This window comes from Lethenteron reissneri, chromosome 58 (assembly GCF_015708825.2).
Source record: "Lethenteron reissneri isolate LAM-NWPU_2019-01 chromosome 58, ASM1570882v1, whole genome shotgun sequence".
Classification (NCBI taxonomy): Eukaryota; Metazoa; Chordata; class Hyperoartia; order Petromyzontiformes; family Petromyzontidae; genus Lethenteron; species Lethenteron reissneri.
Window position 1 is genome coordinate 601747 of NC_083836.1, and position 141654 is coordinate 743400.

A 141654-nucleotide genomic window follows, 5' to 3' on the forward strand; every position below is an offset into this window, starting at 1 on the left:
AAAACCGTGGGTCTCATGTAGGGTTTGACAACTCTGACCGAAGCTATTTCGGGATATTTTTGTAAATTATTATTCATTATGATTAATAATTTATTGTCTTAAAATATCCGCTCATTAAAACCTCCCGGCCTTGCTTCCAATCGTGAGCGGGAGATCGACGCCAGGAGACTCGCGGCCACGACCCGGGAGGGTCGCCCAACCCGTGCCGGCATCACCGCCGATGCACTCCGCGCGTCCCATCAACCCCGTCGCCGCCTCGTCGCGTCGTGAAGGAGGCCGGGTGATGCTGCTACTGATGATGCTGATGATGATGCTGCTGCTGATGCTACTGCTGCTGATGATGATGCTGATGCTGCTGCTGATGATACTGCTGCTGATGCTGCTGATGCTGATGCTGATGATACTGCTGCTGATGATACTGCTGCTGCTGATGATGATGATGCTGATGCTGCTGCTGATGATACTGCTGCTGATGCTGCTGATGATGATGCTGATGATGATGCTGCTGCTGCTGATGATACTGCTGCTGATGCTGCTGCTGATGCTGCTGCTGATGCTGCTGCTGATGATGCTGATGATGCTGATGCTGCTGCTGCTGATGATACTGCTGCTGCTGATGATACTGCTGCTGATGCTGATGATGATGCTGATGCTGCTGCTGATGATTACTGCTGCTGATGCTGATGATGATGCTGATGCTGCTGCTGATGCTACTGCTGCTGATGCTGCTGCTGATGATGCTGCTGCTGATGATGCTGCTGCTGCTGATGCTACTGCTGCTGATGATGCTGATGATGATGATGATGCTGATGCTGCTGCTGATGATACTGCAGCTGATGCTGCTGATGCTGATGATACTGCTGCTGATGATACTGCTGCTGCTGATGATACTGCGGCTGATACTGCAGCTGATGATACTGCTGCTGATGTTGCTGATGATGATGCTGATGATGATGCTGCTGCTGATGATGATACTGCTGCTGATGCTGCTGCTGATGCTGCTGCTGATGATGCTGATGATGATGCTGATGCTGCTGCTGCTGATGATACTGCGGCTGCTGATGATACTGCGGCTGATGCTGATGATGATGCTGATGCTGCTGCTGATGATGCTGCTGCTGATGATTACTGCTGCTGATGCTGATGATGATGCTGATGCTGCTGCTGATGATACTGCTGCTGATGCTGCTGCTGATGCTGATGCTGCTGCTGATGATGCTGCTGCTGCTGATGATACTGCTGCTGATGATGCTGATGATGATGCTGATGCTGCTGCTGATGATACTGCTGCTGATGCTGCTGCTGATGACGATGATGATGCTGCTGATGATGTGGTGGAGTGGGCGGCCAGATCCTAGAGAGTAACTGGTCGTCGTGGTAGCTGGGAGATGTTAACCACCTCGCCTGGTGTACAGGAAGTCGTGGGTCGATCCCGACCCTGACACCTGCTGCTGCTGTATATTTGGCGTTTGCACCTCTCTCTCTCTCTACTCCTGGTCACGTGGATGTTTCTCCGGGTCCACCGGTGTTTCCGTCCACATTTAGAATCAACATCACGCGTTTAGAGTATTTGACTGCTGCAATAAATGTCTACGTGATAAGCCACTAAGCTGAGCTATCATTTGTGGCCAGGTCGCTTCTGAAAAATAACTATACAGCTCAGTTGGCCTTACCTGCTAATATACAAATAGTTTAACTGTTTAACCACTCGCAAATATCCTCACCACTCACCAACATCACCATTGTCCTCACCAACCTCATCACTCACAGACCTCACCACTCCCACACCTCACCACTCGCAGACCTCACTTCTCACAGACCTCACCACTCACAGACGACCTCTTTAATGCTGCTGCGTCGGTTCAATGTGAAGCTCTCCCACGCGTTTTCGGGTTGTGGCGCGTGTTAGTTTGACACGATGTCCGACGTTTCGCTCCACCACTCGGCACATGCAGCGAAATGTCGGACGTCTGGCCAAACAACGCGCGGCGCAGGCTGAACACAGCTGGGAGAGCTATCCCAGTAGACATGGGACCTTGACTCAAACGTTGAACCAACGTTTGTTCAACGGTTTCACCCACTTTGTGTCAACGTTGCATCAACGCTGCCTCAACGTTGGCGTGTTTACCGGGGGGTGGTATTGCTGCATGCGAGTGACGAGACCCCCCCCCCACCCAGTGTCTGTAATCAGAGGCAGGGGTGGCAGAGAGCGCAGTGGTTGGGGGGGGGGGGCATTCGACGATTCGGAGCGGATGCCCGCCACGGCGTTTAATGATTGAACCGCGGGCTGGACGCTGCGTGTGGCAATGTTGACTTGGACTGCGGTGGGAGGGTTCGGCAGCGTTGCTTGGGATTCCGGGAAGGCCCTTTGATTCGGGAAAGGATATGCAGGAGGGGCCATCAAGAGGATTATTATTATAATTTTGTTTAAACATTTGGACACATATAAAGGGCGAGTTGTGGTAGGTGTCGGCAGAGAGCTGAGCGGTGCATCTGGGACCGAAGCTTCGCTGGAGGTGGCCCCGGCACGAGAGAGGGAGACACCTGGGACCAAAGTTAGTTCCGCCGCACCTCCGATTAGCACGGTTGGCTACGTACGGTGCCGAAGAAGTTCAAGGTGCGTACATGTTGAGAGAGACGTCTGCTGTGTGCATGCTTGTTGAACTTTGTTCACACCGTACGTAGCCAACCGCGCGAATCGGAGGTGCTGTGCGTGTCTGCTTCGTGTGGACTGGAAGGATTATTGAATGTAAGATGAGAAAATAGATAAGCAGGCAATCCAGTACGAGTGGAACGTCGGACCAATGTTGACTCAACGTTGGTTCCATGGACATGCCATTAGCCAAAAGTTTCTTGCTTAGATATCCTTCACATATCATTAAACAATTCTTACACAATCCATCAGCCGCATGGCCTTCTGGGAGTGCCTATGTTGAGCAGCATTGATTCAAGACGAGCAAACTCTGGGCCGGTTTTGACACACAGCGTCTCATCAACAGTCGGGTTTTCTTGCTGGTTACCTGCCGATATTGCAGGCAAGGGCCTTGTCTTTAATTGGGGCGCCACGGTGGTGAGATGTTTACTACCTCGCCTCGTATACAGGAGGTCGTGGGTTCAATCCCGACCATGACGCCTGCTGCTGTATATTTGGAGTCTGCGTGTCTCTCTCTCCCAGTGGTCGCGTGGATTTCTCTCCGGGCCCTCCGGGTTTTTTTCTCCGCATTTAGTATCACGCGTTTCAAGTGTTTGGCTGCTACACAGTTCCACGTGAACATCAGCCACTTCGCTGAGCCGTCATTTGTGATGTAGCCATGATGTAGCCATCACAAATGGTCGGTTTTTTAAAGATATTTACAGCTCAGTGGGCCTTTACCTGGTCAAATAAAAAAAAATTGTTCAGTAAATTAGTTTCAGTATTCACTAGGCCCCTCAAATAATACCGGTAGGATGATTGATAACAGCAAGATAACGAGGAGCCTCAAGAGTAACGTTTTAAATCAACGCGTATGGCTCAGAACTCCGGTCGGTAACAAATACAACATGAAACAAAGACTTCAAGGTGCGCAGCCTGAAGAGACGCGTCTTGTGGAGTTGGCGACAAGAGGATCGTGCAGATTTGAGACCTGTACATGAATTGGCCGAGAAATAGCTTAATACATAGAGGACCGCAAAACTTGGGAAGTGGCTGTTACTGTCGCACCAGCCCTCTGCCTGGCTGCTGTTACCATCCGGGTCAGGTCTGTGGTGCCTTCAGCCATTGTGAGATGCAATCTGCATGATCGGTGACGCTGTTAGTGAAACTAAAACACTATTTTAGAGACCCATAAGAGACTCGTAGCCATCCATATACATCAACTGGAGACCCACAGAGACTCGCAAAGACCCAGAGACGCATAGAGACTTGTAGATATCAATATAAATACATTAGGGACCCATAGAGCCTCATGGAGACCCAGATATGTGCTCATAGAGATTTATACATATTTACAGAGTATCATACTAAACTAAACTAATTCGTTTTGCCAGGTGTAAGGCTCACTGAGCTATACAGCTCTTTTTCAGAAGCGACCTGGCCACAAATGATAGCTCAACGAAGTGGCTTATCACGTGGAAACTTAAAGCAGCCAAATACTCTAAATGCGTGTTTATAAATGTGGAGGGAAAAAATCCACGCGACCACAGGGAGAGTGAGAACACAGGCGAGGTAGTGAACATCTCCTAACCACCGTGGCACCCCAAACACGTATCGAACCCCAGGGACTGATAGAGAGGAGCCATGGTTTCAACATTCACTACTTGGCCGATGACACCTTCATAAACAGAGGACTGCAGAGCTTGGAGGGGGGATTTGCCGCCGGATGATCGCGTGGCTACTGCTGCTGCCTTCTGTGTAAGTGAACATTCTCTCTCTGTAGTAGCTCCTCCCTCCTGTGATTCGCTCCCCTGTTTCTCTCGCTTTATACGAGGGTGATTCCGTGCTGCGAGGTGAAGCGTTGTGTGTGTGGCAGTGTCGCGGTTAGCGCTACGCTGCGCTTCGAATCTTGCGACCCGAGTTCGATTTCCGCTCACGGCCAACACCAGTGATGATTATCTGAACCGGTCTTGAGCCTCCCCTAGATCGACTCGGCCTCAAATGAGTACCTGGTGCGGTGTGTAGTAAACATTGCCAATGGGGAGACAAAGGCGGTCGGGCGTGGTGCTGGCCACCTCCTCGTGTGGCGTCCCGACCTTCATAGGTGCACTCTAACAGCTCTTGTACACGTGTGTATGTTCAACTTCTTTTGCGCCGTACGTAGCTAACTGTGCGAATCGGAGGTGCAGGGGAAAGACAACAAACTAAACACTAAAAGCAGTTCTATAGAAATGACTCGCCCCAACAACTTGCCCCAACAGTCTGCTGAGGCTGTGTGGTGGCTGTGTGTTGACGGTGGTGTCTGTGTGTGTAGTGGTGGTTGTGTGTCTGTGTGGTGGTGTGTTGATGGTGGTGTCTGTGTGTGTGTAGTGGTGGTTGTGTGTGTGGTGGTGTCTGTGTGTTGTGGTTGTGGAGCCGTGTCGCCCTCTCAGACCTCGGTTTGCCCACCTAGACAGATAACGGATAACGGTGACTGCGATAACAGAGAGGTCAGCCCTCGCTTTACACAGCAGAATGGTCACCAGCCCGTGTCTGTGTGTGTCTGTGTGTGTGTGGTGTGGGTGTGTGGGTGTCTGTGTGTCTGTGTGTGGGTGTCTGTGTGTGTGGGTGTCTCTGTGTGTGGGTGTGTGGGTGTGTGTGGGTGTGTGGGTATCTGTGTGTCTGTGTGTGGGTGTCTGTGTGTGTGTCTGTGTTGAATCCCGTCTCTCATCCCCTCTTTCGTATTGAATGTTTTAAAATAAGCACCACTACTCAACACGTGACCGATTATAAACTTTACCCGAGGCCACACACACTGTGTGTTATTGATGAAAGTGTTGAGCTTGTGTGCTGTTTGTGGTGTGTTGTTTCTGTTGTTTGTGTTTTGTTTTTCTTGTTTGTGTTTTCTGGATGACATCTCTGTGGATTGTTAAGAGAGGGGAAGAGTGGGCACAGAATCTGAATCTTTATCCTGGAGGATGTCCAGTAAGGGACGGGTCAGCAAGTCACAACAACAACAAACAGGACAACAACAACAATACACGATAGCAGTGCAAAATAGAGAAAAAATGGGAAGCAAGTCACTAAACACAAACACCTTCCCGTTGCGAGCTGCCCCCCCCTCACCACCCGCACAGCCACTGAGCCGCCACCTGAGCCACAGTGTAACGACTAGGTGGTTCCTCGACTCGTCGGACAACGAACGTGGGCGGGGCTTGCAAGGGGGTTTCCAGCATTCACGGCGTTGGATCACATGGGGGGTGGGGGGCTATGTTGGCGGTGGCTGTGTGGTGGTTGTGGAGCCGCGTGATACCACCGCAGGCTGCGTCTGTAAAACATAGCAGCGCCTCCCTTCGTCGTCACGGTCGCTCTGCACCAATGATAACGCCGATACTAGATGTATTAACTAATAATAAATAACAACTATTTAAACTAAACAATTAATTATTTTTACCAGTTAAGGCCCACTGAGCTACATGGCGATTTATCAGAAGCGGCCTGGCCACGAATGATAGCTCAATGAAGCGGCTAATCATGTGGACATTTATAGCAGCCAAATACTCCGACACGCATGTTTCTAACAGTGCAGAGAACACCCAGAGGACCCGGAGAAAGATCCACGCGACCACGGGGCGATAGACACTGCAAGCTCCAAATACACAGCAGCAGGCGTCGGGGTCGGTATGGAACCCACGACCTCCTGTACACCAGGCGAGGTAGTTAACATCTCCTAGCCACCGTGATGCCCCCCCCCCCCCTCAATTATGTTCTGTAACGCCGTGACGTCTCTCTGTCTGCACGTGCCCCCCAGCTGCGCCGGTGAGGATGCGTCCGCTCGCCTGGCTCGCGGTCGCCTGCTGCTGCTGCACGTGGGTGCCGGCCGCCCTCGCCGTCGTCAGGACTCACTTCATCGCGATCCGCGAGGTCGACTGGGACTACGCGCCCGCGCGGCGCAACCTCATCGCCGACGTGAGCGTGGACGACGACGAGTGAGTGCCGGAGCCGGCGGCGTCCCAACCCGCGGCGTGTCGGCACACGTTCCGCCGACTCGCTCCATGGGCCGTTCTGCGCCGCACGCGCCTGATGATTAATAAACACTTCCAAACGCGACGCGCTTGGCGATTTAACAACCCCCCACCTCACTCACCCACTTACTTACCCACCCACTCAGCTCACCCACTTACCCACCCACTCAACTCACTCACCCACTCACTCAACTCACTCACCCACTCACTCAACCACCTCTCAACTCACTCAGCCATCCAGTCACCCACGTACTCGCCCACAAACTAACTCGCTCAAACACTCGCCCAACTCTCCGCTCACTCGCCCGCTCACCCACTTACTCACTTACTTACTCCTTCACTCACCCGCCCACTAACTCGCCCGCCTCTCTCCTCCTCGCGGCGCCGCGTGCGCGTCAAGGCACGCCGGCACGTTCATGCGACGGGGCCCGCGGCGCGTGGGCACCGTGTACACCAAGGCCGTGTACGAGGAGTACGCGGACGCCGCCTTCTCGCTGGCCCTGCCCAAGGAGCCGTGGCTGGGCTTCCTGGGGCCCGTGCTGCGCGCCGAGGTGGGCGACACCGTCGTCGTCCACCTCAGGAACTTGGCGTCGCGCCCCTACACCATCCACTCGCACGGCCTGCACTACGACAAGAGCAGCGAGGGTGAGCGGGGGCAGTGGGGGCGGGTGGGGGGGTTAGGGGGGCACTGCGAGAGAGAGGAGCAGACCTCGAGTCCTGCAGCATCGGGTTGGAGTTCCTGTGGGTGACCTGTGGGTGACCTGTAAAGCGGATTGGTTGCTCGCCGAATCGTCTGGACGCCTCCCTTGCTCCTCCCGCTCCCCCACACCGCCCCCCCCCCCCCCGCCAGGAGCCCCCTACCCCGACCACACGGAGCGCCATCAGCAGGCGGACGACGCGGTGGCTCCGGGTGAGAGCCGCGAGTACACGTGGAGTCTGAAGCCTGAGTACGGCCCCACGGAGGCCGACCCGGCCTGCATCACGTGGACGTACCACTCGCACGTCGACGCGCCCAGGGACATCGCCGCGGGGCTCATCGGCCCGCTGCTCGCTTGCAAGAAAGGTGCGGCCCCCCCCCCCGGCTCCCCGGGACCCCCCCCCCACAACCCACCCCTCACGCGGGACGGCGGGGGGGGTGGTCGAGGACGCCGTGACGTTGACAAAATAAAAAATCCGAGTTGGAACTCGTTGTAGCGCCGGTGGCGTCGTCCATCATGGGGCGATGTTATTTTCAACGGTCTCTAAACCACAGTGCGCTAAGCAGTGCACCACCACTCGGAGAAAGAAACCAACGAGGGTGGTGGGAGTGCGTGGAGGGGAAAGTAGAGCGAGATGGAGAGGCGAGTAGAGGTGAGATGGAGAGGTAGGAGAGTGCGTGGGAGGAGAGTGAGATGAGATGAGAGAGGAGGAGTCCATGGAGGATGTTGAAGACAGAGTGCGATCCTGAAATGGATCTGGGATTGGCCGAGGTTCTGTCTCCCTCGGGGTGTGGTGGGGGGGATGGTCTGGCCCCCCAGCGAGCGGATGGCCTCGCGTGCACCCTGCAGGCTCTCTGGACGAGCATGGGAACCCCCAAGACCCGGACCGAGCGTTCTTCCTCCTCTTCTCCGTCATGGACGAGAACCTGAGCTGGTACCTGCAGAGGAACGTGGAGCGCTTCTGCGAGCAGCCGGCCACTGTGGACGTCAACGACGAGGACTTCGTGGAGAGCAACAAGATGCACGGTGCGACGTCGCGCGGGGGACAAGGGGCGCAACCGTGGCGAGATGTTAACTACCTCGCCTGGTATACAGGAGGTCGTGGGTTCGATCCCGACTTTTACTCCGGGTCCTCCGGTTTTTCCTTCCATATTTGGAATCGACGTGCGCTCAGAGTATCTGGCTGCTGCTATAAATGTCCATGCGATGATCAGCCACTCGGTTGAGCCATCATTTGTGATAGCCACAAAAACACCTCTTAACTATCATAGGGATGTATTTTGAACTTCTTTCGCACGGTACATGGGCCACCCGTGGCTAGGGGGAAGGACTACAAGCGAAGCACGAAAAGCTTTTTTTTTGGGCTCGTCGATCGTGACCCGAGGGGGGCCTCTCCCCCCCCCCCCCCGCCCGGCAGCCATCAACGGCTACTTGTACGGCAACGCGCCGCGGCTGGAGCTGTGCGCCGGCGAGCGCGTCTGGTGGCACCTCGTGGCGATGGGCAACGAGGCGGACGTCCACGCCGCCCACTTCCTGGGCCACACGCTGGAGGAGCGCGGACGCCGCGTCGACACCGTCGCCCTCTTCCCGGCCACGTTCCGATCGGCGCGCATGGCCCCGGCGCGCGTGGGCACCTGGCTCATCAGCTGCCAGGTCAACGACCACGTGCAAGGTGACCGAGGGGTTTTCCCTACGTGGCGTCGACAAGCGCGCTACTCGGAGGTTGCTGGGAAAGGATAAAAAACAAACTAAACGCAACGGCAAGCGGTTCTAAGGAAATTTGTTTACAATTCACCTGCGGTGGCGGCTTGTTTGCGACGTCGACTAAGGCGACGCTGCCGCTGGGGGTCCCCTCGCCGGCCAGCTGCGAGCGCGAGAATTTCAAACCACGGACCCCCTCCCCCTTCCCACCCCCGCGTCCCCCCCCCCCCCCCCCCAGCCGGCATGATGATGCTGTACACGGTGCGCAACTGCGGCTTGAAGCCTCCCGGCCCCGCGCAGGCGCCCGTGAGCGGCGGCGTGACGCGCACGTTCTTCGTGGCGGCGCACGAGGAGGTGTGGGACTACGCGCCGGGCGGGCGCGACCGCATCTCGGGCACGAAGCTCGACGAGCCGGGGAGGTGAGGGGCCCGGAGCGCCGGCGATCGCCGCCGGCCTCCCCGTGCGTGTCGTCGTCCCCCCCACCGTGTGTCTCCATACGTCCCCGTGTGTGTCACCGTGTGTCTAAATAATCGCTGTGTATCTCCATTCTCCCCGTGTCTCTGCGTGTCCCCGTGCGTCCCTGTGTATGTGTCCCTGCGTGTCCATGTGTGTCTGTGCGTGTTCCCGTGTGTCTTAGCGTGACACCGTGTGTGTGTGTCCATGTGTCACCGTGTGTGTGTCTCTGTGTGTCCCCACGTGTCTCTGCGTGTCCCCTAGCCCCTCGGCCGTGTTCCTAGAGCGGGGGCCGCACCGCGTGGGGAGCCGCTACTGGAAGGCCCGCTACGTGGCCTACGAGGACGACGTGTTCAGTGCCGTGCGCCAGCGCGGCAAGAACGACGAGCACCTCGCTCTGCTCGGTAATGCCGCTCGTAGGGCCCTCACCTTGCCTCTTTATCTTCCTGGGATGCACAAACCATTTGCGTTGGTGATCTCTATCCTTTGTATAATTGTGTATGTATATATGTGCACGTGTGTAATGTTGGTGTACTGTACATGTGTGTTTTTATTCATATACTTGCGTGTGTTTTTTGTGAGTGTGTGGGGCAGTGGTAGCGCACTGCACTACGAACCCGGTGACCCGAGTTCGATTCCCGTTCACGGCCAACACCGGTGACGATTATCTGAACTGGTCCTGGGCCTTCCCTGGCCACCCACCCCCCTCACGGGTGCTCGCGATCAGCGCTTGCCCCAACGTTCTGTTAATGCTCCACGGCGGTGGTGGTGGGGATCTTTGTCTGTGCGCGTGCAGGCCCCGTGCTGCGCGTGGAGGTGGGGGACGTGCTGCAGGTCCTGTTCTGGAACAACGCGAGCCGCCCGTACAGCATCCAGCCGCACGGCGTCTCCTACCTCAAGCAGCATGAGGGCGCCGCGTACAGCGACGGCGTGGCCGGTGAGCCGGGGGTCACGGGTCACAGGGCGAGCCAGGGGTCAAGGGGCGAGCCAGGGGTCACAGGGTGAGCCAGGGGTCACAGGTGTCACAGGGCGAGCCAGGGGTCACAGGGTGAGCCAGGGGTCACAGGTGTCACAGGGCGAGCCAGGGGTCACAGGGTGAGCCGGGGGTCACGGGGTGAGCCGCTCACGAGCTGGGTTTGAGCCTCAATCTGGGGTGAGCGTTCCTAGTGTCAGAATCACCAGGAACACCGGATCCTAACCCCCAGTCGTGAACCCACATTGCGAACCCCGACACCCAATTGACAGACCCCAGATCGTCAACCTCGAACCGTGACCCAAAATCAAGAACTCCAAATCGCGACCCCTCACGCGACCCCCGCAGCGCGACCCCTCACGCGACCCCCGCAGCGCGACCCCGCAGCGCGACCCCCGCAGCGCGACCCCTCACGCGACCCCCGCAGCGCGACCCCTCACGCGACCCCCGCAGCGCGACCCCTCACGCGACCCCCGCAGCGCGACCCCTCACGCGACCCCCGCAGCGCGACCCCTGTTGTATATGTTGGTTATCAAAATTTGTTATGTTGTATGCGTGCGTGGGTGAAATTATTATGTTGTATATGTGGGTTATGAATATTCAGTGAAAATAATAATAATTAAATGAAATTTGGCCAAATGTGTAATTATCCGGAAATATGTTAATTTATGTAATTACGCACATTTTAATTATGCCAATTCGAGAGGTAATCGTATTAATTATGCGAGTGGGTGTAATTATGATAATGCAAGTCGTTATGATAACCAGACCCCGCCTCGGTGATGAGGGTGGGTTATCGATCGGAATAAGGCAATTAATCGTATGCAGTTATGCAGGTGTGGTGTAAGTATGCAAGATTAACTTAGATTAACTCGGCATCGTTGTCTAGGTTCGTCTCATTCTCGCTTTAACATTCCCAGAGTGTGTATTCGTGGTTATATTTTAGGTCCCCGGTTCACCCCGTTATCGCTTTAACATTTACTGAGTATGTGTTAGTGTGTTTATTAAGGTCACCAAGTTCAGATCTCAACGCAGAAGCAGATCTTATGCATAGATTTCAGGAAAGAATCACACAACCACTTCTGTATTGATCAATTTATTACTAATTCAACCTTAACTATGATATAGTATGCGAACTCTCAATCCCGGAACGTCAACACGGCATCAATACAGTATCATCAACGATTGTCTGATTTCACTTTGACAACGGCACATGGATCCCGCATAACGCGATGGTTGTTAGTGAGAGAGAGAGTCGTTAAAATATGCAAATACTATACTAAGAAAACCTTAACGTTAATGAATGATTATACTCAATTTTGTTCACGCAGTACCGCACTCCTTATTGATCATACGCAACCCTTATCACGTTGTTAGCACCTTGGGTCACGGGACAGTTGAATATTCTGTAGAGGATGCGAGTACGTGCGGCGATTATGACTGAAAGATACTTGAAAGATTATACGGCGATAAACAAAACACAATCAAAAACAGTTATTATTCTTAAAGGCATCAATCTAAACAGATACATCGGCAGGTTATCTGACAACAGAACGGCTCGGAGTAAGGGCCTGCGACGGTGCTCCTTTTCCGAAGATCGTTATCTTATACCAAGTTTACTAATTGGGGACCAGATCACCTGATAAGGATCCGGTGGGCCACCACTCCCCACGTGAGCGTGGCTCGGCGGAAGGAGGTGCCAAAAATCAGTTCGTATTGATGGATCTGTTGGGAATTTATGCGATTAAGAGTACAGCCCACTAAATATTAAAGATAAAAATTACGAATACTTTTATAAACGACGGATGGCCATCACTCGGTCTCGTTGTGATGCCTTCCCAGCCACGGATGGCTTATGGGTTCGAGTGTGTTTGAGTGGTAAGAGTTGTCTTGAATAGTCAGTGTTCGGAGTCGATTCTTTATGTCAAACAGACGCCTGGTGGTCGTGTGGTGAGGGGGCGGTGCGCGTCATACGTATCAGTCGCTCCCCTGTCACCGTGGGGAACTGGTTCGGATGCCCGTTGATACGCTGTCGCAGTTCGGAACCCGGTCGGTAGGTGGCGCCCACAACTCGCTCGCAGCGTGCAGTGGTGGGGTCGTCGTGTGCACGGAGCCTCGTCGCCAAACTGCGACTCTCACCACTCCGGCGGCAGCAGAGACCTCCGACTCGGCAGAGGTTGACCCACGCAGGCCGAGTTGAGCTGTCAAGCGGGTCTTGCCCGCCTGCAGAGGAGATGGGGAGCCGCTTGAGTCGAGCCCCGAGAGCCGGCTTTGGCAAGCCGATCGAACTCGGCTGAGTCCCAGACGAGCTGAAGATGAGTCGAGCCGACCCGCTGGTCGCAGCTCGCTCCTGAGTCGACCCGCTGGTCGCACCCCCCACGTGAGCCGACCCGCTGGTCGCACTCCCCCCGTGAGCCGACCCGCTGGTCGCACTGATTTCCAATGCTCAGGATCCTTTCCTTTATGCCGAAAAATCCCCCTGGATCCCGCCCACAAGGCGGGGCTTCTTTTCGATTTTTGCTGTGTCAGGATCTGTCCGTAGGCAGGTGTGTCCATGTGTGTGTCCGTACGTCCGTATGTCCTTGTGTGCATCACTCACGGTATTCCGTTGTCACACTCCCTCCATAAAACCCACGAGCAAACAATCAGATGTTACAAATTGCCTCGAGGTCGTCTCTCTGTCTGGGTGCAATATTATCTCTTGTCTGGCCTTCTTCATGAACCCAAAACACAGACGTTACAAATCGTCTCATAGGCGTCTTTGTTCGTGTTGCACCACCTGGAGGGAGGGGCAACACTCTCTCCGACCCGGCGCACAAAGAAATGGTTAAGAAGTTTTAAGTTAACATTTGTCCCTTACTATTTCACAGTTATGATTCTGTATGTAACCTAAGGTCTGTCGTTTCCCATCGTGGTGCTTGACTCAAGTGGAGGTGTTTCCCCGAGCGTATACACACTCCTATCCCGCGCTGCGGAGATACAAAGACGGCCGGGATCTCCCTTTCTCTCCGACCCTGGGTTTAACATCGTTTTTTTATTATGTATTTATATTCGACCTGGTGGTGATTCATCCCGTTATCCTGGCTTTTCATAAGTTTTACTTTTGTCTTTTCATGCATATGCTTCGGGTCGAGTTGTATAGAAAGCATTAAAGTATGGAAATAACATTTCATATTGACTTAATGATGGTGATGGTTCAGTAGGCGTACTTGTGACCTGGTTTAATTGGAGTGGGTGTGAATATCAAACTTTAGCCTACCCTGTTGTTAAATTCCGACTTTAACGTTACTTTAATAGCAATACAGAATAATTGAGCTTTTTGTCTTAACTAGGCGAACGCGAACTTCTGGTGACCCCCGCAGCCTTGTTGTTCAGCTGGGTCTGCATCCTTGAGAGATATACAACCCTCTTATTCTCGTCTCACCGTGGCCATCACCTTCTGCTCTGGGAGTGTTATTCTTAATTTCAGGTCCAGGGCCCCCTCACGTTCAGACGTGCAGGGTTGTTTAAATCAGCTCCCTCCCCTGTGCACACAGCCTTGAGCTGATTCACTTAATTTAATTTCTTGGCCTTCTTGGGTTTATCTTTGCTCCCTCAGCTGCAGGAGGACAAGGCGTACTTCTACCTCCCCCCCTGTGTGCACGTGTTCCAACTAGCTCGGAATCCCTAAACACACAATCAGTGATGATTCCTGGCTTTCTGTGGTTGTGATTTAGACAAAGGCGCCTCTGTTTTCTTCCATTGCCTTTGAGTCGACACTGCCCTATTATTTGCCCATGTGCTGAGGTCATAGAATTCGTTTTGACTTCAGTAATATTAACATTCAGTATTGGATTAGCAAATGGGCAATGGTTCATTGATGTAGCTCGCAGCCTGGTCTCCAATTTGAGCGAGCGCGAGGATCGATACTTTAGCCTACTCTGTTGTTGAATTTCGAATTTTGACGTTACTTTAAAACCATGCAGGATGGTTGGGCTTTTTGCCTTAACTATGTCTGGCTGACACTCCCACTGTCTCTGCCGCCTGCACGGGTGACATGTGCCCGTTCATCAGGCCTTATCTTTCCTTGAAGCAAGGTTGCAAATTCTGCCATCCTAGCCCTCCTCCAGTTCATCACTTAACAACACCTGGTGTTTTGCAGTTTGCTGCGCTTTGGTGTGTTTAAAAAAACAAGTAAAAAGATAATATATAAAAATCATCAAATATTATTAATCTCAATTTTGGAGGAAGGGTTAGTATACAACACCCCTCACGCGACCCCCGCAGCGCGACCCCTCACGCGACCCCCGCAGTGCGACCCCTCACGCGACCCCCGCAGCGTGACCCCTCACGCGACCCCCGCAGCGCGACCCCCGCAGCGCGACCCCGTACCGTGCCGCTCCCCCTAACCCTGCGGCCACTCGTTCAGGCGGGGAGTCGGTGGCGCCGGGCCGCCGCTTCCTGTACCGCTGGGTGGTGGGCGAGGAGTCTGGCCCGGCGGGGAATGACCCGGACTGCGTGACGTGGCTCTACTACTCGGCGACGGACAGCGTGCGGGACACCAACTCGGGACTCGTGGGGCCCCTCATCGTGTGCCGCCCCGGCAAGCTGGGCGCGGACGGCGCGCAGGTACGTGACTTTACCGAAAGAACCAAAGATTATGAATTCCTGCAGTCACGAAAGTTTTAAGTCAGAACTATGATGAGTCTGCTGCTGAGAGTTGTGGTCTAACGTGTGTTTACCTCCTGACCTGGACGTTCGATGCACGTTGATTCTGTCAGGAATTCGGCCGTGTCCCGTGGTCTGGCATCCATCCCAGAGGGCAGTGCGATAGCAAAATGCAAAGTTGTCCTGCCCCCCCCCACCCCTCCCGTGCAGCGTGGCATCGACCACGAGTTCTCGCTGCTCTTCTCCGTGTTCGACGAGAACCTGAGCTGGTACCTGGAGCGGAACATCGCCGCTTTCGCGAGCGACCCGGCCGGCGTGAACCGGGACGACGACGACTTCCAGGAGAGCAACAAGATGCACGGTGCGGCCGCTGGACACGCACGCGAACCTCCCCCTCGGTGGCGGTGCACAACCACGTTTAACCGGCCGGTGCCACGGTGGTGAGAAGTTAACTACCTCGCCGGGTATACAGGAGATCGTGGATTCGATCTCGACCCTGACGCCTGCTGTGTATGTGGAGTTTGCAGTGTCTCTCTCCCCGTGGTCACGTGGCTTTTTCCCCCGGGTCCTCCGGTTTTTCTCTCCACGTGTATAATCAACATCACGCGTTCAGAGCATTTGGCTGTGATACCTTTCCACGTGATAAGCCGCTTCGTTGAGCTCTCATTTATGGCCAAGACACTTCTAACAAACATCTGCGTAGCGGAGCGGCCCTTACCTGGTGAAAATACAATTAGTAGAACATTCGAGGAGGCAAAAAGGTCCGCACTGGGTGGGACGTGTGGCACGGGATGGAGTGAGGACCGATTGGCGAGATGGCCGTTGGAACAGTCTCCACAAGCCCGGCCACCAAAGGGGGGAGGCCTTAAGGCCAGATGGTGGGATGCTGAATCTCTGGGTCTCTGGGTGAGTCTATCTAAGAGCAAGTGGTGGGATCTTGGGGGTCGAGTGTTGACCGTGCAGCAGCTGCGGGATCTAGCGGAGCATGGAAACCATTGGTGGGGTCACGTTGTGCAGTCTGACGTTGCTCAGTGGCCCTCACAATTTGAGTGATTGTTTTTTTGCATTGCTTAATAGCTGCCTCCACCAGTCTTTCGCTCGCTCTGTCCCATCCACAGAGGCTGTGTCTCTACCTTCTCCCATCCCACTGCCCCGTACGTTCTCTCTCATCCTCTCTCGATCTTCCTCTCCCAAATGGGCCCTTTAACTCTCCCTTCCTTCTCTCCATGCACCCTTTGCTTTCTGTCTTTCTCACCCTCTCCTCTCTCTCTCTCCCTATCTCTCTATCTCTCCTCCCCCCGCCTCCACAGCCATCAATGGGCGCATGTACAACACCCTGCAGGGCCTCCGCATGTGCAAGGCCCAGCAGGTGTCGTGGCACCTGCTGGGCCTGGGCTCCGAGGTCGACGTCCACGCCGTCTACCTGGCGGGGAACACGATGCGCGCGTCGGGGCGCCGGCGCGACACCATCAACCTCTTCCCGCACAGCTCGCTCACGGCCACGATGAGCGCCGACAAGGCCGGTGAGCCCTCCCGGTGACCCACGCACCTGCGGCCGGTGCGTCAACTGCGCTCGGGCACAGTGCCAGATCCACGGTGGCTAGGAGATGTTAACTACCTCGCCTGGTATACAGGAGGTCGAGGGTTCAATCCCGACCCTGACGCCTGCTGCTGTATATTTGGAGTTTGCGTGTCTCTCTCTCTCACATCATCACGGTGGCTAGGAGATGTTAACTACCTCGCCTGGTATACAGGAGGTCGTGGGTTCAATCCCGACCCTGACGCCTGCTTGTTTATTTGGAGTTTACGGTCTCTCTCTCTCATCGTGGTCGCGTGGATTTTTCTCCAGGTCCTCTGGTTTTCCCCTTCACATTTAGAATCAACATCACGAGTATTTGGCTGCTGCTATACATTTCCACGTGGTGATGATAAGCCACTTCGTTTCTGACAGAGACGTATAGCTCGGTGCCCCTTACCTGGTGAGATAGAATAAAAATGAGTTTTATGGAGAGTACCAAAGGAAATGAAGTGAATGTTGGTTTTCTTTTTTGCTAGCAAAGCTTTGTGGTCTCGGGACCGCCCCACACCTCCCACTGGGCTAGTTTCTCGTTCCGCCTCCGCTTGGGCCACGTCAGGGCGCATTGTTGCTGGGACCCCGAGAGCCCTGGCGGCCCACCTACGGCCCACGTGACAGGCCTCCGGCATCGCCCTGACAGCCGCCCCCGTCCGCTTCGGTGCCCGCCACTGGAATGCTTCCGCGCGCCGCGCAGCGTTGCACGATCCACGCGGACGCGCGAGGCGTTTCTTGCCTTGTTGCGATAGAATGGCAACAATGACCACATACCCGTCCTTCATCTGTTCACAACAACAACCGCCGTTCGCCACTAAGTGGTGGTGACTTCACCACGGAGCTTGTGCCAGGCTAGGTGCACTTGAAGGCAACGTGTCGACCGCCCAGTGGCAGGAGGTCACGGGACAGATCCAGGTGGCATGGGTTGACTGAGATGACCGGCCGATGCACCACCTGTGCCCCCTACCATGCTCGCATCTCCCCACGACTTCCCATCGTCCCCCCCACCCCGCGTCTCTCCCCCTCTCTTCCCCCCCCCCCCCCCCAGGTGACTTTGGGGTGGTGTGCAAGACGGCGGACCACCTGTCGGCGGGCATGAAGCAGCACTACCACGTGTCGCTGTGCGATGCGCGCGTGCTGCGCCCGCCGCGCCCCACGGCGACGCGCACGCACTACGTGGCGGCCGTGGAGCTCAGCTGGGACTACTCCCCCTCGCGCCACTGGGAGCTCGCGCGGCACAACACCACGCGGCAGCACAGGTGCGGCGCCACGCGCGCGGGTCTGTCGCCGCAGGTGTGTCACGGCATCGCGCGAGTGTGTAGGCAGAGGGCTGTTTGCTGTGGCAATCTTTGCAGAGAGACGGTGAGCATTGTTATCGTTATTAAGTGGGAATTCCATTTTTTTCACGAGTGGGGCCCCTGGCACGTGATGAATGAGCTGTCACATCATCCTGTGTCCGTGTATGTTGGCGTGTGTGCGTGTGTACTTGAGTGATGTGTTCGAATGCATGCACCATCTGCTCATGTCGGTGTGTATGTACGTGCGTGTGTCCACGTGTTTTGAGTACCTGGTGCGATGTGTAAACATCGCCACTGGGGAGACAAAGGCGGCGAGGCGTGGTGCCGGTCACCCCACCCCCTCGTCGTGCCGACCTTCATAGTCCAACAGAGTCGCAGACGTTATCTTGGGAGCAACACTTTATTCCACGTTAACACGTAACACAACACGAACTACACTCGGGTCTCCAATGCCTATCTCTAACCACGCTACGGCACAGCTGGACACGGTTCACTATCCCGGCCCGGACCACGAGCTCCTTCTCGAAGGTTCCCGAGAGCTCCTTTGGACCACGTGACCGCCCCACGGCCCCCGTCCACCGGTGGCCCCCCTCCAATATCGTCTGGTCACGTGACTTGAGGTCAGCCAGCGCATCACGCCCCAGAGTAACCCTGGCTGGCTGACGTTCCCTCTCGCTCCCTCACCGGGAGCCGGCACCGCACACAGCTCGCGGTGCCTCCGCGCTAACCAGCCCTCACCCAAGCCCCACTAGGGCCGGTACTACATCCCGTAACCCGGGCTGCCCGCAATGACTACACATTACCCGCCGTGGCTTCGCAAGCCCAGGCACCAAACAGTGACGAGCACAGTCAGTATTCCAAAAGTCTCTCGAGGCTGTACGTGGGATCGTCGTCGTCATCGTCGTCGTTGTTGTTTGTTTGTCCCAGCCACGGAGAGACATTCCTGAGGGGCGGCACGGACCGCATTGGCTCTGCCTACAAGAAGGTGGTGTACCGCGAGTTCACGGACGACACGTTCACGCGCGAGAAGCCCCGCGGGGAACGGGAGAAGCACCTTGGCATTATGGGTAAGAATGCCAAGTGCCACCTTGCTGTGGCCAGAAAAGTAGCCTGAGCAGTGGGCGGGGCCACCTGAGCAGTGGGTGGGGCCACCCGAGCAGTGGGCGGAGCCACCAGAGCAGTGGGCGGGGCCACCCGAGCAGTGGGCGTGGCTAGTGACCTAGTGGGCGGGGCTAGTGACCGAGTGGGCGTGGCTGACAAATGGTGGGAGGAGGCACCAGGTCTTCGTGTGTCCCCGTTGAGCCTCCCAGAAAGGTCACCGGCAGCGTCGTGAGCGAGCGCCCGCGTGGTGCCGTGGCCCCAGCCGCGCGCGGTGACGCAGCCCGCCCTGTTCCAGGCCCCATGCTGCGCGCGGAGGTGGGCGAGGCGCTGGTGGTCGTCTTCAAGAACATGGCGAGCCGTCCGTACAACATGCACGCTCACGGCGTGGACGAGGGCCTGGACAGCTGCAACATCCCCCCTGTGGCTCCCGGCGAGTGCCTCTCCTCCTGCGCACAGCGCCTCTCCTCCGCACAGCGCCTCTCCTCCGCACAGCGCCTCTCTCTCGTCGCGATCATTTGCGCCGTGCCGCCACGCGTTGCCTTGCAGCGACCGGCTCCCGATTCTCAGTCGTCTCCGCATCGGCGCTCCGGGTTCGCTCCACCTGCCGGGCGTTGTGCACAACAAAAAACACGAAATACAGATCCACCATCGTCATCGATTTGCGTGAATCGCTGTTTGTATCTGACCATGCGTGTGTGTCTCGCAGTTGGTGAAGAGAGGTAGTGTAGCGGTTAGCGCGCTGCGCTACGAACCCGGCGATCCGAGTTCGATTCCCACCCACGGCCAACACCAGTGACGATTTTGTGAACCGGTCCTGCACCTCCTCTAGGTTAACTAAGCCCCAAATGAGTACCTGGTGTGGTGTGTAAACTTCGCCACTGGGGGAGACAAAGGCGGTCCGGCACGGTGCTGGCCACCTTACCCCCTTGTGTTCCGTGTTGGCATTCATAGGTGCTCACTAACATATCTATACAGGGATCTTTGTCTTTGTATCAGTGTGTATGTGCGTGTTTTGTCCCGTGTGTGTGTATCTGCCCATGCGTGTGTGTATGACGGCCCGTGTGTACGTGTGGGTCCGTGTGCAGGGCGTGTGGAGAAGTACAAGTGGATGGTTCCCGAGCGATCGGGCCCAGGAAAGGGAGACCCTGACTGCCTCCTCTGGGCCTACTACTCCAACGTCAACCCCAACAAGGTCGTGTTCTGTTTGCCGCCTCCTGCCTCCCATGTTCCAGCTCGTATCCACATCCTCCGTTTATCCTTTAACCACGAGATGAAAGTAAGCCGCGGAGAAACATCAAACAGCCGAAGGTCACATCAACATTATACAAATTATCTGGTGGTGTATGTACGTCGAACTTCTTTCGCACCGTACGTAGCCGACAACGCTAAACTAACACCAAAAAGCAGTTCTGAAGAAATTAGTTTTCAATCGAGATGATTTAAAAGTGCACAGCTCCGGTGGATTCCTAATATTCTAAAAGTGGCTTCCTCGGATGATGCTGCTGCTGCATTGGCAGTGGTGCTCAAGGACAATACACAACAACAGCGACATGCGGCAAGTTTGTAAGGAACACTTTGAAGAAAAAATATAGCAGGCAACATTTTTGGAAATGGCCCTGTGCTATGAATAAGGGGCATCGGCCACACCATCGCCTGCTACGTATTTTTATTCCTTTTAGGGTGACACACAGTGTGATTAAACTTTTGTTGGGTAACGTCAAAGTCATTGTAGCTCTTAAAACATTGTTAATACGGTAAACAAATAATGTGAAGGAAGGTGACGAGATTAATCCTAGCAGCGGCTTTTCGCTAGTCGTGGAACAAAGACGGTCACCGCATCGTGCGCTTTCGGACACGCTTCTGTGGCCGTCTGGAACGCTCTTCCTTCCGATATTAGGAATCTACTGGAGCTATGCACTTTTAAGTCATCTCGATTTAAAACTAATTTCTTTGAAATTGCTTTGTGTGTTTAGTTTGTTATCCCCCGCACCTCAGATTAGCACGGTTGGCTACGTACGGTGCGAAAGAAGTTCAGCAAAGATCTCTCGCTAGCCTAAACAGATTGTTGGGGCAAGTGCAGTTAGCGAGCACCAAATGAAGGCCAGAACGGCGCACGAGGGGGTGGGTGTCCAAAACCACGCGCGACCGCCTTTGTCTCCCCAGTGGCGATGTTTACACACCGCACCAGGTACCCATTTGATTTGGAGTCGACCTAGGGGAGGCCCAGGGACCGATTCATGGTGTTGGCCGTGAGCGGGAATCGAACTCGGGTCGCCGGGTTCGTAGCGCAGCGCGCTGACCGCTACACCACCGCTCCCCGCAACATACGAAAGTACGCCCGGCGCATGCCGAGCGAGCGGCCGTGTTGCCAATCGCCATTGCACCGTGTGAATCGCGTGTGTGTGCGTGCGTGTGCGCGCGTGTGCATGTGCGTGGCGCAGGACCTGTACAGCGGCCTCTTCGGAAGCCTGCTCACGTGCCGGCCCGGCGTGCTGTCGGGCGGCGGCGGCGGCGGCGCCGCGCGGCCCCGCGGGGTGGAGCGAGAGTTTGCGCTGCTCTGGATGGTGTTCGACGAGAACGAGTCGTGGTACCTGGAGGAGAACGTGCAGCGCTGCTGCGGCGGGGCGGGCGTCATCACCTCCGACGAGGACTTCAAGGAGAGCAACAAGATGCACTGTGAGACCCGTCGCTCGCCGCGGGGGTGGGGGGCACGGGGGGGGGGGTGTACGGAGGTGCCAGGTGCGCGAGACCTCCAATGAGCACGGTTGGCTACGTACGGTGCCAAAGAAGTTCCACATGCACACAGACAGGAGGCTGAGCCGGCAGAGGGTCATTGAGAAACAATATCCTTCATATGCACCTGTACATACGTGCACACACCTGTACCTGTAGACGCACCTGTACATATGTGCACACACCTGTAGCTGTAGACGCACCTGTACATACGTGCACACACCTGTAGCTGTACATACGTGCACACACCTGTAGCTGTAGACGCACCTGTACATACGTGCACACACGAGCATCGGGGTGCACTTTTGTGGTCGTGGTCAGCACCGTACCATGCTCTAGTGATGTCCGTCGGTCCGAGGGTACGGTCACAGTATAGGTAGCGGTTGGCGCGACCCTGCGCTACGAACCCGGCGACACGAGTTCAATTCCCGCTCAAGGTCACCACCAGGTGACGATTATCGGAACCGGTCCTTGGCCTACCCTTAGGTCGATTCGGCCTCAAAATGAGTACCTGGCGCGGTGTGTAAACATCGCCACTGGGAAGACAAAGGCGGCCGGGCGTGGTGCTGGCCACCCACCCCCTCGTGTGCCGTGCCGGCCTTCATAGGCGCTACTCGCTAACAGCACTTGTCTCAACAGGCTGTGAAGGCTACACGGGGGACCTTTGTCTGTTGTTTGTTGTGCGCGCGTCTGTGGCTCGCCCCCACGCAGCCATCAACGGCTACGTGTACGGCAACCTGCCGGGGCTGACGATGCGCGAGGGTGAGCACGTGGCCTGGTACCTCCTGGGCATGGGCAACGAGGTGGACATCCACACGGTGCACTTCCACGGCCACCCCTTCACCGTGCAGGTAGCGGCACCGCTCGCTCGCTCGCTCTCTCCCCCACACCACGCGCGCCGCTAACCACAGCCGCCTCCACGCAACCGCCCGCTTCTCCCGTAGAGGACCTGCCAAGGGAGTCGTGGGACGCCCGGCCCGCCCGGGGCTGGGCATCGGGGGAGGCTTCAGTGCAGGGACCCTGGGCTCGTCCCCGAGATGGCGGGAATGGCAGAAATGTGGACTCCGTCTCTCTGGGATCAGAATCGAAATCTTTATCCTGGAGAAATACGATCTCTATTGAAGCTCTTTTTCTCGGATGTCTAGAAGGGGCTCATTTCTTTAGAACTGCTTTGTATGGAGTTGTTGTTGTCCTTCCCTCGCACCTTCGATTAGTGCGGTTGGCTATGTACGGTGCAAAAGAAGTTCACCGTATATACATACGAGTGAAGATAGGGTATCCCCCCCCCACCCTTGCACGATCGGGTTTTCTCCGGATGTTTCGGTAAAGTCACGTAGGTAGAAAATAAGAGATCACGACGTTTCGATCGCAACGCAAGCGACCGTCATCAGGTGACACAATCACAGCAGAGCTGCCAGGTAAACACCGTCGGGCTCGCTGACGAACACTCACATTGACATTATCATTGGCTGCTGACATTTGGGCTACGCCCATTTAAAACCGTTTCCCTTGGAAGCTAAACCCCCCTTTTCCTGAAGACGACCGCTTACGTTGCGATCAAAACGTCGTAGTTTTTTGTTATTTTATTTGAACCTATCTCCGTGACTTTACCGAAAGACCCAAGAATATGAATTCCTGCAGTCACGAAAGCTTTAAGTCAAGGAATTTGTATTACTAATGTAGGGCCCTGTTTGGAAGGAAAAAGTATCATGCAATTTTAAGATCACCCCCTCCAGCCACCCCGTTTGAAATGTTCTAGATCTGCCTCTGGCCAGACATTCGGACGATGAGATGCAATGCGAGGGGGCCACGGGACAGAAGCGAAGGGTCGATTTGGCCCACGTGTGCTCGCCAGCGGGCTCGCGACCCGCGCGTACTGACCCGCGGCCGTGGCGCGTCTCGAGCAGGTGGGGGGCGGAACCCACCGAGCCGACGTCATGGACCTGTTCCCGGCCACGTTCGAGACGGCGCACATGAGGCCCGGCAACCCGGGCACGTGGCTCATGCACTGCCACGTGACGGACCACATCCAGGCCGGCATGGAGGCCACCTACACCGTCCTGCCGCGCGGCACCGCCCCCAAGTCCAAGGCGGGGATCAAGCAGCGCCGCTGAGGTGGCGGTGGTTTCCAGATTCCCCCCCCCCATCCACCGCTGGTAGAATTGTGATGATTTGGAGTCACGGTTTGAATCGTGGATCGCCACCACCGGTGCCGAGCAAGGGCCACTGGGAGCTGGCGGGTGCAGCAGCAGCAGCGAAGTCTCCCCGAACTCCACCACCCCCAGCAATAGAATTGTGATGCTTTACTTCAAGGGGTAGCGATTTAAACCAGGACCAGAATGGCCTTAAGTGTTGGCGAACTAATTTAACATTTTCATAAAAATAATTAAAAATTACAAGAACAAATGACAGCCATTATGGTACCCTCAACTTGTCAAACCAACGAAAGAAATCGGCCATCTTTGTTGGCTTTGGCTCGACGCACTCTTGAGCTATGAGCGACAGTGTGCCACGAGGTTGTAACGTTATCGCTCGGACACGCGATGCTGTCCGCAGCACGCCGTGCTCTGCCGTCGTACAAATGCCCATACTGCCTTGCCCACCTGTGATGTCGCGTTGCCAGACATTGCCTCTACTACCACTACGCAAACCTGGACTGATCTACCATTAATTTTACATTTTCCCTCTAACAACAACCGTGCCTTTTGTTAACGTAACGTGCACAACTCAAATACATGAGACTGAAACAAGCCCAAAGGTTATTTTGTCTAATCTCAAACTTTATTTTTCAAAAACTGTAAAACGAGAAACACTACAGTACATCATTATTTTGAAAGATTAAAACATTGCAAACTCCAGTGCGCATACACTACCGTCACAGCGTGCTGCATTACACAATCCTCTCTGGGCACGTCCAAGGACTTTGGTTGTAAAGCCATTTCTGAGGCAGCGCGCACTCTCCAAATGAACGGCTGCACAGTCGTGCCCTCGGTACTGGGTGCAGCTAACACCGTGTCCCGCTTAAGGCAGCGGCGCTTTCGTGGGGACAATCAAATTTCAAGGAGAATTTTGTTAAGTTGCACTTGCCAAGCTCAAACGCCGAACAGCACGCAAAGCGACGCTGTGTCTCTCTCTCTCTCTCGCTGTTAGTGACGCTGCCTTTGGCAACTGGTGCACAAGCACGGATAACGAAAACAAAAGCTCAACATTCGTCAATAGCAGTGTGGCCTTCATTTAGACTGCTGGAAGAATCTGATGAGCTGTGAAGCTCTTTAACAGACGTCCATTAATGGCCCTTTGCAGCGCATAGGCCAGAGAGTGGAGTTGGAGACAACGCGACATAGACGTGCGCTGTCAAAGGGACCCATTGCACAACACGTCGCCTGTTGTCTACGTTGTCTATTTAGGGCCACCACCGTCACTGACGAACGGACCGAGGTTTGCTTCGTCGCCCACGCTGCACGGGGGGCGGGGGCAGTGCAGTCCCAGTGGCGTCGGGTTCTGTGCATTCCAGAATTGTCTCGTAGCTTTCCTCCTGTGATTTCAAATGCCGTTTTTGTCTACCTCCCTTTTGTCTTGCTTCTATTGTGTTGCATGTAATGTAAGCAATAGAAATATAGAAGTCGTCTTGGTAATAACGGGGGTTTTGTTAAAAACGAATGGACAAAATGAATTAGCCCAGTATTCCGAGGACGCGCGCTGTACTCAATTACTAACGCTTTACAACGATCGGCGAGAAAACAAACACCCATGAAATGTATGGGGGTAAAGAGGTGAATTACAAGGCTTGTAGTCGCACCGATTAGTGTTGTCATGCCCTTGCAGTGTTCGCTCCATGGCAATAAAAAACAGAGGTGTGCAACAATTCACTGCGCCCAGCCATGCGTTGAATCGTGGATTTTGGGGCGACATTTCAAAATGTATAGAATATTCAACGTTATTATTTTCGTCTCGGCTTGTATCTTTTAATTTACACTTTTCGTTCTCTGATTCTGTAGAGAAGTTTCAGACCCCTTGTGTAAATAAGATTAGTAAGTAATTTTTGAACATCAAACACAATTATTTTAACGATGGCCACCCCACTTCTGCGCTGCTCGTGGGTGTTGTTTACCATGCCTGGTGAAGTGGGGGAGCATGGACGTTGGAGCATAGTACAGTACAACGGATTTGGTGGCAGGGACCCCTCTGCTGCCCACAACATAGCCCCCCCCCCCAGCAGGCTGCAGCAGCTGTTGTAAAGAGGAGTGGTTGTAAAGAGGAGTGGTTGTAAAGAGGAGTGGTTGTAAAGAGGAGTGGTTGTAAAGAGGAGTGGGTTGTATAGAGGAGTGGTTGAATAGAGAAGTGGTTGAATAGAGGAGTGGTGGTCACCCATTCAAAGGCTCTCCAGGCTCGGCCGTGCTTCGTTTCCGAGATCCGGCGAGATTGGGCGCATTCTCGGTGACTTGTGTTCGTAGGCCGAATACGCTGCTTATGTTTAGGATAAATGGGGAAACCCAATTCACACTATGTACGAGGAGTCACATTTAAAATTGTCGATATAATTAATGCATTGTTGCATACCCAACAGCACCTATAGTGTCGTGAGAGTTCAGAGACGGACTGATATTTTTAAATACTTTGGTGAAAAGGCAAGTGTAGGCAGCACCACAGTCGGCAAAATGGCAGTTGATTGACTACGAGTGTCTACTCAGAAGTGATTGAGTCAAACAAGTCTAAAGCTTAGCTTATGTACTTAAAAACTCATGACAAAGTAAACTATGCCAACGCAGCAGACATACTTAACACACAGGCTTTCGCGACCAATATTATCAATAAGAGGGTTTTTTAGGGTTGGAACAGCACACTGGTGTGCTGGAGAGTAAATCCACATTTTAAATTTGCTCTCTAACACACCAGTGTGCTGTAGTGGTAGTAAATTGGCTGTGTGGCGTAGTGGTGGGTTTAACGTGATTTATATTTACGCGATCTAACCCAAATAAAACAACAACCCTCTTATGGACAGAAATACTTGTGTTGATTGCACTCCAGCAACAAAGAATATAATCTGTTGTAGGCAACCGTGTTTGTCGTGTTGCACCAACGTTTGTAAACACACACAAACACACGCGTCACCACACTGCAATTGCATTGAGAGACATTCAAAGCATTTAGTACTCCATTCCACGGCGGAGTAAACCTTAACTCTTCTCGATTGTCCCGTAGGCAGATTAGCAGATTATCCGGGAGTGGGGATTAACCACGCACTGTGTGGCCGCGCACTGTGTGGCCGCGCACTGTGTGGCCGCGCACTGTGTGGCCGCGCACTGTGTGGCCGCGCACTGTGTGGCCACACAGTGCGTGGCCACACAGTGCGTGGCCACGCACTGTGTGGGCACGCACTGTGTGGCCGTGCACTGTGTGGGCGCGCACTGTGTGGGCGCGCACTGTGTGGGCGCGCACTGTGTGGGCGCGCACTGTGTGGCCGCGCACTGTGTGGCCGCGCACTGTGTGGCCGCGCACTGTGTGGGCACGCACTGTGTGGCCGCGCACTGTGTGGGCACGCACTGTGTGGCCGCGCACTGCGTGGCCACGCAGTGCGTGCCCCCCCCCCCCCCCATTTCCACGTCAATTACTTTTTTTTTACCACTTAAAATGTTTTGCATCCCCCGTTTTGTTTTGTTGAAGCCGTCCCTTGCCCCACCCCCATGACCCCAGAATAATCAAGAGCCGACGACAACCCCACACCCTGTGTCCATCTGATTTTCACAGCTCAACAGACCACAACTGTAAACAATTCACAAGGAAATTCAAGCTCTGAGGTGCAGTAGAATCTGGACAGAAGCACACTTCTGATACGAGCCACACCGCATGCCTCCCGTGACACTCGTGAGGGTGAAAAGTCAACGGCGATGTCTGATACAAGTTCGCTACTTCAGATATAAGCAACACCTCTCCTTGCTCCCAAGGAATTGTGCTGGTATCCAGGTTCTACTTTCACCGAAACATGGTTACGACATTGACACGGCTGCTCCGTGGTTCATGGTGAAGGTGCCACTTGAGTTCTGACTCAAGTCCCAAATGGGCAGTGCCCGTGCATTGACCGTTGCTTTGGCAGATGGCAAGACCTGGCTGCTTGTCCTGACGGCAAGGCAGCTCCTTACTTGAGCAGGCTCCGACAAGCCAGGGAAGACAACTGCAGGCTGTAGTGAGCTGGAAGCTGAACGGCACACACACGCACACACAAATACAAAGATTCACCGTATAGCCTTAACAGACTGTTGGGGTAAGTGCTGTTAGTGAGCACCTGTGAAGGCCGGCACGGCACACGAGGGGGTGGGTGTCCAGCAGCATGCCCGACCGCCTTTGTCTCCCCAATGTCAATGTTTACACATCACACCAGGTACTCATTTGAGGATGAGTCGACCTAGGTGAGGCACAGGATCAGTTTGGATAATCGCCACTGGTGTTGGCCTTAGCTGGTAAAATAAAAAAGTTACGTTTTTTTTTCAGTAATTGGCGAGAAACGTTTAATTACGGGACCATGATGCCGACAAACACGGGCTTGCTCTCCTTCAAATGGCATCACGGGATCTGTAACGTCAACTGTGATGCACCCGCAGTATTAACCGGGGCGGCTTGCCAGATTCGAATGGCGAAACTCAAGCACCTTCCCGCCAGCCCATCTCATAGCCCCAGACGGACGAACGCAGCAAAGCGCCCGAAGCCGCCGACGCTCACCTGGGCACCCAGCCTGCACAGGTAACGGTTGCGCAGCGCAAATGCCGAGCGAGGACCCAGGCGTGTCAGGTCCCTCTGGCTCTCACGCCGTCGGAGCTCTGCCCTCCTCGCCCTCCAGGATTGATGGGTGGGTGGGGGGATGGGGGGATAGAACACACGAGGCACATGAGTAGGGAAAGGGGTTTGAAGATTGAGGCAGGTGAAGTTAAATGTGCATCGGTAAAGCAACAGGCTGCAAGACTAGGCAATTTGAAAAGTAATTTCTTTAGAACTGCTTTGTGGTTAGTTGTCCTTCACCCGTACCTCCAATTAGCACGGTTGGCAACGTACGGTGCGAAAGAAGTTCAACATACACATACAGACTGTTTATAAAAAAAAAAAACTTATTTTACTTTAAATTTACCAGGTAAGGCTCACTGAGATATGTAGCTCTTTTTCAGAAGCGACGGGCCACAAATGATCGCTCAAAGAAGTGGCTTATCATGTGGAAATTGATAGCAGAAAAATACTCAATAAACGTCAGGGTCGGGAATAAACCCACGCATTCCTACATACCAGGCGAGGTAGTCAACATCACAAACGCTCGACGCCGCCGCATGCTGGCGAGGGTTTTTAAGTGCGGGAAGATGTGGTTGGGGAAGTGTGTGTAGTTGCCTTGGCATGTGGAGCCGGACTACGTTAGGACAAACACAGTCAACGCGATCATAGCATTCTTTTGCCATTTATATTTCAAGTGCACGACACCCGATACAAATTCTCCCCCATCCTGAATTTCGAACGCGTAAAACGGAGCAGCACCATCCCATTCATAATCATACGATTTAAGTGTGGTACTTTTGAAATGACTAAACCTTATAAAAGTATGACAATGAAATACTTTGTATAATCTCTGACATTAAATATGGTAATTGGGTTAGTATTAAAATGTTCAAGTGACCCAAAACCCGTTCAGCTGTTAATTTTAAAATATAACAACCATGAACTCTTGCTTTCTTTTACATAATTGCACATGCAGAAGAATGCCTTGTAAAGCTATTGTAAGAATCATATACATTAAAAGATAACAATTAAAACAGCAAAATGAAACAATCTTATGAGTTATGGAAATAGAAATATAAGTAACAAATCTTTATTTCTATATGTGCTTTGAACTTCTTTTTAACATTTAAAAATATTTGTCAACAAATGTAACTCCAAATTATGCTGTCGGCATCATGCTGCGTTCATGAATAATGTATTGATATTCAACGCAGAGCATTGAGTGCAACACCCCATGTCAGACAACGGCCTATGGAAGCAGACGTCACAGAACTACTTCCCAAGTGCCTTCTAGTGACCTCCGTTCCACACAAGGTGAAAGCATTTTTCGTCCCCCACATTCTGCTATGAAGTGATGTTCGCGTCACATGACAGCCAAATTCAATGTTTTTAATGCTCACCAAACTAGAATAAAGTAGGGGCGCAGATTTAATGCCATGATTTCTTTGTGAAGTCGCCGGTGCGCGAGCAGGCTGAGACCACCGTCGCTTCGCTACACAAGAGGGCCCCCCGGTTTAAATCGCCGGCGGGCAGCGACCCGCAATTTTGACAACCTGGATCTCAGTGGTGCCAGCTCAGTGGTCTGACCTCTAAACCACCTGGCGACCTTTCGTTAATGAACAACGCGTACAACTTTGGGTGACATGTAAAACCGAAGCATGCCAACATCGAGCATTCATCGAGCGTGCGCATAATCGCCGAGCCACTGGTGTTGGCCATTAACAAATAGATTTAAGTGCAGCATTTAAAACCTATAAAGAGACCGGGCATATCGTAAATTACAATGGTAACAATGTTAAGCATCAATTTAAATTACAACAGAGCTCCCAGGATGCCCACAATTACATGTTTAGATGCTTTATGAGTACAAATTCAATTGTAAACAGAGCGATCCAAAAATGAGACTGAATCAAGTGGTCATTCCCTTGTAATACCAATTGTGAGGTATTGCAGTTGATTCATTTGACCCAGGTTTTACAAAGTGCATCAAGGCAGCATGGAAAGTGCTTGCATTTCCCTAAGTTTTCATCAGACCTGGAATCAATTACAAACGTAACGGTGAAACGTAATGAATCGCAATGACAATATCATTGTAAAGTCTGATAACAGGTGTACACGTTCAGCCCCTTTGTCAATCCACTGCCAGATGAGGGCTTCCCCACACCATGTAGGTTGTGGGGGTTATTTGACCATACTTCACCAAGCTGGTCAGTGCGGGTTGGCCATTAAGGGAAGCAGACATTGGGAGTGTACGTAGTACAGTACAATGGATTTATACTGCACTGCCCTCTGCTGCCAACACAGCCCTGTAGCAACCTACAACACCGGTTGTATGCATGGTGGTCACTCATCGAAGCACTATCAAGGTTAAACCGCGTTTAGTTTTCACGATCTGATGAGATCGGGCGCATTCCGAGCGAATCGATAAGAGATTTCTATCAACGATAGTGATGTAAATTGCAATCATAAACGCGTCCCTACATCTGGTTTCTAAGACTTTCAAATCCCATTTTCCGCACCCAACTTCCCATCGTCTCTGTCCTGGAGAGCATTCCCAGATCTCATTCCCACTTATTATGTGACAAGGAGAGGATCCTGGTTCCTCTGATTGCTGTAACGCGGAACCCACTGTGATGTCCAGCCCAAGAGAACTGCTGGATGCAGATACTTACAGAAATTGAGTTGTTCTAACACTGTGTGCCAGCGGTGTAAATAAATTCAGCAAGAGCATTAAAAGCAAGCAAAGCGCCCGACAGAACCTGCATACCCCACTACCTTAGCCGCACGAGAGCCACACAGGTAAGAAAGCAAATAGAAAAAAAAATAAGTAATGTGAATATTATATTTTTCCACGCCGATAGATTTAGTGCCATTATAAAATAAGAGCGAGCCAAGCATTGCTTTTGCTTAAAATATAAGCGCTTAGAAAAAAAGTGTTTTTGTATCTCAGTAGGATTATCTCTACAAGTAAAATAAACAAACAAAATCACAAATTTTACATCTTAAAATTGCACAAGCGGGGACCACCCCCGATCTGTCGCTGCCGAAAGTAAAACGGCAGCCATGCTGATTCTACTGCAAGCGGGGGAGAAGCGCGCGCATCTGCCAAGCAAGATTTCTTTTTACAGAGCGTGCCAAGCCTAAAGCTGCGAAAGCCAGATTCGAGAGCGGCAGAAGTTAAAGAAGTCGTCCCAGATGCCTCTCACATATAGACGGGGGCATCGCCGGATATTCCGCTCAGCTGCAAAACAGCCAGCAAGGAAATAAATGGTGTCATTTACTGCCAGGACGCAGGCCGTACACAAATAGGGCATCGCACTGCATTAGTCAGCCTTCAAAAGTGGGGCTGCCACGATAAATTAAAGTCGGCATGCAATATGCGTTAGTAGACGCTCCAATATTGGAACTCGTGAGATTGAACACATTTTTTAATGGTACGTATAAAGATGCAAAAGCACCTACGTCAATATACTAGGTGCGTTGATGGTAACTCATGTGTACCCATTTTTCTTTATTGCTAACTTAACATGGTTTTGCAGACCAGTTCAGATATCACTGGTCACCGATGTTAGCCATGGGCTGGGCACCCAACTCGAGTTGCCATGTTCATAGCGCAGCGCAAGAACCAAACGCTTAATCACTTCCCACAAACTACTACATAGTTAAGACGAACTAACATTTGGTATTGAGCTCATAAGAGAGCAGCAATGACTATTTCATTAAAGCACAATGTATTTTTTTTCACGTCAAAAAGCACATCACAGAGTCTATACAAAGTGTTGTTCTGTGCTGGGGGATGCTGTGCGTGGCAACTGGTGGCACCGCGTGCAGAGACGTTGTACTCACTCAGCCGCATCGAGCTCCCGTTTCTTGTCTCTTTCCCTGGAGGAGAGGTTGAGGCCGCCGTCTGCACACGGCACACGGCACACGGCGGCGCAGCGCACGGCAACCCACCCGGTGAACGGAGACGCATGGAATCTCGTAGCCGGCACACGCATGGAATCTCGTAGTTGCAGGAGCCGGTGTTATTGTGAAGTATGTTCTCGCCACAGTGGCGAGATGTTAACTACATTGCCTCATATACAGGAGGCTTTGGGTTCGATCTTGACCCTTGACGCATGTAAATTTGGGGTTTGCGTGTTCTCACTCTTCCTGTGGTTGTGTGGATTTTACTCTGGGTCCACCGTTTTTTTTCCTCCATGCGTCTTAGAGTATATGGCTGCTATAAATTTCCACATAAGCCACTTCATTGAGCTATTATTTGCAGCCAAGTCGCTTCTGAAAAAGAGCTACACAACTCAGTGGGCCTTAGCTGGTAAAATAAAAATTGGAAAAACATGTTGAACGTCTTTCTCACCGTACGTAGCCAACCGTGCTAATCGGAGGTGCACAATTAAAGTAAACGGTGGACGATTGAGTGCATCAACTATGAATGGTGGCACGTAAGAACGCAACATTTAAACTCCGTATCCCCTTTTTTTTAAACCCCGTATCCTGACCCTTGTTGTGTAAGGTGTGAAAAAGGCACAAATATGCATTGATAACGTATGCACTCTTCTTGAAACTGGTGAAGGTCAATAAGTTGCAAGGACAACGCATATATTTTCAAGGAAATATTTGTTTGCATTTTTTACCCCAAGCACATGTGGTTACTGCAGACTTGATGCCTTGTTGGTGTTTGAACATCTTACCAGCTGTATTTATGTATTTTACATTAAAATTCAATATCTTGATGCTGGCAAAAGCGTCCCATCGATATGCAAGCATCTTAGTTGCCCTCATCGGTGTGCAAGAGGGGAATTTCACCTGGCAACCTGTGGTTGCTAATTTTAATACACTCAAGTCACTACTGTCACTACAAGGTTGACACACACGTTAATGTGGTGAACTTTTTTCGGACGGTACATCGCCAACCGTGCAGATCGGAGGTGCGGGGGAAGGACAACAAACTAAACACAAAGCACAGTGAAGGTGTTTTTTTAATGTGTGGCTCCTCAAAAGGAACTTTAAAGTCCTATTGGGCGCTCTGAAAAGGAGAGTTTGCCACCCCCCCGGTCATTAGGTGTGTGCACAGATGCTCACCTCTGATCAGGTCGATCAGGTAGAGTAGAACAGTGGCGATCAAGGCAACTGGAAGACAAAGGGAAAGGCATTACAACACGAGAGAGAAAGAAAACGTTGGTCCGACCGCATCCACTCGGGACTTTAAAAGCCAAGCCAAGAGCAGTTTATTAACTAGCAGACCCTCGGCCAATCCGCTGCTAGATGAAGGCCGCTCCCATGCGGTGTTAGTCACGAAGGCTGTTTGACCATACTTCACCACGCACGGTCATTGCGAGTTGGGGTTTGGATGTCACTAGCCACTGTCGCGTTTAGTCGTGGCCGGGAATTGAACTTAGATGGGCGGGTTGATGGCGCGCTCATATATAGATTCTGTGCAACACTATCCAACACGCATTGTGCCCCACACGCGTTGCAACCTGCACGCGTTGCACCCTGCACGCGTGCGACAGACGCGCTGGCCACCCACACGGCTCGACGGCGCGACTCACAGCACAAGCAGATGCAGAAGAAGAGCTCCAGGAAGAGGTATCCGCTCGAGTCCAGGATGGAGCCAGCAGCAATGGCAATCACCGCCAGCCCCAGGTTCTGTATGGACTGCATGCTGCAGCAGCAAGGCACGCGCGATTGTCAAAACAATCCCAACAGTTTACAGCGAGAAGACATTTTTCGTGATACGACACACAACCCCCGTATAAAAGTTCTGCAACATGACGAGTACTGCGATATCATTTACACGTACTGCCAATTTTGTTTCAATCCAATGCTAGATGAGGGGCTTCCCCACGCCTTGCGGGCTGTCAGACATACTTGACCGTACTTTACCACGCTGGTCAGAGAGCTTAAGGTGGTGGTGGGGAATGTCGAACAATCGATTTTCCTGCAATGACCCCTCAACTGCCCCCAACGCCTACTAGGCCTGCCCCTTGCCCACGGTGCCCACCCATCCAAGTACTATCCAGGCTCACGTTCTGCTTAGCTTTACAGTTCGGTACTGTGCATGAAATTAACCAGAGTTACCGTTTATAGTGTTCAAATCGTACAAACTAGAGTATTAAAAATCACACCGACATCCCAACACCACACTCACAATCCATAGGCTGTCCCAAGCTGGTGCTCCGGCACAATAAACGACACCATCGGCCACAGCGCACACGCCAGTAGGGAATAGGCCACTCCCATCAGGCTCTGCGTGGAAGACACACACCATGCATTAGGGCAATGGCATTTCACAGTGGACGTTAAAGATGCTCTGCTGTCGCCATGAGTAAAAGTGCTGGCGTCAGGATCAAATTTCACAAAATTTAAAATTACTCAATTGGGAATGTACGTAGCAATCATTGCACCTTACTGGCAGACTAATCCCCCAGGTCACTCTTGCAAATGAGACATCCTGTTCTTATCCTAAGCACAACAATCGCTTTAACTCCAATGCGCTGGCCACCACGTGGCTCCGTAGCATTCTGTTTATGAATGGAGGTCACCCATCCATATTTTGCTAAACGGATGAAAAGATTACGACGGAGTTTATAATCGTACAATAAATCGTAATATTGCCATATTGTGGCAGCTCTCCAGCTCAATGTGGAATGCAGTCTGTCACTGGTGTGTGTACTCTCCTGTGTGCCTGCCGCGACGAACACCACCCCTCAAGGACCGTACACAACTTCACGCCCACCCAAATATAGATCCCAAAGTCATTGGGTGGGGGGGTGTTTGCAATTCACAAACTCTCAGGACAGCAATTGCACGGCTCAATCACGTGCATCTGGATCTCTCACCGCTGCTCTTCATAGGCAATACGAAAGAATAAGAGTGCCATGCTTGCGTGTGAGAACGAGTGTGGACGCGGTCTCACCATTGGGATCCAAGGATTCCAGAAGGTGAAGGCGAGCATGACGTGAGCTCCCAGCGTGGCCAACACGGCCACGAGCACCCACAGGATGTTCTTGCCCACGCGATCCACCATGAACCCCAGCACGGGGGACGCGGGGGCCGAAATGACGTACACAATGCTGCACGTCAACGCAACACAAAGACGCAGAAGCACGCAACAAGGACTATAACTCAAAACACATACACAAGACAGATAAATAGATAGCCAACAGATACAGAATCTGAATATGTATTTTCTTGGAGGAATCCGTTGAGCTATAAAGCTCTTTTTCACAGGTGTCCAGTAGGGGCAGGTCAGAACGTTACAAAGAGACGATAGGAGTGCACAGAATAGGAAAGGTAAACAAATACCATGTGCTTATGAAGATATGCAAAAGACACACAATACAGGCCACGTATAGAAAACGATATGCACATGCAATTGTTTGGAAAAAGCTATCGTAGAAAAGTGACGAATATTCATGCATTTACTTTAACCTCTTTTTTTTACCCCACAATGCTATCCCTATTGCGCTATCAGCATCGGTGTCACGGGACGAGATTCCATTTCCATCTCTCGCACAGCACTGCGACCCTTCTCGTCAGGAATGGCCCACAAAAGCAGACATCAAAGAGCTACCTTTGAGAGCCCCTCAAGAGCTATTCTGGTCCACAGAGGATGGGGCAACACTTTCCCACCCACTCCGCCACATCAGTCATGTTCGTCGCATGACAGCCAAACTAATATTTTTAATTCCCAAAGCTGGAATTTTGCCAAAATGAAGTGCATAACCAGACTTTACGCGATGGACTGGTATATGTGTGTAGTTATTGGTGACTGGACTTAGACCATCAACTCACTGCACGCGAGAATCTGGTTTAACCCAAGGGGACTGTCTGGATTTGAAACCCAGGATCTCAGCAGTGCCTGATTCAGTGCTATGAGCGGAGCCACCTGTCCAGTTCAAACATGTAACAACATTGTTAAAGTCGTCATGATACACGAGTGAAATTACAAATAAACAAATTACCTTCACCAGGGTCTTACCTGTTTACTGCTCCTGCGCTGGGGGCACTGAAGCCAAACTTCTCTTCAAAGAAAACTCTAAAAACGTTCAGCAAAAAGGGGGGGAGGGAATCAGTAATGAGGGGAGCAATGCTAAGATTACTCTTGGAAACAAAACTATCGTGGTCTCCTAAAGGTTTCACAGGGTGACATAAAATAAATACCATCCCCCACGTCACGTACAATATTTACAGCCCTTTGTGTCAATCCACTGTTGGGTGAAGGTCGCTCCATGTCGTGTTGGCCACGGGGGTCGTTTGGCCATACTTCACCACGTTGGTCACTGCTCATTGATCAAAGGGGTTGCCCAAAACTTGTTGACAAAATCCAATGGTTTGTTTTCGCTCTCAAACATGCAAATGTATTGCCCTACACAGCTTGCCCATCGGCTTTCATATCGATAATGAAATAGTTCCAAAGACACCGTTGGAGAACATTACATCATCCAATTTGTATATTTAATCATTAGGCTTTCACAAACAATATGATATTCTTTATTTAAGCTTGTACGCCACTGCCAACGAAGTCCTTTGCTTTCTTGACGATGAAAATGTTACGAGGCAGGCGGTGGCAGTGGGGGGTAGGGGGGGTGTGCTCTTGGAGTACGTACTTCCCTAGGCCGATGAATGGGAAAACAGCCACGTAATATCCGACGCACACCATGAAGACCATCCAGAGCGATGCTGGGAAGTCCTTGACGTCGGTCAGCCTCACCACCTCTCCTGCACGACACAGCGGGCGTTCAAGCGATGCCAGCCACCACATAAGGCTGTGCTGGGGTTATGTGTGGGGTAATTGTCCCATCTGCATATTTGTGAAGAAGGGCCATTGCCCAAAACGAAATTGATATATTTTTATTTTTAAGACATTGTTATTAACGAATGTGTTAAAAGTGTTTTCTGTAAATTAATGGGTTATATAAACTATAAAAAATAATATATTTTACCGTGCAAGGCCCACACTGAGCGATGTAGCTCTTTTTTAGAAGCGACCTAGCTATCACAAATGATAGCTTAACCAAGTGGCTTATCACGTGGAAATTTACAGCAGCACAATACTCTAAATGCATGCCGATTCAAAATGTCGAGGAAAAACAAGAGGACCCAGAGAAAAATCCACGCAACCACAGGGAGAACATGCAAACTCCAAATATACAGACATCAGGGTTGGAATTGAACCCACGACCTCCAAAATACCAGGCAAGGTAGTTAACATCTCGCCACCACGGCACCATCCATCTCCTGCCATGATTTATATTTGACGCAATTACATTTAACCTCAGCTCAGTGCAGCCCACCTGTTTTGCCTTGCTCCTTGTGCAGGATTTTTTCGGCACGCTTGTCCAGGAAGCCCAGGATGAGCGCACACGCCAGCGAGAAGAGGCAGGTGACTGACGCTGGCGCAATATCACAAACACAAGGCAACACAAACGCGTTCTTTTTTGTAGGGTCTAAAATGGGACCGCATCATAACACGCCGTAAGGAAAACAGTATTTATTTTATAGAAGCAGTTGGCTAGCGGACAAGAAAGGAAGACTCGGAGCCTCGATTTGAAAAACTCCATAACCCCCTGCCCATGTTGGTTATATGAGTCTATGGGGTCTCTATGTGAGTCTATTGATCTCTGCGGGATTCTATTGCTTTCTGTGCAAAATTGTGGGTCTGTGTAAGTTCATGAGTTTGTCTGCATATATAGGCCCTCTGTGTTTTGTCTGTAGCTCTAATTCTGTGGCTCTCTGTGTCAGTCTATATAATACAATGTGCATTTATGTACCATCTCAAATGAGACCGTTGTACAGAAAACAATGGGCGTATTTATTTGATGTAATAAGGCAGTGAATCAGACTGAGGAAATAAAATGAAGGTTTTGAGCGAAGGCAGGAAGTCGATGGCATGGATCGCTGGGGGAAGGGAGATCCAAGCACAAACAACACCCCACACATCACATTCGGCAGCAGCAGTGTTGGGTGAAATGGTGCTTTACAATAGCAGCAGCACAAAGTCCAATAGAAAAATCCCAGCATTGCCCATCTCCAATTTATCAGGAAATGTTAAGACTGGTTAAACATTTGTGAAGTGCATTCTCTCTTTAATCCCCATGCTCAAACCTAGTTGATTTTTCACATTGGAAAAATTATGGCATTCAGTCATTCTGGGTCTTTGAAAACACACCTGAGTGCAACAGGAGCGTGCAATCAAACAGCAACGTCACTCGAAACGCGTGTTGTTGGTTCAATGTGGAGCCGTTATGAATGCGAAGAAAGGTTGATTTGCCATTGGATGGTGCTGCTTGGAAGAAAACCGGGGGGTGGGATGCATGGCCTACCACCTACCGATCATGAGAGAGATGCCCAGGCAGGAGTGACCCGACCCATACGTCTGTGCCACTTTGTTGTACAGAATGCCCATCACATTCATGTTCACTGTACTTCCCTGGAGGCAGAAGCAAACACATAGAAGGTGTCCATTAAAGGTGTCACCATTTCATTAAAAAAATCCCGATTTAGATTAGACATCATTTGAATTTACAGCACTCACTCAGCACTGAATATATACTTGACGTGCAGAGGTATCATCCATAGACAGTACTTCATTGGACAAAACCAAAGAGCAACATCGCCCCCTGATGACGAAAAATAAGAAGAGGTTTTATACTTTCTGGTGTGAAGATGTTGAAACACCAAACAGAAACCTTTTGCAAGGCATCCAGTCTGCATTAACCACACGTACTTGTGGTGAACATGCAAACAAACGTGCTCTGATAATATCTCAGCATTGTCTTGATTGGCCTACACCAGAGACAGCCTTCTGCATGGCCTTGTCTCACCAGTGTGAGACCAGAGAACAACACCAAAAGGCCAACAGGACAAAGACAGTGCAAGTATCAATGCATCAAAAGCTTGGGGTGAGAAGTTGGTTTTTTCACTTTGGAAAAAAGATGCCATTCACTGCCATTCTGGATCTTCGGATCCACACCAAAAACGCCCCATCGCTCCCTGTTGGCAGGCTACCCATTGGTGTAAAGAATGGCACGGATGTCCTAAGCACGAATAAATATTGTTGTTAGTTGTTAAAGATGTTATACAAAAACGATGTATATACACATTCACGCGTGGCACTACAAAGATTGTATCGTATCAGTCTTGTCCCCATAAAGGTCCACATGTCCACCACAGCATTGGCAACACATTACCACCTACGATTAGCACTGTTGGCTATGTACGGTGCGAAAGATCAACATGCACACATACATCACGATTCTAACTTGCCATTCTGGATTTATTGTGGTGGTTCCAAGGCTGGCCAAATACGTTTTGAGTCTCACTGCTAACCGGCATACAAAGAGCAGCTCGCACAAACATACCAATCGAGCCATGCTGAGCTGCAGACCAAACACCAGGTTCAGCTCCTTGCCTTTGAACCAGTTCACCGCGTACGTGTTTTGAGCCACAGCCAGAGACTCCCCGCCGATACTGTGAAATTCAGACACGTGACAGAGCGCAGAGCACGAATACATTATCAGAGAATGTTTGTTTGCATGTTCACAACTACCATGTGGTTCATGGAGACTTGATTCCTTGCGAAATGTGTCTATTTGGCGTTTGAACATCTTAACACCTCCTGGTTTATTTCCAGAAAGGGTAAAGCCTCTTCTTATTTTTCATCATTTTGATACTGGCAAAAAGGTGTCAAAAATCTAGAAAATACTTTTCCTTTTTGAGATGCTTCTTGCACCAGGACACCCTTCATGAGCACACTTACCCAAAGACAAATCTTCCCAGCTCCATGAGCCAGTACGCATCGGTAAACGCTCCGACAGCAACGATGATCTGCAGCGGTCGCAAAGACGTGACGAGATAAGATCAACACTGTTAATCTGCGGGAAATGCATTTGTTTTTATATAAAAGTTAAAGAATCTGTGTTTGAATACACAATGCGATCGCTGTCAGGGGCACTGAACTCACCTGGCCAATGAAGACAAAGAGGCCAAAGATAATTGTTCCAAGCCTGTGAGAGAACGACAATTTAATTTAGAAATTGTTTTACGTTGATGTTCGGAAAATAACTGAAATATATAAAATAAAATTCATCGTAAGAAACAAGAATTAAAATACACTCGCATCAAGATTTGAAAATAGACTGCCATGAAAAGCAGCGAACCAATGCACTGAGAGAAGTGTTCAATCAGTGGACATTGTCTGCTATGGCAGGTAGATTGGAAACAACGAAGCCGACGTGGAAACTGGAACAAAACTCAAGAGAGTATGCAAAGAAGCATGGAGACATGCATGCTTGGAATTACACTTGGTTATGTATTTATATGGGGAACCTCTTTCGCACCATACGTAGCCAACCGTGCTCATCGGAGAAAAAAACACACACGTGCCTGTTATCCAAATGTAGTATGAAAATTAATGTGCAAGTTGACCGAGCATAAATTGGCCTTTTCCCTGACAGAAGGGACTGGGGCATGCTAGAATTATAAACGCAGTCCTGCACGGTCAAAACATATTCTGTTCTTGACCCGATCGTGCAGCAAAGATGCTTGCGGCGATGGATAAGTTACGTTTGCAAGCTATTTCTAAGTGGTAGATCTGATGTGGCCACGAGTCATAGGTTGCCCAGCCCTGCTTTAGACAAATGTACAAATTACATCACATGACAATGGTGGTGAAGGAGAAGTGGCGGAGTGGATGAAAAATAAAATGCTGAACGAGGCAGTCAACTGGGATGTTGACAGACTGTGGTCGTGATAAAGAAAACAGGCCGAGTAAAGGCAACATAAACATCAAGGTAAATCATATGCGACAAAGGTTATACAAACATATTCAAAGTACAGCTCAGGCCATTCGTGACATTCTGTTGATCGTAATTGTGTATTCTGAAATAAACTACATTGGGAAAAGAAGCAAACTCTTTCGATGTGGAAGAAGTAAGGGAAAGAGACGTGACGGCAAGCTGCGGGGGGACACGGGCAGCAGGGGATGTGGGTTCCTTTCATGGCGATTCTCACCTGACCCCAAAAACGCGGTCAATGAGGAAGCCTCCGAAGAAGCAGAGAATCACGTTGGGCCACGAATACCAGGCATAGAGCTGCATGAAGGAGGCGGTGTTCACTTTCATGTCCTAGCACGCACGCAGGCCAATGTGAGCACACATACAATATGCACGCACAAAACAAAATCCCCCGTGTTGCCTTTCATATACTAACAGTGCAATGGGAATATGTAGCTCCAACATGCATTTGTATTTATTCTAGATTTGAAGTTTTCGTGACTGCAAGGATCCATACTCGTTGGTTCTTTCGGTAAAGTCACGTAGATGAAAAATAATAAAATGAAAATAACTAAATTAGTTATTTTCATTTCATTATTTTTCTTTTTCATCTACGTGACTTTACCGAAAGAACCAAAGAGCATTTGTATTTAATTATCAAATGGTCTTTTTTGCTCTAGTTTGTTTCAAAGTTTTAGTTATTGATTTTATCGATTTAACCAGTTTATATTAAAACACTATGTATTATAACTTCTTTCGCACCGTACGTGGTGTATATTTTTAGGTTAGGAGTAGAGTTGGAATGACTGCTCAAAACACATCCCTTATTTTTAGTATTCAATTAATGGGAAAAGCCATTCCAATTCCGAAATGTCATTGTAATCGCGTGTGTTTTTGAAGAACGCATCCCATCCGTAAATCAAGGGAACCCTGTAGCGTCAATGCCTAAACAATTTCAACCCCAGTTGGACATTGTAAAAACAAAATATTTACCTGCATAACCTGCGTCTGGAGGGCTGCTGGGTTGTCATAACAGAAGTAGCTTCCTAAGAGGGGGAAAAAATCGCACATTTATAACAGGTTAATAGTGTTGTTGTTCATCTTGGGTAAGAAAAGGCTTGTATATATGTCGGCGTGATTGCCACTCACCATTCAACAGCCTTATTTACAACACGACATATATTTGGGGGGAAATGTCCCATCATGATATCACATCCATTAACTTATGTATCTGTGCTAACGGTATATGATTTGCAAACTTGTGGTTACTCATTAGCTCCCTGGTTTGCCTTAAGTGCAGAGATTATGCAAGACGCCACTCAAATTGTGTACGTTAAAGAATCACATGGTTACAGGCATCATTTCGAAATATAGTGAACAAACATCAAGAACACTGATGTCCTTGGGGTATCGTGTCACGAGTTCACCTCCAGTTCCTTGATTGTATTCAAGATCTGAAGCCTCACGGAGTAAAAATCAGTGGGAGAGCACTCCTTTCTGTCCTGGCGTACTGTACACGTTTGTATGTACAGTATACTGAACTTCTTTCGTACCGTACCAATCGGAGGGGCAGGGGAAGGACAACAAACTAAACAAAAAAGGCAGTTCTTAAGAAATTCTTTTTCAAAGTACGTAGCTCCAGTGGCTTCCAAATATCGTAAGGAAGAGCGTTCCAGACGGCCGCAGAAGCGCATCTGAAAGCGCCGCGCGATGCGGTGACCACCGCCTTTGTTCGATGGGCAGCAGCCAGAAGTACTGAGCTCACAGCAGCCACGAAGGAGACGTTCCTGGCGAGCCTAAAGCCAACATTCCTCGCCCACCCAACACATCTTATACTTACGCTATTTGAACTTATAGTCTTTACCTATGTTATGTATTTATCTTTAATGATCTGCGCACCTTTCCTACACTTTGCACTCATATCCTCTTTTGCGTTGTTTGTCGCCTGTAACTTTCTTCACCCGCCCCTACTGGACATGTAAGAAAGAGTTTCACAGCTCATCGGATTTCTCCAGGATCAATATTCTGAAACTGCACAAGGACACCGGCAAAGCCATTCGCCATCCCACACGGCCCCGCCGTGTCCTCTTGGACGTGTCCCCCCTCCTTGTGCTGCCACTCCAGTTGTACCCCTCCGGCAATTGTTGAGGAATCGATTAAAAAGGTAACATAATCAACGTAGCAAACAAAAAAACACCAAACATTGTTTTAAAATCAGTGACATGCTTTACCCGCTGCGACATATCGCTCAGCAACGTGGTCATTGACAACGATGGCGGGAACGCAGTGGACCAAGGTACAAGGAGAGGCAGTCGTAGATGGGCAGACAGAGGGGCCCAGGGATTGTGAACACACGCGGGCTCACGACATCCATGGATCTTGGTGAGAAGTGAGAGAGAAGTGGGTGGCCGAGCAGGACGGGACGCGAGAGCTTCAGACTAATCACGGAGGGCCCGGCGGCGAGGAACGGACCGCATCCAAGGGGCCTCTCGCCCGTCCGCCAAAACGACGGAATGTGCTCGTGTGCGTGCGGCCGCGGGGTGGACGGCGATGATGGCGAGGTGGCCTAGAGGCCTTCACGCAGCGGTGGGGTGGCCACATGCGGCTATTAGCCTTGCTCCCAACGGGAACTCGCGACAACTAGGGAAGTGTTGAAACCAGAACTTCTGCTTTATGATTATCGCAGCGGCGCCACGTTAATTCGACTTGCGTTGATCGAACGCTTGGCTTACAGTCGACACACACGCGGCTCGGTGCAAGCGAGGTCGTTGCCTCAATTCCTTTAAGCAACAAAAAAAATCACTGCAATTATCCACGCACGGAAGGGGGGTTACATTTCATAGCACGCATAAGCACGCGTCCCCACTCCCAACCAATCAGGTTAACGCTCCGGCCCCCACGTGATTGACGCCGACCTATGAGCGGGTTTGTTTTGAATCCCGCGAGCCAATCACGAGCGGCGGGAGCGCATGCGCGCTACCAATTGTAAACGCGAGCAAACGCTCTTATACCGAAGCCCAGGAAACACATGAAGACGAGGACCACGAAGCGATGGGGCGTGCGCCGCGGGTTGCACAGCGGCGAGGCGCCGCAGCCGGACAGCGCCGCCTCGTCGTCGCCGCCGTCGGGGCCGATTTCGTTGCCGCCATCGCCGGCGCTCAGAAGCGCCTCCGTCTCCTCCGCCATTGTCGCCAAACAATAAAAAAAAACCCGGCCCACGTGACCACGAGGCGCGTGAGTGCGCGTGACGTCACCGCCCGGCAGCCCTCATTTGCATACCCACGCCCCTTCCCTGATGTTAATTTGCATAACCACGCCCCTTCCCTGTGCTAATTAGCATGACCACGCCCCTTCACTGATGTTAATTAGCATGACCACGCCCCTGGTTAATAATTAACTAAAGAGCTGCTGCGTTGGCGGTGAGCGCGGGTGACATCCCAAACCAAAGCCGCTCGCCCCCCCCGAGAGATTGGGGTCGCCACGGTGGCCGGGAGATGTTGACTACCTCGCCTGGTGTGCAGGAGGTCGTGGGTTCAATCCCGACCCTGATGCCTGCTGCTGCTGTCTATTTGGCTTTTGCGGTGTCTCTCTCCTCTCCACATGTATAATCACCATTACCACGCGTTTAGACTATTTGGCTACTGCTATAAATGTCCACGCAGTGATAAGCCGGCTTGGTTGAGCTGTCAGCTGTGGCCAGGTCACTTCTGACAAAGGGCTCCGTAGCTCCGTGAGCCTTACCTGGTAAAATAAAAATAGTTTCTAGTTTATAACTCATCATTGCCACATGTACATCAGAAGCGGCTCCTTAGTCCCGACAAACATTTCACTTCCTAAAACTTTGTTTGGTAAAAACACACAAACACACAAAACAACCGCCATTCGCCACTAAGTGGCGGTGACGTCACCACGACGCTTGTGCCAGGCCATGTGCACCTTGAGGCCACGTGAAGTGTCGAACGCCCGCTGGCAGGAGGTCACGGGGCAGATCCAGCAAGGTGCCACGGGTCGACTGACTGAGATGACCGAGATGACTGGCTGATGCACCACCTGTGCCCCCTACTGTGCCAACTCGCTGTGCTTTAGCCACCCGGTGCTCCGCTCATTGTTGTGAGCGTTGCTCCTCCGCCCTCCGTTGTTGTTGGAGGGCGACTACCTCCAACTGCCCAGTAACGTCCTTCACGAGCCTCCTCTGTGAATTGTTGTTGAAACAATATTCTTGAGGCTCCTTGAGGCTGTCCTGGGTCCTATTATTAATATTATTACAACTTGTTGGAAATTATAAACAAAAATGACAACCTCCCGTAATGGAGCATTGAATGCGCACATCAGAGAGGCAACAATTGGTTCTGTAATTAAAAACACCGCCGCTGCAAATCACAATTGATTTTGAGACATCGCGCGCGGACTTGATAATGTCGACTTGCCGCGCAGTGTTGGCTCTCTGAGAGAGAGAATGACTCGGAGGGCGTGCGGAGGAATCGCAAACAAGCGGGAAAAACAGCGGCCACGCGGTGAGACGGTGACGTCTCTCCCCGCCCTCCTTCAAGCTCTGCAATCCTCTATGCATGAAGATGTTATTGGCCAATTCATGAGAATATACACGTGGGAGGAAACCGGAGCACCCGGAGAAAACCCACGTGTGCGAAGGGGGTAACACTCGATCCCATAAGGATGAGCCAGAAATGAGTCCACACTTGCTGTACCGCCTTCCGGCAAGGCAGGGTACCACGGCACCTAGACACACGAGAAGGGAGTTTCAACATCATTTGTGCGTGACCAACCCCCACCTCCAGTGCTGGATTATAGGCCCCGTCGATAGCCACCACCGCACAGCGACAGTAACGTTGAGGACACATCATGGCGAGAAGGGACGGTGGCCGACGGACGACACTGGCGGTGGCAGCCACGAAGGCGAGGTCGAACACCGTGGAGACGGAGTGGAAGGATCAGCCCCTGTGCCAGAGTGCCACGAATCGCAAGACCGCGAGGTTTTGAGCGGTGGCGGCAGCATCGGGATCATTTCATCGGGCACGTGTGGATAGACCATCGATATTTAAGACACTTTTTAGATTGTCGGTATGGCACAACTCGCAAGAATTGCCCATGACAGAGGCCCTGCGGTGTAGGATAGTCCACCTCACAGGAAACCCTTGGGATCGAGGAGGGCTAGAAATGGATGGATAGGTCGGGAAAATGTTACAAGCAGAAACGATGGACAGCAAGAGACGCACACGGGGACACACGCACGTGGACTACAGTGACATTTATTTTACTCTTGGGAACTCCTCGACGTACAAAGCTCGCGTCGTTTGCCAGAACAAAGGCTCAACCGTAACACGAGCGCGTGCGCGTCACATCACGAGATAGTGGTCACGGAGATGAACAAATTTCACCGTTTCGTCAGGTTCTGGTTTTCCGTCCGCGCCTGCTGGGGCGGGCGTCAGCGATACCGCGGCGGCTCCGCTTCGTCCTGCGAGGAAGCCCGCTGCCGAGCCGCCTCGCCAGCCTCAAGGCACGCGGTGGCAGTGATGCATCCTCCAATAACGGAGCTGGCCAGAAAAACACCCCGATATGGGACCACAGAGTTTGGGCAATCGTGCCAGTTGTTCCGGCTGCCCTTCCTGCTTCGTCTGTGGTGTCTCACACCTCTCAATCATTTTCTCTCTCACTTCAAGAGCGATCGAAAACTAAATGATCATCACTATTATTATAACGACGCGACGCACGAGACCGTAACATGGAACGTCACGGGTAAAGGCAAATACAGTAGAAGCAGAACACCGTTTTGTTTGTGCTGATGAGACCCAGGAGGCAGACACCGGACCCAGAGTTTGCTCTCCTCGACCAGAGCTGCTTTTGGTAATATTTGTCTGGAGAGCCAAACGTTCCCCCGATGCACTAAACCACAGCATCTTATTCATAACGTGGAAACAGGACGGCGCTGCACTTCTCTTCGTCGGTGTAAATCACCGCTGATGACGTCAACGATCCAAAAACCGGCAGAGCTCACGAAAACCCACGAAGGCTTCGGATGATTGACAAACCCTGGAACTCCATCTCTCTGCTCATCTCACTATATCTCTGCATTGTCTACTTCCATCTCACTCCATCTCAAACTCTTGTTTAGATCTCTTCTGTCATCCCACTTGGATTTTATATTCATTGAAGGGGGGGGGGGAATTATATCTGCTCAGGGCCCTCAAATTAAGCAGCACCACCACCTCGTGTACACATTGTAAATAAGTGTACACACAGAAACACAGATATACAGTGAAACCTCTCTTATCTGTCATATCACTCACACTCTCAATTATCTGCCACCCAGGATCGATCCGTGGATCTTCCCGGTATCCGCGAGTTCTAAGGCTCGTGGGTTAAGGCGCTTCGTGTGACGATACTGATCATGTGACTCGAGTTGCCACCTTCATCCACTGTCGATCAAACTCGGTCGGCACGAGGTCCGCTGTTATCAAATCTGCGCTGCAGCATTTTCGCAGTGAAGTTCAACGCGGCAAACACACCGGTACCAGATCTCGGTACAGATCAATTGGTGCAGTCCCCTGACGCACAGATGTTCCCCGGACTGCGTGGGTCAAACCCCGCCCGGGTCAGGTGGCAACTCCTTAGATGTAACAGACGATGCCGACAATGATGATGATGATGTTAGATGATGACGGTGATGATGTTAGATGATGACGGTGATGATGTGAAGAGACGAGGGTCGTACGGCCACGTGTACACAAGCCGACCTCTACTGAGATTGGCGCGCCGCTGCGTACGAATGGAACGTGCACGGGGAGTTGCGTTTATTCATTTATTAATGTGCGGACCTCCACACTTGTGAAAGCAGTTTATATAAAATATAGAATTACGTACGGGTAAGATATGATTAGCTATAGAGTCGTGGTCAAAGCACACTAGCGACAGCAGGCAGCTCGCTCGCTCTCTCTCTCTGCAAAGTAATAATCATGCGTCGCCAAAGCAAATTAATTCAACACTACGTCGTAACTTTATTTATTTAAAAGCACTGCTTAGACCGTACTCTCTCTTACAAGTAAAGTACAAATCTACCAAACTCTTCATGGGTAACTCAGGGAATACAAATCATTCAAAAACTAACAAACTAAATACGCATCTTAATCATTTGTTCGTATGCTGCCGTATGAATGAATGAATATATACGTAGAGAACCACCGGCATCCGTCTATGTCGGTGTTTTACAAACTGAGCATCGATGCGAAGGCGCGTGCGTGTGCGTCTGCGCGCGTGTGCGCTAGCAAACAAGAAGGCTTTGATTAAGACAAGTTCCAGGACTGGGTTTTAATGCGGCTACCGTCTGTCAGGTGAAGTTGAACCCCGCCGCTGCTGCCGCCGCCTTCACTGGGAGCGGTAGGGGGAGCGCCCACTCATCAATGAGGAAGTCGCTCGTCCATTGACATGGAGAGCTTGCACGCTCGGGGCCCGCACTGGCCGGCGCGATGCTCTTTGCCGAGGTCAGCTGTCGGAAGGCAGCTCAGGCTAGCGCAACCCGGCTACCAGCTTTGCATTGGCATCAGAAATTTTCATTCTCATTTATTATCGTCTCCTGCAAAGTTGTCGGCAGAAGGTGGCAAGGATTTCTACGGAGATTCCAACCGAATTGATTTGCGGCGTCACTTTTCACGCAAATTTCGACCGCTACACCGGCACACCAATGGCTTACTCTTGCGATTTAAGTCACGTTAACCGTGAAGCGGACGTGGCACGTCGCATTTCTACGGTGAACGCACACCGCAGTAACAACCAGGGCGGCCGCTGGCTTCGAACTGCGAATCTCCGCAACGAGCGGCGATGCGATAAGAGGCAAAGGTTCACCTTGACAACCTGACAGATGTAGAAACACCCCCGCGCAAAGACCAGTCCTGAGAAAGCTTTCAATCACAACCCCGTGTCCTGTGTAGCGAGGACAGAGCGTGGAGGGCGCTCTCTTGAGACGCTCACGACGCGGTCCCGTGGCGAGGCAGCGGTGGCGCAGCGAGCCCCGTACCGCACCACGCCGGCAGAATAAACAATCCTCTGGCGAGCGGACGGCATGGACGGCACGGACGGCACGGGCGGCACGACGGAGTCGGCCCGTGGCTCTCGCCGAAATATAAAAAAAAATCCCCCAAACAATGATAATGCGCGGCGCGAACAACAACGGGGGTACGCGGTGAAAAGAGACGCGCGACGATTATCTCTGCGCTGGTAACATTAAGGCACCGTTTGCTTTGGGGAGTGAAGTTGTAAGAGGGCAGCCCAGCGGGGAGGTGAGGATAGTCGCTTGCTTGGCAACAAGCCTCTGCTTCTGTGGTTCGAGACTTCGGCTGTATGTGTGTGTGTCTGCGAGTGCGTGCATGTGTGTGTGTAATCGTATGAACGTAGTTATACTTGTGTGCGCGCACGTACAAACATACGCGTGTGTGCTTGTCGACGGACCAGTGTGACATGCAGAAGCCACGTCTGGCAGGAGTGTGCGGGCACGTGCGTGTGTAGCCATACGGATGTACACTTGTCTCTGCGTGCGTACACGCGTGCATGTGACGTATGTGTGTATGTTGAACTTCTTTCGCGCCGTACGTAGCCAACCGGGTGCGACACACCCATGTAAGTCGTACGCCGTGTATGTGCGAGTGTGTGTGTAGTCATACAAACAAAAGCGTTACACTCGTTTCTATGTGTGTGTCTGTGTGGAACGCACAGGTCCGTCACGCACGTACGTACGTACGCGGGTGTGTGCGTGCGTGCGTGCCGCATCACTTGCGCGCCAGATCCTCGGCCAGCTTCTTCAGACGTTTCTTCAGCTCCAGTGGGAACTTCTCGTAACATTTCTTGCAAACTGGCTTCATGTCAAACTCCACAAACTTGTTCCTGTTTGCCAGAGCCAATCAGGGAGAAACACAACCCATTCACGGTTAATGTCTTAACATATAAAAAATATAATCGCACACTCGTAGCAATGATTGCGTAAATGCCTCAGTGACTCAAAGGCGCCATCGCATCTCAAACATTGAAAGGGCACCCCCGGTGGCAGCTGTCCCTGTGCGGCGACTCGGCACCGGCCTCCAAGTGGGCGTTAGTCTACCAGAAAGGGTGGGGGGGGGGGGCGATGACCGTGAAGTGAAATCCCCGTCGAGTCATTTGCAGCGTCATTTGACAAATCTTTTTTTTTTTTACAAATCTCGACCACGACGTCGGCACACGATGGCCGACTCATCGCGAACGACGTCAGCGTGGGGGGTGGGGGGGGGGAGGTCTTTGACGTCCACCGTGAGACGGAGAGCGCGGAGTGATTTTATGGTGAATGCACCAGAACGGCGTTTAATGAACCCGGGTGGCCGCTGGATTCTAAGCCGTGAGGCCGGTGCAGCGAGTCGGGGGCAGCGCTCCCCCTGGGGCCACGTCGTCAATTTGAGATGCCATTTCTACGCTGACTCACAAACATGAAATCATTAAATAAACAACGCCCACCGGCGTTGCACAGGTTTTCAAAATCATGCGCGTAGTTGTGTTTAGAATAAACTCCGGTCAACGGAAAAATCATCGCAACCAATCACACGGCATTGTTATTGGGCATGCAATGGAAGCCCCGATCCTTTGATTCTCTCACGCACGATGCCGTCCAATTACGCGTGCAGGAATAAACATTTAGTAATTTGTGTATGTGGCAATTTATTTTTTTATTAGGAAGCCACTGGAGGTATGCACTTTTACATCTAGATTGCAAACTAATTTCTTTAGAACTGATTTTTGTGTTTAGTTTGTTGTTATTTCCCTGCACCTCCGATTTGCATGGTTGGCTACGTACGGTGTGAAAGAAATTTAACATACATACCTTAAACTAAACTATAAGCCATTTTATTTTACCAGGTAAGGCCCATTTCGCCAATGGCTCTATTTCAGGGAGAAGCGAGACCTGGCCACACGTGACAAGAGCTCATCGTGGAAGTGGCTTATCACACGTGAAAATTTGTAACAGCAGCCAAATCATGTAAACGCAGCACGTTGTTTCTAAATGTGGAGGGGGTCCAAAATCAGCGGAACCCAGAGAAAGATTCACGCGACCTCCACGGGGAGAGAGAACACGGGGACTGCAACAGGCATCGTCAGGGTCTGGGGTCGAACCCACGACCTCCTGCATAGCAGGCGAGGGAGGTAACATTTCCTTGCCACCGTGCGGCCTGCAAGCCACTAAGGCGGCGCTTACACCCACCACCCCTTTAAAGAAACGGACTCTTAAATCGAATCCCCCGATGCAAAAAAGGTGACGTCACATCGGAGCGCAAGAAGGGAGCATCTGTTAGCGGCTACATCAACAAGCACGCGTGCCGGCTTTCACGAACAATATTCACGGTCATTCGGGTCACGTTGTGCGAGCGAAACGTGCGTCGTACACCCTCCTTCACCCGACACGGCCAATTAACCATTTCGCGTCATTGGTTTTTCTTCCGATTCTGTTCCGATCATGTCGTACGTCATCAAAACGGAACCGGAAGAAAAAATAAATAAAATAACTTTGTTGGTACCGAGGCTCCCACAAGGCCATGCGGGAGGGCGTGTAGCGCAGTTTGGCGCCAGATATCATAGCGTGCGGTCGTGTCGCTACGGTTCTCTGCGGTGAGCACAACGTCTTTAAAAACAACGGCGATACACCTCTCTACGTAAAATTAACGCCAACCGCTGGCACGTTCCGAGATTCTGTGGTGAACGGGACACCCTGCAACTTGTAGATGTCTCTGAACGGGAAAGGGTTAAAAAAACAAACGTGCGTTGGCACGTTTGTGTTCACAGTGACGACTTCATTCAATTGGCCGTGTCGGGTGGAAGAGATTATACAACTTGCATTCTACTTACACGACCATCTGACCCAACAAACGTGCTGCTTAGATCCTTTAAATCACTCTTTAACCTCGCTGGGATTGCGCGAGGTCACGTAGTGACGTTACATCTCATGGGGTTACTTCATCGTTAAGGTCAGACGACTCTCATCAGTTTGTACGGAGAGAACGGTTGCAGAACGCAGCTCAATGGAGCAGCAGAAATCCCTGTAATCCGTACGCAAAGCGGCAAGGTGAGTGTAAGCCAGTGTTAGGAATTGAGAAATCACAGACATTCTAATAATATGGCAAAAACATGTAAGGCCATGATGAAATGACCAAGCTGTCAGGCAACTATTACTGTTGTTTTGCTCGTTTAACCAAAACAGTCTCGCCGAGTCTCACGACTCCTTTTCAGGAGAGTCCTGCCAAGTTTTCGCAGGCGGGGTGAGCAGTGTTGCTGTGTGTGAAATCCCAACTGAGTAAACTGCAGATAATTTTTTTGAGTATTTGCAATGTTTTTTACCAATACCGGTTGGAGTGGATCTATGTATATTTTATTAGCTATGGGAGGAAACCAGGCACCGTGGTGGCTAGATGTTAACTACCTCGCCTGGTATACAGGAGGTCATGGGTTCGGTCCCGACCCTGACGCCTGCTGTATATTTGGAGTTTGCGTGTCTCTCTCGCTGTGGTCGTGTGGATTGTTCTCCGGGTCCTCCGGGTTTTCACTCCACATTTAGAAGCACGCATTTAAGATTATTTGGCTGCTCTAAATTTCCACGTGATAAGCCACTTCTCGTTGGGCTGTCATTTGTGATAGCCGGGTCGCTTCTGAAAGAGAGCTGCATAGCTCAGTGGGCCTGACCTTGGTAAAAAAAAACAAAGTTTAAATAGTTTTAGTTTAAACCGGAGAATTCGGAGAAAATCCGTGTGGAACAGGACGGAGAACATACAAACTGCACGCGGAATGACGCCCAACGTCGGGAATATCAACAGAATTCCAAAATCCGCATTGTCCACTGTTGACAATTGCCCGAGCTCCACGATCCTGCAACTGGGATGCGTGGCCAACCCCACCGGGGAACGTTCGGCACGGAGGAGAAGCCGGCGAGCACGGCGATCGCTTTGCGCGACGGGAAAGAGAGGGCCTGACAACTTGGTCGCCCATCGAGGTTGGCGCGGAGGAGCGAGCAAAGAGGTCACAGCAAAGAGAGGTCACGCAAAGAGAGGTCACGCTAACAGATCGTGGCGGTGGCGGGGGAGGGGCCGGCAGGTCGGCGGAGGCCGAAGGTCGCAGAGCAGTCGGCCGCCGTCAGAGGCAGCCGTCGCGGCGGCCCTTCTTCTTGCGGCGCTCCTTGCGCTCGCGCCGCGCCAGGCGGCCACGCAGCTCCGACGGGAAGCGCTCGTGGCAGCGGCGGCACACGGGCTTGAGGTCGACCTCCACAAACTTGGTGCTGGGGCCGTGGAGTCGGCGAGGCCAATGGGCGGGGGATGTGCGTGCGTGCGTGTGTGTGTGCGTGTGTGTGTGCGTGCGCGTGCATGCGTTGTGACCGTGTCGTGAGCGTGCATTATGTGCGTGTGCGCGCTCGTGATAGAGCGTGCGTATGCGAGTTCATAAGTGCGTGTGTGTGCAGAGTAGTGTCCGCATGTGCGCGTTTAATAGTGTGTGTGTGTGCGTGTCAGCCAGCGAGTGAGCCGGCGATTAATTAAGTGAGCAAGGGAGCGAGCGAGCCAGCGTACGGGCGAAAAAGAGAGAGAGAGAGAGCGAGGGAGGGAGGGAGCGAGCTGATGCTCGTGAGCAGCGCGAGTAGAGCGACGCGGTGCGTGGGGGGCGTGGGGGGGGGGGGTCGGATTTGGGTGGGGAAACGAGAACGGAAGACACAGGTGAGAAACGTGGCCGCGAAAACCGAGACAAAACGGCGGAGAGGAAACCGCGCACGCGGGAAACGGGGCCGGAGGTGGCGGCAGTCGTAGAAACATGAACAGTGGGAGAGGTGCGAGGGGGGACGAGGCGCGGCGTGGCGAGCGCCAGTGGGCAAAGCTCACCTGAGGGTGAGCTTGGCGTTGCAGGTGGAGCAGGAGAAGCAGCCCACGCACCAGGCCTTGTTGAGGGCCGACACGACTGCGGGAAGACAACACGGCGGTTATGGCGCCCATCGACGAACCCGCCCTCGATCGCTCGCACGGACGAGCACGCGCGCAACCGGAGTTCGATCCCCGACCGCAGACAACATCAGCGGCGGAATATGTACAGGGACAGGACGCAGGAACTCTCCACGGGAGACCTGGGGTTACGCGAGGGTGGATGGCAGATGGGAGTGTATGTGTGTGTGTGCATGGAGCGGTGGTGCAGTGGTTAGCGTGCTGCGCTGTGAAACCGGCGAGCCGAGTTTGATTCCGGCTCGCTGCCAACATCGGTGAGGATTCGCCGAACGGGTTCTGGACCTCACTTAGGTCAACTCGGTCATAAATGAGTACCTGATGCAGGGTGTAAACATTAGCATTGGGGGAGACAAAGGCGGCCGGGCTTGGTGCTGTCTACCCGCTCCCTTAAGTGTGCCGTGTCGGCCTTCGTTAGGTGTTAATCGCTAACAGCACTTGCCCCAACAGACCGTTAGAGGCTACGCGGGGGATCTTAGTCTTTGTGGTGACCTCAACATGCAAGAGGCCGGGGACGCGCCGCACAGGCCCCGAGTCGCCGTGCGGTCTCTGGGCGCTACGCAGTCGGAACGCACCTCCACTCAACATACACACAAGGCAAAGATTCCCCGTATAACCAGACTGTTGGGGCAAGTGCTATTAGCGAGTACCTATGAAGGCTGGAACGGTACACGAGGGGGTGGATGGCCAGCATCACGCCCGACCGCCTTTGTCTCCTCAATGGCAATGTTTACACACCGCACCAGGTACTAATTTGAGGCCGAGTCGACCTAGGGGAGGCCCAGGACCGGTTCAAATAATCGTCACATGTTGGCCGTGACCGGGAATCGAACTCGGGTCCCCGGGTTCTTAGCGAAACACGCTAACCGCTACACTACCGCTCTCCACATACACACACACACATGCCCACTCACCCCCGCACCTCCGATCAGCATGGCTGTCGACGTACAAAGGTGCGAAAAAAGCTCGACGCACACACAGTGATAAACGGAGAGGACCAGACGGAGCCCGCTACTCACCATCTCCCTCGATCACCCGGTTGCACAGGTAGCAGACGTCGCCAAACAGCTGCGGAGAGACGGCGAGCATATCATCTATATGTAGAATAAACATGTAAAAGCCGCGCCCGTAAAAAGAGCGTCGGACGTTGCTGCTGCTGCGGTGCAACGAGGCCGAGCGGCAGCGCGCTCGCCACTTGCTAACGAGGCTCGTGGTTGGAGGCACACGCCCGCCCTGGTTAATACTGCGGGGTTTATCAACCGTGAACGTACGACGCGCCGTCCGCTTACCAGCGGACGGTGCAGATCCTCTGATGTTTATTCGGTAGACGGTAGAGCATTGTGTGCCGGTGTCGCAGTGGGAATTTTACCAAATAAAAAAAACCATTTCCGCAAATTACTCAACAGGGGATGAAACGGTCGGCAATGCGGCCTCTCTGCTGTCTGGAGTCTTAGAGACGCGGGGAGTCTTTTGTGTTCCCTAAATAATAATCATGTTAAATACATGATGCCATGAAATCACATGACGTTAAAATGGAAAAGTTGACGTTTTCATTTATTCACTCGCATGACATCAGGACGGCCTGCGGTTAAATCACGGCGGGAGAGCACAGCTGAGCCAACATTACAAATGAGAGGGAACAAAAAAAAAACGAGTAAACCGAGTGACTGTCGTGGACCCTCGCGAGACTTGGCGAGGCCTCCCCCCGCCCCAGTAAACGCGACAACGTTGTTGGCGCGTTGCTGGAACCGTTGGGCCAACGTCGGACGGACGTTCCATCTTTACTAGGTGGGCGAGTAAGCGCACACAAAGGGAGAGCGGGCGGGCGAGCGGCAAGCGGGTGGGCAGCCTCACCTGATTGTAGTGGGTCTCGCAGTACGCCAGCCCCTTGCGCTCGTAGTGGCGGTGTCCCAGGAACGGCTTCTCGCACTTGGCGCACACAAAGTGCTGCGGACACACCGACACGCCGACACACCAGCACATCAACACCACCCGCATCACCGACACACCAGCACATCAACACCACCCGCATCACCGACACACCGGCACTACGACACACCAGCATCACCGACACACCAGCATCACCGACACACCAGCATCACCGACACACCAGCATCACCGACACACCAGCATCACCGACACACCAGCATCACCGACACACCAGCATCACCGACACCACCACGACACCGACACCACCACGACACAGAACAAACGATGGTGATCGCGGAAATCCAACAGCCGCTCCCGGATGCGTCGCAGGCAGCAGAGGCATACGTGGGAGTCTAGAAGTGCAGTACAACAATAGATTTTTGCTATGCTGTCCCCTCTGCTGCCCCCACCAAATATTCCTGCAGCAGCCCTATGACAATGGCGTGTTCACACAACGCGTTTTCGCTGTAACACTCACACACTCACCCACTCTCTCACTCATTACACTTACCCACTCACACTCAAACAAAGAGAAAGATCCCCCGTATAGCCTTAACGGGCTGTAGGGGAAAGTGCTGTCAAGCGAGCACTTGTGAAGGCCGGAACGGCACACGGGGAGGTGGGTGGCCAGCACCACGCCCGGTCGCCCTTGTCACCTGAGTGGCGATGTTTACACACCGCACCAGGTACTCATTTGAGTCCGAGTCGACCTAGGGCAGGCTCAGGACCAGGTTCAGATAAATCGTCACCAGTGTTGGCGGTGAGCGTGAATCGAACTCGGGTCGCTGGGTCACCAAAGATGCGCTTCTGCGGCCGTCTGGAACGCTCTTCCTTCCGATATTAGGAAGCCACTGGAGCTATGCACTTTTATATAATTTCGATTGAAAACTAATTTCTTTAGAACTGCTCGTTGTGTTTAGTTTGTTGTCCTTCCCCTGCACCTCCAAATAACGCGGTTGGCTACGTAAGGTGCAGATGAAGTCCCAACACACACAAGGAGGTAGCGCAGTGGTGTGCTAACTGCTACCGTGCCCCACACACACACACCCACACAGAGAACACCATACCTCCACGTGCCACTGCTTGCCCATGGCGTTGACGACGCGGCCTTCGATGGGGCGACGGCACGCGCCGCAGATGGGGATCCCCATCTTGTCATGGCAGGGCAGGCAGTAGAGCTCCCCCTTGAGCTCGCGTGCATCGGCCGTCAGCTCCTTGCTGCACGCGCACACACACGCACACAAAGATCCCCGTGTAGCCTTTAAGTGCTGTTGGCGAGCAACTACGAAGGCCGGCACGGCACACGTGGGGGTGGGTGGCCAGCACCACTCCCGGCCTTTTTGTCTCCCCAGTGGCGATGTTTACACTCCGCACCAGGTACTCATTTGAGGCTGAGTCGACCTGGGGGAGGCACATGACCGGTTCAGATAATCGTCACCGGTGTTGGCCGTGAGTGGGAATCGAACTCGGGTCGCCGGGTTCGTAGCGTAGAGCGCATGACCGCCACACCACACTCCCCACACGCACACACGCACACACACGCACACACACGCGCACACACACGCACACACACGCGCACACACGCGCACACACACCTGTGAACACAACACAGACCCTACAGCGCGATGAAGCCACGTACCCGCAGTTGGTGCAGTTGAAGTGGTCCGGGTGGTAGGGGTCGTTCTTGAAGAGCAGTGGCTGCTCGTCGATGATTGCGTGGCACTTCTGGCAGATGTACTTGCCCAGGCCCTTGGCTTTCTCTCGGTTGTGGCACGGGCGGCACAGGTGTCTGTGGTGGGATGGGTCGTGCACGCACGCACGGATAAACACGAGTCAGACGCACTGCTTGGGCAAGTGCTGTTAGCGAGTAGCGTCTATGACGGCCGGCACGACACACGAAAGGGTGGCGGTCCAGCACCACACCCGTCCACCTTTGTCTCTCCAGTGCCGATGGTTCCACACCGCACCGGGTGCTCATTTAAACCCGAGTTCACATAAGGGAGGCTAGGCCAGGGCCGGTTCAGATATTATCTGTTAACAGGAATCAAACTCAGGTCGCCGGGTTCGTAGTGCAGCACGATAACCGCTGCACTCTGCTCCCGTATCAACAACAAAAGCCATTCGCCACTAAGTGGCGGTGATGTCACCATGGCGCTTGTGCCAGGCAATGTGCACTTTGATGCCACGTGAATTGTTGAAATATCACTGGCAGGAGGTCACAGGACCGACCCAGGTGCCATGGGTAGACTGACTGAGATGACTGGCATATACACGTGCGCACACACAGGCACGCACAGACACGCACACACGCGCGCACACACAGGCACGCACACACAGGCATGCACACACAGGCACGCACACACAGGCATGCGCACACGCACGCTGTGCGATTCGGCGAGCATTGCCCCCTCACCTGCCGGCGTTCTTGACAAAGCCGACGTCCGCCAGCATCTCGCTGCAGATGTTGCAGCGGAAGCACTCGGGGTGCCAGCTGTTGTTCATTGCCTTGATGACCCGGCCGACGATGAACTCGCCTGATTTGGGCGAACGGACGGACGGCGACACGCGCAGCGCCGCACGGTCACGGTCGACGGGAGGGGGAACGGGGGGTGGGGGAACGGGGGGCGGGAGAACGGAGGGCGGGGGAACGGGGGGTGGGGGAACGGGGGGCGGGGGAACCGGGGGCGGGGGAACGGGGGGCGGGGGAACGGAGGGCGGGGGAACGGGGAGTGGGGGAACGGGGGGCGGGGGAACCGGGGGCGGGGGAACGGGGGGCGGGGGAACGGAGGGCGGGGGAACGACGGTCGGACCCCAAAACAAACAGAAAGCATTGCGCACGTGCAACGCTCTGGGCCCCATTTGAGCCGGCGTGGCGGACACGTGACCGCCACGCGTTCCCGTGGTTTGTGAGCACACCTCGCTCGGCGTGTCGTTATTCCCACATTAATCGTAGTGAGATTCTGAGTGGCCAAACAACCTCAGAATATCACATTTTGGATTTTATTATCGTTACTTGGAAAAAGTCTCAGCTCTGAGAATGTGAAATCGCCGCACCCTAGCGTGGATAAGAGGTCACTTGAAGGAATCTCAAAACTAGATCTCTGATATCCGCTTCTGTGGGCCGTTCTCTCACGGGGGGCGGTGCGCAGTTCCCTGCCGTACTTCCGGATGGAGACATCAGCTCACGGCACGACCACGCCACCGATGGAATCGGATTGGAGAAAAAACCGACAAAACAACTTCTCGAAAGGTCATGTGGCACACACGTGCCCACGTGCGTGTATAGCGCGTGTGCGCGTATGTGGGTGTGTGAGTACGTGTTCGTGTGGGTATATGTGTGCTTACTCACCACACTGCCCGCAACACGGAGCAAAGAGCATCTGGAAGTCGTGCTCGCAGTATTTCCTGCCTTCAAACTGAAACACAGACACAGCGAGAATGACATGCTTCACATCAATCACTTGGTACTAGTGGTCATCACTGTCGCACGCTACGAGCGGTAGTCACTGTGACGTGGTACTAGCGGTAGTCACGTGGTACTAGCGGTAGTCATGGTGATGTGGTACTAGCGGTAGTCATGGTGATGTGGTACTAGCGGTAGTCATGGTCTCGTGGAACTGGCGAGTCACAGTCACGTGGTACTGGTGAGCTGGTGAGCCAGTGATCTGGTATACGGATGAGTCGGTGAGTGTGTGAGCAGGTGAGAGGGTGAGTTAGTGAGCGTGCGAGCGTGCGAGTGGGCGTGCGAGCGAAGTGCCGAGTCGTCACCTCGTAGAAGAGTCCGTCGGGGAACTGCTGGAAGCACTGCGCACACACGAAGCAGTTCTCGTGGAATAGCTCCCCGTTGCTGTTCACGATCCGCTCGGTGGCGGCGAACCCGGCCTTGCAGCGTTCGCACGCCGCGTTCGCCAACGCCGACGCCATGTTACTGTAACACAGAGACAGAGACGATGTTCTACTGGGTGTAGTACAACGCTGACGCCATGCTACTGTAACACAGAGACGACAGTCTACTGGGTGTAGTACAACGCTGTCGCCATGTTACTGTAACACAGAGACAGAGACGATGTTCTACTGGGTGTAGTACAACGCTGTCGCCATGTTACTGTAACACAGAGACAGAGACGACAGTCTACTGGGTGTAGTACAACGCTGACGCCATGTTACTGTAACACAGAGACAATGCGTGCAGTACACAGACCACGAATCTGTAGCCATTGAGGCAGGTGCTGTTAGCAAGAGCACTTAATCAAGGCCAGCACGGCGCACGAGGTGCCCGAGTGGTGGTGGGTGTGGCTAACACCATGCCTGGTAGCCTAGAAGTATTAACTACTTTTTATTCAACCAGGTAAGGCCCACTGAGCTGTCTAGCTTTATTTCAAGAAGCGACCTGGCCACAAATCATGGCAAGAAGTGGCCTATCATGTGGGCATTTATATCAGCCAAATACTCTAAACTCGTGACATTGAGTCTAAATGTGGAGGGAAAAACCAGACGACCAAGAGAAAACGCAACCACGGGAAGAACACAGCAAACTCCACATGTGCAGGCGTCAGGGTCGGGATCGAACCCACGACCACCTGCATACCAGGCGAGGTAGTGAACATCTCCTAGCCACCGTCGCGCCCAGACAGAAGACAAAGATACAGACAACGATCCCCCCCCCCTCCCCATACAGCGTCAACAGCCGTTATCGTGCAGCGGCTATGAAGGCCGGCACGGCACACGAGGGGGTGGGTGGCCATCGCGCATTCACGAACCTCGCCGGCTCCATAACCAATCGCCAAAAACAAGAGAGGCATTTTCCATTCACGTCAACACACCCACCCCTCGCTCACTCAGCTAAGGCTGCAGGGGCACGAGTGCTGTCAGCGAGAACCTATTTATGGTCACGGGCACCGCTGACCCGCTCGCTCGCTCCACCACGGTCACCCAGGCAGGGCGACAATCAGCAGAGGCACAGCCTCGTCGTCCTCCGGTGTTCACAGCAGTCGCTCGCAGTTGGGAATCGAACTTGAATGTTCAGTTGGGAATTGTCTGTGTATGTGTGTGTACACACACACACTAGTGTCTGTGTGTACACACTAGTGTGTGTGTGTGTGTGTACCGTCTGTTAAGACTGTACGGGTGGGGGGGATCTTTGTCTTTGTCGTGTATTGTCCGGATTAGAAGACACTGCGGAAAGTAAGACGCACCCCATATTTGTACCCAGTGTCAATAAAGTTGTACAATTCTGGTTATAAAGATCCCCCATGTTGCCTTAACAGACTGTGGGGGCAAGTGCTGTTAGCGAGCACCTATGAAGGCCGGCATGGCACACGAGGAGGTGGGTGGCCAGCAATGCGCCTTTGTCTCTCCAGTGGTGATGTTAACACACCGCACCAGGTACTCATTAGAGGCCGAGTCGGCCCTCAGCTCGGGACCGGTTTAGATAAATCATCACTGCTGTTGGCCGCGAGCGGGAATCGAATTTGGGGTCTCCAGGTGCACAGCGCGCAAACCTGCTACGCCACCACTCCCCACAATTCTGGTCACTCACACACAGACGTACACACACACTCGCCTGCTGGATTATAAGCCACGCTCGCGATCTCTAGCTTTAAAACACGGGAGAAAGTGCGGAGACTGCGGTGATAGGCGGTGGTTGCGGCGATGGCCCTTCTTCACAGCAGAGAGAGGAGTATGGTAGCACAGTTGTTAATTATAGAATGAAATCATCTCCTCTGGGTGTGTACACATTCACGTGAGATTGCTCATCGGCTGCACTCGTGGCCTCAGCCTGTGTGTGCTCCGAACTAAACTCCACAAACGCAAACTCCACGATCACAAAACTCCACAATCACCAACAACACAATCACCAACTCCACATTCACAAACCCTACAAGCGCAAAGCAGACTTCTGCGCCTTCACAGCGACACACAACAGGAAGACGTCAGTACAGCCGTGGATTGTTGATTCAATCTGTGTGCAGTTGAGAGTAAACCCTCCTCCATCTGTATGTATGTTGAACTTCTTTCACATCATACATAGCCAACCGCGATAATCGGAGGTGCGGGGGAAGGACAACAAACTAAACACAAAAATCACTTCTAAAGAAAATAGATTTTAATCTAGATGATTTCAAAGTGCATCGCTCCCAGCGGCTTCCTAATATTGGAAGGAAAAACGTTCCAGATGGCCGCAGAAGTGCATCTGAAAGCGTGCGATGCGGTGACCTAGGGGAGGCCCAGGACCGGTTCAGATAATTGTCACTGGCGTTGGCCATGAGCAGGAATTGAACTCGGGTCGCCGGGTTCGCAGCGCGCTAACCACGACACCACACTCACCCACTCTCACCCCTGCACAAGAGGGAGAACATACAAACTCCACAAACGAAGATGCCCGAGTCAGGAATTCAACCCAGGGGTTGCTTGCTGTGAGGCATTAGTGTTACCACCATGCCAGGCCATTATCACATCGTTATTTACAAACTCTTTTTATTTTACCAGCTATGGCCCACTGAGCTCCATAGCTCAGTGGGCCATAGCTGGTAAAATAAAAAGAGTTTACACTATGACTCCTTGCAAAAAGGTGTCAGTTTTGTTGCCAGATAGAAGGGTAAAGAACCAATTATCATAAAAAGAGTTTGTAAATAACGATGTGATAATGGCCTGGCATGGTGGTATGATAGCTCAACGAAGTGAATCGTCATCATCATCGCGTGGAAATGTACAGCAGCCGAATACTCGAAATGCGTGTCGATTTTAAACGTGTAGGGAAAAACCGGAGGACCCAAATAAAAAGCCACGTGAGCACAGGGAGAGAGACACGCAAACTCCAAATAGACAGCAGCAGGCGTCGTCAGGGTAGGGATCGAACCCACGGCCTCCTGTAAGCAAGGCACGGTAGTCAACATCTCGCCACCGTGGCGAGATGTTGACTACCGTGGCCCGAAGCGCACAGCACCACGGCGGCCGTGCCAGGGCGGAGGCTGGGCGGGACTGCGGCGTTGGCGGCTCACAGTTTGGCGTAGAAGTCGCAGAACTCCTTGTAGACGCGCACGTCGCTCTTACGGCGCTGCACGCGCGACCGGGCGACCTCCCTCGACTCGGGCGGCGTGGCCGGAGGCACCGCGCTCATCGGCGGGGCCGGGCCCTCGGTGAGCAGCACGGCCGTCTCCGGCACCAACCACGGCTCTTCCGCCTCGAACGCGGCCTCCTGGTGCTCTGGGATGGCCGGAGGCCGGCCCGACGACGACTGGGAGCCGACCATCTTGGCAGGAACCTCCCCGGAACGTCTCGACGCGCGCACTTCGATTTCACCGACGTGGGGAAGCGCTGCCGCGAGCGACACTATTATTTTTATTTTAAAAATGTAGCTTTTTTCCTCTTTGTCTTCTCGGGCCAGGAGAAATGGGCACGCAGAAGCTGTGCGGCGATGCCCAAGCGGAACCCCCGGCGACGCTCGGGAGGAGAGACTTCACATCCGCTCGTGCAACGACGACTCTGCTGAGGCACCCGGAGGAGCGAGCGAGCGAATGACCGCAGCGTCCTCGCTCGAGCTCCCAGCACGCCTCTCACCGCCCCCCCCCCCCCACCGGCCCCCACCGCGGTCCGCACGCCCTCCAACGGCCCCGGGAGCGCCAGTTCACGCGCTCCGCTATTCATAGCGGAGCGGTCACGACGACAGGTGTCTGGATCACCCTCTTGGGCTTGCGGCGACGACGACGACGACGATGACGAACAGGGGGTGGGGGGTGGGGGGAGCCGTACCACTGCCCAAATTATTTTTTGGAGAACTCCCCACGGCAGATTTACGAGGCGACGCATTCCGAGATCGCCGGTGTCGCGTTTTCACGCGGGGGGGGCGGGGAGCCTGGGCCCCCCCTCGCCTGTCGGCAGCGTCGCCCGCGCCACTCGTCACGCCATCATCTCCACCCCCCCTCCCCCGAGCAGCGTGGGCCAGCGCCAGCGGCCGTAGACGGCGAGGTGGAGGGGCCGCCCGCAGGGTCGTCAGCGCAGGCTTGTGCGCTCAGAGCCATACGCTCCACATTTTAACTTCCTATGCCCTGTTAATTTATAGGTGCGCGCGCGTTTAAAACTCCGGAAGGTGCATTAGGTGTGCGCGTGTTTGTAAGACCAGATTTTTATAACTTTACTAACCAAGTTTGGGGTGCGTCGTACTTTCCAGGTCGTCTTATAATCCCGGAGAATACGGTCATTAGTTTGTTCCACTCCAAAAGGGAGCGCTGAAACTCAAAATATGAGCAGGAAATGAAAGATGAGGTCCTGTTTACTGCCCTCACATCGTGGTGGAAATTCTGCATTCCCACTGGAGGCTTCCCCACAACTTGGTACACATTTTCTCGACCCCAGAGGGACGATGGGCCGAGCCAGCAATTCATCTGCACCGAGATGTGTGGTGCCGGTGTTGCCGCACCGAGCCTGCAGCGCACGCACATTGTGATAGCAAGGGAGCGAGGGCTGGCTGACAAATAGCCCCGGGGCTTCGGTCTACAGTGGAAATAGGTGGCAACCACTGCACCCACCACCGCCACCGCTCACACCGCCACCCCATTTAACTCCCTGTGAGCGCAGCGACACCGCCGCCAATAATAACTCTGCCTCGCCTTGTAGGGGGGGCGTCAGGGCCAGGGGTCCGGGGCAGGGAGGCCAGGGGAGAGGAGAGGGCCAGAGGAGGGAAAGGCCGGGCGATATTTAAGTCCCAGGCCGTTAAAACACGCGGTGGTTTGTTTTTTCTTCATGGGGAGTTCGAAAAAATCAGCGCGGCTTACGAAAAAGAAAACCACGACCCAAGTGGTTTCTTGGGCAAATGAGGCAGCGGTGGAAATTCCACATTCCTATGGCAGCAGCGAGCGTTTTCATCGGATTACCACCACTCTTGACTTGCTCACAAAGCGGTACTGGTTTTATTGACCTCCCCCCCCAAGGGCAGGAGTTGAACTCGCAACCTTGCGACCGTGAGCCACTCGCTCTCCAGGCGAGCCGCCCGGCCAGGAAGAGACGTTTGCGACAATGGTTGATCATCACCGTCCGTGACTGGATGGAATCAGTCACATGTCGACTATTTTGACCTAAAACTCATTTCTGCGTGCATTTAATTCAACACCTACACGGGCTGGTCTCATGTAAGGAGCGTTCTTTGTACGAGAATTCGCTATTTTAATTTAGACCCATTATATATATTTTTTACCCGAAACGATCGCTCAGCGAGCGCAGACCGATCGAACGACACGCGGCCCGTGGCGGCAGCGTCCCGCGGCTCTTTCGTTTACCGGCTGCCCTGCGTGGCCCTGCGCGTGTCGTGGTGCGCGCTCCCCCGCTCCCCACCCCCCAGCCCCTCCCGCCCCCCAGCCAAGTGACGAAGTTTTGTGAGCAGTTCCATCTGCTGCTCGTCGCTGCACCGCGTCCGCCGTGAGCTGCTGCGCGACGAGGCCGGCGAGTGGGCCGCGAGCGGAGAGGCCCGTTCAGGCTCGAGACGAAGTGAGGGGAACGATGAAGGGGAGACGCCCACCCCAACTTTGACCCTGCCTGAACTTGGCCCAAGCAAACAGAAACAAAATCGAAGGAAGGGCGGACGGACCGGCCCATCTACGACTCGCCGTGATCGGAACCACGAACGTAGCGGGGAAGCGAATCGTGCGATGCGCGAGGCGATGCCACGATACGCGAGGCGATGTTGCGCTACACTGAGCTGTGTCTTGAGAAACAGAGGCAAGTGTCAGAGTCCAGCGTCAGGTCAATGCCACCTACAACCTCTACCTCCACCCGCTAACATCCTTCCCATCAACTCCTCTCAGTCTCACAACACTACTATTCTGCTGTACAATTGGCAATTCTTTGTTCAGCACCTTGGTTGAGGCGCTATGCAAATTAATATAAGAACATCTATCGTTCAAACAGAAATTCCAGGCCCCTGCAAGCACCGTGGTTCTTCATGTGTAGCAAGTGTTACATTTTATATTTTATTACTTTATTGTAAAATGACGTGTATTGTTCAGGTTAGAACACGTTGTTCAAGAGTGTGAACATTTTGATGGGAATACGACGATCGCTTAACGAGTTTTCGATTACCGGACAATATATATTCTTGGGGCTTTAAAAATAGAAAATAAATAAATAATCTTGCTTTTTTTTTTTTTTTGATCTACGTGGCTTTACCGAAAGACCCAAGAATATGAATTCCTGCAGTCACGAAAGCTTTAAGTCAAGATTTACCGAACAATGTTCGTGGAACGTATCTCACTCGTGAGCCGAGACAAGCCAGGCTGTGTATATATAATGTATATATATACATGTGTATATACATATATATACATGTATATACATGTATATACATATATACATGTGTATACATGTATATATATGTATATATACACACTGGACGTACTATACATGTGTTTACCTTGACCACAAGTGTGTGTACAATTTAGTCTGCATGGCTTTCCAAATTAAGTTTCATTCAAGTCAGCATCGGTTGCTCGAAACAACAGCTGACCAGAATCTCAGGTCAGAACATTCTAAAAGCAACCAATCTTAACGTTCACGATGAAGACATATTTAAAGATGATATTATGATACTGTTGATGATGTTAACATAGATGACAACAATGATGATGTTGATGACTATGACAAGGATGGTGAATGCAATAATGAAGGTGGCAATGTCGACAACAAAAATGATGATAATGATGCCGACAAGATGAAGATGATGACAATGACGGTGACAATGATGGTGATGATGATGGCAATGATGGTGATGATGATGATGATGGCAATGACGGTGACAATGATGGTGATGATGATGATGATGGCAATGATGGTGATGATGATATCGACAAGTTGACGATGAAGATGAGGAGCAGCACCCACCTCTGGGGAGTCGCCGTGGGTCCAGGCTCCTTGGGCCTCACCCAGCGACGTTGGAACAGAGCGGAGGACGCGAGGGGCTGGAGGTTCAGCCCTGCCATGTGGGTGAAGCCTCAACTCGCCTCGCCCCAACACCTCACCCCAACCTCACCGTCACCTCAACTCACCCCTCCTTACAACACAACCTCGCCTCACCAGGCCCGCGGAGCGTGGGCTGGGAGAACGACGCCACCAAACCCAAGGTGTTCGCCCCCTCGCCACTCGGAGGGCCTCCGGCCCCCCCCCCCACCAGCCTGCGAGCTGCTCGCGTGCCCCCCCTCACCGGAGGCCCACGACTACAACCACAAAAACCTCGAAAGGATCTTCCCGCTCGCGCGGTTCGTGTGGCACGCACGCGTCGTTTTGGCTCGTGGGCCTGCGCAATGTCCGCGTCCGAACCTCGGGACGACGAGACCCCCCGAGGGCTTACCACCTATTTTCGTTTATTTTTTTTAAATATTAAAAAATAGAGAAAGCGCGCGTGTGTGAGAGAGACTTAGAGGGAGAAACGGGGATGCAACACTTCGGCTAGAGATTCCTAGAAGCCGCTCCCACGCCCCACTCCACCCCCTTCAGCCAACGGAGCCCTCGGACTCCCGGAGACCTGAGCAAAGTCGCCGATAAATAATCCAAATTCCAGGCAACTCTCCTCGGACGGGACGGGCTGCGTCGTCGCGAGGGGGAGGCCGCGGCGCTCGCCGGCCCGGGGGGGAGCGGCGGAGGCCGGAGGACTGCGGCTGAGACGGCACCGTCGGTGCCGCACGCTCGTGAGTGGGGATCCTTGTCACTTCAATTGTCGGTCTTTAGCCTCCTCCTCCTCCTCCTCCGTGCTGGGGGCACGGGGGGGGGGGGTGGTCGTAATGGGCGACCCCATGGGCAAGTCTGACTGCAGCCACTGTCTGATTTTGTGATGTATATTTTCATTATTATTATCAAACATCAAATCGCGATTGTGCACAAATGTGGAACTGTCAGCACGAGTAGCGGCACGTCGGGGCGTGAGCCAGCCGGCGGGTTTGTTCAGAAGAGATTTCCACTCCGCGTGGGTGGAGCGGCATCATCATCTGGTGAAGTTAGCACGCGCGTGCGCACTTCCAATTGTGTACGTATGTACGTTGAACTTCTTTCGCACAGTACGTAGCCAACCGTGCTAATCGGAGGTGCGGAGAAAAGATAACAAACTAAACACAAAAAGCAGTTCTAAAGAAATTGTTTTCAATCCAGATTATTTAAAAGTGTGTAGCTCCAGTGGCTTCCAAATATCAGAAGAGCGTTCCAGATGGCCGCAGAGGCGCATCTGAAAGCGCGCGATGCGGTGATCATCTTTTTTCGGTGGCCAGCCAAAATCCGCCACTGCGAGGATGTCTCGAGTTCGCCTGGTGATGGTTTATGCTCCCCGACGAGATCAGCGAGGTATCCTGGCAACGAGTGAGACCTTATCATGTACTCGTTCGGCAACCTACGATTAGCATGGTTTAATACGTACGGTGAGCAAGAAGCTCAACGAACGTACACACACACGCGTGCGCGCCGTTCAACCGCGGTCGGCTCGCCCGCAGGCTTCCCGCCGTCCTTCGGGTCGACGGCAACTTTACAAACACCGACCTGGCTCGTGACGCGGAGAGCCCAGTGGCGGCAGAGGCGGCGGTCGCTGGGGCCCGCCGGCCGCGCGTTTCGCCGCCTCGTCGCAGAGGTTCGCGGTTGGAATCGGGGCCCCGGTTGTTACCGCCCCGGTTAATACCGCCGCGGTGTGCGGTCACCACCGAAGACGACCGCGCGCCCGCCCCGTCTGCTGCACGGCGAACGTTAACGGTCCCGTGACGTCGGTCGGAAAGAGTCGGCCCCCCACTGCCCTCCGACTGGCACGGTTGGCTACTACGGTGCGAATAAAGTTCAACGTACGGTAAGTACGTAAAAGAAGGCAATGTCTCAGGAAATAAACCTTCATCGTAGCACGTCACTGTGCAGCACAAGAGCCAATTGCATGTCTCTGCTAAGAAGATGAAAATATACGTATGTAGACTGGAGGAATCCAGTATAAATACATATTCTGTGAAGGTCCTTTTCACAGGTGTACCAGTAGGGGCAGGTCAGAACTTTACAACAACAAACAAAACAAAAAACACGATAGTGCAAATTATAGGCGAGGTCAACAAATCCCTTTCAGAATATATGCAATAAAACTAAAGATTTTTTGTAATCTTACTAGGTAAGGCCCACTGAGCCATTCACTTATTTTCAGCAGCGAGAAACGGACACAGCCCCGACCTATCGCCTGCTACACGTCTTCCCTTTTACGTCCACAGGGTGACGGAACAATGCGCTGAGTGTATCAGGTTAACCTTTTTGTCAAGGTTAATCCCCAGTTTCTGCATTCGATTCCTCATTAAGTTCCCTTATTTATTAACTCAGAGCCGACGGAGGGGATTCCGACTGCAGGGTTGACCCCGTTGTAATTTTCTTCCTGCAGTGGCAGGGATTCTCGTGTTTGTTTTTAGTTTGTTGTCCCCCCCCCCCCCACGCATCTCCGATTAGAGTGGGTGGCTACGTACGGGGCCAAAGAAGTTCCACGTACGTGCGCACGTGCGTTTATTATTTTTACGACACTCAGAAAGTCAAAAACCGAAACCAGAGTTTGCGCATTTGCTTGCTTAAACAGTTGCTGCTGAAAGACCGAGGCACCTACGATTTATTTATTTGTACGCGGAGATGCAGAACGGGAGCCCTGCTCAAACCGTGGTTTCTTAAGTTGGAATGTGCCGAGAGTCAGCAGGGAGAGCGTCGGTGAAGCGACAGCGCCGTGGAGTGGTGGGGCGCGAGCTCTCCACCCTCCACGCGTCTCTCTCCCTGGGCTCAGCAGCAACACGCTTTGGTCACATGACAGAGGAGGCGGAGACCAGAGAGGGAGAGACGTAGCGAGCTTACAGACGAGACACTGGCAATTACACAGAGATGTAGCGATACGACTCAAGAGATATGACAATGGATAGAGATGTAGAGATCAGTCTAACACGTCGTGGGGCTTTCGCGATCAATATCATTCATGAGAGGTTTTTTGGGTTGGATCGCGTAAATATAAATGTGTCGTTAAACACCGGTGTGCTGAACCAGTAACCAATTATCATGTTTTGTTTACGTGACAAACCTTAGTAATTGGCTGTCGGGTGGTGGCGGGGTAAACAACACATTTATATTTACGCAATTTAATAACAAAAAAACTCTTAAAGATATAGAGATGAAAGGAGAGACATTGATAAGAGGGAGAGATGTCTGTATCTCCTCTGACAACTCACCACAAGAAGTTGACAGAAGAGACGTTGGCAATAGACCGAGATGTCGCGAGATGACAGACTGGATACAGCCGAGCTGGAAGGCAGCAGCCAGGCGGTGAGGCCGACGCCACCAACAATTGCCCAAGCTCTGCAGTCCTCTACATGTGGAAGTAGATTTTTTCCCCCCCCCTTGAGCCAATGAATGAGTGTTTGACATACTGGTAGCATTTGTTAACGCACCGCTCGCGAGCAGTGCACCCCCTCGTGTCAAGCACGGCGTCAAGCCTCCCCCGGAGAGAACGAGCCCACAGGAAACGGATCACCCACCGCCTCCATCCACCCCCCCATCCACCCCCCATCCACCCCCCATCCACCCCCCCGCTCCCCCCCCCCCTTCTGCCCGTGGAGGTACCGACTTCCTGTTTGCTCGGCAAGAGGAGATTTTCCGTGCGCCGTGGGGAGGAAGCGCGTGGAGGTCACCCCCCTGCTTCCGGTCAGCCTGCCCCCGTGGACGTCCCGCACCGATCTCGTCCTCGCAACGTCCACTCTGTACGACAACTTCACTCGCGGCCGCACCTCCCACGTGACACCCTCGTCTACCGAGCACAATGACCAACCTATATCTCCGTTTCATGTGTCGCGTCACACAATTTGTAATAGTGCTACGATCGACGTCAAATTATTATGTGCGCTACGGGTAATTTATTTTTATCATCGATATTTTCCATTTCTCACGTGACAGTTGATTTTGTTATGGTTTATATTTGCTACTTTGCTGTCATTTATTTTGTTTTCATCTTGTAATATTGGTGACCAGTTCACGCTTGCAAATGACACGATCTTGGTGCCTCACCTCGCTAAACAAACTCAACTTGAATTGGAATTCACTCATGCGACTCAATCATTTGACCACTCACCCATCATCTCACTCACTCATTCAATCACCCACTCGTTCGCTCAATCATTCACCCAGCCACCTCTCACTCATCCACTTTACTCATCTACTCACTCGAGATCTTAATCACCTCACTGGCCCACTCGCTCTTTTGCGCATAAGGCCCATCCTGGTCTAGTGAGGTCTCGCCTGGTGACACAGAATCAACGAGACACTCGCCATCGACGACGCGGTGAATGTCTCACCGCTCCCTCGCACGCCGCCGCTGTTTAAGCAGCCAACCACGTGGGCAGTGGCCATGTGCACGATGCCCCCACCTCGAGACCGCGAACAATGGCCTTTTTAAAATTAATATTTACCTACCAGAGCAAATACTTTGAATGTTTTTCTCTTGCCATATTATTGTCGGGTCCCTATGTAATAATGTTCCAGGAGACTTGGACGCCGGGGTTGGAGGCACACGTATTTATTCCGTGTCAGGTACAGCACAACACTGGACATACAACACTGGAGGGGGTATCAGCCCCCTCACCCGTCTAACTGGAAATACACACTCTAGCTACGCCTAGCCTACCTCTTGGTCCTCCACTAACGGGCTAGGGGAGGCTAGCTAGCCCAACCCTGGCAAGTCGGGCTTACGGCACCCGGAGTCCCAGACAAGCTCTTACAAGAGTACCGGCTCTGGCTCTCGGGGCCACGCCACTGGCTCAATCCTGATCGGCCCTGACAAGGGCGGCGATCCAGGGGAGTCCAGGGCTCTATCTAGACGATCTTCTGTCTTCACTGGTTAGCTTCAACCTCTCTCCCCGAGCCCTCCGGCTCATCCCCTTATATACCAAAACCCCCGCCGAGGGGTGGGGCCCCTGGGGGATCCCAGCTCCGAGTCAGCCCCCCAGGCTGCCCGGTGCGGACGTCGCTGGGAGCACCTCCCCGTGCACCGACATAGCCACGCCCACTGTGTTTCTTTCCCGTGTGATCCCATTGTATAACAGCCCCTCCGTAACACCCCTACATCTATATAAAAGGCTTGGCATTTCAGGATCCCTCCCCATTGGAAAGTTTGTAGATCTGCCTCTGCGTGCGGGACTGAAAGGCACCACGGTGGCTAGGAGATGTTAACTACTTCGCCATTTATGCAGGGGGTCGGGGATTCCATCCCTACCCTGACGCCTGCTGTATACTTGGAGTTTGCGGTGTCTCTCTCCCTGGGGTCACGGGGATTTTTCTCCAGGTCCTCCAGTTTTTCACTCTACATTTAGAATCGACATCGCCACACGAGTCTTTAACTGCTGTAAATGTCCACATGATAAGCCACTTGTTCGAACTGTCATTTGAGAGCCAGGTCGCTTCTGAAAAAGAGCTACAAAGCTCAGTGGGTCTTACCTGGTAAGATAAAAAAAAAGTTTCGATAGTAAAAAAGTACGTAGTTGTTTAGAATGTTCAAGAAGAAAAGTGTTTTCACCTGTCACCTGACTCGATCCGTTTTGCTCGCCAACATGACGATTCGTATTAGTGTTTTGGGTCAAAGATCACGTACTCTGCAAGCTACTAAAAGCTCTTGTGCGAGTTTAGCTAAACACTAGCCCAAAAATAATTCCTGGTCTTTCTGCAAAAATTAAGGAAACATCCGTAAAGGAAGTGCTCCTGAAAGTTTCCTTTGGCTCCGGTGATCAGTAAAGCAGAGAGCTCGGACAAAATAAACACGGGTGACGCAAGCACACACACGGACACACACACACGGACACACACACACGGACACACACGGACACACACACACACACGGACACACACACACACACGGACACACACGAACACACACACACACGGATACACACACGGACACACAAACACGGACACACACACACGGACACACACACGGGCACGCACTGCACTTCGTTTAATTTCTCTCTGTCACATTGGTGACCCAGTGTCACTCTTGCAAATGAGAATATCACGGCTCTTTTGAGCCGCCACCTGGTTAAACAAAATACACTCAACTAAAACCCCCAGCAGCAGCAACGCGTGTAAACAACGGTCAACTTCACCACCCACCCACCCCTCCCGGGGCTATGAACAACTCCGACCTACATTTAGCCCAATGGAAACACATCTGAAAAGCCTTAGGATCAGCATTTCCCAAACGTGGCGCCACGCTGGCGAGATGTTAACAACCTCGCCTGGTGTGCAGGAGGTCATGGGTTCGACCCTAACGCCTGCTGCTGCATATTTGAAGTTTGCCGCGTCTCTCTCCCCGTGGTCGCGTGGAGTTCTCTCCGGGTTTTCCCCTCCACATTTAGAATCAACATCACTCCAGCGATACATCTCCACGTGATGAAAGCAACTTCGTTGAGTTATCAATTGTGGCCAGGTTGCTTCTGAAAAAAAAGAAACATCGCTCAGTGGGCCTCATCTGGTAAAACTAAATAGTTTAGTTTATTAGTATGGGGTATGGGCCCCCTCCCCCCAGGTTACCGAGGTCAGAGAGCACGGGGAAATCACGTGGCCACCGCACCTGGAGTCAATGTGCTGTTTGGCAAGGCATTCGTTTCATGTTTGGGGATCAGTGTGTTTTTTACGGATTCGAATTAACGACGTCCATATCCCCTAGGTGACGGCATGAGCCTTGTTCAAGGTGACATGAATCCAGGCAAGAGGTGGACAACCTACAGAAGGTGGCCGTCCATGGACCGTGTAAGTCAACCCACTGTGGTGGCCTGCGCTTCCTTCAACAGAGGAGGGGGAGGAGGAGGAAGAGCAAAACGACGCAAACTCTCTCCACTGAAGCCCTCTCATCGGAGCCAGCAGCACCAAACTTCGACACCGCCATGTGGCTCATGAACATACGGGCTGCTGCCATCGTGCGAAAGAATAAAATAACAATTATCGTTCCAGCTAGGGGCTAAGATATCTCACTTGGGGATATTTCACGCAAACGACCAACGGGACTTCTGCATCTCTCGGGATGACGTGACGGCAAAAACAGCCGCCCATTCCGACGCAAATTCATGCGGCGCAGACCCCGAGCAAAAACAAATCCTAGATTACATCGGAGCTCTTTCCTTCCTTCTATGGTCAGCGGGCGAGTCGGCAAGGCCCCGTCGCAGCCGCTGCTGCAGGCGCGCGCTCGCCCACACGGCACCCCATGCCGCTCCATCCCCCCCCCACGCACCTCCGCCAATGCACAAAGATCCCCCCCACCCCACCCCGTGTAGCCGCAACAGACCCGTTGCGGCGAGTTGCTCAAAGTGATTCAGAAGAGGCTTTTGGGGGGGTTCGATCGCATAAGTATAAATGTGTCGTGAAACCCGCCACCACCCGACACAGCCGATTAGTAAGATTGTGCCAGGTAAACAAAACGTGCCGATTAGTTGCTAGTTCTAGATTTGAACCTTTCGTGACTGCAAGGATTCATACTCTTAGGTTTTTTCGGTAAAGTCACGTAAGTAAAAAATAAAATTAAAATTAATAAAAGTAATAATAGAAAAAAAATAATAAATCACGACGTTTCATTATTTTATTTCTATTATTACGTTTATTAATTTTTATTGAATTTTTTACCTATGTGACTTTACCGAAAAAAACCTTAGAGTATGAGTTGCTAGTTGAGCACACCGGCGCGTTGGAGAGTAAAACTCACGACATTAACAATTAGAGCACCGTGACGTAACGCCGGCAATTACAACCAGCATCATCAGGCGACAAGCAGAGTTGTGCCGAACTAATAACTAATTGGCATGTTGACCGATTGGCTGTCGCGGGTTATTATTATGGATATTGGTTCCAAAAGCCTCCGACTACTACCCAGCGTGACACTGCTCTCGGGGAGCCGCCACGGCACAAGCGAGCTCTCTGTTCGCACCGATTTTTACTCGCTTCAACCTTTGTACTTGGACGTTTACATCACTGCCTTCATCACATCGGTGACCCGGGCCAGTCACTCTTACAAGCGAGGCTGGTCCCTGGTCTCTGGAGTTCCCGACTCGCTAAACAGATACACGCTCGAGTCTTAAAACGGGGGTGTGGGTGGCTTGAACAAAACTCGGCTGCCTTTATCTCCCCGGTAACCGATATAATGCCGAGTCAGCCCACGGCTGCTTTCGGATATTTCTCCACCGATGTTGGCTGCGAGCCGAGCCCACAGCGGTGCGCCAACCACGATACCGCCGCTCCCCACGCACGAATGCACGTTGCACCAATAATAACAATAGCCGCCATTCACTAGTAAATGGCAGTGACATCACCACAGCGCGTGTGCCAGGCTAGGTGCACTCCGAGGTCATGTAAAGCATCCAAGGCTCGCTGCTGGCAGGGGGTCACAGTCCCAAGTGCGGTGAGTTCACCGACGTGCGACAAACGACAAACACGTCACCTGCGCTCCCCCACCGTGCCAACTAGACGCGTTTTAGTCGCCCGGAGCTCCGCTCGTTGTTGTGGCACGCACACACCCACAGCGATCTGTGTACAAACGGAACGGGCATTATGTTTCGGGCAGGCGTGATGGTCGACACGTAGGGGCGGTTAGCGGGCCGCGTCTGCTCCACTGCGCCGTCTCACGGACACTGTGCGCGCGTTTCCTTTTATGGACAATTCCACATTTTTTTTCCCATTCCACAAATGGCAACACGTGTGCACAAAGACAAAGATCCCCCGTGTAGCCTTAATGGACTGTTGGGGCAAGTGCTGTTAGCGAGTAGCACCTATGAAAGCTGGCACGGCACAAGAGGGGGTGGGTGGCCAGCACCAAGCCCGGCCGCCTTTGTCTCCCCTGTGCGATCTCACCCAAAAAACATCATCATGGAGATACAGTCACTTATCCACTGCTGCACAATAAGCGCAGACCGATTTTCTGTAAGGCGACAAGATAATGATCGGTTGAGCTACTTGGACTGTCATGGCCACGTCCTGTAAGCGAGCCCCTATCACGGCTAACGCTCACGGAGGAAGAATTGTGGCCAGCACCACACCTCGCCACTTTGGTCTCCCCAGTTAGACGGTGCACACTTAATGCCAAGCGGACCTAGAGGAGTCCCAGAACAAAGTCTGCCATGAATTGGCAATGTTGCGCGAGGCCAGGAAGTGAGCCTGCTTTTTCTGCGATTGTAAATTAAACAATTTTTTATTTTACCAGGTAAGGCCCACTTCGCTTTATAAGCTTTTTCAGAAGTAAACTGGCCATCACAAATGATAGCTCAACGAAGTGGCTTATCATGTGGAAATTGAAATCAGCAGCTGAATACTTTAAACGCACTATGATTCTAAAATGGAGGGGAAAACTGGAGGACCCAGAGAAAAATCCACACAATCACGGGGGGATAGAGAGACACGTAAACTTCACATATACAGCAGCAGGCGTCAGCGTCAGAATTAAACCCACAACCTCCTGAATACCAAGGCGAGGTATTTAACATCTCTCCACTGTGGAGCCCCTTCATAAACACATTGCACTCTCTCCACTAATACCCCTTTTCCACTGGAACATCCGAGCCGAGCCAGCATGGGGCCCTCATGGTTGTGGGTTTTCCACTGCCGTACAGAGCCGGAACCAAACCGTGCTACGCTGGCCTCACGAGACATCTCAAATCTCGCTCGGGACCAAGCAGGGCCAGGTGGCAAGGCTCAAATGGCGTAGCAGCAGCAGCAGCATGAGCATCGCCAGACAATTTCAATTTACATAAATAATTGACCCACGAAAATATTGATAATATTCGAATCGCCGCGCATCCAACCCACCGCACACAAGGCCGCTCAACTCACAAGGGCGTGTCAGAGCCACACCACCAGCCCGCAGCAGCAGCAGCAGCCGCAGATACGTTGCCCAAGGCCCCTTGCTTCCTTGCAACGGTCCCAAGCTCACGAGCCAAGCCACAAGCTGCCTTGTGAGGAAGGCCAAATTGAGTAAAGTGTACTTAAGCCACCGAATAAATTAATAAAACACACCAACGCACACACACACGCTCGCATGCAGAGACACACCCTCCCCAACGCTATCTAATTATTGCACGTGTGAACGCACACGTACACGCAAAGATCCCCGTACAGCCTTAACAGACTGTAGGGGCAAGTGCTGTTAGCGCGCACACACGAAGGCCGGCACGGCACACGAGGGGGCGAGTGGTTAATACCACGCCCGGCCGTCACAGTACTGATGTTTACACAACACACCAGATACTCATTTTAGGCTGAGTTGACCTAGGGAAAGTCCAGAATCAGTTCGAATATTCCGCAATTATTGGTCGTGGCGAAAAATCGAACGCGGGCCGCCGGGTTTGTAGCGCAGTGTGCTAACCACCGTGCCACCACTCCCCACGCACAAACGCATAGACACAAAGACAAAGATCCCCCTGTAGCCTTAACAGACTTTTGGGGAAACTACTGTTAGACGAGGACATAGACACACAGACACACCGCACCATTGGCACAAAGCCTCAAACTCGCACCATCTTCCAATAACGACGCCTGGAAATTACTCATCAAGCTTTGTTTTTCTGGGACCCGTTTCATGACCAAGCCCTCTCACATCCCACAGCAGAAACGTGGAAACACGTTTACATAATTCACATTCCGCAGCCATATAATGTTTTAAAATGTACATGTTTATGTGCAGATATTTTCAAATGTACTGCATATGGCTTGCACAAGGGGGGAAAGGGCTCTGAACCCGGCGACCGGAGTTTGATTTTGTGCCACGGCTAACATCAGTGGTGAGTGATATCTGCACTGGTCTAGAGTTCTAATTCCCCCCCCCCCCCCCCAACTCGCAATGACCAGCGTGGTGAAGTATGCTCGAAATACCTCTACTGACCAGACATGGAGTGATAGGCGTACACCCATCAGTGGACTGACAAAGTATTATTATTTATCTTTCTTACCACAGGTGGTGTAATGGCGAGCACACCACTGGACATGACATCGAGGAGGTCGCTGGTTCAATTCCTGGCGCTGCAGTTGTATGTATGTTGAACTTCTTTCACACCGTACGTAGCCAACCGTGCTAATTGTACGTGCGGCGGAAGGACAACAAACCAAACACAGAAAGCGGTTCTAAAGAAATCAGTTGTCAATCTCGATTTAAAAGTGCATAGCTTCAGTGGCTTCCTAAATGACCCAATGGGTGCGAGTTTCTCGGATCCCTCATGCCCCACCTCTGCTGTCCACCCAGCGCTGTCAGTGACTGCACCGCAGTTAGTCGATCGGTGGGGTAAAGCATGGAACACGTCCACCTCTTGCAACACGTCCACCTCTTGCAACACGTTTGTTCAACGTGGACGAGTAGGCCAAATACCCTGCAGGGCAGGGGTCTGCAAACCTGCGTCTCCAGAGCCGCGTGCGGCACTTTAAAGGGCCGCTTCGTGAAGTTATTTATTAAGGAACTCACTGCCTCGTATTCGCGTGCGTCGCGGCTCTTGGAAATGTTTATGTACGTACGGTTGAACTTCTTTCGCACCGTACGTAGGCGACCGTGCTAATCGGAGGTCGCGAATTCGCGAAAGAAATTGTCTCTTCTTGTTATTTTGGCCGCCGACTGCCTGTTCTCGGGGTTCGCTGGGAGCAAGGGTCAGTCCGCCCAGCAGAGGTCCGTCCGGCCAGCGGCGATGATGCGGGCAAACAAATGAGCAGGGGCTGCGCCTTTGCTCGTTTTGTGGGTCGACAAAGTTCTTAGGACCCCCAGTTTTGGGCTGCGTGTGAGAAATACATTTCAGCACAATTTGGCCATCGCTTGAACCGGGGAGGGGGGAGGCATGGAGGGGATCTACACGAAAGAATTCCAGGAATGTCCGACAGGAATCTTGCATTCCAACAGCTAGGAGGTCCAGCGAAGGCCGTTTCGGCTTCCTTAAGATTCGTTCCAGATTTTTATAGAACCCTATGGGATACATTTTCTGAAATCAAAGAATGCCAAATCCAGGGCTTTTCTGAAGCATATCATCGTGATGTGTTGTAAATAAAAAATAAAAGTAATAAACAATCAGTCCACTGCCAGAATGAGGCTTCCCCTACACCGTGTCTTCATGGAGCAGATTTGACCATACTTCACTACTCTGGTTCACGTGGTTGGGTTGTTGTTTTTGTATTAAGGGGGCAGCGATGCCAGGAGCGCTTCAGATATCACTTGACAACGCTGTTAATTGGTGGCCACGAATCTAACTTCGATTGCCAGGTTCGGAGAAAAGTGTCCGCAGACAGACACAATGGGCAGTTCAGAGCAGAGGATGAGGCCTAATAGCTATAGTCGTGGGGTACGAGCCAAGCTACACAAAACGATACCATATCCAGAATCAGAATCTGTATTCATACCGGAGGAATCTGATGAGCTATAAAGCTCTTTTTCACAGATGTCCGGTATGGATGTTGAAAGGGAGAGGGTTGGGGAAACGCAGGGCCCAGGAAGGTTTTGGATGATAAAAATCGCCACCGATGTCACCGGCTAACCACTTTCACCGTCGCCGCTTCACGGCGCAGCGGTGTTTATCCACGGCCCCTTGGGAGAGGTCCACCACCGCCGCTTCATCCTCGCTGTGCCCGATGCATCAACAACGATTCACAGCCATTTTGTTCAATGCTGGACGAGGCCCTAGCTGCACGGTGGTCGTTGCTTGGCGTGGCCATACTTCACCACGCCGGTCAATGCGGGTTTGTGGAAAAGGGCTGCACTCAGAATCGGTCGGGATCATCACCCCCACCTCGAACTCGGGTCGCCGGGTTCGGAGCGCGGTGCGCGCGAACCACTCCGCCACGAGCGTGATGGAAGTGCCATGAAACAATTCTTGTACACGCCAAGGCGTGGGAGAGGCCATCAACCGGCAGGGGTCTGTAAATAGGTTAATGCAAGGCCTAGTGACAGTAAGCCTTTAAACACAGTGGTTGTGAGACGTGCTGGACGTGTCTCTGCCTGTGATGAAGCTTTCTGGAGTGGTCAGACTGGGATTGTAACCAGTCGGCTTCTCAATGTTGTCGTACATTTTTGCATCGATTACGATTGATGATCCCAATTGGCGATTCGCAGGTCACTTTTTCAGCATTTATGATGCTTTTGCCCAATGCCAGTTTACTAGGTGTGGTTTGTTTCAGCTATGGGAGAAAAATCCAGATAACCCCGGAGGAAACGCATGCAACAGAACAGGAGGAGAGATCGTACGAACTCCACAAATCAATGACCTTGTTGAATAAGTACATAATCAGAGTATCCATACACAGAAACTGGCATCGCTAAATATGATCACCGCTCGTTGTGCCGAATTCTGATCTGGCCCAAGGACTAAGACATTTTTGAGCCGAGGAATGATCGGCCAAGACATCGGGGATGAGAGGGTGACGAGGAGTGGGAAGGGAAGACAGGGAAAGAGAAGGAACAAGCAGGAAGAGCAACGTCTGTTTTCAGGGGGGGCGGTCGTGGGGAGAGAGAGGAGAGATTCAGAGTGGGCGTGACCGCACAGAAGTCACGTGATGTATGGAAATCTTGGGCTGGTTTACATATAGAGGTGAGAGGGGAGTGACTGATGCAAACTCTAAACATGTTCACGAAGGGCGTGGAAGCTGAAATCTGGTTCAAATAAAACTTAAAATCAATTGAACTATTTTTTATTTCCAGGTGAGGCCCACTGGAGCTACGTAGCTCTTTTTCAGAAGCGACCTGGCTATCACGTGGACATTTATAGCAGCCAAATACTCTAAACGCACGTTGGTTTTATCCCTCCACATTTAAAATCAGAGGACCCGAAGAAAAATTCACGCAACCACGGGGAGAGAGAGAGAGATAGACGCAAACTTCATGTATTTCAGGCGTCAGGGTTGTTCAGATAATCGTCACTGGTGTTGGCCCCGAGCGGGGATTAAACTCAGGTCGCTGCGTTGATAGCACAGAGCACTAACCGCTAAGCTACCGGTCTCCACCACACAGAGCGGATTACACACACACAGCGGATTACACACACACACACATAGCGGCTTACACACACACACAGACACACTACGGTTCATCATCTGTGGCCGGACCACACCCAGGAAGGACAGCGGCAACCCTGCTCCTGGGCTCGGGTGGGTTCAGGCAAAACTCGGCCTCCCCCCACCCTCCTCACCACGGAGGACAACGGGCGACACTGCGCCCGCTCTTACAGTGCTCGCTCAGTGTGCAGGAATTCCGTAATTACTGCACCAGAGATCGCCCGCCCACCCAGCCAGCCAGCCACCCACGCTCTCCTCCTCTCCTCCAGCGAGCCCTCCGTCGGCGGCGCACGGATGCCCGGTTTTCACGATCGATGCGAGCAGAGGTCCGCTTTGCCCAGGGGCGACCCACTGACAGCACCGGTGTGTACGGGGGTCTGCCGAATCCCCGTGCTTCTGGAAAAGCCCATGGGTCAAAAACTTTGGGTCGGTAACCGGGGTTGTTCCAACCGTTCTTATTTTACATTTCAGAATCGGGAGCCATGTTATTATGACACCCGGCAAAAAATGTAGTTGCCAGTTTTGCAACGTACAACAATCACCATCCACGTGCGCACAGCCCTGCGTGTGCGTCGTCCCGTATGTGAGCGCGACGATTGTACTGGCGGCATAGCGGCCTGCGACTTACGCGCAAGTCGTTTTCAGAGCGGCGTCCCGACTCGTAACCATTTGGGGTTGCATGGAATGCATTTACGTGCAGCTTATTTTGACTCAAAAAACGCATTCACCGCGACCCCAAGGAGCATTCAGTCATTTATTTGACAAAACGACGCGGGGCGGTGACGACGCGTTTTGCCGCTGGTCGCGCAGAACCATGCGCTTCGGATTAAGCGGCCGCCCTGGTTATCACTACGAGTGTATCGATCTTCATCACGCCTAGCGGCATCTGCTTCAACAATGGACGTCAGAAGATCCCGCGCAATGTAAATTGGCGAGAGTATAGGCCCTTGTGTGCCGGCGTGATCGTCCTCATTTTTTTTTACAATTGTGAAAAATTACCTCTGCATAATTACCCAATCGGAATAGACACATCAGTTAGTGGCCCCTGCCGTGAAAACTTGGCAGGACCCTCTTGAAAGAGTCTCATTGATTCTGAGGCTTTCCTTTGTAAACAAGAATAACAATAATAACATATAGAAAACATGGTTTTTATCCTGTTAAAACAGAAAACACTTTTTCGAAGGACCTCTACATTAATATTTGGGCTCATTGATTTCGTAAACAAATTTTATTTGACTAAATGGCACTCATGTTAATAAACAAGTCAACTGGTAAGAAAAGTCAGGGAGTGATCTGAAAAACTAAAAACTACTTTTTAAACAAAGCTGAACATAGCCATGGGCTCGAGTTGAGTAGTTTTTCGAAACTTTTGTATTTTTTAACGCAAATTTTTAGATTTTTTTACATCACCACGATGAGGAATTTGAGCACGAGCGTCTCACTTCCCTTGGTGACCCAATGCCAACGCAACAGCTTCTGGGGTCAGTCGGGCTCCAAGTGAGCCGAGCTGTCAAGAAGAGAACGGGTGAAGCAGCAGCAGCAGCAGCGGACACCGGGGTCAAGGTCACGAGATTGGTTTTGGCCAGGGGGGTGGGGGGGGTGGGGATCACCGAACCGGCCACTCGGGCCACCGTTCCGGCACACTTCCCACTGGCCGTGGGAACGACGCTGCCAAACGCCCCAGGCCACGTGTGCAACTACGGGGGTGGGGGGGGGGCTGCTCCCCCCTCCCTTGCGGCTCCTTCAGCTTCCGGTGTCATTCCACGGACCGCTCACACAGGAAGGCGTCGGATGCTTTTTCACAAAGAGGCATCCCATTTCACAGCCACCACTATCGCCACCACCGCCACCGCCGCCATGATGAAACGAAGCGGGTGGTGCGTGTGGAGCGGCGGCTGCTAAGCGCGAGGCGAGATCATTAACGGGGATTACAGATGACAAGAGGGCTGGAGCCTATTCCTTATAAGAAGAAACTGGCATTCTCTGGCCCGTCACGCTTGGACATTCCATTGCCCCTTTTTTCTGCTTTAAAAGGGCCCCACGCAGAACCGGGCAGACCTGGAGATAAATATTTAAAAATGTTGCTCGTGATCCCGGCTGGAAGGCAACCCATGTGTGCTGTCGTGTATAGAGTAGAAGGTAGGGGCGCAGCCGTGCAATCGATAGCTCACGCCACCGCTGGCAGAAAGGGGCCTCCACTAAAGCGTGTCTCTTAAGAGAAAACGCGTCTAGGTTAGGAGATTTCTTTGGCCTACTTTTCCACACTGACCGGATGTCCTGGAAGAAGTGGAAGTACCCACACTTTACCCCACCACCACCACACGTGAGCTACCGATCGACCGACTGTGGAGCACTCATACACACCGCTGGGTGGACACGGGCGGGGGAGGGAGATGGGATTTCGGGGAAAAACTTGCACCCTTGTTTCACCTGCAGTGCAGATAGAATTTGACCGGCGACCTCTGGATTCCAAGTCCAGTGTGCAAACCATTACACCTTGGAAGCATCCGAAGTTATATATAGTCGTGTGTGTGTGGTGTGCATAGATATAGTTTCCAACACCAGGAACAATTATCTGAACCGGTCCAGGGCTTTCCCTAGGTCGACTCAACCTCAAATGAGTAAAACTATGAAACTAAATTATTTTTTATTTTACCAGGTAAGGCCCACTGAGCTGTAAAGTCTTTTTTTCAGAAGTGACCTGGCCACAAATGATAGCTCAACGAAGCGACTTATCACGTGGTCATTTATAGCAGTCAAATACTCTAAACGCATTATTCTAAATGTGGAGGTAAAAACAGGAGGGAAAATCCACTCGACCACGGGGGGAGAGAGACACGCAAACTCCAAATAGACAGCAGCAGGCGTCAGCATGGATGGAACCCATGACCTCCTGCATACCAGGCGAGGTAGTCAACATCTTGCCTCGGCCCTGGAGCGGTGTGTAAACATTGCCACTGGGGAGACGATGGTGCCCGGGTGTCGTGCTGTCCAGCCATCCCTTCCTGTGACGTGCCGGCCTTCACGGTGCTACTCGCTAACAGCACTTGGCTCCTACAATCTGTTAAGGCTACACGGGTGATCTTTGTCTCTTGATAAAGAGTTGGGTGTATATAGTTTATATATAGTTGTGTGTGTATATAGTTGTGTGTGTGTATAAAGTGTCTTGGAACCAGACGTGGGCGTCAACCGGTTTCATTTGGCTCTAGTGTCACGCTTTTTAGAGTAGCCAAAGATTGAGGTTAAAAAAAAAACGACACCACATTTAGATTAAATCCTTTAAAAGCTGGAGACACAAATGTGTCTGGGCCTAGGTTCAACCGTTGCAACGCTACATCAACAAAACTATGACACAGATTTTTTTTGGGCAAATATTTTCGCCGTCACATTTCCTCCAGATGCAAACTTTCAAACCTCCTCTCCGCCACTGGAGGGAAGCCAAAGAAATCAACAATTTGGGTTTTTCAAAATGTTCTACGTACAATATAATCGTGGACTCAACTATGTACCAAAACATCCTGAGAAATTGACACCCGTCAATTCCTCAAGACCAACCTGAATATACCGAATTATTTTGATTATAGGACACTTACCCCCCCCCCCCCCTTCCCCTCTCTCTGTATTTAAAAGCAAAAGTTTGGGGTTCATCTAATAATCCGGTAACTGTGCGCCCGACTGACCAGATTTGTATAACTGTATTGACACCGGTCCACCGGGGTGTCTCTCTTAGTTTCCGGATCGTCTTATAATCCGGAGAAGGCTGCAGATGATATCAGAAGTTTGTACCTGTGGCACACCCCGGAAAGGGCAGTCGAGTCCATTGCCTAAAGAAGGGGCAGCAGACGGGGCAAGACCAGTGGGGCAGCGAAAAGATGCCAAGATGGAAGTCCCCAAATACAGGCACCTGGGGAACGGCTTGAGATGAGCAGCAGGAACAAAGAGCACTGGGCAGGAGGGGGGCCAAGGTGACGATGATGAGAGGGTTGATGACGATGATGATGAGAGGGTTGATGACGATGATGATGAGAGGGTTGATGATGATGATGAGAGGGTTGATGATGACGATGATGAGAGGGTTGATGACGATGAGAGGGTTGATGATGATGATGAGAGGGTTGATCATGATGATGAGAGGGTTGATCATGATGATGAGAGGGTTGATGATGATGATGAGAGGGTTGATCATGATGATGAGAGGGTTGATGACGATGATGAGAGCAGCAGCCCATACACCACGGGATGGGAATCACTGCTGGAACATCGCTGAGGCTACGGGCCTCTTACCCAGGGTTGCCTTTCTCTAGAGATCAATTCGTTTTCAGTTTTCGGAGCAGCGTCTTTTGGTTCTGGAGAACATCCAAATCCTCTTACATGCATTAACAAGGCCTACAGAGCTCGTCACACACACACCACACATAAAACGACACACACAAAACCGCACACACACCACAACACTGGCCATTGAGTGCCGCTGTAGTGGCCACGTCCACGGTTTGCGCTCCGCCCTGCCGGGCGGCTCAACAGGCCGCCCGTTCATCTGCAGCTGCAATTAGTGGGCGGTCGCATTCCCCCTGGCGGGGCGGCACGCGCTCCCCGCTCAAACGCCACCGGCTTTAGGGATCCGTTTAGGATTAAAACTAATTTTAATGCGGATACGTTTGGATTTTATATGACAATTTAAGGTTGGGTTTTTGTTATTGTTGGATAATTACCGTCGCTTTTTGCGTCAGTTTGTTGTACTTCACCCCCCCCCCCGCACCTCCGATTACCACGGTTGGCTACGTACGGTGTGAAAGAAGTTCAACATACATACATAGCACGTGGAGTGACACGAACGTCGTGCTAACAATAGTGACGTCACCCGGTGGTCACGTGACACCGCTTTTGGCGGGAAAAACACGGATTCCATAGAAGTGATGTCACGACAGTAGGAATTATACATAAACACTGGATTCTAAATAACTGTTCCACAATATAATGTTTTTACGATATGATAATTACAAGATAAAAATATGAAGATTATCACGATATCAGTTCCCTTCAACCTTGCAAATGTATTCAGCATTTAATCCTCTGGGTGTTGTGCCTTGCTGTACTTCAAGTAAGAATAAAAGATTGCTTTAATTCTCAAAACGCTGTTCACTCAACATAAGCCTGTTTAGAGGTATTTTCTATTGCAGCACAACAAATTATAATGCGTATAAACGCACACACCGTCCGAAAATTACATCATACAACCGGCATACTGTCAATTTATCCGAAAACACTAAACAAAGAGCTAACGCAATGAATATTAGCATTTATTTAACTTTAACGGTAATTTTTTGGGGTTTTTTGTTATTTCACTCTCCTTAATGAGACAGCATCACGTGCCTAAAAGGGATGTAACTGCAGGCTTAACCTGGACACGCCACGGTGGCTAGGAGATGTTAACTCCCTCGCCTGGTCTACACGAGGTCGTGGGTTCGATGCCGACCCTGACGCCTGCTGCTGCTGTGTATTTGGAGTCTGTGTGTCTCTCTCTCTCTGTGGTTGTGTGGATTTTTCTCGGGGTCCTCCGGTTTTTCCCCTCCACATTTAGAAACGTGCGTTAAACAGTATTTGGCTGCTATACATGTCCACGTGCTAAGCCACCACTTTGGTGAGCTGTCATTTGTGACAGCCAGGTGGCTTCTCAAAAAGAGCTGTACAGCTCCGTGGGCCTTACCTGGTAAGATACACAATAGTTTAGTAGTGTACATGGTGAGCTGATAGCTCCACGCACTGATCACGACCCACGCCTACTGATCAGATACCCACGCCCACACTACCCACCATCAAGTTTTGAGCACGAGGCAAGAAAGTTTACAACCGGCACGGAATCCACATTTTTGCCAATTCAAAATCACGACATTCCTCGCCAAGAGGTGACGTCTGGTAGCTTTTGACTCGAGGAGACGTTCACTGTGGCAGGTGCCACGAGCCAACCGAGAGGCAAGCAGCGTTGTTGGGAAACGCATAGAGCCACGTTGATGGCATGGGAAGGCAGCCACGGGGGCAGCGTTGTAAAACACAGACGCGATGTGCACGACGCCACCGATAACAGCAGGCCAGTCATGTACTGCTCGAGTCTCCCATTGTGATCGCCGGGTTCGTAACAAAAGCATCAATACGTCGATTCTTAGACTCGCGATGAGTCACATTCACGAAAAGTCACCTGCAATCACCGACGTCGTTAATATTTGTATGCAGGGCTGGTCGTGCGAACAGCGGGGAGATTTAGCACGGCGGAATGTTACCGTTTTTAGTGGCCTATCTGTCTCTCACCCAGCTGTTCTCTATCCACGGGGCCGCACCTCCCACACGAATGTCAGGGCTGCGGGGGCGCAGTCTGCGGCACGGAGACCGTGCAGGAGAAATGTAGCGTGTGCGCAAGGAAAGGCGAAAAAATACACCCTCGCACAACGCGAGACAAATGCCTTACTAGCACCGCACGGACTAGAAGCGTGGGCCTAACATCTGTGTGTGTGCGCAGTATTCCGGGGGGGCTTTGTGAATGGCTTTGGGGGGGCAGGAGGGAGCGGCCACCCCATAGCAAAAGGGGTTGAGAAGAATCGCCGTTGTGATCGCCTTGTCGTGCCGTGACCATGCAGGGCACGACGGAGTGCGTGCGGTGGGGCCGAGCCGCTGCCCGATGTGCCGAGAGTGCCGGGATTTGATTTATTAACGAGGGGGGCGGCTGCTGCGTGTCGCAGCGTTCCGCCCGCACCTAACCTAATTTAGCACTGCCCGCGGTTATTTCGGCAACAACATTTCCACGCATGAAGAAAAAAACCGGCCCAGCGGACATACGACCTGAACGGCATCCGCAGCCCACGGGGTGCTTGAATAAAAAAAAATTGGTGATTATAAACATTCTTTAGCAGTAAACGTGCAACGTTGGTTCAACATTGCGACGTGGTTGGAACAATTGGACCAACGTTGGCCCAACGACCCAACACTGACTCAACATTCTACGGTTACTGGGTTGTATTTGACAAAGTGCACTCCTTTACACTGGGCTATCTCTCGCGAGAGAGATTTACACGCAATAAGCAACTTGCACTACATGTCATCCCAAACATTTGAAAGGGCACCTCCAGTGGCAGCTGTCCCTGAAGTAAAAAACTAAACCATAGACCCTTTTTATTTTACCAGGTAAGGACCATTGAGCTATACATCTCTTTTTCAGAAGCGACCGAGCCACAAATGATAGCTCAAAGTAGATTATCACATGGAAATTTATAGCAGCCAAATACTCTTTAACACATGTTTCTAAATGTAGAGGGAAAAACAGGAAAACCCGAAAAAAAATCCACAAGACCACGGGGAGAACATGCAAACTCCAAATATAGTCATTAGGGTCGGGATCGAACTCACAACCTCTGCATACCAGGCGAGGTAGTTAACATTTCGCCACCGTGGCGGTAGTTTCCCAGGAGGCGGGCGATGATTGCCACGTGTAATCCCGATTGAGCACTTTGCAGGTAATTTTTCGAGTGTGGCCCAATTTGGACCGCGACACCTTCACACAATGGCCTCTCTCCGTCCACTATGAAGCGGACGGCGCTATTATACGGCTAACACATGGCCTGCCGGATTTGAATCGCGCGCCCATCCCCACGACGAGCGGTAAAAGTTGCTTTTTGCAGCCGGGGCCGCGTCGCCGCCGCCACCTCCCCCCGCGGCGGACGAAATGCGACGGCCGCTCGAGACGATCCGCCGACACTCGCGCGAGCATTCCCACGGCCGACAGCAACCAGACTCGAGCTTTACCGGGAAACTTTCGTTTTACGGCCTGGCCTGGCAAGTCTCAATTCTTGGCTCGGCTCAGGGAAGACGAGCTGCTCAGCCCAAAGAACGCGGGCTGCTTGGCCAAGGTGAATGTGACATGGAACGGTGAAGGCCGCCATGGGAAATCCGGGCTAAGCCCGCTTTGCCTTGGTATGTGAACCGAGCCAGCTCTGCGTTTAAGTGTCCATGGGAACGTGGCATCGAACCCGAAGCTTGGGCCTTGTTCATAAGCGGGGCCAAAGTTTAAAGTTTGCAGCCTCTTGCCAATCCAATGACTCGCCATGCCATGTGAAAGATCCTGGTTGATTCCGATTGGTGGAGGTGGTCAGGTAACTAAAAAAGAAACTAAACTTTTTTTTTTATTTTACCAGGTAGGGCCCACTGAGTTACATAGCAATTTTTTAGAAGCGACCTCGCCACAAATGATAGCTCAATGAAGTGGCTTATATCAGCAAAATACTCTCAACTGGAGGACCCGGAGAAAAATCCACTCGACCACGGGGAGAACATGTAGGTTTGCCACCTCTCCGAATAAGTGACACACTGTGTTCGGGCGGCAGAAATTGATTTGTGCCGATATCTGGTACCGGTGTTGCTCTGTTGAACAGTAAACTGCAGCACAGTTTTGATAATAGACCCAAGCTTTGTGTTCGATCTACAGTGGAAAAGGTGGTAACCCTACGGTGACAGCCGGTTCAAACGTCGACCGCCACCGATCTTAGCCGTGACAGGCGAACGGATCGGAGGTTGACGACGTGTAAACCGCGACACGGACGGCTACACGGACCACGACACGAACCACGACACGCCACCGCATCCCCACTAAACCCTCATCCGAATCTATGGGATGTATCATCCCGAGTCAGCTAGGTCACGTTTGCGTGAATCACCGCAGACATTCAAACAGGGGCCAGGCTAAACAAATTCGTAATACCCAGTTATTCGCCCACCAACTGGCACTCGTTCCAGACTAAACAATGACCGCCCACGCCTTATCCTGAGACTAAAATCACGTTCAATTACAAACATTACGAGTGTGTGGGTGTGCGTGCGTGGGGAGAGGACAAAAAAGAACACGTGTGTGTGTGCATATCCAGGTTGTGGGGAGCGGTGGTGTAGCGGTTAGCGCTACGCTGCACTACGAACCCGGCGACCCGAATTCGATTCCCGCTCACGGCCTACACCAGTGACGATTATGTGAACCGGTCATGGGCCTGCCCTCCCCCCTAGGTCGACTCCGCCTCAAATGAGTTCCTGGTGGTGTTGGCCACCCACCCCCTCGTGTGCCGTGCCGGCCTTCATAGGTGCTCGCGAACAGCACTTGCCCCAACAGTCTGTTCAGGCTATAAGGGGGATCTTTGTCTTTGCATATCCAGGTAAAGCGGGCCTTAATGCACCCGGGTAGTGTTTGTGCACTTTACAGGGCACGAGGAGTGCGCGGAGAGCTACGAGTGTGATGCTGCTTGTGCACAGGGGGGCCACGTCCCACTGTGGCACAGCGAAACTGCAGAATGAGGAAGGGCTTGCGCCTGTGATGATAAACGTACGTGAGGCAGTAACCCCACATGGCACGTTGTACTGTACTGTACATGTGTCAAATTTCCAGTGGGGGGGGATAAAATATATAAAAAGGCATCCACCAACCCGCATTGGTGAAGTATGGTCAAACAATCCCCCGTGACTGACAGCATTCATCCACTAATAGATTGGCAAATAACTGCAGATAATAATGATAACTGAACACGTAACGTGTGCTACTGCCTTAATGTTGTGTTATGCACTTTGGTATAACGAGCATTCATTTCACTCGCCGAGCCTCAAGACTCATTTTTTTCAGGAGGGTCCTGCCACGTCGAGATGTTTGACGACCTCCAACACAGAAACGAGCTCTTTGGCTTACTGTGGAAGGGAACAGGAGGGCCAGGTGGAAACCCACAACATACACGGGGAAAACGCTCGAAGCTCCGCACAGGTAAGGGTCAAGAATCTACCGCTGCTCTGCCATCTCCTAGGCTACATTAAAGTCCACGTTAACAACGCCTGGCAAACTCGAGGCCGTCTCTGATACAAGAAACATCATTAGCCAGGCAACAACACAGACTTCGCTTCTGAGATTTGGCCATATTGGGCACAACATTGAAGGGTGATTTTGGTCAGTAGGCAAAGTATGTCTAATACTGGATAGTAATTCATACGAGCCAGAACAGTCTGGAACAATGTTCCAGGAATTACTTTGGCGTCACAGTCACATCCTTCATCTCGCCATAGATTGTCCTCGTGGTGCTGCTGCTATGTGCAGGAATATAGGGTACAATAAAATAGTTTTTTTTTATATAGAGAGGCATACATCTATATTGTAATCTAGTGGTAGTGCCGTACGTCGAAGGTCACAGACTCAAAAACACAGCCTCAGAAGCGTTCGGCAAAACTCCCGAGTTTGTAAGGTGTCAGCCCTGGATAGAGTGCAGTTACAGGACGTGATGGTAACAGCCAGAAAGCCAGCATTGCGAGAGACCCGTACATGTTTTCTGGCCGCTACAGCGTACAAAGGCTGCCGCTGTTGTGTGTGTGTGTAACATAACAACAGGCCCCCTTTTGTGTGGGCTCAACGCAAGACATCTGCTTCTGGGGTTTGGGTGGCGAAAGCGAAACGGATTTCTGGCGTCTGGGGCACTCCGAGTGGAGCCAGACGGGGCCCACAAGTCCACAACTCCCAAGTGCGCCATCCTCCTCACGCGTTGTGTGGGTGGGTGGGTGTCCACGACTTTGAGTGAGTGAGTTGTGTTGGGGTGCGTTGTGTTGGGGTGCGTTGTGTTGGGGTGCGTTGTGTTGGGGTGCGTTGTGTTGGGGTGCGTTGTGTTGGGGTGCGTTGTGTTGGTGTGCGTTGTGTTGGGGTGCGTTGTGTTGGGGTGCGTTGTGTTGGTGTGCGTTGTGTTGGGGTGCGTTGTGTTGGTGTGCGTTGTGTTGGTGTGCGTTGTGTTGGTGTGCGTTGTGTTGGGGTGCGTTGTGTTGGTGTGCGTTGTGTTGGTGTGCGTTGTGTTGGGGTGCGTTGTGTTGGTGTGCGTTGTGTTGGTGTGCGTTGTGTTGGGGTGCGTTGTGTTGGGGTGCACCAACGGGATGTGGTCAACACGGGGGAGGGGAGACAAAGGCGGCCCGGCGTGGTGCTGGCCACCCACTCTCCCACTTGCTCTTGCAGTCTGCCAGGGCTACGCGGGCAGTCTTTGTCTCTGTGTGTGTGTCTGTGTGTGTACCCTTGTGTAGTACGAGTGTTGGGACGCATCAGTGTGTAGTCATATGGCAATGCTTGTATAGCACAAGTGCGTTTGTCTTTGATGTACCAGCATCGGTTTAGCAGTGTGTGTGTATCAGTGTGTGTGCACCACCAGTGTGTGTGTATCAGTGTGTGTGTCATTGTGTGTGTGTCAGTGTGTGTGTGTCAGTGTGTGTGCACCAGCAGTGTGTGTATCAGTGTGTGTGCACCACCAAGTATCTACTACTGAGTACGTACTACCGAGTGTGCACCACCAGTGTGTGCACCAGCAGTGTGTGTCAGTGTGTGTGTGTATCAGTGTGTATCTGTGTGTGTATCTGTGTGTGCACCACCAAGTATATATTACCAAGTATGCACCACAGAATGTGTACTACCGAGTGTGTCCCACAGAGTATACACCACAGAGTATCTACTACCGAGTGTGTACTACCGAGTGTGTACTACAGAGTATGCACCACAATGTGTACTACCGAGTGTGTACTATTGAGTATGTACTACAGAGCATCTACTACTGAGTGTGTACTACTGAGTATCTACTACTACCGAGTGTGTACTACCACCGAGTGTGTACTACCACCGAGTGTGTACTACTACCGAGTGTGTACTACCACCGAGTGTGTACTACCACCGAGTGTGTACTACCACCGAGTGTGTACTACCACCGAGTGTGTACTACCACCGAGTGTGTACTACTACCGAGTGTGTACTACCACCGAGTGTGTACTACCACCGAGTGTGTACTACTACTGAGTATCTACTACCACCGAGTGTGTACGAGGCCCGCCAGACGCGAGCAGCAGGAGACTCACAGCGACTCGGAGGTGAACTCGGGGGCGAGCTGCACGCCCAGCTCCAGAGCGACGCTCATGGCTGAGCAGGGGTCGGTCTACTCCACCTCGCACAGTCCACCTCGCACACCCACCACCACGCACACTCCACCACCTCGCACACTCCACCACGCGGACTCCACCACCTCGCACACTCCACCTCACACACTCCACCACCACGCAGACTCCACCGCCTCACACACTCCACCTCACACACTCCACCACCTCGCACACTCCACCTCACACACTCCACCACCACGCGGCGTCTCTCGAGTGACCACGGAGCGAGCCGAGTTGGTGGCGGCCGCGAGCGTGACCAGCAGCCTCGGGCTGAGCGCAGCTGCTGGGGGGCAGTGGAGAGCGGTGGGGCGCTCGCCTCGCTCGGCAACCCGGCGAGAAGAGTACCCTCCCCACCCCCCTCGATCCAAAACTCCGACCCCGCCCGCCACCAGCACCACCACCACCAGCCACCACCACCAACAACCACCCACACAACTCCTGCCGCTCCCCCTCCCCAAACTCTCAACAGACAGATTGTAACTCGGCTACACGAAGCGAGGATGTGGAAGTTGTATGAGGAGGAGGAGGGGGGGAGGTTGGTGGTTTGAAACAAACGGAATGGAGTGAGGAGGCTGCAAGACGACGCGACTCACCCTCCCGTCATCCCTGCCAGTGGCACGCCCCGCGCCCCGCGAGGCCCGCCGCTGGGGGGCGCCACCCGCACCACCCGGCGCGAGACGGAGGCGCCCTGACGTCACTTCCGCGGTGGATCAGCGGTGGGCGTGGCCATGTGCCGGGTGACGCCTCCCCAGCACGCCCCACACGAACACACGCCAACGTTGGGCCAACGTTGCTGACATCGGTTCCAACCACTGGCCAACGTTGGGTCAACGTTGGCTACATCGGCTCCAACCACATGCCAACGTTGGGACAACGTTGGTGACATCGGTTCCGACCACACGCCAACGTTGGGCCAACGTTGGTGACATCGGTTTCGACCACACGCCAACGTTGGGCCAACGTTGGTGACATCGGTTTCGACCACACGCCAACGTTGGGCCAACGTTGGTGACATCGGTTTCGACCACACGCCAACGTTGGGCCAACGTTGGTGACATCGGTTCCAACCACACGGCAACGTTGGGACAACGTTGGTGACATCGGTTCCAACCACACGCCAACGTTGGGCCAACGTCATGTTTATGGAGGATTTTTTTTATTGATTATTACTGATTGTTTAGCAATAGGAAAGGCTCACCGAGTAGGGCTGAACGATTTGGAGAAAATATCTAATTGCGATTTTCTGACAGATTTGATTTGCGATTAAATTGTTTAAAGTCAAGCTTCAGTTCAATATTCACTGTGTAATAGATTTAAACATGCGATTGAGCATTAGCACATGATACCATCACAATATGAACCGCTCTATATATTCTAATGCAAGGATGAGAACTTAAAATATATGAATTGCTTCCAACATGTATTTATTTAAATGTTTTAATTAAAATAGGACAATCGAACAATTGTTAAGTAAAACAATGAAGTTTTATAATAAAACAATTCCAATAAGAAAGTAACTGGACTTTTAAAATCACAAAAAATCGCAGCCTTTGCGATTTGCTTCTCGCAGTGTCAATTATCGATTTGAAATCGATTAATCGGTCATCCCTATCACCGAGTCTCGTGACTCCCTTTTCAGGAGGGTCCTGCCAGGTTTTCGCAGCAGGGGACGCGATAATTGCTGATGAGTGGCGCGCCGCGCTCCGAACCTGGCGATCCGGGTTCGAGTCCAGCGCACGGCCAACAACACCGGTGACGATTATCTGAACCGATCCTGGGCTTCCCCTAGGTCGACTCAGCCTCAAATGAGTACCTGGTGCGGTGGTGTCTAGTAAACATCGCCACTTGGTGCGTTCCACCCACCCCCTCGTGTGCCGGTACCGTCCTTCATAGGTGCTCGCTAACAGCACTTGCCCCAACAATCTGTTAAGCCTATACGGGGCGATCTTTGCCTTTTTTTGCATTGGAGGTTGGTGGTGGTGTTCGTGGTGGCACGAAGCATGAACGAAGTAAAATATAAATACACAAATCAGACTATTTCGATTCCTTCCCATATCCGGTACATCCACATACAAAATGCAAAAGTTGTATTTTTACATATCCCACCAGCAGCACAGACTAATGTCTCGGAGTGCATCACTTTCAGCAGCATTATTTACTACAACACAATTGCAGGACCAGTTTCGACATTTGGGTTATCTCAGAACCACAATGCTTGAACTGCCAAGATGTCTCTTCGGCAAGGCCTCCATCAGTGTTAGATCGGGGTCCAAAAAGCTTCAGGTCCTTCAAATACGGTAGATCGAGGACTTCCTGTACTTCTGAAGAGGTAAATCAAATATCAGCTGGAATTCGGATTATTTTGTCAAAATAATAACTATTAAAATGAGTTTTAATTGTAATGGTATCCTAATTATTTGACACAATTGTGGCATAATTGAGTTATGTAGCATGGCCTGTTTACGATGTTTGTAGCTACGTGAGCTCAACAACCCTCGCAGCAGCACCACCACTGCTCGTGTAATCGATTTGTGTTTACAAGCAGTCATCTCAGATTCACTCTTTATTTCATTACTGCTCGTCTCGACATTGAGCCACCGTAATTATCATTATCCGATCAGCTCATCAGTCACAGCCTCCATCAATAACCACGTGGAAAGCCCATTTATGAGGGTAATCAAACTCATATTTTGCCAAGTTCAGAGCAGAGTGCTAGAACCGCACCATTTTTATAGCGGCAGGTGATATCTATCTATATTTTTGATTATTTTTATTATTATTATTTGATCTTTCTAAGTGGCTTTACCGAAAGACCCAAAGAATAGGTGATATCTGGTGGCGCCGCGGTGGCGAGATGCAGTCTACTTCGCCTGGCACACAGGAGGCCGTGGGTTCGATCCCGGACCCTGACGATGCATGTTGTACATTTGGAGAGGGCATGTTCTCTCTCTCTCTCTCTCCCCGAGGAGGTCGTGTGGATTTTTTCTCCGGATTCCTCCGGCTTTGCCCTCCTCCACAATTAAAAACATTTGGCTGATACTATAAATTCCCACATGATAAGCCACGATGAGCTGCCATGTGTGGCCAGATTGCCTCTGAATAATAGCTCAGGGGGGCTTTAGCTGGTAAATACAACTTTAGTGCTTAGATTCATATTAATTCATGATGGGCCCTCCCCGTTCACTAACCTGCACTCACCAGCGTGTGGCAAAATACATCCCACGAGGAACACGGCGTAGTGGGGAGTGGATGATTGAGAAAGGACCGTACAAAGGTGGAATTGTCACACCCACACTCGTGAAATCATCTGGTCGAGCGGCGGTGACGTGGCCCAGCGGTAGAACGTTCGTCGCTTGTTGCTGAGGCTCACGGGTTGGAATCCAGCGGCCGCCCTGGTTAATACTGGCGGGTGGATTCACCAAAACATAGTACGCGCACTCTGCTGTACTCACAGCAGACGTTGATGATCCCGTGGTGTCATTCGCAAGAGGAGGGCATTGTGTGCCGACGTCATGGTCCAAATGTTCACGGCTGAAAAATCACCTGCACATTACAGCAACATAGCACCCCACTGTAAAAGTACTTGGCAGAATTTTTCGATTAAAAACTTTCGTGACTGCAGGGATTCATCTTCTTGGTTCTTTCGGTAAAGTCACGTAGAAGGGAACCCTCCTGAAATAGGCCATGCAACTCAGTGATGCTTCCCTGGGTAACCAAACGTAGTAGTAGTAATAATAATAAGCCCACGTGAACTATTGCCTACACTTTGGCTATGCAAACGCACGTGGAAAATTGATCGTGTGAAAGTCACGAACAAACAGGATGCAACATACACGAATGAACCTTTCTAAGCAAGAAAACTCGATATGGACCAGTTTAGACTTTCTGAGTGCCATCAGCAGCAGTCATTAAACGCATGTTTAATGACTACTATATATGTAGTAGTAGCTGCTACATAAGTAGTAGTAGGCTAGTAGCTACTATATATAAAGTAGCTACTATATATGTAGCAGCTACTTTTAGCTACGGGCCCCGCACTTTCAAGGGCCCCGCGCTAAATGCTTTCAAGCCGTCAATTCCGGTTCAGTGATTCTGCACTTGCTCTATCACTGTAGTACTATACCGCCTTCAACTTGTGCGAACGACTGGGTGTTAAAGGTTAGCGATCTGCCATTATCTGGCTGTATAGCAAATGAAAAAATACAATTACTTTACTGTGCAAGTTAAAAGTTAGTGTTTTAATATTTATTTGTGTTTTTATTTAGGGCCCCTTCATAACATTTGCTACAAGCCCCTCGCGAGCTTCATCCGGCACTGCTGGGGGGGGTAGTGGTGGCGGTGCTGCTGCTGCGCTAACCGCTGCGCCACCGCTCCCGCCGCCCCCACGCGGCGAACGGCGACAGCAGGCGCGGGGGGGGGCACCCCCTGTACAGTGCGGGGGGTGGGGGCACCCCCTGTACAGTGCGGGGGGTGGGGGCACCCCCTGTACAGTGCGGGGGGTGGGGGCACCCCCTGTACAGTGCGGGGGTCGGGGCACCCCCTGTACAGTGCGGGGGTGGGGGCACCCCCTGTACAGTGCGGGGGGTGGGGGCACCCCCTGTACAGTGCGGGGGGTGGGGCACCCCCTTTACAGTGCGGGGGGTGGGGGCACCCCCTATACAGTGCGGGGGGTGGGGCACCCCCTTTACAGTGCGGGGGGACACACCCCCTGTACAGTGCGTGCTAACCGAGCGATCCCCAAATACACCAGCAGCAGTGACGCGCGGTGTGGGTAGAAGCAGCAGCAGCACGGGAAGGGCACGGACTCTTTGCGGCGGATCACTCGGCAGGTGAAGTTGAAGTTGTTGGTGGTGAAGTTGGTGATGGTGGTGGTGGTTGTGGTTGTTGTTTGAACGCGTGCGGTTCGCGGTTCTGTCCTTGCCGTGCTGCTTCTCGGCCATCGTCGGGGTAACGCTTCGTGAACGCCGCGTCTCCCCCCCCCCCCCAGCAGCAGGCCGCGTCCCCCCCCCCCAGCAGCAGCAGCAGCAGGCCGCGTCCCCCCCCCCCAGCAGCAGCAGGCCGCGTCCCCCCCCCCCCCAGCAGCAGCAGGCCGCGTCTCCCCCCCCCCCCAGCAGCAGCGGGCCGCGTCCCCCCCCCCCCCAGCAGCAGCAGGCCGCGTCTCCCCCCCCCCCCCCCCAGCAGCAGCAGGCCGCGTCTCCCCCCCCCCCCCAGCAGCAGGCCGCGTACCCCCCCCCCCCCAGCAGCAGCAGGCCGCGTCTCCCCCCCCCCCCCAGCAGCAGCAGGCCGCGTCTCCCCCCCCCCCCCCAGCAGCAGCAGGCCGCGTCCCCCCCCCCCCAGCAGCAGGCCGCGTCTCCCCCCCCCCAGCAGCAGCAGGCCGCGTCTCCCCCCCCCCCCCAGCAGCAGCAGGCCGCGTCTCCCCCCCCCCCCCAGCAGCAGCAGGCCGCGTCCCCCCCCCCCCAGCAGCAGGCCGCGTCTCCCCCCCCCCCCCCCAGCAGCAGCAGGCCGCGTCCCCCCCCCCCCCAGCAGCAGCAGGCCGCGTCCCCCCCCCCCCCCCAGCAGCAGCAGGCCGCGTACCCCCCCCCCCCCCCAGCAGCAGCAGGCCGCGTCTCCCCAGCGAAGCGCCTCGCTGCGCTGTGGAGCTTCTCTCTCTCTGCCGCCAACCTCGTTCCGCTCTCTTTGTCAACGCCTGCATCCCACGCGGCTGCGATCCAAATTGCCATAGAGGGGCAGGCGCTGTGATTCAGCGCTTCGTGCACCTAGCCTGGCACCGGCGCCTGGGTGACGTCGCCGCCACTTAGTGGTGAACGAAGGTTGTTACGTTATTGTATGTGGCAATGTATCGTGCGTATGCACGAGTGTATGCCGTACATGCGTGTGTACCGTGTGTGTGTGCCGTACATGCGTGTGTACCGTGTGTGTATGTACATGCGTGTGTACCGTGTGTGTGTATATAGTACATGCGTGTGTACCGTGTGTGTGTATATATAGTACATGCGTGTGTACCGTGTGTGTCTATATAGTACATGCGTATGTACCGTATGTGTGTGTGCCGTACACGCGTGTGTACCGTGTGTGTCTATATAGTACATGCGTGTGTACCGTAGATGTGTCTATATCGTACAATTACGTGTGTGTGTGTACATGCGTGTGTACCGTGTGTGTCTATATCGTACATGTGTGTGTGCCGTACATGCGTGTTCAGTTCTGCATGGCTCTAGCCTCTCTTTTTTTGGCTTTAGCATCACTCTACAGGAGGCAAATTACTGGGTTCATTGACATTGACAGGCTCCTCCTATACAGTAACTTTAAGTGCCCAGTTGGAGTCTCTAATTTAGGCTGAGCCTGCCATATCAGGCATTCAATCGGTCTCGGAGCCATAATTCTTTCGGAGACCAACATTTGAAAATGTTAGGAATGTTGATGTTTTATTCGGTGAATAAGCAAATTCTTGAGTGTGTGCCACATGGTCTTCAAGTGCTGCGTGACAATTTATATCGGGGGTAGCCCAGAGGTTTGGCAAACTGCTGAGCCATCACTGCTGAGACCCAGGGTTTGAATCTGGGTTTCCCAAGTGTATCGAGTTCTTCTTGGTCTAAGCTTGGTGCAAACAAAACCCCTTTTGTATTAAATTTGGCAAAATTAAAATGTTCAGTTCCATTGGCATGGGACAAACGCTCTTTCCAGGGCATATACGTGGTGTGACCCCGTGTGGATAGAGACTGGTTATCTTGACCTCAACTAGTTCCATGAAGTCTTCTGTCATGGCCATTCTCTGACACGAGGTGTTGCACTGCTTGCAGCAGACATCCTAATGTTGGTCGCTTTCGCGACCAAAATTATCCATAATAGACTTTTTTCGGGTTGATCGCGTAGATATAAATGTGTCTGTAAACCTGCCACAACCCGACAGACAATTGGTACCCAAACGGATAATTCTTCCTCTTGTGACCTGTTTCTGCAATCACATTTGGAATATAATTGGTAGAAGGATTTTATTTTGCAAAACTCACAAAACTTGCAGTACAGAAAATTGATTGAATCCATCTGTGTGGAGTTGAGTGTTATTCCCTTGCATGCTTGATGGGGTTTCTCCTGGGTTCTGCAGCTTCTTCCCACTCGTTAATGGGGTTGGTCAACCATCCCAGTGTTGCAGGACCCTATCCGAAGAAGAGCCTTCAGATTGAGTGAGGGTTTCCGGGATAAATAATATTGTTGCTATCATTTCCAGAAGATGTGACACTGAAACGTAACATTGGCATCGGCGCCTTTCTCCCCAATGTCTTTTCACCTCCACAGGACCCAGCCATGGCTCTGGTGGAAATTTCCAGCAACCGGATTTTTGAAGGATATCAGAAGGTGTTTGAACATGAGAGGTACGTCCTGTCTTTTCTTTTGTATGGCATTTGCAAAGCGGCCGGCAAAACATGATCACCGCGTGTTTACTCTGGTGATCCATTTGTTGCTTGGTGGCTAGCGTTTGGACCTCCTGTGTAAGGGTATAATGGGTAGTGAGGTATTTACCAATTGCCAGACGGTTACAGTGAACGTATAGCTTTGTCCCCATGGCACACCACCAGAAGGGGGAGCAGAGTCATTTAATTTTAGTAAACTTTTATTTTACCAGGAAAGGCCCACTGAGTTACATGGCTCTTTTTCAGAAGTGACCTGGCCAAAAATGATAGCTCAACGAAGTGGCTTATCACGTGGAAATTTATAGCAGCCAAATACTCTGAACATACGTCAAGTCTCCGGAGGACCCAGAGAAAAATCCACGTGACCACGGGGAGAGAGACCGCCAAAGCTCCAAATATACACATCAGGTCGGGATGGAACGCACGACCTCCTGCATACCAATCAAGGGAGTTAACATCTCACCACCATGGCAAGATGTTTGTACAAAAGGGCAGCAGACGGGGGCAAGGTGACGGGAAGAGAAGGCATGCTATTACAGAAACTCGGGGTCATCGGTGAGAGTACAAGCACGAACTATTGGGAATTTTTAATTCCAAAGTTGATTCATCTCAATCTGAAGTAAAGGGGCAGTTAGAATATTAATAAAGTGTATATTGCTGCAATCATCCTCATCAGCAACATAATTATTGTAATCATTATCAGCAGCAACAACATTAGGCACAGCAACATCAACAGCAGCAAGAGCTTCATCAGCAGCAACAGCATGATCATCATCGGTAACAGCAGCAACAGCACCGTGAATTTTCCATCCAACTGGAGGCCTCGCTAGAGCACTCAACCTCCCACCTGGATGAATATACAACTCAATATTGAAATACGGTCACAACGGGGGGCGAATTTATTCAAACGGAGTTTAATTATCGGACTGGCCCCACCCTCCCTTGGAACGTTGCAAGGACTCGCATTTAGAACGACGCTCAACCAGGAAGGCCGTTGTACCATTGGGACTGTGACGAATCGTAGTCGCCATCTGTTTCCATCTGTCCGGGTATAGAACGTTGCCCCCCCCACCCCACACACACACACGTGGGTTTTCTCTGGTCACTCCGGTTTCCTCCCTCGTGTATAAACACTAATCATTAATTGTCTGAAAAAACCTTAACCCTTTCCTGTTACGAGAGGTCGGCTAGTTGCAGGGTGGGTGTCCTGTTCAACGCCGAATCCCGGAACGCGCAAGCGGCTCAACGTTAATTTTATTTAGAGAGGCATGGCGCCGTTGTTTTTAAAGACATTGTACTCACCGCAGAGAACCGTGGCGACACGACTACCGCACTCTACGATAGCTGGTGCCAAAATGTGGCACGTGGCGACCTGAATATATACCGGTGAAGTTATTTTATTCTAGTTTTTCTTATGATTCTGTTCCGATGAACGTATGTGCATATACGTCGTCAGAAATGGGAAAGGGTTAAAACAAAAACCGAATGTAGCTGGACCCTCCTGCGAAAGAGTCTGAAGTCTCAGTGTGGCTCTGCTGGATATTATGGATGGATGAATAAATGAAGTTGTATTAATGCATCGTGCATCCCTCCCCTCCCCGAACTCCCCCGTCCACCGCGTGCCCCTTCGCCTACTCGCAGCTCGGAGCTCAAGTGCAAGATGCGCTTCGGCGTTTACCTGCCGCCCAAAGCGGAGACGCACAAGTGCCCAGTTCTCTACTGGCTATCAGGTGACCCAAGCATGGGCAGACTACCGCCACCGCCACTCAGCCCCGTTAATAATAATAATAACGATGACGGCAATCTAACACGGAGGAGGCTTGCGCGACCATAATAGAGATTTTTTGGGTTAGTTGGCTGTGTCGGGTGGTGGCGGGTTTTAAGGACACATTTATATATTTACGCGATCTAACCCAAAAAAACCTGTATTATGGATGATGACAATTGTTGTGTGATTTTGTATTTGCGGCCGCTCTCATAGCGCAGGCCTCTCGCGAAGGAACGCGCTGCGTTTCCCAGATGGCTATGGTTTGCCAGTAGGGAGCGGCGATGTTGCTACGCGTAATCCTGATTATGATGATGATTTGCGGAATAATTTTTCAGACTGAGCATATTTTGGACCATGATGCTGGCACACAACGTCGCGTGAGCCGGTTGTGTGTCTGTACGTATGTTGATCTTTTTTCGCACCGTACGTAGCCAACTGTGCTATTCGGAGGTGCGATTAGTTTGTGGGCCGGAGCAGAAATTGCTTAAGGTTGCATCACTTTCGTCATACCGATTTATTTATGCGGTGAATACAAGGGAACGACGTGATAACCCAATCGCATCAAGTGGTTATCACTTCTTAACTTTGGAGCTTTCGTGACTGCAGGAATTATTCTTTGGTTCTTTCGGTAAAGTCACGTATAAATTAAAAAATATATATAAATAATAACATACGACGTTTCGATTGCAACACAAGCAATCATCATCAGGTATAATGAAATAGCGACATAAAATCTAACCAGAAAAAAGTATAGACAGACATATAAGCAGACAGATATCACCAAGATACACACAGCGGGCAACACAGGTACAGAGAGGGGTGATCGTCTCTGTGGGGTGGTTATCACTTAATTCACTATAATTGGCCTCTAAAAGAAATTGGAGCCATTATGGCATTGCCAGGCGGCACCGACGAGTGAAGTATGAACTGTGTGTGTCTCGGCTCATGTTTGCTCCCTAACGTTGTGCCCACATCACCCCCCGCCCCCCGCCTGCCAGGCCTCACGTGCACCGAGCAGAACTTTGTGACGAAGGCCGGGGTGCAGCGCCTGGCGTCGGAGCACGGCCTCATCGTGGTGGCGCCCGACACGAGTCCTCGTGAGCAGCAACAACAGCAGCAGCGCGCCCGACATCCCGTCGCCATCATCACCAGCATCGACGCGAACGTCACTCGTCACCAGCATCCATGCTCTCTTCGATTATCACCAGTGTCATTACGAGCATCATTACCACCAGCGTCAATTGTGACATTGTTACCAACATCATAATTGTAATCATAACATCATCATAATATTTTATCACCATCAACTGCAAGACGCCACTGCCGTGCGGTGTTCACTCACTTTTGAACAGTTTCTATTCCATGAATTCCCTACGTCACGAAGCTCAAAGCAGAACAAGCAAAATGTCGTCGTACCTTTAACCCTCAGGTGAGGAGGAGGCGGAGGAGCTTTAGCGGTAAAAATTTGATCAATACATCGGTACGTATAAATAATAATATCGTTGTAAACGTTGACAACCTTGTCGAGTGTTGAGGGGTGACCAGGATTTTTGCATAAAACTACTTCTACTGCAACTACTTGGAATGTCCCGAAAGAAAACGTGGAACGCCAAACCCGTGTGTCGGCGCACTCAGGCGGCTGTAACGTGGAGGGGGAGGACGAGAGCTGGGACTTCGGTTCGGGCGCCGGCTTCTACGTGGACGCGACGCGCGACCCCTGGAGCCAGCACTACCGCATGTACTCCTACGTCACGCGCGAGGTGACGCGCTACGGGCGGAACGACGTGCCCAACTCGTCGCTTCTGCATCAATGCTTTTTTTTTAGTCCTAAGAGGTTTAGTTTTTTATTTTACACCTCCACAATTTTATTCCAAGTGGCGCTATCGGCGTCGTGTCACTTGACGAAGTGCCCATTCGGAAATCTCTCAGTGCAGCGCGGCACTCCCATGTTAGAGAATGGCCCGAGGAAGCGGATATCACAGAGCTACCATTCGAGAGCCTTAAAGCGACCTCTGCTCCACTCTTCCACACGGTCCAGGGAAGCGCTTTTCCTACCGCCTCTGGCCAGACACTCTTGCAAATGAGACTACCCTTGTCTCTTGAGTTTGCACCTCACTAAACATTACAAACTAATGTTCATTGCATGACAGTAAAACTGATCAAGTGCAGAACATAAATTGACATATCTAAAGTATTTTTTCAGTGCTGTCATTCGTGACCGTGCTGACACCATCAACTTGCTACACTTGAGAACCCAACTTTAATCGCAGGCGGCTGAAACCTGGGTTCGAACTCTGGAAATCAGCGTTGCCAGCTCGGTCACTTCCATAAGATGATTTTGATTGCGATGCTTTACTATGGAGAGAGATGTCTTCTGGAAGATCATTGTTGTCAACTAGATTTTATTTTACCAGGTAAGGCCCACTGACCTACGTAGCTCTTTTTCAGAAGCGACTTGGCCACAAATGATAGCTCAACGAAGTGGCTTATCATGTGGAAATTTATAGTGGTAGCCCAATACTCTAAATGCACGTTAATTCTAAATATAGAGGGGAAAACCGCAGGACCCGGAGAAAAATGCACACAATTAAAACATGTCTACCAGAAAATCCAATTTTATATTCCATATCATAAATACGCACCCACAACATTTGCTTTAAGATGCAGCGAAAATAAGTGCCATTTTATAATCCAGATGATGCAGTATACTGGATTTGGGGTGCCGGGTGCGGAAACATCGAAGTGCAATGCAGAACGGGTGAAGCCTTGAGTGTTGACGTGCGGACCTCCACAGCTGCCCAAGCTGGTGAAGGAATCGTTCAGCGCGGACGCCGAGAAGCAGTCGATCTTCGGGCACTCGATGGGGGGGCACGGCGCGCTGGTCTGCGCGCTGAGGAACCCCGGCATGTACAGGGTGAGGAGCCGCCGTGGAGTGGACGGGGAGTACGGGAGGGGAACAAAGCACGGAGCATTGTATGATCCGGAGAATATGGGCAGCGTAACCCGATTCTCAGGGCCGTACTCCCAAGTTGCGGCTTGGCTCTGCCTCGGCCTCTACTCACGTAAACCCCGCTCTGACTTGAACCGCCTCGGTCGCTTTCAAAGATGCGCAGAGTGAACGGCTCAGCTGTAGCTCACCTCAGGCTCAGCTCATGGAAATTCTGAGCACATGGCTGGGACCATTGCTCAGAGTCAACTCGGGTTCAGCACGGATTTGAGCCGGATCACTTGAGCCAAGCCTGAGCCTTGCCTAAGAGTACCGGCCTAAGCATCCGAATTGCTGGACTGACGATCTCACCACTCCCTCCCTGCCTCTCTCCCTCTTTCCGCCCCCCCCCCATCACCCGCCCGCACCCAGTCCGTGTCGGCGTTCGCGCCGATTTGCAACCCAGTGGAGTGTCCGTGGGGCCAGAAGGCCTTCGCGGGCTACCTTGGCGAAGACCGCGAGGCCTGGAAGGTGCGTCATCGCGTCGTGGGTCACTGAAAGTAATTCTCCACCGACCGCGCCCGATCTCATTGCGCCTCGGAAGCAAAGCTGCCCGCGAATTCTTGACCTGGTTGCTGGTAGACTGAAATGGGTGGCACGTGGCCAGCAGTTGCCACAGCTTTAGAAATAACGAAAGGAATCCTGGATGCGGTGTGTCGGGCGCAGAAATGTTTACCAGTTTGCCAATCCACTGAAGTAGGTGGGACGTGACTAGTGGTAGCCACAGGCGTCGCGAGAGGTGGTGGACTGGATGCGGTGTGTCCGGCGCGGACGTATTTTCCGGGTCGCCATCACGGGGCATGGAATTAAATGAACCGCTTCGTCTTGTTCGCACAGGCGTACGATGCCACGTTGCTGGTGTCCGGCTACTCGGGTCCACCACTCGACATCCTCGTTGACCAGGGCAAGGACGACCAGTTCCTCTCGGCCGGGCAGCTGCTGCCCGACAACTTCCTGGCCGCGTGCACGCAGGCCAAGGTTCCGGCCGTCTTCAGGCTACAGGAGGTGCGGAGTCACCTGTGTGTGTGCGCGTGTGTGCGCGTGCGTGTGTACGCGTGCGTGTGTAGTGCGTGTATGTGTGTGTGCGTGTATGTGTGGGAGTGTGTGTGTGCGTGTATGTGTGTGCGTGTGTGTGTGAGTGTGTGTGCGTGCGTGTGCGCGTGTGTGTGCGTGTGTGCGTGCGTGTGTGTGTGCGTGCGTGTGTGTGTGCGTGCGTGTGTGTGTGCGTGTATGTGTGGGAGTGTATGTGTGTGCGTGTGTGTGTGAGTGAGTGTATGTGTGTGCGTGTGTGTGTGCGTGCGTGCGTGTGTGCGTGTGTGCGCGTGTGTGCGTGTGCGTGCGTGTGTGCGTGCGTGCGTGCGTGTGTGTGTGTGCGTGCCGCGAGGTAAACTACACCAAACTTTTTTTATTTTACTGAGCTACATAGATTTTTTTCCAGAAGCGACCTATCCACAATTGATTGACCTATGAAGTGACTTGGCATCACGTGGAAATCTATAGCAGCCAAATACTCTTAAACGCGCATTTTAACATGGGCCTGGTTCTCTTGACACCGTTTTGTGGACTCCTCCGGTGTGCACAGGGCTACGACCACAGCTACTACTTCATTGCCACCTTCATGGACGACCACGTGCTGCACCACGCCAAGTACCTCAACGCGTGATGGCGACACGGGGAGCCCGCAGCCCGCCGCGAGGCCCGGTGTCGCTCACCACAGCCTGGCGACGATCCTGGGTTCGAGTCCAGGCTCTCAGCTGCCGGTGATTTAAAATCGGTTCCCGAGTTGTGTCGCAACCCTGTTTGCCAAAGAAAAGGGGCGCCGCGATGGCGACGTGTTGTCTACGTACGTTGAACTTCTTTGGCACCGCACGTAGCCAACCACGCTAATCGGAGGTGCGGGGGAAGGACAGCAAACTCAACACAAGAAGCATTTGAACAAAAAATGAGTTTTCAATACAGATTAAAAGTTCATTATAAATGAGGAGGGAAAAGCCAGAGGACCCAAATAAAAATCCACGCGATCACAGGGAGAACATGCAAACTTAAAATATACAACAGGCATCAGGATTGGGATCGAACCCACGACCTCTTGTACACCAGGAGAGGTAGTTAACATATTGCCACCATCGCAGCAGCAGCAGCTCTGGTTTTGTGGAGCACTTTCACGTGGCCAGGTTGGATCTTGACCTGGAAACTTGGGTGTGGAGCCGGTTCAGAGTATTCCACGTGTACGTGACATCATCATCATCTGAAAGGAGATCCGCTGCTCGAGGTGACACGGGTGGCTAAGCCACCCAGCCGATTCCACGACATTGTGCGTGTGACACAATTGGCGAGAGACAATTCGTGCCATTAACGAGCAGTCAGATTATTTCGCATTGAGGTTGGCAGAGCGAGCAGAACTATAAAAGTGGAACTAAATAATAATAATAAAATAATTTTGGAATTGTCCATCTTCCAGGATGTGTGGTCAGCGTGGAAGAGTAGGCCAAAAATACCCTCCACAGGGGCTCTCTAGCACTCTCTCGAGCGGAGGGCCTCCTGCCAACATTGCCGTTCGCAACGCAGTCGCAGGGCTGCACCTTTACCTTCAATTGAATCTCCAACCCCGTGACCGCAAACGGTGACCATTCATCAAGCCGCTTGGGGGGGTGTGTCTGTGTGTGCGCGCGTATCTGTGTGTGTGCGACACATGCCCTATGCCCTCATGCCCCCCCCCCCCCCCACTTGTGCTCATAATCTGCTTAAATAAATTTGTAATTGCAAACTCTGGAGACTCAAAGCTCAACTGGGTAATGATTGACGCGCGGTTTAAACATTACCCCATGCTGCACCGCTGTCTTTTGTGCCTTGCCCGTAAAGGTCCTCACACGGCCCCACGCACAGCGCCTCGTATTTCCTGGCTTTAAAATCACTCGGGCATCGCGCACTCCTGGCTCTCCCGTGCGGTGGCAGCTGCGCGTGAAACCCACTCGCTCCGGCGATCGGTCGCTACGACCGCGCTCGGAGTGGGGCGACACAGGGGTCGTAGCCCGACAGCCTGCGTCCGTCCTCGGCGAGTCACCCAAAGGTTTGCAATGGCTCGGGTTCGTTGGACTTCCACGTCGTTCCTGGAATGAGGCGTTGTGCTCGTGGCCGCAGAGCGGACTTTGCTCGTTTCCTATCGAGCGTGAGTGCCGCGCGTTTACAAGAAGAGTAGAAAACAACTTTGTATTTAACCAGGTAAAGCCCACTGAGCTATGAATAGCTCCTTTTCAGAAGCGACCTGGCCACAAACAATAGCTTATGGAAATGTATAGAAGCCAAATACTACTAAGCGCGTGTTTCTAAATGTAAAGGGAAAACCCGGAGGACCCGACGAAAAATCCACGCTACCACGGGGAGAACATGCAAGCTGCAAATATACAACAGGCGTCAGGGTCGGGATCGAACGCACGACCTTTTGTATACCAGGCGAAGTAGTTAACATGTCGCAACCTCCAAGAGCTGTACTGACAGCAACGTCCCACCATCTGTTTTTACACAGAGGCTCACTTCGCCACAGACTCGCACACAGAGGCCTAGAGATATACTCACGTGGAGACCAACACAACAACTCCGATTGGCACGGTTGGCTACATACGGTGCGAAATAAATTCAATATACAACACATAGGAAGCTATTAACCCATAAAGTTTGTCATAGGCTCGGAGACATTCCCAAAGACTCACGTGGAGACCACAGATCTGCCTCGAGTATCCCACCATCGGCTCCGATGTCTTCTCTCTCCCCCTTAGTCGCTGGACGTAATGGAGACCACCCCGGTGCCTGTGCACACGCAGGGACATGGCGTGTCCCACTCGTGCCTACGAAACATGGGCACGCCGCTGTGGGGGTTTCGAAGGTTTAATTTTGCTAAACGATTCTGTGGAACGGGCACGTGGTGGCTGCGTACGCGATGACATCGACTCCGTGTTCCACATTTCATTCGCTTCATCGTTTTTGAATGATTGCTGGATTGTGGTCAAAGATTGAACAGAGAGCTGTTGATGGTAATTATTATTTTTGCAAACGTCACTTTCAGTCCGTTCCAAATGAGATGTTTTCTAGTCCATCAATGTAATGGATCCTACAGACCCAAAATCCCAAAAATATAACGTGCAGCTCTCGGCCAATCCACTGCTGGATGAAGCCCCCCCCCCCCCCCCCCGCCGTGTTGATCATAAGGGTTGTTTGACCATACTTCACCAAATCGGTCAGTGTTGCTTGGTGAATGCGGGGGTGGCAGGACCGGGTTCGGATATCGCTCCCCACTGATGTTAGCTGTCGTGGTCGGGGCGCCACGGTGGCTAGGAGATGTTAACTACCTCGCCTGGTATACAGGAGGTTGTGGGTTCGATGCCGAACCCTGACGCCTGCTGCTGTATATTTGGAGTTTGCGGTGTCTCTCCCCCCGTGGTTGCGTGGATTTTTCTCCGGGTCCTCCGGTTTTTCCATCCACATTTAGAATTGACATCACGCGTTTAGAGTATTTGGCTGCGATACATTTCCACGTGATAATCCACTTCATTACCTGGTCAAATAAAAGTGTTGTACAATATTGCATATCGCAGTATGCTAACCACTAGCCCACACTGTGTTGAGCGGAGACCCCCACACTGTGGGCCCTGTCCAGCCTCCCGTGCTGCCACCGCACGGAGACCACTGCACTTTGGCCGAAGCATTGCTACACCACTGCCGTGAGCTGCAGTGTGTGTCTGTGTGTGTCTGTCTGTCTGTGTGTGTCTGTCTGTCTGTGTGTCTGCCTGTGTGCCTGTCTGTGTGTGTGTCTGTGTGTGTCTGTCTGTATGTCTGCCTGTGTGTGTTTGTGTGTGTCTGTGTGTGTGTATGTGTGTGTGTGTGTCTGTCTGTGTGTGTCTGTGTGTGTCTGTCTGTGTGTGTGTGGGGAGTGGTAGTGGAGCGGTTAGCACACTGTGCTACACACCCGGCCACCCAAGTTCGATTCCCGCTCACGGCCAATACCGGTGACGATTATCTGAACCGGTTCTGGGCCTCCCCTAGGTCGACTCGGTCTAAAATGAGTACCTGGTGCGGTGTGTAAACATCGCCACGAGGGAGACAAAGGCGGCCGGGCGTGGTGTTGGCCACCCACCCCCTCGTGTGCCGTGCCGGCCTTCATAGGTACTCGCTAACAGCACTTGCCCCAAGTCTGTTTAGGCTACACGGGGGATCTTTGTGTTTGTACAAGAGGGGTGGTGGAAGGGCTTTGGATTCACGGTCTGCAACCCCCCCCCCCCCCCCGTCTTGTTTACACGGCGCACCCCAAATCAACATCGGACAGTCCACCACTGTTGGTATAAACGCGCTCCCAGTTTGCTGATGAGACGCTGAAACATCGGAATTGGCCCACAGTTTGCTTTTATTGAACCAATTCTGCTGATGGACGCACTCCCAGAAGGCCGTGTCGCTGACGGGATGTGTAAAACAAAATCCGAGTTTAGTTTCGTGCAGAAACACGTGGTAACGGGGCGCTGTGTGTTCGGTTATTTAGGGTTTCAACACGGCCACTCACTGACTGTCCCCTGACTCAGACATTGCCAAGTAAATATTTATCACTGCATAAAAAATTATAGATGTATCTTACACAACCGCAAATGCCACGCAGAGTTCTGGAGTACATTTTATGAGCAGCATTGGTTCAGTTTAACACGCAGCAGGCTTTCGCGACCAATATCATCCATAATGTAGTTGTTTTGAGTTAGATCGTGTGTGTCGTTAAACCCGCCACCACCCGACACGGCCAACTTGTAAGGGTTGTCACGTAAACAGAACGTGCCAATTCGTCACTAGTACAGCACTAGTGTATAGTGTAGTGTATAATGTAATGTATAGTGCAGTGTATAGTGTAGTGTATAGTGTAGTGTATAGTGTAGTGTACTAGTATAGCACACCGGTTGTGTGTTGGAGAGCCAAGCCACAACATTTACAATCTGAGTACGACGTTTCGCCAGTAATCACAACTAGCTTCATCAGGCGACAGCCAGATTTGTGGAGAAATCCTCCTGGTGAAATAAAAGCAAACTGTAGAACGGATTTGACACTCGTCAGCACAGTCAGACTTGCTTGAACCACCGTTGGTGACCCGCCTGACCTCCCAAGGCAAGGACCTTGACGCTGTTCACTTTGGCAGGAGTGCGATTCTGCGACGTTGGGAGGTTTTCGGCCAGTTCCAATGAGGGTTTGGGTTTGCGTGGGAGCAAACCGGAGCACGCGGAGATAACCCAAACACCGTACACGAGTGACAGCCAAGTGTCTGCACGGATGGGTTGACGAACCCACTTGCCGTAGCTGCCCACCGGTGGCCACCTCACTGCCCTTGTGGGTCTGGGAGGGCAGCAGAGAACCCGGGGGGGGGGGAGTCCAGCACCGCGCTGTATACGAGGGGGTGACACCCGGCACGGCCGTCAACTCGGAGCCCTGCGCCTACAACACCTGGCAAGCCGCGGTGGCCATGAATTCAATAGCAATGTCGCCTTGTCATTTGCCGCCGCACAGGATTGGCTCTCAGCCTCGTCGAGGATCACTCGGGCACGAGGAGCGGGAAGGCAGCCACGCGGTGAGCCGGTGGAAACAATTTCCCAAGCTCTGCGGTCCTCTACACGTGAAGGTGTTTTAGGCCGCACCTCCGATGAGGACGGTTGGCCACGTACAGCGCGAAAGAAGTTCAACACACATACATACCGATGAGTGTTTACACGTGGCAGGAGCGCGTGGAGAAACCCAACGCGGTGAGGGGGAAACACTCGATCCCGTTCAGACGGAACGGGTGGAATTCACGTTCACTGTCTCCTCGACGCCCACGGCGAGTGAGCGAGTCACAACGTCGCGTTTGTGCGCACGCGACCCACCAACCCTCGCTCCACACTGCTGGATGTACAGGCCGGGTGCGTCGATGGCGAAGCCACCACCCGCCTAAAACGAGAAATGGCCGGGTCTCTCAGCGCTTGCCGAGGTAAGATTCCAAGATCCGTGGCGCAACGCGCGAGTGAGTTTGTCTCCGTGACCTCCGCGTTCACACCGCGCTTGCAGCTCCCTCACCATAAGCACCACGTGTGGTTACTCCAGTACCCGATTCCTTGCAAAGGTGTGTCCACTTGGTGTTCTAAAAAACAAACACCTCCTTCATAATCATAATCAACGTGTTTGGGTTAGATCGCGTTATTTATAACTGTGTCGTAACCCTCCACCACCCGACACGGCCAATCAGCAAAAAAGTGTCACGTTGACAAAAGACAAATAGTTCACTGCTTTAGCCCACCGGTGTGTTGAAGCGTGAAACCACAACATTTACAATTTTTGAGTAGTACGACGTTTCGCTGGTAATTGCATCCAGCATCATCGGGCAATTTTAGTGCCAGAAAGGGTAAAATCTCTTCTTGTTATTCATACTTTGAGACTGGCATACAAGATATCCCGTGATGTAGCTGCTCACCCCGAGCTCCACGTGCTCTGTTGCGTGTGGCATTGCCCTTGCGCTGGTCGCCTTGGGGCGGTGTTCTCTGGCCTGACACTGGGGGTGAGACCAGGCCACGCAGAAGGCTGCTGATGTGTCTGGTGGAGGCCATTCAAAGACAATCCATGCATGATCAGCAGATCAGGTCACGTGTTGTTTGCCTGTTCACCACAACTACCATGCGTGGTTGGGGGGCGTCCATAAATGACGTCACGCGATTTTGGAGGATTTTTGACCCCCCCCCCCCCTCGTCACACGGCGTCACAAAAAGTCAGACCCCCCTCAAATATGACGTCACAAAGCTCTGCCCCCCCCCCCCAAATAAAACACGTTTCAAATCGCTTTAAACTATTGTCATTGTAGTGCGTATTTAATGTGGCGCTGCACACTGATGTTGTAGGAGAAAACATTTATTAAAAAGTCTATTTAATTAAGTAGAACGTGTGGTCTATATTAATCAAAAGTTGCAAACCCTCCCCCCTCGTCACACATCGTCACAAATGTCTGACCCCCCCCCCCCCCAAGGTGCGTGACGTCATTTAAGGACGGCCCCTTCATGCAGTACTTGATTCCTTGCCAAAGGTGTGTATCGATTTGGTGCTTGATCACCTTAACACCTCCTGTTACCCCGTTCTGAGATTCCACACACGGAGGCTTCCTTGCTGGACAGACGTGGTAGCTTGAGAATGAAAACATGTTCCAGTGTTCCAGCCTTACTGGTCCCAAGGTCGCAGTTTTGCAACCCTTAGAAGCTGCTCAACAACGGCTGCTGTAATCTTCACCTATGTCCGTGACAAGTGTCGTGCGTGTATTCGTGTATTGTTATCGTCTCTGTCACGGGCTGAGTGGCAGGGCTGTCAATCGGTGTGAGTGTGTGGCCAGGTGGAGGTGGTAGGAACACAACACCACTCTCACACACGCGCATACACACACACAAACATACACACATACACACACGCGCACACATACACACACACACAGACACAGACACACACAGACAAACACACAGACACACACACACAGACACACACACACAGACACACACACACACACAGACACACACACAGACACACACACAGACACACACACAAACACACAGACACACACACAGACACACAGACACACACACAGACATACACACAGACACACACACACAGACACACACACACAGACACACACACACAGACACACATAGACACACACACACAGACACACACACACATACACACACAGACACACACATACACACACAGACACACACAGACACACAGACAGACACGCACACAGACACACACACCACGCTTCGAGCGCTGCTGTTTCCGCAGCGCTCGAAGCGGCTCCTCCCGCGGGGTGAAGGGGCAGTCCCCCCCCCCTCCTCCTCCTGGCGGGCAGCAGCAGCAGCAGCCTGGGGCTGGGGGCCACGCGGGGGGAGCCGGGGGGGGAGCCGGGGGGGGGGAGCCGGGGGGGGGAGGCGGGGGGGGGGGCGGGGGGGGGGGGGAGGCGGGGGGGGGGGGAGCCGGGGGGGGGAGGCGGGGGGGCGGGCCGGGGGGGGGGGAGGCGGGGGGGGGGGAGCCGGGGGGGGTGCCACGCGGGCCGCGGGAGAGGTCGGCGGACTGCCCCGACTGCCACTCGTCCCCCTGTCTCCTCATCAGCATCGCCGCCGCCGTCATCGTCGACTGATCAGCAGCAGCAGCTGCATCACGGTCACTAACAGCAGCAGCAGCTCCACCACCACCAGCAGCAGCAGCAGCTCCACCACCACCAGCAGCTCCACCACCACCAGCAGCAGCTCCACCACTACCACCAGCAGCAGCAGCAGCTCCACCAGCAGCAGCAGCAGCTGCATCGTCTCGTGCCGCGCAGTGGCCGCGTCGCCCCCATGCAGCAGCAGGAGGAGGAGGAGGATCTCTCCGCGGCTGTGCGCGCCATGGGCGGCGCGCAGCGGCTGCTGCTCGTGGGCGGCGGCGGCGCGGGGAGCCGCCAGGTGCTCCACGACGTCTCCAGGGCGCTGCTGCTTCTACGCGAGCAGCAGCAGCAGGAGCAGCAGCAGCAGGAGCAGCAGCAGGAAAAGGAGCAGGAGAAGGAGCAGGAGGAGCAGCCGGAGGAGAAGGAGCAGCAGGAGGAGGAGGAGCAGCAGCAGGAGAAGCAGCAGGAGAAGGAGCAGGAGGCAAACCCCGAGAGGCAACGCGCCCCGGGCGGCGTCTGCGCCCAGGGCGCGGCCAACGGCGCCCCGGGTACCCACAGAGACGCAGCAGCAGCAGCAGCCGCTGTTGCTGCTGATGATGATGACCCCACTACGACTACGACCGCCGCTGCCGCTCCTGCCGCCGCCGCAGTCCGCGAGTGTCGTCGGTTCTGCTCCGCGGGCGCCGCGGGTCGCCGCGTGTCGCCCTCGTGCTGCGTCGTCCTCGTGGTGCTGCCGCCCGCCGCGCTGCTCCGCGACGCGAGAGCCGCGCGGCTCGTGGCCGAGATCGTCAAGGTGACATTCATATCAGCCACAAACTCTGAACGCGTGGTGCTCATTCTAAATGTGACAAATCCCTAAAATCCACACGATCACGGGGAGAACACGCAAACTCCAAATATACAGCAGCAGGGTTTGGATCGAACTCACGACGACCTGTCTACCAGGCGAGGTAGTTAACATCTCCTAGCCACCGTGGCGTCCCTTACTCGATGGACCCCTAGACAATGGTCTTCTTTCAACTAATCCACACGAATGTATCTATGTATGTGTGTTGAATTTCTTTTGCACCGTACGTAGCCAACCGTGCTAATCGGATTCGCGGGGAAGGACAACAAACTAAAAACGAAAAGGAGTTCAAAAGAAAGATGATGTAAAAGTGCACAGTTACAGTGGCTTCCTAATATCGGAAGGAAGAACGTTCCAGACGGCCACAGAAGCGCATCTGAAAGCGTGCGATGCAGTAACTATTTGATGGCTCGCCAAAAGCCGCCGCCGCTGCTGCTGCTGCTGCGAGTTGGCGTGGTGATCGTTTATGCCCCTTGACGAGATCCGCGAGGTTTTGTGGTTCACTTGTGGCGAGCGCTTTGCGTGGGCCAACCCAGCCGCAAGTCAGCTCGTGTGCCGGTGCCGGGTGCATTGTTCACACCGCGGGATCCCGAGAGGTGGCTGCGGTGGCAGCGGTGGCTTGGGGGAGCCCTTCATCCAGCAGTGGATTGCCCATCGCTGATGACGAAAGGAATTTAAATTGTTATTAAATTCATAACGTACGCAAATTCAACTTAAAAAAGGATATTCAGGTTACGTTTTGATTGGTAATGCTGAACATTTTTGTACGTCTGCAACAGCAATATTGATTTTCTGCCGAAAGCTCTCGGCCTCATCGTGATCATCGTCGTGATCCTCGTCGTGTTTCCCGTGGCCACAGGACATCCGCAAGCGGTGCCGCCGGAGCCCACCGCTCGCAGTGATCGGGGTCCTCTACATCGAGCACCCAGCGCCGTCCTCCTCCTCGTGCACATCCCCATCCTCTCCATCGCCTTCATCGTCATCGACGACGAATTCATCGCCATCTGCAACGCCGCCCAATCCGTCGCCCTCACCGTCGCCGGCATCGTCGCCCGCGGCTCCGCCGTCCCTTCCATCGGAGGAGGAGATCGGCAGGGCCTCCGGGCTCCTGGCCGCGCAAATCCGCGCCGGATTCCGCTTGCCCGAGGGCTCGGAGGTCCCCATCGAGGTGTTCCGCCCCGGAGGAGGGCCAGACGGAACCGATCCGGCGCTGCCGCTCAAGAGATGCATCTGCCGGGCGGTGTACGGGAAGGAGAAGGACGGTGCGTGGAGACCCCGAGTGCCAGGGCACCGTGGGAATTTCGTGGGAATCTGATCTCATCTGGAAACTCCGGTGGGGTCCCTGGGAGGGTAGTGTCCCTTCCTCCCTCCCTTCGACGATTATTCCATGGACTGGAATTCACACGAATGTGTGGAGTAAAACTTCCTCCCGCCCATGTTGCTGAGGTCCTGGGTTCGAATTTGAGTTTTGACCACCCGCATGGCTTCATTTGTCACTCGATGTTTTCTGTATGGCTGCTAGGCTGGCTCGGAGTGGGGGGTTGTCGGCCACTAGAGTACAAGTTCCATTCAAAACTAGAAAAATATACTATTTTCATGTAGCCTCTCTGCACACCACCGCACACGTCAACGCAGTCTCGCGAGGACAACGCAAGGCGAGACATGGATGTGGCGGTCAACACAATTACAGCGCCTGCACTCTGCCAGCTGATTCTAATCCCTGGCCACCCGTGATTCACACCGAAGACCCCAGTGAGCATTCGCTCGGCAGAAGGTTGCTCATTCTCCTCTGCTGCCCCCACGATCTGGAGCGCCTTTTTATTTCTCTTTTTGCTCGGCAATGTCTGCATCTTATGGTCTTTCAAGGCTGCGGAATCCAATTAATGGCCTCAGATTTTAAAGTCCAAAAACCAACGTCTGTTTATGGGCGCCCAAGAATTTGGGTCGTAAATATATAGATGTCTTAATATTTTAACCTTGCCCTTGGAAAGGTTTTGTCTAGAATTTGTGTAGAGTCCTGAATCCAAAAGTAACATCAAATGGTCGACGTTTTGAGGTCCTTTTAAACTAAAACTACTAAGCAATTTTTTTATTTTACCAGGTAAGGCCCACTGAGCTATATAGCTCTTTTTCAGAAGCGACCTGGCAATCACAAATGATAGCTCAATGAAGTGGCTTGTCATGTGGAAATTTCTAGCAGCCAAATACTCTAAACCATTTTTATAAATGCGGAGGGAAAAACCGGAGGACCGGAGAAAAATCCACACGACGACAGGGAGAGAGGCACGCAGACTCCAAATATATGGCAGCAGGCGTCAGAGTCGGGATTGACCCCACAACAACATCCTGTGTACCGGGCGAGGCATTTTACATCTCGCCACACCTTTTTCGAGAATGCCAGTGACCAGGATGTTTCTAGACGCACGCGACAAAGATACGCAGCTCATGACCTGCTGATCACCCGGAATGTGCCCGAGGTGGTCAGATCTCAGAAGCCAAGCAGGCTTGAGCCTGGACAGTGCTTGGATATGCGGCCACCGCACATAAAACACCCAGCGAAGATGCCAATGTTGGGCCCACATTGGCACGTGGCTGGACCAGCGTTGACCCAACGTTGTTGGCCCGACACTTCCGGCCTCTGATTCGTTCACGACCTTTACCAACCTCCACTGGCGAGCGTTCGTCAACGTTTGGTCAGGTGCTGTCTGTACGTCTTGCTGTCAATTTATCACGGCGATGGTCTTGGCTGGAATCGGAGGCAACTTTTGATATTCATAATGAAGTTAAATTAAACACAAAGTTGGCCATAGGCTCGGTATGTGGGCTGTAAACGTGGATAGCAAGAAAAAAAAATATCGTTGGCAGTTCAACGGCGTTGGGTTTCGAGTTGGCCTGCCCAGTGATGATGGGACAGGGAATGTTTGAGACCGGTCCAGAGCACCCAATGCTGCTGAATACGGTGCACTACCAAAAGGGCTTTGTGTCCCGATGGGACGTGGAATGTGTTCATGTGTACGGACAGATATGGGCGGGTTATGGGCGTTTTGTGTGCTTATTTATTTTAGATCGTATAGGGGGTGTCACACTGCCGAGATGTTAACTACCTCGCCTGGTATACAGGAAATCGTGGGTTCAATCCCGACCCTGACGCCTGCTGTATATATGGAGTTTGCGTGTCTCTATTGCCGTGGTCGCGTGGACATTTCTATGAGACCTTCGGGTTTTCCCTCCACATTTAGAATCGACATCACGCGTGTCGAGTATTTGGCTGATGTAAATGTCCACGTGATGATAAGCCACTTCGTGGAGCTGTCAGTTGTGACAGCCAGCTGCACAGAGCTCCGTGGGGCCTTACCTGGTAACACACCGACAGCAGGACAGGGTGGCGCGTGCGTGCGTGTGTGCGTGCGTGCGTTCAGCAGTGGTGCTCGCTAACAGCACTTGCCCCTACAGTCTGTTAAGGCTATATGGGGGATCTTTGTTGAGCAGTGGCTATGGCTGTAGGGTGCGGATGTAGTCGCCGCCTGTACACGCCCCGAACGCGAGAGCAGCACCCAGCTCGAGTCCAGGACGCATTCCACTCCACGGACGAGCGGAGACGGAGCGAGCAAGAGGAGCCGGCCGTAGGGACGACAAAACGTTTCGTTGAGAGATAACGAGCCGAGAGGAGCCACTGCGTTGTTGTCGTCGTCACCGTTTAGAGAGGCAGGAGGGGAACACGAATAGACGGCAGAGACTCCCGGGGTGCCACGCTGCCGGGTTACCGCAGCAGAGGTGAGAATTGGCGCGTCGAGGGATACAATCCGTGCGCCTTTTTGTTACTTACAGCCTTGGGAGGGCGAGGGAGAAAGTGGAAAATCAGGTCTGCTGGCTTTGAGAGACCCGTCCCTGACGGCCACAGGGACGGTCTTTCCTCCCAACCAGTTTCAAAACGCACGCCTGAATCCGGATTCTTCAAAAGGTAACGTTGGACCGTTCGTAATTATTTGACGCAACCCAAACAGCGCTGTGTGGTGCTGCCCCCCTTGGCATTTGGGGGCCCTTTGGGCCTGCGCTCGGCAAAATCTGCGATGCGTTCCACACACGCTCGCCCACTCCTCCAGCCGCGTGTGGCTACTGATGTGGCTACTGATGTGCGCGCGTTCTGCGGTGGTGACCCACAGAGGCTGATGCTCGTCCGTTCGTTTTGATCGTCCTCCTGTGCCCCCCCTCCAACGCCAACCCTTTCATGCCCCCCCCCACCCAACCCCGCTCCTTAGCATACAGACAGCAGCGAAGAGGCCTGGAGCGCCGAGTCATGGAGTGTTTCTCGTGGCTCGGACGGAGAAAGGCGTCTGGGCGGAGGACGAAGTCGGAGGGGAACACAGCAGGTACCCCTGAACCTCTCCCGCAAGCCCCCCTTCCCGCCACCCTCCATGGGTGTAGTTGTCGATGGCTGAGTGACTGGGTGGGCCAGCTGAATGGGTGTCTGGGTGGCAGAGTGGTCATGTGGCTGGGTGGCCAAGTCCTTTGAGTGGCTGAATGATAGAGTGGCTGGGTGGATGAATGGCTGAGTGACTGAGTGGCAGGGTGCCGAGGTGTCTGAGTCACTGGGGATGGCTGAGTGGCTGGCTGGTATGGTTGCTGGGTGGCTACGTGGATATGTTGCTGGCAAAGTTGCTACCAGTGTCAAGGACTTGTTGTACTGGACTGTTTCATCTCATCCACAAAGTTCAACCACCATATCGCTGGACAAAATATTTATTGTTCCACTCATTCTTTCCAAAGTTACTTTAACCTTGCTGAGTTCAAGCAAAATGTAACTTATTTGCTGTTTGTATGTTGAACTTCTTTCGCACAGTACATAACCAACCGTGCTAATCGGAGGTGCTGTAGAGTACTTTTATTGGTGATCTCTTGTTTCTAGCTTCCGAACTCCCTCCTATCATCTCTTTTCACAAGTCACGATAACATCGCTCTATTCAAGAAACGTGTGATTTATTTTCTTGGTTCTTTTGGTAAAGTCACGTAGAATGGAAATAATAAAATAATAAAAATAAAACATAATAAAATTATATTATATAATAAAATAATAATAAAATTATATACTATAATTAAATTATAGAATATAATAATATAATATTATATAATGTGGGATTTATTCTTTGCTGCAACACCATCAGTGCTCTCGGTTGCAAGCCACCTTATTTTACAGAAGTTTGTGTGCCTGTGTTCAGCAAACAAAACATACAAATGTTTTTATGACGTGTGATGAAACCTGCTCCGAGACACCCCGGAGGATAGGCGGGCGGCGCTCATCAAAACCGCACCGCGATCATCGTCACCGCGCTTGTGACTGCCCACACGTGTCCCGCTGACGCATCATCTCGCCCGCACAGTGGCCAGCGGCAAGGAGCCGGCGACCGCCGGACGGAGCCCTGAGCCCCGCGGGGAGCCTCCTCGTCCCTCCGTGACCTCCGCGACCTCCGCCTCGGGCGGCCCGGTCTGCATGAGCGGCAAGGCCGGCATGAGCCTCCGCCACGACCTCGCCTGCTCGACGTCCGGGCTCAACTCCATCTGACCGGCCGACGAGAGGACGGCCCCAACGTCCGTGCGGGGCGATGACGTTTTCCCAGCGACGACGACGTCGTGAGCAGGTCGAGAGGGACGCTTCGAGCCGAGTGCCGCGTGCGTGGGGTCAGGATCGCCACGCCGCCGGAGGGCCGCGGCGACGCCTCGTCACCCCAATCGCAAACGGACAATTTTTTAAAATCGTCCCGGTTTTATTTGGTCGCGCTTATCGGCATAGCCTCACGAGAAAAAGAAGGCATTTCTAGAGGGAACTCCCGAAGTGAGCTGTGCACCACCTTGCAGCGGAGAAGCCCCCAGTTGATGACGTCACACGAATATTTCTGAAGACATTTCAATAGCGTATCATTATCCACACTGGGGGGACATTTTTATTTTATTGTGACGGTTGTTTGTTGCATGTCAATCCAACCAAAAAGTTAATGCTTCAACCTGAATATTAGCTGAATTAAGTGACAAAGCCCAATTTAACATGATGTTTTTGTTTTACAATCATTGGTCACCCCGCTGAGACCATCAACTCAATACAGTACACTCGGGTACCCGGTTTAATCGCGGCTGATTATCCAGATTCTGTCCCAGGGTCTCGGCTGACTGTACCACCAGGCCATCTCATCCTGAAGGGAGGTGGACGCTGGGCCGAGTATTACCCACGTGACCAATCGACGCAATTACGTAAGAACGTGATTTCGTTGACACCCACTGCCATTCACACGACTTTATTATTGCAGTCTGCAGAGTTGGTCCTCAACTTCAAGAGCTCGGTGACTGTTTAGATTTTAAGTTTTCGTGACTGCAATGTTCCATACTCTTTGGTTCTTTCGGTAAAGTCACGTAGGTATAAAATAAAATAAAAACTTTTTAATACATTTTTTTTCTAATTTTTTTTAAATAATAATAAAATAAATTAAATCACGACGTTTCGGAAGCAACACAAGATTCCGTCATCAGGTGGGAAACCCACAGCAAGAAATAAATTACTGTAGTGGACAAGAGCCGTTCGTAGCAAGATATTATATACGGCAAGAGGGGGGGGAGGAGTCAGGGAGGAGAAGTAATTTATTTATTGCTGTGGTTTTGCCACCTGATGACGGAAGCTTGTGTTGCTTTTGAAACGTGATTTTATAGATTTTTTGATTATTTGTAATTTTAAAAAAAACTTTTTATAACAAAGTTTTTTATTTTAAACCTACGTGACTTTACCGAAAGAACCAAAGAGCTCGGTGAGTGACACGGGCGTCAGGTGAGATGTTGCTGAGAACAAGACGGCATTGCTGCGACGTAGTGCGCTCAACTTCGACGTGACTGTCGCGTAAGCCCAAATGTTTGCCTTGTGACTTTGCGCTATTGTATACAAATTGAACCAACCGTGATTAAGCTAATAGTTCACAAATTACAAATTAACGTCATAAAAAATGTAAATCTGCACACGTTTAATGTTCACTTCTGAAAGCTACGTGTAATGTAATGGTGCCCTTCCGTTGATCCAGATAAGCCTCAATTAATCTGAAGATTCATGTTGAGGAGGGTTCTGCGCCGTTGGGATGTTTGGCCGCATCCCATTAGCGACCGTTTGGCTTTGCCTGGGAAGGACCGGGAGAGAAACCACCGCTCTGCCCTCTCCTGACTGCCTTGCGACCCTGTGGGTGGGGGGAGTTTCACAAATCTCTCCGTGACCCACCAACCCTCGCCTATAAACTAGCACATCCAACATCGCAATGGGATAATACAATTTTGATCAATTTTTATATGATAAATCAATAAAACTTGTGCGATACACAGCGTGCACATCTTTTGTGATCTATGTTTATAACATGGCCTCCTAATGTGGCACATTCTTTCATGAGACGTGTCGTTTGTCAGTCGGTGTCAACACCGGAGTTATTTCCATCGCACGGGAGACCGTGAGAAGCGACACCGGTGGTGTAACCATCGGGCGAGTCAGAACATCAACACCGTGATGGGCACATCTCCTTCGTGATCGGGGGATTTAAAGACGCGAGACACAGTGGCCATGCACCTCAAACTGGATTTCGTAGCAAACCCACTGGAGTCTGCGCTGCTTCAACGGAGGGGGAGAAAGAGCAAAACTACAACCAACTCTCTATCGAAGCCCTCTCGTCCTGGCTGGGAGACAGCGGCACCCAGCATCTGACACTGGGATGTTCCTACACGCACCCAGAAACCCGTGCCTGGTGACGATGAAGCTATACAAGTCTGGTAACAAACACACTGGATTAGAAGACGCACCCTAAACTCTTACTTTACATTACAGGGGAAAAGTGCGTCTTATAATCTGGAGAATACAGTGACAGGGCAAGTGGTAAAAACTCTGCGCCTCACAGCAAGAAAGCACCTGGGTTCGGCCCGGGTCCGTCTCTGTGTGGAGTTTCTCTGTTCTCCGTCTGCTCTCCGTCTGCTCTGCGTGGGTTGGTTTTCTGTGAGTTTTCCAGCTTCCCTCCCAGAGCCAGCCCCAACATGCAATGCAACTGCGATTGGACAACAACAAAAACAACACCTCCCAATACTGAAAACTCACCGGCAAATTACTCAACTGGGATTACACTCGGCAGCAGCAGCAACACCAACATCGCTCCCTCGACTGTGAACTTGACATGAGCCTCTTGCAAAAAACAAGTCCTGGCACTTTCCAGGAGTAAACGAGAAGAGTAATACTAACAACAAATGTTGTGCTTGTCATTTATCTACAACTGACCTCATTGTTTTATTTTAGCAGGTAAGGCCCACTGAGCTATATAGCTCTCGTTGGAGAAGCGACCTGCCCACAAATGATAGCCCAATCAAGTGGCTTTACATTTAGAAATGTTTATCAAAGTCTCTAAACGTGGCGGGTAACACCGGAGGATCCGGAGAAAAATCCAAGCGACCACGGGGAGAGAGACACGCAAACTCCAAATATACAGCGGCAGGCGTCAAGGTCGGGATTGAACCCCCATGACGTCCTGCGTGGCAGGCGAGGGAGTTCACATTTTGCCACCGCAGCGCCCCGCGACGAAGGGCCATTGGCCGAAACGTCGCCCAGTGTTGAAGTTGTTATTTGTGCTTGCCCAGCACCCACAGACGACTGCCATCATCATTAGCAGCAGCTCATCGGTTGTTGTGCTTAGTTTGTCGTCCTTGCGCCGGCACCTACGATTAGCACGATTGGCTACGTACGGTGCGAAAGAAGTTCGCCGTTGACGCGCAGTCGTGCGGCACGCGCAGTGCGGGCGAAGCGAGTTGAGTCGAGAACGACGCGGAGCGCGGCGCCCCACGTGGTGCCCCCTCGTGGCGCCCCACGTGGCGCCCCCTCGTGGCGACAACGGCGACTACCACCACAACGAGCGCCATACGACAGCTCCCAGGCGGTTAGTGGTCGCCTGGGTAACGCCGTTGTTGCACACACACACAGAGAGACACAGAGAGAGAGACACACAGAGACACAGAGAGAGAGAGACACACAGAGAGACACACACACAGAGACACACACAGAGAGAGACACAGAGAGACACACACACAGAGACACACACAGAGAGAGACACAGAGAGACACACACAGAGATACACAGAGAGAGAGAGACACAGACACAGAGAGAGACACACAGAGACAGACGAGAGGATGGACCCAAAGGTGAGTGGTGAGTGTGGGGTGAGGCGATGGTTGGTGAAAGGTGAGTGGTGAGTAAATGGCAGGCGAGTGGTGGGGGTTGCGTGGGTGGTGAGTTTCAGTCGCCTGATCAAGACTCAGCTGCAGGCCAGGCTACCCACCCCTCGACTCTCCTGTAACAACAACAACTAGACACATCACGGCTCATGGCGAGCACATCAGCCGTGGTCACTCCGCTGCTGGATGAAGGCTCCCAGGATGTCACGCGTTGGGGGGGGGGGGGTGTGAGTCTGTTGAACACGTAGCAGGCTTTCGCGACCAATATTATTCATAATCAACGTTTTTGGGTGAGATCGCGTTATTTATAAATGTGTCGTAACCCACCACCACCCGACACGGCCAATCAGCAAAAAAAGTGTCACGTTGACAAAATACAAATAGTTCACTGCTTTAGCCCACTGGTGTGTTGAAGCGTGAAACCACAACATTTACAATTTTTGAGTTGTACGACGTTTCGCTGGTAATTGCATCCAGCATCATCGGGCAATTCGCCAGAATCTGATGCCCTTCACGGTGGGAAGAGATGGAGAGGAAAGCTCCTGGGCAGTCACGTAAATGTCACGGTGGCTAGGAGACGTTGACTACCTCGCCTGGTGTGCAGGAGGTCGTGGCTTCGATCCTGACCCTGACGCCTGCTGCTGCTGATGTATATTTTTAGCTTGCGGTGTCTCTCTGTCTCTCTCTATGTGGTCGCGTGGATTTCTCTACCGGGCCATCCGATGTTTCCCACCACATTTAGGATCAACATCACCACGCGTTTAGAGTATTTAGCTGCTTTGCATTGCCACAAGAGGCACTTGGTTGAGCTATCATTTGTGATTGCCAGGTCACTTCTGAAGAAGAGCTACACAGCTCAGTGGGCCTGACCTGGTCAAATAAAACCACTCGTAGTCGTCGTAGTATCGTGCTGCCGTGCAGAATGTGCATACCACCAAGGGCGAGCGACTACTGGGTCACCACATTATTTGGTGATGCTACTGCTGCTGCATTGGTGCTCAAGGGCAATTGACACAATGAAACATCGTCGATAAAACTGTGGCCTCAACAGTGAAAACACAACAGGTAACGTTTCGAGCAATGGCCCTTCTTCATGGCAGACTTGTTCACTAAATGTTTGCACAGACGTGAAATACCTGATCGATAGAACGATGCCTCAATCAACCTTCCTTTCAAACAGAATGATATATCCGACTCGGCGACCCATACAGGCCCCATGAGCTGATCATCATCATCGATGTAAATGATATATTCTGACACACTAAATATATTTGGATCGGTAGACTTTGGTATCGTTGTAGTCCTAATCCTGGACCTAAACCTAAATCTAACCCTAGTCCTATAAACTCTGCCTATAGGGTGAACCCTTGCCAGTTCTAACGTCGTCTTGAGCTTGAACTTTGTCTCTCTTCATGGCCATCCCATGGCCATCCTGTTTACCATCAGCCGTAGGGCCAGTGGGAGGGCTCCTACTCGCAGCTGGTCGGCTATTTGGTTCGGGTGAGGATGAGTCGGAGGGTCAGGACTCGTGGTCGGTCGGCGAGTTCGTGCTCGGGTCAGTGCGAGGAGTGGCTGGTTGGTGAGGTCGAGGGTCAGTGCGAGGAGTGGCTGGTTGGTGAGGTCGAGGGTCAGTGCGAGGAGTGGCTGGTTGTGGAGGTCGAGGGTCAGTGCGAGGAGTGGCTGGTTGGTGAGGTCGAGGGTCAGTGCGAGGAGTGGCTGGTTGTGGAGGTCGAGGGTCAGTGGATGATGGCTCGTTGGCTCGGGTTGGGGCAAGCCAGTATGTGGCTGGCTGCTGCTGCTGATGTGCCACTGTCTCTTCCGTGCGTCCCCTCGCTACCAATTTGCGTGGCCTTCTCAGCGTGGCCCCGTCCACGTCTGATGCTCACGCGGCGCCCCACCATGGACGGAGCGGCGGCGGGTCGGGGGCCCGGAGGTCACGTGGCTGCTGCACCCCCAGGGGGACACGCGCGTCTGTCCCCCGTGGACGCCCTGTGCGTCTCCCTTATTCTCGAGGACTGCCTCCACCAGCTGCAGATCCTCGGGTGCATCGCCCCACGCAGCCCCCCCGTGAGTGCCGTCGGTGCCGCCGTCTCTCCAGCGCGTTGAGTGGCGCGGCGAACCCGGCCCCCAGAGTTCCATTCCTGCACACGGCCAACATCCAGTGACGATTATCTGAACCGGTCCTGGGCCTCCCCGAGGTCAACTCGGTCTCAAATGAGTAGCCGGTGCGGTGCGTAAACATCGCCACTTGGGAGACGAAGGCATTCGGACGTGGTCCTGGCCACGCACCCGTGCCGTGCCGTGCCGGCCTTGATAGGTGCTCGCTAACAGCACTTGCCCAAACAGTATGTCAAGGCTATACGGGGGATCTTTGTCTTTGTGGAGCGTTAGTGTGATGGTTGGCGCACCGCACATTTTGAACCGGTTCTGGGCCTCCCCTAGGTTGACTCAGCCTGAATTGAGTGATTGTTTTATTGCGTAAATACCAGCACTGTGGAGATACAGGCGGCCAGGCGTGGTGTTGATCACACCACTTCCCTCGTGTGCCGTGCCGACTTTCGTTGGTGCTCGCTAACAGCACTTGCTCCAACTATCTATGTAGGCTACACGGGGGACCTTTGTCTTATATGTGAGGGGTGCAGTGATTTGCACACCACCTCATCCTCGTCACCTGGGTTTGATCTCCGGCCATGGATATTACCAGTGGAGAGTCGGATATGAACCTGTGTCTGGGTCTCGGACTTAAATATGAGTGCCAGATGCACTTTGCAAATATCGGCACTGGGAATACGAAGGCGATTAGTCATTCTGCTGGCCACAAAACATTCTCTTGTACTCCCATATGCAGCAGAGCAGATGGGAAAGTGTTGCCCACCTGCTGTGTTGGCGAGAGGTCACTGGACGGGTCTCAGAGGTGTCTGCTCAGTGGTTACACTGGTGCCTCCACAGCAAGGAGCACCTGGGTTTGATTCCCAACTCGGGCACCTTACTGCGTGGAGTTTGTCCTTTCCCCCTTTTCTCCACGTTCTCCGGTTTACTTCCATAGCTAAACACACATATATATATAATTGTTGAACAAAAAACCCAGTGCTGAAAGATTACCCGCAGACTAACTGAATTGGTATTCACACACTGCAGCACTGCCACCCACTTTTGCGAAAAACCTTGCAGGAGCCTCCTGGACAATTGTGTTGAGACTTGGTGATACCTTTCTGGGTTAACAAGCTTAATAATAATAATAATACTAAGCCCTGTAATATCCACTTCTTTGGGCTGTTCTTTAATACAGGATGATGCCTTGCTCATGGGGAGATGCCTTTATCAGGTTATAACTAAAATACCCTAATTAATGAAACCCTCTTCAAGCCGCCAAACAGCGGCAGCTCGGTCACGACACACGGGGAGTGCCCCGGTGGCGAAATGTTAGCTGCCTCGCCCGCTATACAGGAGGTCGTGGGTTCGATCTCGACCCTGATGCCTGCTGCATATTTGGAGTTTGCGTGTCTCTCTCCCTGTGGTCGCGTGGATTTGTCTCCGGTTTTCCCCTCCACATTTAGAAACATGTGTTTGGAGTATTTGGCTGCTATGAATGTCCACATGATGATAATCCACTTTGCTGGGCTATAATTTGTGGCCAGGTTACTTCTGGAAAAGAGATATAGAGCTCAGTGGGCCTTACCTGGTAAAATAAAACAAGTTCAGTTTACTAAGCACTTGCCTGTGCTTGTGATTCTGAACAATGTATCCACCTCCCCCCCCCCCCCCCCCATACTGTTGTGTGTTCGTGCCGAGGCGCAGGCCGGAGACAACGAGCTGGGAGATTCCTTCCGCACGTCGCAAAAGATTCCAGGGATCCGGCCAAGTACGGACCAGGAGTTCCGTGATGCCCTGGGACAAGATCCCATCCCGTCTGACACGCTGTGCAAGGCGCAGGCCAACAGGTGCGTGACTGCCTGCCTGCCTGCCTGCGCACACAGGCATGTGTGTGCGTGTGTGTACGTGCGTGTGTGTGTGCGTGCGTGCGTGTGCGCGTGTGTACGAGCGTTTGTGTCTCCGTGGGGAGTGGTATTGCGGAGGCTAGTGGGCTGCGTTACGAACCTGTGACAATGATCTAAACTGGTCCTGGGCCTCCCCTAGGTCGACTCAGCCTCATACGAGTACGTAGTGCGGTGTGTAAACATTGCCACTAGGGAGACAAAGGCGGCCGGGCATGGTGCTGGCCACTCACCCCCTCATGTACCGTGCCGGCTCATCAGTGCTCACTAACAGCACTTGCCCCAAAGTTGGTCAAGGCTATACGGGGGATATTTATCTTGTCTACCTCTACAGATACACGTGGGGAGTGGTATCGGTAGTGGATAGTGCCCTGCTCAACAAACACAGTGACCCACGTTCCCGCTCACGGCCACACATCAGTGACAAATATCTAAACAGTTACTCGGTTTTTATAATTTTCCCAACAACATTTTATTCCAGATGTGCGACTGGTTTTGTGTCATGGGATAGGTCATGGGTGATGACACCAGTAGCAACATGGGGGGTGCCGCGGTGGCTAGGAGATGTTAACAACCTCGCCTGGTATACAGGAGGTCGTGGGTTTGATCTCGACCCTGAGGATGCCTGTATATTTGGAGTTTGGATGTTCTCCCTGTGGTCATGTGGATTATTCTATGGGTCCTCTGGTTATTCCCTCCACATTTAGAATCAACACGAGTTTTGAGTATTCGGCTGCTATAAATTTACACGTGATGATAAGCCACTTCGTGGGGCTATCATTTGTGGCCAGGTCGCTTCTGAAAACGAGCTATGTCTCTCAGTGGGCCATACCTGGTAAAGCAAAAATAGTTTAGTTTAAAATCGGGATATAAAATAAACCACCCGTTGGTGTTCCTGCGCGTCGCAGGCGGTTTGCGGAGGCGGTGATTGCGGAGACGCTGCAGGAGGTGCGCGCAGGCGGCACGTTCCAGAGCCTGCTGAGCGCCGTCGCGGCCGAGAAGGAGAAGAGGGATGCCTACGACGCTGCCATCGCACGGTTCGCCCAGGATCGCGCTCACTAACTCGCTCGCTCGCTAACTCGCTAACTCACTCGCTCGCTAACACGCTCGCTCGCTCGCTCGCCCGTTCGCTCGTCGCGGCTACGCGCAACGACACCGCGGCTTAGATGACAATTCTCAAGCCGCCAGCAGATGAGGGGATTCCCCACGCCGTGTCGGTCACATGGGTTTTCTTGCTACCATAATTCACAATGCCGATTGGTGCTGGCTGGTGAGAGGTAGAGAGGGTTGGACCGGTTCCGACATCGCTTCCCGGCGACGTTGGCCGTCTCAACGCGAGACGTCGCTGGGTTCACGGCACGGCGTGCTCACCCCTGTACCGCCGGAAAACGCCATTCGACCCCGAGAGCGGTTTCTGTTTCCGCGCCGTCAGGGAGGAAGAGGCACGGAAGAGAGTGGCGGCCCTGCAGAAGGAAATCGAGGACGTCAAGAAGGAGAAGGAGAACGAGCTGCAGGTGGGCCCCACGCACGCCGTGTCCCGTTGCTCAAAGCCGCGTGGCCTCGGGGGCTCACGGGTCACAGACGCTGGGCCGGCGCCGCTGAGATCCTGCGTTGGGAGAATCAGCCAAGCTGCTCGTGATTAAAGCGGGCTCTCAAGTGTGGCGAGTTCGTGGTTTCAGCACGGTCACCAAAAAACTCAATCTTTACAATAAGAATAAATAATAATAAAAAAAATCCAACTACGATAATAAAAGAATATTACAAATTATAACAAATTAAAAAGCTATTGCTGTAAATTTGGATTGGCAATTTTCATAAATTTCGGATCTGAGAATTAATTTGGAATTCACTGTGGGTCACAGCCATTTTTATTGCAAAAGGCTTTGACCCACAGTGCCAGTGACTGCAGCCACCCAAACCAAACAATGGACCACATCGCAAACAACTGCATTCTACGCCGTCTCTCCGGCGGACTGGAGAATATTGGCCACGCTGCTTCCAAAGCCACAGCATGGCTCACACAAAACTTAAACCTGGATGTACAATTGAGGCGTAACTTGCCATACGCTAGAAGGAGATTGCCTGAGGCTGTTCACGAAGGAAGGCGCTGCTACGTCTCACAGACACAACCTGCGGTGGCTTCACAGTGTGGGGCGAAGATGCCATGTGTCTTCCCAGCTGAGCAATCCCAATAGGTGTGATTGTCATGCAACAAACATTCGGTGGGAAAGTGCCGACCCTCTGCTCTGTGTCCCAGCGGCCACTTGAAGGGAACTCAGAGGTAGCTCTGTGAAATCCACTTTTCCGTGGGCCGTTCTGTGACGTATTTCTGGACGTATGTTGAACTTATTTCACACTCGATGTAACTAATCTGCTAATCGCAGGTGCGGGGGAAGGACAACAAACTAAAGACAAAAAGCAGTTCTAAAGAAATGAGTTTTCAATCTAGATTGTTTAAAAGTGCGTAGCTGCAGTGGCTTCCTAATATCGGAAGGAAGAGTGTTCCAGACGGCCACAGAATCGCCCATGGCGTAGGGGCGATGCAGGGCCTCTGCTCTGCGAGCGTTTCGAATCGCCGCTTTGTCTCGTTACCACGTCGCCGCCGCCGCCCCCCGCCGGCAGCGGCAATGGACGAGGAACAAATCGGGGGACGATTTAAGAAAGAGAAAATAAATATAATCGCTAACGTCGCTCACGGGGCACTCGCCCCCCCCCCCCCCCCCACGTGTCCGTGGCAGCGCCTGGAAGAGGAGATCACGACGCTCAAGGACGAGCTGCAGGAGGCGAAGGCCCGCAGCGCCATGGAGGGGCGGTACGTGCGGCGCATGGCGCAGGCGCGACTCTCACAGGCGGCGCGGCGTGAAGAGCACGCGGAGCTCGCCCTGAGAGACGAGGTGCAGGTGAGAGCACGAGGTGCAGGTGAGTGCAGGTGAGTGCACGAGGTGCAGGTGAGTGCACGAGGTGCAGGTGAGTGCAGGTGAGTGCAGGTGAGTGCACGAGGTGCACGAGGTGCAGGTGAGTGCAGGTGAGTGCACGAGGTGCACGAGGTGCAGGTGAGTGCAGGTGAGTGCAGGTGAGTGCAGGTGAGTGCACGAGGTGCAGGTGAGTGCAGGTGAGTGCAGGTGAGTGCACGAGGTGCAGGTGAGTGCACGAGGTGCAGGTGAGAGACGAGAGAGCACGAGGTGCACGTGAGTGCACGAGGTGCAGGTGAGTGCAGGTGAGAGCACGAGGTGCAGGTGAGAGACGAGAGAGACGAGGTGTACGTGAGCCCGGGGCACACGGCCTGGTGGCGTACACGTGGAGTGTGCTGCGGAGACACTTGTAGGGCCACGTCTTTATTACACACACACCCTGACTACTGTACATACACTTCTTGTACAGTCTATCTCGTGTACCTCATCCACCCAGCCTGTCATATGCCGCCTACGTAGCATGCCTACCCCGGCTACGCTCCAGCTCCTCCGGCCACGATATCCTATGGGAGGCTGTCTGACCTGACCCAGCCAAGGTACAGGTCCAGCCACTGGTTCCTCAGACCTGGCCCTTGTAAGGACGGCAGCTAAGGGAGTCCCAGGGTCCACCGCTGGCCTCACCGAGCTCCGGCCCTTGTAAGGACAGCGAAGCTCGGGGTGCAGGGTCCTACTCGAGCAGGTCTTCAGGCTTCGGTCTTCAACTGCCTCGAACCTCGCCGGAGGTCCGCCTTATATACGTTTCTCAGCCGAGGGGCGGGGCTCTGAGGGATCCCAGAACCCCCCCCCCCACAGCCCCCACCCGTTGGGAGGGGATGCGGGGGATCCCAGAATCCCCCACAGCCCCCAACCGCTTCTGGGCTGCCTGTCGTTGCCTGCAAGTGGAGCCCATCCGTGGCGCTGCACATGTCGATGAGAAGACGTGAAAGCGCCGTCGCCCGTTGTGCCTTTCAGACGCTGGGGAGCGAGCTGGAGAACGAGAGCCGGGTGCACACGGACATCGACACCTTCCTGAGGAGGCACTACGCGGTGAGACAGCCAGCGCCAGCACCCTTCACGCCCGCCAACGTCTGTGCATGCGTGAACGAAGCCACCCCAACCGTTCGGGAGAACCTGGATTTTAGTTTTCGTCCCCCACAGTATTCAATAGTCTGGCTTCATGATGGGCAGTGGGTGAAGCTACCCAACTAGTAGGTGGGGCTACTGGAGAGTGGGCGGGGCTACCTGGGCAATGTGCAGTGCGACCAGAGCAGTGGGCGAGGCTACCAGATGAGTGGACAGAACCACCATAGTGGGTGGGGCTACTTGCGTAGTGGGCGTAGCCATCAGTGTAGTGGGTGGGGCTACCAGAGTAGTGGGTGGGGTTACCTGATCCCTGTCTGACAGCATCGATGTGAGGCCGCTCACAGAGTGGGTGGGGCTAGCGGCCGAGTGGGTGTGGCTTTGTAGAAGTGGGCAGGGCTGAGAGAGGGAGGAGCTCCCAGCTCCCCATGTGTTCCCGGTTGAACCTCCGATGGAACGTAGCCGAGGCTGTTTAAATTTTTCCCGCAGGACCTCTCGGAGCAGCTGGAGTTCTGGATGGAGAAATACGACCACGACCTGGAGGCCAAGCAGCAGGAGCTCAACAACCTCAAGGCCACGCACGCCAGCGACCTGGCTCACCTGCAGGACCTCGCGCGACAGGTGAGGGGTCACCGAGTCGGCTACAAGTTGCAACGAGCAAGAGGAGTGAGCAAGTTGATGGTGGAGCACGCTCGCCAGACAAACACGACACCCACCCGGACAAACTAGCCAACCAGTAACGAGACGAGACCTATCCCTCATCAAATAGTCAAGCAAACTAAACTAAAATAAAATCAACTAAACCGTGTAAGGCCCACTGAGATATGTAGCTGTTTTTCAGAAGCGACCAAATGATAGCTCAAGGAATTGGCTCATCATGGAGCAATGTATAGCGGCCAAATACTCGAAATGCATGTTTCATCATGTGGAGGGAAAAACCGGAGGACCTGGAGAAAACTGCATTCGACCACAGGGAGACAAACACGCAAACTCCAAATACATAGAAGGCGTCAGGGTCGGGATCGAACCCACAACCTCCTGTGTACCAGGCGAGGTAGTTAACATCTCATCACCCCAGCGCCCCTCAGCAGGCACTAACTACACTTGACCCTCATCAACCAGCCGACTGGCCGATAGAATTAACCCTCCCACGGATCCTGACCCGAACTATCCAACCAGTCATGAGGACGATCCCACTGAATGTAACCCGAACCCAACGAGCCACGAGCATCAGCCCTCCCACAAATCCAAAACAACGAGTCGAGCCAGCCTTTACAACGAGCCCTCCCATTCACCAACTCGCCAACCAGACTCACGAGTACGAGCATTCCCACCAAGCCTAACCCTAAACAGACAAGTGGCGGCAAATTAATCTGGTTGTAAATGAAACCTTCAAGTCTTTGCTGGAGCTCATTCATCCTCTCTCCAAACTCCTGCCCTGCTCTCATCCCACCCACCATTTCCCAACCCCCCTTCACCCCCCCCCCTGCACCCACGTAGTACTCGGAGTTCGAGGCGGTGGTCATCGAGGACCGGCTGGAGAGGGAGGCGGAGCGCAAGCGTCTCGAGCAGGAGGAGTTGGAGCTGCGCTGCACCATCAGGGTGCTGCTCCTGCTGCTGCTCCTGCTGCTGCTCCTGCTGCTGCTGCTGCTCCTCGCACCGCACATTTGGGGTGGCCGGCAGACTCCAGAGCACAGAGCTCAGAGGTCCTGGGTTCGCGTCCAGGATTCAGCCGCCCGTGATAAAAGCGGGCGCTCAAGTGGAGCGAGCTGATGGTCTCCAGACTTGATGTGGTCTCGACCAGGTCACCATTGACGACACAAAAATCCACGTCAAATTTCGTTCCGCACCGACTTTGGATCTATTCCAGCTCTGACGATAAAAGTATCGATTTCACGGCTGCACGACCACCGAATTGCCGTCGTGCAGAATGGGTAGGAAAGCGCTGTGGTCCAGAGGTAACTTGACGGGCTCTCAGCGAGTTCTGATACATCGACGTCCGTGGGCCGTTCTCTAAGACAGAAGGTGACATTGGCTGTGCAGCGAGAGATCGGATTGTGTGCGTGGTCTCATGCCACGATGCAGATACGTCGGGGTTCGGGAACGGAAAGTTGTTACTGATAACGAAACGATGTATAACTGGGGATTTTGCCCCATAAAAATTATGGGAAATGTGGTGGCGGGCGAATAGGAACGGTAGAGTGTAAACATTGCTAATGCGTCGCCAAGCGTAGCAATTTATTTGCCACAAGAAACAATGGAATGTGGTAGGGATAGGGACTGTGGCATAGGGAAAATGTTGCGTTTTGTAGAGTAGTGGCTGCAGGAATCAAGCTCATGGAGTTGCTAATTTCTCCAGCCCCCACCCGTCCCTGCACGCCACAAACCCTCCCCCTTCTCCCCGTGAACTGCAGCCACGACTCGACAAACCTCTTCTTCCCCCCCTCCCGTGCCTATACAAAGCCACAACAGCAGATCATTCTTTCTCACCTGATGACGGACTCTTGTGTTGCGACCAAAACGTCGTGTTCTTTTATTATTTTTTTCTATCTACGTGACTTTACCGAAAGAACCAAAGTATGGATTCCTGCAGTCACGAAAGCTTCAAATCAAGATTGAATCGGGATCGTGTTAAAGCATAACAAAACGTTTAAACGTAAATTCAAATGAAGGCGCTTGCAATGAAACACCGTACCACAAGCCTCACCGCAATCCACAGGCACGCGCATCACAGGCGCGTTCACTGCTGCCACTGCCTTGTGACCGTAAAGTGTGCTGTGTGTGTGGTGCGTGTGTTCGGTGCGTGTGTGTGTGGTGTGCGTGTGTATGGTGCGTGTGTGTGTGGGGCGTGTGTGCGGTGCGTTTGTGGGACAGATCCAGGCGTGGTGGCGCGGCGTGATGGTGCGCCGGGGTCTGGGCCAGTACAAGGCGCCCAAGAAGGGAAAGAAAGGCAAGAAAGGCAAGAAGGGAAAGAAGGCCAAGAAGGGTGGGAAGAAAAAGAAGTAATTGGTGTCACCGCCCACAGCTCTCCTCCTTCGCATCGTCCTTCCCGCCCTTGTTCACCACCACCGCCGCGTCCTGTGCTTGGCCATGGGCAATGCAAACGAATGCCGTATTTCTCTGGAATCGAGACACACTTCCTTTCCCACATTATTTCAAAGCACAAGCCTAGGACGTGACCACAATCCGGTATTTGGCATGAAAACCTGGCACCCGGACATTGACGTTACCAACGTCCAATCCGTGTGCGTCACTCGGTCCGCGTGTCGCTCAGTCTATGTGCCACGGGTGCCCGCTGTCCTCACACTCATAAAACGCTAATTGACCGTTAATACCTTGATATATAGAAGACCGCAGAGCTTGGCAGCTGCCTTCAAACTTGTCTGTGGTTCCTCACACCTGTGTGCGACGGCGTGTTACAAGTCTGAATAATAATTATTGCGATCAATATAATTGATGGCTTTCCCCCGCCGCCCGTGGAGTGTGGTGCGGAGGAAGGAGGGGACCCTGTGCGTTGGGATGAGCAGCGAGCTCAGAGCCGTGGCAGGGCATCTGCAGGCGTGGCCCGAACAGCTTTAGTCTGTTTGCTCCTGGCCTTGGAAACATCGCAGCATCCGCGAGGTTTATCTCGCAAACGCTTTACCCACAAGCTATTAGAGGACTCCCACCGGAACGTAAAAAAGTTTGTGCTCGGATTTTCGACGTGCTTTGTTTTGTCTTTTGGCTTTCATCGTCTCGGTGATCCAGTTCACTCTTGCAAAAGCGACGCCACTCCGGTCGCTTGAGTTGTTGCCCGCTTAAGCGAAATAAACTCGGAACCGACAACAAGAGAGTAACGGTACACACTTTAATGAAAAGCTGAAAACATCACAGTGGAATATAGTACAAAATACATACATTAAGGTGCTTTTGTACACAACTTGCCCGGCCACGTGAAGTGGAGCCGTCTTTCTTTACAAATATACAAATAGAGAGAGCACGCCAAGAAGCATTCCCCCATCCCTCCTGCAGGGCGCTTCCTTCAAGACATTTACAAATTATGCCACCGAATGGGCCGAAACCAAATCACCGGTGAGTGCGCCCCCCACTTGCGTAGCACATCGATGTGCAGAGCACATTTTACCGGTAAGCCGCAAATTTTACCCACGGGCCAAATCCGAAGTATAAAACGTGAGCGCGCATATTGCTGTTTAAGCGTATATATAGCTCTTATAAACCTCAACATTACTCTGAAGTCTCCCCTAAGGCGGAGTAAAATTTTAAGTTTAATGATTCCGTTAACGATTTGCTTAATTTTTTTTTATAATTATCTTTTTTTTAAATAGCACGTTCGCTAAGATGCCCAGGAGTGAAGATGGCCGGAGGCTCAGCAACGCAATTAATTGTCCATTGCCGAACGATTAAGACTGACCACTGGAAATCGATGACAAAGGCATTCATGCAAAATATTGGAATAAAAAAAATCATCAACCATCTACAAAACAATACGGTAAGAGATTACGGCATTAAAACAATAGAACGTATAACCACAGGAATTGCTATTATGACAATAACGTTATACCGAGAATAACTACTGATATACCGATACTCGCACTGTAAGCCTGGATGCAACGCATGCTTTCAAAAAAGAAGTTAGGCTGTCAATGCTGCGCCAAAATTCTCTATACAAAATATTCCGAGTTATTATTTAAAAGACTTTTTTATTTAGAGACAAGTTTCGGTATATTTACGTCTTTTTTACTCTTTAAATTAAATAGGTGTATATTATTTTCAGCTGGCTATTTGCGGTGCGTGCCACACTCGGGGTCTCTATTCCTGGCGGCCGGTTGCATCCCTGCACTCTCTTGAAAGCAGTCGGGGGTTGATCGGCGGGGTCTGGCATGGCTCCCCCCCCCCCCCCCAACGATGACTCGGATCCTCCCACTGCAATTGCCTCATTGTACTATCCGACTATCCGAGGAAGCCACCTGGGCATGTCATCTACCTTCCACCTCATGTATGGCCCCTTTCTCAATCCACTGCTGGATGAGGGTATTTGCACCCCGTTTGGGCTGCGGGGTTTAGTTTAGTTACTTCTCTACGCTGGGTCTGTGCCGGTAGGCGAAGAGGGCGGGGGGGGGGGGGGGGTCACAGACGTTGGGAGCGGAGTGCAGCGACGACAACGGGATTGGCGCACCGCCGTCCGCTGTCCGCAGCGTAGCCCTGCAGCAGCCTGCAGTGCCCGTTGCATGCGTGGCCATTGCCCATCCGAGCAGTATTCATTCATGAGGGCCAACCCTTCTTAGCTTCCCGAGGTACGACACATTCTGGGTGATCCTGCTTATAAGACCGTGACGTAGCCTGCTCAAATAACCCCCTTGTGTCTTGGCCTAAGGGACCCCCCCCTCCCCCAACTGCTATTGAGCCACAGCAGCTCTGTTGCCAATAATAGGATCGCTGGGAGTGCAGCCAGCAGCAGGAGAGCTCTTCGTTGCTTTCTGCGACTACAAACACCGGACTGTATGGCACCCAGACCAGCTGGTAGTATTACTACTTTACATGCGCACATGTCCAGGGTTACAGTTCCATTTTTATTACGGAGCCAAATATTAACAAGTTAGCTGTAGGCACTTGAAGTTTAATATATATATTTTTTGGGGTTTTTGTAAAATTATGTTTGAATTTTTTGTACACTATTCATAACGATAACATTATTTGTAATAAACTGACAAAAATAACAGTTTCAGTTGAGGCGATGGAAGGAGTAGAAACTCTTAAACGTGAAGATACACTCACTAATAACCGTAGTTCTTAATAGAGACGGGCAAGAGATCGCTTGGAAGGTGGCGATGTGAAATCAGGGATTAGCAACGAGTGTGGAATGGTCCATGCGGGCAAGGCAAGCACGGCCGAGCAGAGCTAACGATCCGGGGCTCGGCTAACGGGACTGGTCGTGCCGTCACTACCGCGGCACGGCGAGCTGGGGGGGGGTAAGGGTTTAGGGTGGGGGGGGTTAGGGGCTGCATCGCCATTTAGTGAATCGAGAAGAAAACCCAACAGGTGTTCAAAGGCGAGGGGGGTGAGGGTGTAACGCACGCGTGGGCTGTGCCACAGGCGGTGCGCGCGTGGCACCGCGCTTACACGGCGGCTGCGGCTCATCCGAGCGCTCGTGGTCAAGCACAAGCCCCCCCCCCCCCGCCGGCTCCTGCCGCCCGAGCCCCACGCATACAACAACAACAAGACACCCCCCACTACGTTCACCCCATTACGTCGCAACGGCAAGCATGCAGTAATAACGTCGTCGAATACAAAACTATATCTGTGGGTTTTTCAAAATCGCTATCTTACAATTATTTTGGATGACGGGGTGGAGGCGTTGGTGGCGGTCGGGTTTGGCAATGTGCCACGTCCACGCTTGCTGCGAGAGTTCGGGGGGGGGAGGGGGACCAGGCCGCTTGTCGATGGGTTCCGCCGAATGGGATCAAAACAACGCACCTGGCTTGCGGCAGGCATTCAGAGATTTTAAAATTCCTTTCGAAATCGCGATATTTACAAAGGGCAGCACGTTACTTCTCTTGGTCGCCGGGACTCCGGACTGACGATGAGTTGGGATTTGAGAGCGGTGGGAAATTAACAGTAGTAATCGTAATGAAATAAACCGTGAGAATAATACTACTAAAAATTGTTATGGAATGTGGAGTTGGATAAGTTGAGCTACCTGCTTAAAAATAATGAGTAAAAAATCAAAAGGTATAAAGCGCAACCCACGACAGCGACCCTGAAACAAAACAAAAATCAAAGACGGCATGGACCCTGTTGGGAGCAGCCTTCCCAACGACACGGAGAGCGGTCGGCATTGAAGCGTTCGGCTTCAACAACAACACCACCACAACGAGGCCTGTGGTGCCACCACCAGAGTGTACTCTTCATCTGCTAAAGTGTAATTTGGTCAAGGCAGGAAATGTGTTCTTTTTGCCAAAGCCAAAATAAAACTCTCAAGGTAAAAAGAGAAAATGTTGCTTACAACTGTCGGACAAGTTTTGGCTTAAAAGGTGTGATGATGAGAAAAAAACTAAGACTGAAAATTAAAAATGCGATTTAAAAAGTACACCTCGTGCATTTGGACAGCTCTATTTCCCTTCCTCTGATATAAATTAGTCTACTGTAACTGCTTGCAATTAGTCTTAGAAGCTAAGTGCTACGTGATGGCACCACGTGATGGCACCACGTGATGGTACCAAGTGATGGCACCAAGTGATAGCACCAAGTGATAGTGCCACGTGATGGCACCACGTGATGGTACTGCGTGATAGCGGCACTACACGAGTGGAAACCATCGCAGGCCTCCGTGCCATCGCAGGCTTGCAGACCCCTCGCACGCCGGCACCGTGGCCTTCGTCAAATTCGCCACCACCACCGAAAAGACGTAACGGCGCCTTCGGGCCACTTGTTGCCATCGCAAGAACGGTGAATACTATAACAGCAATGCTAATACATCTTCTGGGTCCAAAGTGCATTACGCAGCCTCGTTCACGTCGCAGTCGAAAGCGGCAGGGCCTGCTGATTAAAGTAATCGTAGTGGGTGTGTGGCTGAGCCTGGAGGCAGGGGATGCCCAGAGGGGGGATGGGGGAGGGGCAGTAAAAGGGGCCATTTGCCCTGGGCCTCGCACACAAAGAGGGCCTCACGGTTTGGCCTGCGGGTGGTGGAATTAGGGGCCTCCGCGGGGCCGATGTGGATTTTGCTTGACAGGTGATCGGGGGGGGGGGTGTTTGTGCGGGGGGTCACGGGGCGGGAGTCAGACCACGGATGCTTGGCTGGGTTTGCTGGTGGCCAGGTCGAGTAGGCACTGGACGGTGAGGGACACCTTGCTGAGGCCTTTCTCCTCCAGGATGTGGTGAGGGAGGCACAGCTGCTCCTGAGGGCGGGGGACAAACACCGACAAAAGATTTCTCTCCTTGGCCTCGACGGAATTCTTTGTCGGTGCAGCGCGCGCTGCATTCTCCAACCACGCGATTGCGAAGATCCCCCCGTGTTCAATTAGAGAGCCCCTGTGAAGGCGAGCATTGTGCATAAGGGAGTGGAGTCTGGCCAGCACGATGCCCAACTTATTCCGCAATGGTGATGTTGATAAACTGCTACCGGTGTTAATTTGAAGCTAAGTGGACCTTGGGGAGGTCCCAGTACTGGTTCAGATATCACTCTCCACTGATGTCAGCAGAACTGAACTCGGGTCACCGAGTTTGTAGCGCAGTGCGATAACCACGACGCCACCGCTCCCCACAGGCACTCGTACCGCTCTCCACACCACAAACAAACATCCCTGTATAGCCTCAACAGACTGTTGGGGCAAGTGCTGTTAGCGAGCACCTGTAAAGTCCAACATGGCACGCGAGGGGGTGGCCAGAAACCACGCCCAGCTGCCTTTGCCTCCCAAGTGGCAATGGTTACACATCGCACGAGGTACTCATTTGAGGCCGAGTCGACCTAAGGGAGGCCCAGGACTGGTGTTGGCCGTGATCGGGAATCAAAGTCAGGTCGCCGGGTTAATAGCGCAGCGCGCTAACCGCTACACCACCGCTCCCCACACGCGCGCGCAAACACACACGCACACACACACACGCACACACACGCGCGCGCGCACACACACACACACGCACACACACACACGCGGTGCAATGCAGTTCAATGTAGAGACTGGGTCTTTAGGCCCATGCCTACCTGTGGAACTCCCATCTTCTTGCAGGCCTCCAGGAAGTTCTCCACATTTCTTCTGCACTTTGCCATGGTCAGCTTAGGCTGCGTGGCAAGAACAAGAACGTTCAGAATCAGAATATTTATACTGGAGGAATCTGATGAGCTGTAAAGCTCTTTTGCGAGTAAAATTCAATAAACTTGACATTCGCCGATGGCAGAAGTGACAACAGGCTGACGATGCCATGCGTTGTCAATCCTTGTGGCCCCACG

The 141654-nt window shown here is 52.4% G+C and overlaps 6 protein-coding genes across 34 annotated transcripts in view; 3 read left to right on the top strand and 3 right to left on the bottom strand.

Moving 5' to 3' along the window:
* The first annotated feature begins 2487 nt into the window (after window positions 1-2487).
* Window positions 2488-26780, top strand: LOC133357398 (hephaestin-like). The gene is made up of 19 exons (XM_061575305.1): window positions 2488-2617; window positions 6423-6600; window positions 7037-7281; window positions 7487-7699; window positions 8184-8360; window positions 8752-9006; window positions 9274-9454; window positions 9753-9892; window positions 10285-10425; window positions 14870-15069; window positions 15319-15469; window positions 16419-16631; window positions 17727-17937; window positions 18904-19043; window positions 19373-19507; window positions 20163-20269; window positions 21519-21753; window positions 22522-22661; window positions 23718-26780. Exons 2-19 carry the CDS (start codon window positions 6437-6439, stop codon window positions 23922-23924), a joined length of 3255 nt encoding a protein of 1084 aa, XP_061431289.1. The 5' UTR covers window positions 2488-2617; window positions 6423-6436; the 3' UTR covers window positions 23925-26780.
* A 452-nt stretch (window positions 26781-27232) lies between these two features.
* On the bottom strand, window positions 27233-45483 carry MFSD1 (major facilitator superfamily domain containing 1). 3 transcript variants are annotated; one of them, XM_061575308.1, is made up of 17 exons: window positions 45282-45483; window positions 42339-42391; window positions 41584-41696; window positions 40535-40577; window positions 40331-40398; window positions 39933-40041; window positions 38902-39001; window positions 37866-37964; window positions 37179-37290; window positions 36551-36607; window positions 35486-35642; window positions 34718-34815; window positions 34119-34231; window positions 33649-33696; window positions 32413-32473; window positions 28528-28639; window positions 27233-28006 (listed from the first exon to the last, which is right to left on the bottom strand). In XM_061575308.1, the coding sequence occupies exons 2-17, from the start codon at window positions 42342-42344 to the stop codon at window positions 27947-27949; spliced, it is 1356 nt and encodes a 451-aa protein (XP_061431292.1). In that variant the 5' UTR covers window positions 42345-42391; window positions 45282-45483; the 3' UTR covers window positions 27233-27946. The 3 variants fall into 3 exon arrangements, with proteins under 3 accessions (XP_061431292.1, XP_061431290.1, XP_061431291.1); XM_061575306.1 differs by lacking the exon at window positions 45282-45483 and adding an exon at window positions 44357-44565 and having other exon boundaries at window positions 27234-28006; XM_061575307.1 differs by lacking the exons at window positions 27233-28006; window positions 28528-28639; window positions 45282-45483 and adding exons at window positions 29233-31807; window positions 44357-44562.
* A 1113-nt stretch (window positions 45484-46596) lies between these two features.
* LOC133357400 (LIM and senescent cell antigen-like-containing domain protein 1) lies at window positions 46597-93980 on the bottom strand. Of its 5 annotated transcripts, none has more exons than XM_061575313.1 (11): window positions 93856-93980; window positions 60044-60203; window positions 59625-59691; window positions 58689-58809; window positions 57915-58064; window positions 57343-57493; window positions 56201-56293; window positions 55366-55414; window positions 54233-54308; window positions 53427-53640; window positions 46597-50237 (listed from the first exon to the last, which is right to left on the bottom strand). In XM_061575313.1, exons 1-10 carry the CDS (start codon window positions 93864-93866, stop codon window positions 53499-53501), a joined length of 1020 nt encoding a protein of 339 aa, XP_061431297.1. In that variant the 5' UTR covers window positions 93867-93980; the 3' UTR covers window positions 46597-50237; window positions 53427-53498. The 5 variants fall into 5 exon arrangements, with proteins under 5 accessions (XP_061431297.1, XP_061431296.1, XP_061431298.1 ...); XM_061575312.1 differs by lacking the exon at window positions 93856-93980 and adding an exon at window positions 93185-93619; XM_061575314.1 differs by lacking the exon at window positions 93856-93980 and adding an exon at window positions 77105-77213.
* A 3952-nt stretch (window positions 93981-97932) lies between these two features.
* ESD (esterase D) lies at window positions 97933-108142 on the top strand. 2 transcript variants are annotated; one of them, XM_061575290.1, is made up of 9 exons: window positions 97933-98091; window positions 100559-100635; window positions 102316-102404; window positions 103441-103539; window positions 104078-104202; window positions 105237-105356; window positions 105801-105899; window positions 106266-106433; window positions 107011-108141. In XM_061575290.1, exons 2-9 carry the CDS (start codon window positions 100568-100570, stop codon window positions 107089-107091), a joined length of 849 nt encoding a protein of 282 aa, XP_061431274.1. In that variant the 5' UTR covers window positions 97933-98091; window positions 100559-100567; the 3' UTR covers window positions 107092-108141. The 2 variants fall into 2 exon arrangements, with proteins under 2 accessions (XP_061431274.1, XP_061431275.1); XM_061575291.1 differs by lacking the exon at window positions 97933-98091 and having other exon boundaries at window positions 100562-100635; window positions 107011-108142.
* Window positions 108143-124365: 16223 nt separating this feature from the next.
* On the top strand, window positions 124366-136257 carry IQCG (IQ motif containing G). 3 transcript variants are annotated; one of them, XM_061575371.1, is made up of 10 exons: window positions 124366-124658; window positions 126543-126751; window positions 128483-128625; window positions 129588-129716; window positions 130112-130193; window positions 131418-131579; window positions 132603-132677; window positions 133200-133331; window positions 134211-134312; window positions 135585-136257. In XM_061575371.1, exons 1-10 carry the CDS (start codon window positions 124640-124642, stop codon window positions 135714-135716), a joined length of 1185 nt encoding a protein of 394 aa, XP_061431355.1. In that variant the 5' UTR covers window positions 124366-124639; the 3' UTR covers window positions 135717-136257. The 3 variants fall into 3 exon arrangements, with proteins under 3 accessions (XP_061431355.1, XP_061431357.1, XP_061431356.1); XM_061575372.1 differs by having other exon boundaries at window positions 124368-124651; XM_061575373.1 differs by lacking the exon at window positions 126543-126751 and having other exon boundaries at window positions 124366-124651.
* Window positions 136258-136543: 286 nt separating this feature from the next.
* LOC133357424 (DISP complex protein LRCH3-like) overlaps window positions 136544-141654 on the bottom strand; it is a 58829-nt gene continuing 53718 nt past the window's right edge. For all 20 annotated transcript variants that reach the window (XM_061575357.1, XM_061575354.1, XM_061575356.1 and 17 more), the window contains 2 exons: window positions 141409-141486; window positions 136544-140605 (listed from right to left, as the gene is read on the bottom strand). In XM_061575357.1, coding sequence (XP_061431341.1) covers window positions 140486-140605; window positions 141409-141486 — 198 coding nt within the window. In that variant the 3' untranslated portion in view covers window positions 136544-140485. The remainder of the gene's footprint in view (window positions 140606-141408; window positions 141487-141654) is intronic.

Excerpts from the sequence above, each read along its gene's own strand:
- LOC133357400 (XM_061575310.1), bottom strand. The coding sequence starts at position 63,527 with ATGGTCGGCTCCCAGTCGTCGTCGGGCCGGCCTCCGGCCATCCCAGAG. Across the intron at positions 58,065-58,688 it reads TTTGTCAAGAACGCCGGCAG|ACACCTGTGCCGCCCGTGCC; the intron begins GTGAGGGGGCAA and ends ATCCCACCACAG. Across the intron at positions 56,294-57,342 it reads GCAAGCAGTGGCACGTGGAG|CACTTTGTGTGCGCCAAGTG; the intron begins GTATGGTGTTCT and ends GTGTGTCCGCAG.
- IQCG (XM_061575371.1), top strand. Across the intron at positions 129,717-130,111 it reads TACGACGCTGCCATCGCACG|GGAGGAAGAGGCACGGAAGA; the intron begins GTTCGCCCAGGA and ends CCGCGCCGTCAG. Across the intron at positions 131,580-132,602 it reads CCCTGAGAGACGAGGTGCAG|ACGCTGGGGAGCGAGCTGGA; the intron begins GTGAGAGCACGA and ends TGTGCCTTTCAG.
- MFSD1 (XM_061575306.1), bottom strand. The coding sequence starts at position 44,531 with ATGGCGGAGGAGACGGAGGCGCTTCTGAGCGCCGGCGATGGCGGCAAC. Across the intron at positions 37,291-37,865 it reads CAAGGAGCAAGGCAAAACAG|GAGAGGTGGTGAGGCTGACC; the intron begins GTGGGCTGCACT and ends TGTGTCGTGCAG. Across the intron at positions 33,697-34,118 it reads CTTCTGCATCTGCTTGTGCT|TTGCCTTGATCGCCACTGTT; the intron begins GTGAGTCGCGCC and ends TTTGTCTTCCAG.
- LOC133357398 (XM_061575305.1), top strand. The coding sequence starts at position 6,437 with ATGCGTCCGCTCGCCTGGCTCGCGGTCGCCTGCTGCTGCTGCACGTGG. Across the intron at positions 19,044-19,372 it reads GAAGCACCTTGGCATTATGG|GCCCCATGCTGCGCGCGGAG; the intron begins GTAAGAATGCCA and ends GCCCTGTTCCAG. Across the intron at positions 19,508-20,162 it reads CATCCCCCCTGTGGCTCCCG|GGCGTGTGGAGAAGTACAAG; the intron begins GCGAGTGCCTCT and ends GTCCGTGTGCAG.
- ESD (XM_061575290.1), top strand. The coding sequence starts at position 100,568 with ATGGCTCTGGTGGAAATTTCCAGCAACCGGATTTTTGAAGGATATCAG. Across the intron at positions 104,203-105,236 it reads ACTCCTACGTCACGCGCGAG|CTGCCCAAGCTGGTGAAGGA; the intron begins GTGACGCGCTAC and ends GGACCTCCACAG. Across the intron at positions 105,357-105,800 it reads GGAACCCCGGCATGTACAGG|TCCGTGTCGGCGTTCGCGCC; the intron begins GTGAGGAGCCGC and ends GCCCGCACCCAG.